The sequence below is a fragment of the Cimex lectularius genome, unplaced genomic scaffold, assembly GCF_000648675.2.
Source record: "Cimex lectularius strain Harlan isolate CLEC.00 unplaced genomic scaffold, Clec_2.1 scaffold75, whole genome shotgun sequence".
Classification (NCBI taxonomy): domain Eukaryota; kingdom Metazoa; phylum Arthropoda; class Insecta; order Hemiptera; family Cimicidae; genus Cimex; species Cimex lectularius.
The window spans coordinates 563,229-702,393 of NW_019392758.1; the positions used below are offsets into that span (position 1 = coordinate 563,229).

Here is a 139,165-nt window from a genome sequence, read left to right on the forward strand (position 1 = left end):
TTTTGAGTATTTGTATAAATTGCTGTTCGATCTCACGGTATAAAAAGTACTTTATTAATGGCGTAAAAAATATTGGAACACCACTGATTTCGCTTTAAGGATTACCAGATGGACTATTACGCTCCTTCATTACACGTTCTGATAATTTCATTGTTCGCAAAATTATACAGTTCCTACCTTTTCATCCTTCGCCAAAATTTCTGACGTTAATTGCCGGATTGGCCGTCAAGTCAATCAAACCCGCATCCTCTGTATAAAAGGCAGATTCGACTGCGACGCTTTTTTGAACGTCGGCAGACCTCAAGGAGACATGAAATTGTTTCTGATACTTACAACTGCCTCGCTGGTGATAGTCATCACCGAGGTAAACGTCAAGAAGAGAACTGTTTTGTACAAGCGAAATTAACCCTTTGAAAAGTGTTTAAAATGTAGGTCGGAAAACGACGGCAAGACGATAGAAGAGTACGAGGACATCGTAAGGAGCTGCCTCAGGATGGAAGAGGATCAGAACGGTCACAGAAATAGGTGGAAGGGTAACAGGTACAACAACCACAGAGACCATAACTCTCAGAAAGGTATAACACTCAATATATGTTCATTTCAATCCGTTAAACACTGAAAATAAATCAATCTCAGAAGTTACTTTATAAACACAAAGTATGACGTAATTTTTTATTTGACTGCATGTAATTGTACCTAAACGTCTCCTTGTTATAACTTCTGACACTGAACAAAAAGAATTTTGGGGACTTAAATTAGTAAAAATATTGTATCAAATTGGCCAGTAACTTTCAGATAAAGAACTCCTTCAAACCAACACCAATGAGCATCTCACCTAATATAATCAGACAGAATCCAGAAAAAATCATTTTTTAGGGTTAACTCAATTAGGAACAACAAATTCTAAATAATGAATCGACAATCTCCGGGAAACAAATTTCCATACTTTATTGATCCAGAGGAGAAAACTAGATTACTGATTGATACATGATGAACCCGATGCTTTATAAAAAAAAGTTCATTGGTCTTGATTGTTTTGAAAACTGTGTAAAAAGGAATCTTTTCGATGTCACCACTGCACATGGAACTTCGAGGGAGTGATGTACTGAACTATCCATTTACATAACGAAAACAATTGAAATTATGAAGATGGGGTGAGCATGCGCTGTTTTTTAATGATGGATCTACTCATAGATGTGTTGTAAACAAATCTGTGAGTAGAACCATCATTTACAAAAAGGAATAAAAACAAAGTAAAATTATTTTTGTTTAATTTTCATGATAAATTCCATTTACTTTTGGGATTAGATGATATTAGAAGGTTGAATAGTCAGTTAGACTTTATTCATAATAAACTTTCTACATAGGCAAATCTATTCCTATTTTATACTTTGATACATATTCCATCAATAAAGCATGGTAATTCATTTCCCGTAGAGTTGTGACGTCGGTCCTTCGACGGCACGACAAACAAACATCCAACACTTCTTAACCGGGGATAATGATGGGTACTGGGGAATTAAAATGAAACAAATAAAACACACTCGCTAAAATAAACCAACTAAAACATAATGTATTTACAAGACATAAATATATATATACAATCTAAACCAAAGTTATTACAAATGAAACCAAGACGTTCCCTAATTCCAGTCTACAACCACGTTACAGTGTAATCGCCCAACTCACCCTGTGGTAACTCAATTAAGGTATTTTACGCTTAAGCAAACGTTGACGAGTCTGGAACACACCTGACCTCTCTTCTCCAGCTCCAGTCCAACATCTCCCCTCCTTCGACCATCCCCCACCCAGCATTCCAATGCGCCCCATTACACAAACAGTGACATCCTCAAAAAGTGAGGGTGACAGAGTGTAAATTCACTATTTGAAATTTTTTGTTCCTAATTGAGTTATGCATAACAAATGATTTTTCGTAGATTCTGTCTGACTTCGAGGTACATCGGGGATTTCGAAATCAAAAGGTTCTCACGTTTCCATCGGCTAAACTTGTGGTTTTTGCTGATTTTTGGGATAATTCGTGTTTCTAGTGATGATCATTGGTTTTATAGGGTTCTGGGGTCTGGTTATGTTTATGAACCTTGTAATTGGGTGCTTTGACAAAATTGTTTTGGAGACAAATAGAATTAATTTGATTTAAGTTTCGATGTGCATTACTAGGGGGGTTTTTTAGCAAATGAAGGTCGGAAATTGAGTATCTTATAGCACTTATTTTCCCGTAAATATTGAAATCATTTAATAATAACTTTTCTATAAAGGTCAGGTTTTGGGGGGTTTCTCGTCGCCAAAGAGTTTCTGAAGGGGAAGAAAGTACTAAATTGATATTGCAGATATTTACAAATAATTGTTTACCCATAAATACAAGGCTTGGCGATGTCATTAAAACAACAACAGCGTTCAAACTTTAGACAAACTGGAGTTTCCATCAAAGCCAAAGTTTTGGGCAAGACGTATTCACATTTCCCAAAACAATTGCTGTTGTTTTATTATAATCTGATACTCTAAGAAAATTCTTCTTGTCCAATAATGATAAAGAAAAAGGTCATTTTACTCAATTTTTTTTCTGTTTTTTGAGTTGACAGTTAATGTTTGTTATTATATTGTTGTTATTAGTCGAATAAAATTAAGATTTATAATTAAATCTGTGGGGATCTGTGAGCTGGATTGTATAAGTTGAAAAGACATCCTGAAAGTGCAGAAAGTAGACAAATTGAATGCATAACGTATCCAGGAAAAACCGACAGAGCACAACGGAGTAATTAATACATTAGCATGTCGTAAAAATGTTTCCAAAAAACATTTTTCAGGCTAAAGTTTGACAGAGGTTTAGAAGAAAATATTTATCATAGTCTTTCTATGTAAGGTTTTTATTGAAATGAAAAAGTTAGTGCCACGAGCGGGATTCGAACCCCAAGACCTTCGGCTAAATACGCCGCTGCTCTACCACCATGGGTTCGAATCCCGCTCGTCGCCTTAGCTTTTTCATTTCAACACAAACCTTACATAAAAAGATTAATTTATTAAAAGAAGTAATTTGGTCAATAAACCACGAAATATAATGGATTTACCATAGTTATTTATCATGACTTCAGCCATCCCAAACATAACACAATAACCTATTTTTTATTACTAATGACTATATTAAAACGAACACTCTTTTGAACCTTGGCTACCTCAAACGAAAATCGGGCGACTAAGTACAAGTCAGAAATAAAGAAAAATATAAAATGTACTGTCAAAAAACTCAATAAACCATGTCGCCAAGTAGCAATTTAGACTTTGAACGCATGGAAATTTCTAAAGCTTTCTTCTGTCCTTAATTAGAGCCCGAATAAGGAAAAGGCCTTAAGGAAAAAGACTTCTTTATTACTGATAATTACTAATTTACACTGAAAATTAACGAATTCACGCTTTTTTTCGCCCAAGGTGAGAATTTCAGTTTGCATATATTGGTAACTCTATGATCCAGCTTAGTATAAAATCAATGTAAAACTTTCTTTCGTTTTAATTCTATATACAAGTTTTAAACAATAAAAAATTGAATACATAATGAAAAAATGAACTGAGAAGCTTGGTTGAGCGGGGGGGTTAAATACAATAGCGAGTACACGATGTTCCACATTAATAATGTCATTACTGATCATGAATTTATTCTAAAATTATATTAAAATTCAGTACTCAAAAAACGAACGGGTACTGTTCCTTTTAAATTTTCTGATGAATTGACAAAAAATCTGTACATCTTCTACACAATACATTGTACATTATAAATTGTTAAATTACTTTTAATAATTGGAATTTTAATGTACATTAAAGGTCATTATGGGAGTGATGAAGATGACGACGACGATGATGATGATGACGACGACGATCATGGTGACAGTGGTGGCCATGATTCTGGTAATAATAAAAGAAAGGAGCAAAACAGAGGTGGTCATGGACACAATCATGGAGGTAGAAATGATGGAAGAAGAAAGAATCAGCGAGGTATATATTTTTAAATCTGGTTCATAATAAATAAAACCAAATTGATCTTGGAGGGGAAAAATTATCATACTAGATAAATACAATGGAGATGATGAAGACTACGATGACAGCTGGTCTGATCAAAACTCAAAAAATAAGCATTCAGGCTCGGGCAATTCAAGGGACAGACCTTATTTCTCACAAAGGGACAAAGACGATAAAAATCATGGACAAAGGGGTGGGCAAAAGCACGATTTTGGCTACAATCCCATCTCAGCACATCATAGCCACTTTAGCTCAGGGAACAACGGGAACAGCTATAATAATTCAAACCGGCAACACGGGTCCTCACCATTAGAAGACGTTGAACCTGTATGCTCTATAAATTTCAATATTTCGATGATATTTTATATTAACTTTTGTTTTGTTACAGTGTATCATACATTGCATGTTCCGTCAGATGAAAATGGTAACTTTTTTATAATTTGAGACAAAATTTATTTCAAGATAGATTTTTATCATTATCACTACTTCAGGTTAACGACAACTCACATGTCGATAAGGCTAGTGTTATTAACACTCTTACAAGAAGAATAAGAGATCCTGAATTGAAGGAATTTATACAGGATTCTATTCATGAATGTTTTGAAAATTTAGATAGAGGTTGTGAAAAAAATTTAGCAATTATTGAACTGATGAAGTAATTAAATATTCAATTTCAGATAGTGGACAATGCGAAACAACAAAAACATTTGCCATGTGTTTAGAAGAAAAAGGAAGAAGGGTAATTCACACAATATATACATTATAAAATTGAAAAAACTCAACAATACAAATTTATAATTTTTGAAATTTTAGAATTGCGAAGATTGGAACTTGAACTCTAGACCGGGTCATGGAAATAGAAATAATGGAAGGGATAACATGAATTATTTCTTTCAATCATCTCCTTCAAGGGGTTAAAACAAGAAAAATGTAATGTCAAGATAGATAATTTATTCAATACAGAAATAAATTATTATTTTACTACATTTATTAATAATTATACAAAATCATGTAGAAATATAATTGTTTTTCAAAAATTTATATAAATATTATATTTATCATCATATATTTTTTTCCCAAAAAAATATTTATTTTTAGTACAAAATATGTTTTCAATAGCTACACAGACTTGTATTTATCTAATAGAGGCACTTCGTTAAAAGCAATCTTATGCAATCGTTCTTCGATGCTTTGTAGCAAACTGGAGGCTCCAATTCTAAAAAGTCTCGGGTCAAGCCAGTCATCTCCAAGTTCGGTTTTGACAAGCATAAGCCAGTTGATTGCATCAGTGTTTGTCTTCAAACCACCAGCTGGTTTCAGACCAACCTGAAATAAAAGAGAACTGTTAGAATTTATTGCAACACAGATATATAAATCAATGTACCTTTCTACCAGTTTTCTCAAAATAGTTTCTAATGGCACGACACATAACAATGCCCACGGGAAGAGTGGCATTCACAGATTCCTTGCCTTAAATTAAAATCTTATTATTTATCATTTTTATAACAAATATGTATATTGCGATAACTTGTGTCTTAAATAATTGCAAGAAAACTTAAGATAGCATTTTACCAGTAGAAGTTTTAATGAAGTCAGATCCTGCTAACATGGCAACCATTGACGCTTTATAAATATTCTCAAATGAGCCGCATTCACCGACGGCCAAAATTGTCTTGAGGTGACTTTGTTGGCATGCGTTTTTCATCTCCTTGACTTCACTGTAGAGATGATCCCATTTGTGCGCAAGTACGAGGCTCCGATCAAGAACAACGTCTATCTCTTTGGCACCTTGCGCCACACAGAACCTGATCTCATCTAGACGTGTGTTCAACGGATATTGACCACTAGGAAACCCTGTTGCAACTTAAAAGCAAAACAAAATTACAATTTGTATTTTGGATTACTATGATAGGTGATTTTTTACCAGAGGCAACAGGCATGTCGACATTGAGACGTTTCAACTGAGAGACAGCATCGTCCACTCTAGCGGGATACACGCAAACAGCAGCCGTTTTTATTCTGTTCAAAGATTCACAATCATCGCCAAACTTCTCCGCTAACCCTTGGATTATCTCTTCCGAAATAGGTCTTGTTGCCTGTGTGAATATAAAGATTTCAATCGTTCCTAATCATGATTTGAACAATGATTTCATACTTTAACACACAGCCTTGAAACATTTGTAAACGTGTCATCACCGGCGAGGGTTGTCAGATCGACACAGGACACAGCCTTAAGCAGCCAAGCTGCCTCACATTCATTCAAAAAAGGTGGAGTGTCTGTAATCTGTTTTACACTGTTTCTGACATAAGTTTCGTTTATAAAAACCTTTTGTGTCCACGACCATGAAGTATCTAAACAAAATAATAAACTATAAGCACCATTCTAAATATAATCTGGATTTGTATATTATTACTTTTATTTATATAAAATGGTATCACTTATTGTAATTGTAGGATTATAACTACATGCTTAAGTTTTAAAAAAATAAATATATAATCACCCAATATGGTTTCCTTGTTATTTTCATTCAAATCTTCAATCATTTTTTAGCTAGAAATCATAGATATTGGATCAAAATAACATCAAATTCTTATGAATTTTTCATTTCAGATATCAGTCTTATCAGCTAGTAAACAGAAAAGAACAAAACATTCCTGAACCAAATCCTAGAGGTCGTCCATAGTGACTGGCAATTGGAACACTCATTCAACATTTGTTGACAGTTCCAATTTTTGTACTTTATAGTTATTATTTCAAACTAAAGTTCACAATGCACAAACTTAATTATAATGAGAATACCAGAAATCAAGCATTAAATATAAAATGACAACAAACAGTTCAATACACAGAAGTTTATAAGTTTCACTGGCATCAGCAATACCACTTATTTAGTTAAATTATGTTATTTTCTGGTATTCTCATTATTATTAAGTTAGTGCATTGTGAACTTTAGCTTGAAATAATAACTATAAAGTATAATTGCAAAAATTGTAGTGGAACTGCCAACAAATGTTGAGTGAGTGAAGTTATTACTTTATATTTGTCTGTCATAAGTTACTTTTTTGCACACAAAGTTCAATTAATTTTAATTGTTAGATCACGTGCAATATAATTTTTTGTTAAATTTTTAAATGCAATAAAATACAAAATAATTCAAGAGTTGAAGCTAAAGTTAAGAAATTAAAATTGATTTAATAATAAACAGCTATTATATCAATATACAATTGCATTCTTGCAAAAATCTTCTTGTGCCTTAATTGTAAAATTATTTCTCTATTCAATTATAAAACATATGCTATTTTTTATTTAATATTAAATGAAAAATTGGAAAAATTATATTGAAACTGTAAAATGCTAGATAATCACATCAAGTTGCAAATCTGTTTATAAGTTTTACAGGCATCAGCAATAACAATTGTACCACTAATTTAGTAAATTATGTTATTACTTCCTATTTGACTGTCATGTGTTACTTTTTGCATACAAATTGTAATTACTTTTAATTATTAGATCACATCCAATATAGTTATTTTTTATTATATTTTTAAGGCATAAAAACACAAATTAATGCCGAAGACAAGCTAAAGCTAAGAACGTAACATTGATTAAACAATAAAAGGCTAATATATCAATATACAAATTGCAATCATAAAATTTATTAAAATGACATAACTACTGATTATTTTTTATCCATTATTCATTACTTTTTTGGCACAAAAATCTTCTTATGCCTTAATAGTAAAATTATTTCATTATTAGATTATAAAACATATGCTATTTTTATCTAATATTATTTAAAAAAATTAATATGACATTAAATTTTGAATGGGAAAAATTATATTGGTTAAACTGTAAAAGGCTCAATAATCACATGAAAATTGTTAAACTGTTCAATATACAAAGTTTTATAAGTTTCTCTGGCATCAGCAATAACACTTGCACCACTTATTTAGTAAATAGTTTCTTATTTAATGATTTCTGTAAATTGCTTGCTGCATTAGATACTGATCTTAAACCAAGGAATATTTCATCCTACATTAATGCCTTCAGCTACCTTAACATTCTAAACACTTATAAACTTAGAGTTTTAATATATATTAATTATTTGGAGATTGTGAAATGTGGTCTGGTGTGATGTAGGTTTTAGAAAAACATTTTCTTTATCATGCCGTTTCAATCTTTATTGAGATCATCTTCAGGCCTGAGATTTATAAACATTGTTTAAATTATACAAATATATGTAGGATGTGAAAACATGAATTTATACAATGCTAGAAAGTTTAGGCTCAATCAAAGTATTTGTACTCGTAATCTCCAAAGAATCATTAACTCATGGTCACTAAACACCACACACTTTATATATATAAAATTAAATCAAATAAATGTCCTCAATATTTATCAACTATTTTCCCTCATTCCTTATCCAAGAGCACCAATCATATCCCAAGCCTTCAACAATCTTCTAAACCTTTGGCCTTATCCTTCAGAATTGCAGGGTCAATTCACGTACTGCTTCTTCGCTAGCTTGATTGTCCATGGCATCTGAATTTTTAAAAACTACATGAATCATCTCCTTTTATTCCCTTTTCATTTTCTTCTTCCCGTTTCCTTTTTTTCTCATTCTGCTTTTCTTTCATAATGTGGTTTCATCATTCAATTATAAATAATGTATATTTAAAAATATACTATTGTCATTCCATTATATTTCGTGGTCCGATTGACCAAATAACTTCTTTCAATTAATGAATCTTTATGTTAGGTATCGGTTGAAATGAAATTGTCATTTTTGTTTTGTATATTTTATTATATGTTTTATTGATTATTCAGAGATCGTGAGATGCGGTCTGGTGTGATGTAGGTTTCAGAAAAACATTTTCTTTATCGTGCCAACGTTTTGATTTTTATTGAGATCAACTTCAGAGCCTGGGATTTACAAACATTGTTTCAATTTAACAAATAGATGTAGGATGTGGAAAAAAAGTGAATTTATACAATGCAAAATATATTTTTTATATTCAATCAAAGTATTTCTACTGAAGATGATCAGGCCCTGAAGATGATCTCAATAAAGATCGAAACGTTGGCACGATAAAGAAAATGTTTTTCTGAAAACTACATCACACCAGTCCGCATCTCATGATCTCTGAATAATCATCGATTAACGGTCACTAATCACCACATTTATATGTTTTATTATTTTTATTGCTGTTATTATTATTTTATTATGCTTATAAAACTTAATTTATTTCTAATATAAGTACATGTAAGAGGGCATAAACCCCTATTTGTACCTTTAAAATAAATAAATTTTAATTTTTCTTGTTCACCTTGGACCACCTAGTTAGAGGTCGGCAGACCAAAGTTTGAGAAGCCCACCCTAAATATATTGGGTTGTCCGGAAAATAATGCAGGATTTTGGTATTAAACAAAAAAAAAGAAACTAGTTACTTTAAAGCAATGTTCTTTAATCAAAATAATTTCCCATNAATCCTGTAAACGTAAACAGAATATTTTATATAGATTTTTTTTAATGAAAACTTAAAATCCTGCATTATTTTCCGGACAACCCAATAGTAGATGGGATAAAATATTTTCACAAGACAAGGAACAAGATTATCACATAAAATTGGAAAAATAGTGCGATACCAGGTCTAAAGTATTCATGTGTCGCATGTTTGGTATTCATTTCAATTTTTTCTAGCTGAGAACCTGTGATAATCACTTGGGAGCTTTTTTTTAAATAATGATATATTCAAGTTTGACAATATTGACTATTTAATTGTTTAATTTTTGGCTTATTCAAGCAACGAAGAGTGCTGCTTTTTTGTACAGAGAATTACATTTATACAAGGCGCAGTAGCAATGCAGAGGGAGACACTTGATGAATCATTTCCTCCTTCTGGTGGGTGTAGTCAGGAACTTTCAAGGCCGAACACTTTTGTAGTTTTGCTGGAAATTTCATGTAACCTACTTGTTTACTAACGTGTTTTCTTTGGTTTTAATTGTAATTTAAATTGGACAACAATTTTAAGTGTGTTTCTGACATTTGTGAGCATTTGACGTACACAGACTACTTGGTTATCAAGGAGTGCATAATCCAGGAAAGAACTACCGGTAACTGCTACTTTGGATTAAGCTTCTTTGTTTTTATTAAATTATGGCTTGGATTTAAAAAAAACACTTGCTACGATGGCCGATCACAGTGGTAAACTTGTTCTGTATGCCTGAAATTGACATTAAATAATTGATAAAGTGAGCCAGGGAGAAAAAAAAATTGGTGTGTATACAGGGCGGTATCTCTGTTTTGCTCTTTCTCTTAATTAAAGAAAATCACAGGAAAATGTCACGGTCTGTAATGTCTAGTCCGACAAAGCTTGCCGAGAAGCTCATATTGATCAACGACAGGGGTATCGGAATGCTGACTCGGATCTACAATATTAAGAAAGCGTGTGGAGATGCTAAATCCAAGCCAGGCTTCCTTTCCGACAAGAATTTAGAGTCTGCTATAAAAAACATTGTCAAAAAATTTCCAAACATCGATGTTAAAAGCCTACAGGCTATCAATGGGATTAGGAATGAGATAATAAAGTCGTTGTCCCTTTATTATTATACTTTCGTCGATCTTTTGGACTTTAAAGATAATGTGTGCTTGTTGTTGACGACAATGGATACATGCCAATTGCACCTTGATATAACGCTCAATTTTGAGTTGACGAAGGGATATCTCGACCTTTGTACGACGTATGTTTCGCTGATGGTCTTGCTTTCAAGAGTTGAAGACCGCAAGGCAGTTTTAGGCCTCTTCAATGCCGCTCATGAAATGCTTCACAGCAAGAGCGACCCGAGCTTCCCTAGGCTTGGTCTGATGATCATGGAGTACGATCCCCCTCTTAAAAAATTGTCTGAGGAATTTGTTCCTCACACAAAACTTTTATATTCTGCATTGATGTCTCTGTCGCCAATTTATACTAGCAGGAATTTAACAGCGGATCAGTGGAGGTCAGATCAAAAACTCAGCCTTGTTGGGAACCCAGGCCAGCTGCTGAAGCCGTTGCAGAGCGATACTATGTCATGTGAATATTTATCATTGGAGTCTATGGATAAATGGATCATTTTTGGCTTTTTGCTATGCCACCAGTGTCTAAATCAAGAACAGAGTCGTCAGATGTGGAACAGCGCACTACAATCAAGCTGGGTCATTGCTTTATTTAGAGACGAAGTCATTTATATTCATTCTTACATTCAAACAATGTTTGATTCTATAAAAGGCTACAGTAAGAAAATTTCTGAAGTTAAAGAATACTATAATGTAGCTGTGCAGCATGCATCTTACATACACAGTGAAAGAAGGAAGTTTTTAAGAACAGCTTTAAAAGAATTAGGCTTGATTCTGTCTGACCAACCAGGTCTTCTGGGTCCAAAAGCACTACTTATTTTTATGGGTTTGAGTTTTGCAAAAGATGAAATTTACTGGCTTTTACGACACAATGAAAATCCACCTCTTCAAAAAGTCAAGGGTAAAAATACAGATGACCTTCTCGATCGGCAGCTTGCTGAGTTGTTATTTCACATGGAAGAGCTCAGAAGCTTGGTTAGAAAATACAGTCAGGTCATTCAAAGATATTATGTGCAATACTTGAGCGGTTTCGATGCGATTGCTTTGAACCAGATGATGCAAAATCTGGCTGTCTGCCCAGAAGACGAAAGTACAATTTTGTCCTATTTGTGGAGTACAATTGCAAGCCTTTCTATTAAACAGGTTGAGGATAATGAAGATTTTGATTTTCTTGCCCTAAGAATTGACTGGTTTAGACTACAGGCAACCACTTCTGTTGCAAAAGCTCCTTTATCATTAGTAGAGAAAAGAGATTTAGCCTCGTTACTCGATAATATCATTTTCCATACAAAAATGGTGGACTATTTAGATGAAATTTTAGTTGAAACATCAGACCTTTCAATCTTTTGCTTTTACAATAAAATCTTTGAAGATCAGTTCCACTTTTGTTTAGAATTTCCAAGACAGATCCGATATATTATCGCATTTCCTTTGATATGCAATCACTTCCAGAGCTGTACTCATGATTTATGCCCTGAAGAGAGACATCATATAAGAGAAAGGAGTCTTTCTATTGTTAGTATATTCTTAGAAGAAATGGCGAAAGAAGCGAAGAATATAATAACAGAAATATGTGATAACCAATGCTCTATGAGTGATAAGTTATTACCGAAATGTTGTGTACTAATTATATCTCAAGTTGTAACTCGAAAGAACAAAGACAAAAATAAAAAAAACATTCCAGAAATTGAAAAACCTGGCGTTGAAAGTTACAGAAAAACTCGAGAAGTAATGACACATATGGATAAACTTCACATGACATTGACTGAACTGTGTTACTCGCTTAATTACTGTGCGGAAATTAAAGTTTGGGAGTACTCCTTCGCTCCCAGAGAATATTTGCGCATCCATTTGGAAAATCGATTTTCTCGATCATTTGTCGCGATGGCTATGTTTGATCCTGACACCAATGAAATTGCTAAACCGACTGAACTTTTGGCAAGTGTCCGAGCCTATATGAATGTTCTCCAAACAGTAGAAAATTACGTGCACATCGATATAACTAGAGTGTTCAATAATACTCTATTGCAGCAGACTCAGCAGATGGATAGCCATGGTGAAAAAACAGTAGCAGCTCTGTACACACATTGGTACTCTGATATTCTGTTGCGAAGAATAAGCGCTGGGAGCATATGTTTCTCAATGAACCAAAAAGCATTTGTGAGTTTGACAGCAGAAGGTACAATGCCTTTTAGCGCTGTAGAATTTTCTGATATGAATGAGCTCAGAGCTTTAGCTGAGCTAATTGGACCATACGGAATGAAGTTGCTCAATGAGACCCTGATGTGGCATATTGCATGCCAAGTACAAGAGCTTAAAAAATTGGTTGCAAGCAATAAAGAAGTCCTTATAGCTCTAAGAACACATTTTGATAAACCAGAAATAATGAAAGAACAATTCAAAAAACTGCTTAATGTTGATAATGTACTACAAAGGATGACAATTATAGGAGTTATACTCTGTTTTAGACAACTAGCGCAAGAAGCTTTAGTCGATGTCTTAGGAGAGAGAATTCCATTTTTGCTCACTTCCATTTTAGATTTTTGCCAACATTTACCAGCATGCGATACAAGCGTCATAAGTGAAATGGCATCAGCAGCAGGATTAGCATGCAAAGTTGATCCAACTTTGGCTTCACAGCTCAAAAGTCAAAAAAGTGAGGTCGAAGAAGATGAACACCTTTTAGCCTGCCTTTTAATGGTATTTATCGCTGTGTCCATACCAAAACTTGCCAAACATGAAAATTCTTTATACAAAGCATCCTTAGAAGGCCATGCAAACAACATCCACTGCATGGCTGCTGCTATCAACAACATATTCGGTGCACTATTTACAATATGTGGTCAGGGAGATATTGAAGACAGAATGAAAGAGTTCCTCGCCTTGGCATCTTCAAGTCTACTACGTTTAGGACAAGAAGCAGATAAAGATCTGACCAAAAACCGAGAATCTGTTTACCTTTTGCTCGATTTGATTGTACAAGAATCGCCATTTTTAACAATGGATCTTTTAGAATCTTGTTTTCCATATGCACTCATCAGGAATGCTTATCACGCTGTCTACAAACAAGAACAGTCCCAGGCATAACTTAGTGCAAAATATCAATCTATTATTGATTTATGGCCCACATGAGTCCTAAGATCTTGTACATACTCTGTTGTATATTTATTAATCAAGTAGTTCTATTATTTATTTATAGTTATATTCGTGGTAATCAATTTAATAGGAATTTTTATTGTTTATGATATAAAATGATTTAGTTAGTTGCTCCAAGTAATGCTACAATCCATAATTGAATATTATTTTAGTATTTATGGTTGTTTCTTAAATTAGGATGCTATATGTTTATGTTTTAAAAGGCTTTAATTTTATTCTATCATAATTAGCATACAAAGCAATAAACATTTATTTGTAAAATAATATTGTGATAATCTAATAATGTATAAACTTTAGACAGCCTTACACTATTTAGAAAACTTTGTATTACATTTATATGAGCTGGATGTAAAAAAAGGATTCCTAAATAAAAAGACAATTTTACTCTTCAGTTGTATTTGTACCTTCATACAATAATACTCAGGTCTATGTATTGTATTTTACTATAATTAAATGTAAAATAAATATTTTCAATATCTTGAGAATATTATTTTTTCTACTCAACCTGGTTTTTTATTTTATTTAATTAATTTTTTTTTTTAAACAACAGCAGAGGTTATAAAACCCATTTGTAAGTATGTCGGATTCGCCACTGGATTTGAACCCGGGACCTTTTCTTTACAGTAATGAGTACCATGTCAACGCCTAAATTGTTGCAGCACCAACGCCCCATATAATTGCATTATTAATTATGGTCTAACTGCACCCAGAAAACATTTTAATTTTCTGAAAGATTGTCTTTAATTTTTGAAGTACAAATATGAGAACTTTAGAGTTTGAGACTATCTGAAAGATGTTATGAAGTTGATTCAATTCCATTGAAATACGTTAATAATTTTTTGAACAGTTATCACTCAGCTTCCTTTACCCCGAGGAAAACAGATATTTGCAGTTATCTTTTGGCTAATGCACATTTGAAAATTTTTAATGTTATAATCCAGATTCTCAACCATATCCAACAAAAGAAAAGCAAGAAATTTAACTTATAATATTATAAATTAAAAGTCAAAGTTTTTATTAATCTTCTAGCAGTTACACCTACGAAGTTACCCAGCCCAGTTTTAAAAAATTATTTAAATTTATGTACTTTTATTGTTAAGAAAATCTTTAGGAAACAAATTGGTAAAAAAAGGGTTTTTTATTTTTTATTTGCTATTAAAGGAAGGGTGTCATTATTTGGTTCCATATAGAGAGTGTGTAGGAATGCCACCCGATACGATAAATGTTCTTAAGCTCAGCAGGACATATTTAGGCCCCTTGTTTCGATTTTTGGTTTGATTAAATATAGTATTAATAGATTACTCGTTTTGTGTTCCCCTTTGTGTATATTGAGAGTAAATGTATTTATTAGCATGAATGTGTAGTGCAAGTGGGCCGATGGTGCCTCACTATATCGACCAACAATTTGATTAGTTATGTCAAAAGAGTGTTGGCAGAAAAGTACTTTATAAGAGTACAAGATGGCAAGCTGCGAGAAGACAAGCACATTTCTGTGTATATGTGTGCATAATTAGCTTATATGTAAATAAAAAAAGTAATAACAATAATTGTATACAATTTTATTTTTAGTTTAAAAAAAAATTATTTTTTATTTATTTATTTATTTGGTGACAAAGGATCTCAAATTGTTTTTGGAAGCTGGTTATAGAAGAAAAAAAGAAATATCACTGTTTCTTCTGCCTTTTTATCTTTCAACATAAAAAACTGTAAAATATATATTTCAAATCAACTATATTTATGCTCAAATGTACATTGTAAAAAATGTATACGTACAAAAGCTTTTTTAAGTTTCCTGTACTAATATTTGTTACATAAATTCTTAAATATATACAGAATTGAGGAGTATTGTTGTTAAAGTTATATTCATGGACATTTATTTTGTTTAAAATAATATTTACAATTTATAATTCGTACCTTACAAATTTTACAAAATATAATTTTCTTGCTAAGTGTCAGGTTGTTGGTTTATATCAGATGGTTTTGATTCAACGAATGAAGCAGGGTGCAGAGGCAGAAATTCTGGCTGGTACCAGTACTGCTGGGTGGCTTGTGGGCCCTGGTAACCGTAATATTGTGCCCATACTGGTGACTCCATTTCAGGGGTATAAGCTGGAAATTGTATTTTTAATAATTATATTGCTCATTGATACATTAAAATTGCATACTTATGGCAGGAGGAGAAGGAACACATGAATTTCTTGATTCATGAGTCGGGTACGGTGAATGCTTGGGATGAGTTCTCACGGTTCGTTCACATGTTGTGTACCCACCTCCTGACCAACAACTATCATCTAAAAACAATAGGTTAAAACTTGTGTTAAAGAAGAAAAAAAATCATACAGACATTGTGTATGTTGTGTCTGGTATTCTCTATTTTGCTGTTGGTTGTCAGGTCTTTCCTTAGCATCAAGGAAAGCCTTGGCAAAAGGGTTGTACTTTATTTTCAACGATGTCACCTGGAATTTATATATGCCTTTAGCTTCTAAAAATTAACTAAAAGTATTCTACCTTACTTCTTCATTCTGGTATGCTGTGACAGCGATAAATTGTGTCTCTGGGAATGCATAAGCCACGACTACTCTCTGTTCAGTCCCAACTCTGACTATATGTACTCTTGGCTCATATTTGTGTAGCGAATTCAACATTATCTAAAAAGAATAATAAGCTAACAACTCTTAACTTTGAACAAATGTACACATAATATTTAACTAGTTAACCTGTCCATTTCCATTGCATTTATTGGTGAGTTTGACCTTAGCAAATGACACCGGTTCTTTCATCCAGTGTGCTCCAAAGTTAGGGCTCTCTGGGTGTACATAGACAGGATTGGATGGTGCTGCCTCTGCTTTACCTCCTGCTACCCATTCACCATTCACGTACTTCCATCTTAATAAGAAGGAGAAAAAATAAAAATAATTGTTATTGCATTTATATTTTGATGTAATAACCTATGCTGTTCAATTTGCACAAATTCAAGTAGAATGGTGTACATTGATGTCGGATCTAATCCACTGACAGTAACTTTCACGACAGGAAACATTCGCCTAGAACAATATGTTATAAGAATAGTGATACAGTTATTAAGAACAATATAAATATGTATGTATTATGTTAATATAATAGATATATTAATTTACAGATATGAATTGCACAAGGCATGTCCAGATCTCAACCGACAAATAACACAACAGAAGTCTCTTCCCAAACTGTATTGTCTAAACGATGGGTCCGAGTTTTCTTTTTGTTTCTTCATGTTAATGTAAAATCGACCTTTATTGTTCTTCCTAATCTGATTATTCCATTCCTTGGACCATTTGAAACTAGCAATTAAGTCGTTTATAGATAGTCTAATACCTATAATTGTACCAGTTGTTGTTGCTTCCTTCAAGCGAGGTGGACCTTTTTATGCTGAGCATACAATTTCTCTAAATTAGCTAAGATATTAAGGCATATGCTATTATATGAATTTTTTTTGTTAGCAATCAACTGAAGCGCACTTCTGCTATCTGTCAATATTGCAATATGATTATTGGAAATAGAGAATGCATATTCCAAGGCCTGATTTATCGCAACTAATTCCACTGCATAAACAGAAGCGATGTGTTTGTGTTCAAAACGGTGGGTAGTGATTGCTTGGGTTTTTTGCGATCATAGATATGCTGCTTTACTCTCTTGATATTGGGATGTAATTAATTATTAATTAATTTTCACCTCAAAGAAGCCAACACCTTATACAAAACTGTCTTTTCTATACTGACTTCCTTCCCCACCCCTTCAAAATCCAACGTATATAAACATAAAACAGCAATATCTCACTGGCACTCTCAACACGACATGCAAGAGTGGCACAATTACACATAAAACAAACACTGAGAGAATAGAAATACTTTGATTGAATATAAAAAATATATTTTGCATTGTATAAATTCACTTTTTTTCACATCCTCCATGTATTCATTAAATTTAAACAATGTTTGTAAATATCACGCCCTGAAGATGATCTCAATAAAGATCGAAACGTTGGCACGATAAAGAAAATGTTTTTCTGAAACCTACATCACACCAGACCGCATCTCACGATTTCCAAATAATCATCGAGTAACGGTCACTAATCACCACACTCATAACATTATTATTTGCATGTACTACTTTTAACTCTTGAAAGGGTAAATTTTCTTTAACAAACAAAGCTACTCCTCTGTAGCCATCAGCTCAATCTAATCAAAGTATGTTATAATGTTTAAATGTACAAACATGCTTTGGTTTAAACCATATCTGTGACAACGCAACTATATTAACATTATTTTGAAAAAGAAATATTTCCAAACTTCCCTTATTCGCTACAGCTAAACAGTTCCATTGTAATATTCTGAGATTTTTTATCATAACTATATTAATGCTAAACTTTTAACTTGGTCTTTAATCATGTTTTTAATGTGCTATTCTTGTTGTACGGGAATTTTGTTACCTATTGCATTTAATATCGAAATTACTATATCATTTAAAGCAGTGTTATTTGAAGGTATTGCTCAGTATGGGTTAAATTTAATTATACCCCTTCCACCTTGCTCGGAGTTGAGGGTGTCATTAATTGTTGTTTAACCTTTGATTCCCAATTACTTTGTGACGGAGTTCGTTTTCTAGTTACCACTACTTTCACTGGTTTTATTACAGGATTTATAGGTGTTTTGGGTGATATCGTGTTGGGAAGATTAGGATAGACCATCTTATCAGATAGGGAAGGTGGGTTCACAATGTCAGATAACAATTTTTTCGTTGATTTATCCTTAGCCTCCTTATATGACAAATTTTCCATAGTCATGACTAGTTTAATTTATTTCTGCCTTTTATATTCCGGACAAGATTTTATATCCATTGAAGAATGGTTGCTACCACAGTGCACACATTTGAAAATTTCAATCGTGCAATCCGCCTTCTTATGTGGACCCGCACAATTACTACAGTACTCACTACCTTTACAATCCTTACTAATTAAATTCACTAGTTTTCTTGGTCCGCTTGACCAATTAATATCTTTCAATTAATTAAGGTTTTTAGTTGAGATAAAAAAGTCAATGGCACGAGCGGGATTTGAACCCACAATCTTTGGCTAGATACGCCGCTGCTCTACCACTTGAGCCATCGTGACCTCGATCTACTCGGACACCAACTTCCCATCTCAACCCCACCTTTTGAATTTTCCCTCCAGATGAAAAATGGCATTTTATCTCAAATAAAAACCTTAATTAATTGAAAGATATTGACTGGTCAAGAGGACCACGAAAACTAGTGAATTTAATATATTTTAATACTGATCATCCTGACAAAATTGTCGATTTTGCCGGGTCCAAAAAACTGGTCTTCCTAAGGATACCCGTAACGGCTGAAACAAATCGGACATATTTGAGATTTCTCTTCTTTTTCAAAAGGGACTCCGATCCCAGTTGATATTTTAATATTGATCATCCTGACAAAAGTGTCGATATCGCTGGGTCCAAAAGACTAGCCTACCTAATACCTAAGGATAGTGGATACCCTTAATGGCTGAAACATATCGGACATATTTGAATTTCCTCTTCTTTTTCAAAAGGGACTCCGAACCCAGTTGAATAAGAAAGCGGAAATTGTTTATTTATGCTGACCCACCGCGATTAGTCGTCGTTAATGGTCAGTTAGCTGTTACAGATCGAGAAATAGCACCTTGCCGCTAACGACGAGCAAGTTAGCACCAGCTCCCGCCTGTTTAGCACTTGACGTCCGTACGGTTAACTAGACCATTAGTCGTCCTAAACGCTCGAATTAAAACAAAAAACACTTATTTCCCATTCATCCTGCATGGATAATCATCAATTAATACCTTCCGCTTTTGGTGACGATCATCTCGTTAGTGAGCACCTGGAACCTTGTCCACAAATCTCTGTCGTCCAACGTTACCAGCACCTGCTCCTTCGAGTACATATTCTCTCCTCCAAGATCTTCCATTCTGTGAATTAGGAATTTTAGTATTAAAGATTTAAATAAGACACATGGAAAATAACCAATCAATAATATTTAATTAATCTGGATATTTTCTTCCTTCAAATATGTTCTCCTTAATTAAGGAAATATTTGCAGCTAATTTTTAGGTTTTATTTAATAAAACAGTGTAAACATCTTTCAAGGTTGAAATCTATCTTTAACTGGTTTCTCCTATGGTTAGAGGTTTTATATACAGGGTGTTACAGGGTTAAATGTCAATACTGCCATGGTGGGTTCACTAAATAAAACAGTAGTTCAGTGCCGCAAGAACGAGGTTTCTATGAATATGATGTAGGGGAAGGAGTCAAACTCCTAATTTTGACCTAGCGAAACCCACTATCAATTTTCAAAGCTGAGATCCATGTAACAGAACTCTGTGCACAAGAAATACTTAGGTGAATAGATACAGACATACCGTCAGAAAGCAGTACTGAACGCATCTGAGAATGCCAGACATATCACTAGCTCCTGGGAAAACAAAGAGAGGTGCATCGCTCAGAGGCTTGTGATCGAAGGCGCACAGCCCACGGTCATGAACTCATCAAGGACCAGGGGTACACTGTCTCCAAGGCCTCAGCAACCACAGTTCCCAACCCAAGACTTCTCTTGGCTGAGCCAGGATATAAGGCTGGCCTGAACTAATGACATAGCAGTTGAGTTGAGTCCAGAGTCTGGGGCCTGTAAGAGATAATCAAACAAAGGAGAACCTGCAAGATCAAAACCCTGCGGGTCAATGATCATCAGTATAACACTGATGTTAGTGACGGGGGTTGGATAAAGGCTGATAAACTAAATAAATCCTCGACTTTGAGGAATTACTTTTAAACGAGGTTGCCAAGCTTAAAACAGAGGTGGGCCAAAATTATTTTTATCATTTATGAAAATAAATAATTGTGGAGGTTTACTTTCCAGTTGGAGGATTGTATAAGAAACTACAACGTTAACCTAGGCAAGTGTTTAACAATGGAGCCAGAATTGGTCAAAGCCATACTGGAGAATGTCGTGAATAAACTGGAACATTTCCTTTCTGTACAAAACGTATTAATGCATCCTTAAACATAAATAGCGAAAGCTATTCGATTACAGAAGATAAAGAAAAGAAACTGAGGATAAAATTAATGAGATATATTAATTACATTTACTATTGTAATTATTTCCATCATGTACACACTGTTGAGCTATTTTTATTAATTTATGAGCAAAAAATGTTTTTAGTATAAGTGCTCATGGTTAAACGCACACCTTACTGAGAAAATTCTTAATTATAAGTAAAATATATTTTATTTTTCAAATTATATTTCAGACCTTATCTGTCGTCAGCAAATTAGAGAAATGTTGTCAGGAAAAAAGTCTACATTAAATTTGTTGACAAGTATAATGGAAGAGACAAAAATTGCACAAGAAAAGTTCGGTAGTTCTTGATTTGACTAAAATGCAGTGAGAATTGAGGTTAATTTAAAAAAAAATTGAATTTGAAGCTTGAATAATATGTCACGAAACAGAACTATCTGAAAAGAAAGGAGCTGACCAAACAGTCAGACGAAAATTTGGAAGATTTGTTAGCCGTCGTGAACGAGAAGAAGAAAAAGTACGAAAATGATTATTATTCTAATTCTAAATGTGATGTTTTACTTTATTCCCAGGGTTGAAAATATTAAAACACTATGAATTTCTTTGTGGAGAGGGCGAGGTATATCATTGGCCTTCTGAAAACTAAATTCTACAATAAATATACAATTTTAAATAAATTAATTAATATTTTTTTCTTAACATGTGATAACAACAATAAGCTATAATTCTCCCGAAATACACCAAGAATTTGTCTCTATGTATTTCTTTTAAGTACACTAAGAAATCATCTTGTTATCATAATCTTTATTCTTGAATTTTCCTGAATTCCAAATATTTTTTGTTTTGAGTTTGTCTATCTTCTATTTAGAATAGTATTTATATATAGTAGTATGTAGATGTAGTAGTATATGTAAGAAGAATAGTGTATATATACTTGTTGATTTAATACAATAATTTACAACAGGCCGTAAGATGTAGTTTCCTACATCTTTCCTAGCTCTATTTCAAATGTATTGTGTAAAACTGTATGTTTCAGTTTTATCAAAAGTAATCACAATATGCCAATAATAGAGATGAAATAAGACTTTTGTTAAATTAATATCCTATTTAATGCTATAGTTTAATACGGAGGCTTAAACAGTACAGGATGTATTTAGACAGCCATCACCAAAAAATGTAAACTTCATTCTACGCATTAAAGTCTCTTCGGTTGTTCTTAAATTATCGCAAAGGCCGAATTTATCATTCTTATCGTTAATTAAATAACAAAACAATTGATTTCAAATACAACTGCATATAGCAAAAGTTTATATGCTAATATAAGCATGAGAACAAATTCATATTTTGACCAGTTCGTTTTCTACGATAGTTACCGAAAGAAATGATTTTACTGCTTTGAAAGTAGAAAAAATGGACATAGTCTCATTAACTTGATTGTACTCGCTGGTTTTTATTATTTTAGTTAAATATGACTAATTATATTTCACCGTATTGTGATAAATCGAGTAGGTTTTTTTTTAACGTGGTTAAAAGGAGCTAACTTTAGAATTCTGCCTTTTGGGCCTACCATTTGCTTAAAAAGAGCTAACTTTACATTTCTGCCTTTTGGGAAAGTAATAATGATTTGTTTTTAAAGTGTTTTTCCATTATCCATGGCCTTTTTTGGGCTTATTTATTAGCCATTTTTCGTGTTATATAACGCTCGAGATATTCTGCGACTATTATGTAAGTGCGAAAAACCAATGAGTCTCGAAGAATCATAAAACTTTAAATTAAATAACAATAAAAGGTATTACGTTAGTAGGCGAAAAGATGTTCTTATTTATTATTAAATGAGAAAGAGATCACTGTCAAAACGAAAATCGTGTTTGTATTTTAGTAGATATTCGGAGGGGGGGGGGGGCTAAAAATGTGCAAATTGTATCAGTTGGGTAGTAATAAGGTAAAATCTATCAAAATGTAAGTACTTAGTTTATGGAGAAAACAGACGAAATTGTAAAATTTGTTATGATTATTATTTGAAGATAGGGAGATGCTGTGTGAAAACTTACACAGAAAACAAACCCTTTGAGTGAGTAGAACTACTTTGATTGAATATAAAAAATATTTTTTTGGATTGTATAAATTCATTTTCCACATCCTACATGTATTTGTATAATTTAAACAATGTTTATAGATCCCAGGCCCTGAAGATGATCTCAATAAAGATCGAAACGTTGGCACGATAAAGAAAATGTTTTTCTAAAACCTACGTCACACCAGGCCGCATCTCCAAATAATCATTTACTAACGGTCACTAAACACCACATATTTGTTATGATTCTTTCAAAATTAGCTTCTAACCATTAAATTCGAAGTTTTCCGAAGAATTTTACTTAAAAAATGGTCTTTTAAAACTTGACCATACAGAACCGATACATTAATAATTGTTATAAATTATACTCATTAATCAGCAGGTTGTGATGTTATTTTGAAGAAATAAAATAATTAAATTTAGTTTTAGCGTAAAAATTTCATAAAATGCTCCACTATGCTCGCAGTTTTCACTTCTAGCAATAAATCAAATTTGTCAATTAAATCTTCTCTTCGACAGATTCCAAATTAGAATATTTATTTTATTTATTTTTCTGACGGGAGGACAGGATATGACTTGAAGTGAATATGTTATCGAAAACGTAATAAGTTTGGTTTTCTCTTAGCTATTTTAGCTTTAGAAAGTTCCGAAGGAAGATTTCACAAAACTATGCAGATTCTTCATGTAATTTTTAATAGTTGAAATTGACATTTTCACGAATTAAGGGGAATCACTAAATTTTACTTCAACATCAATACGATACACAAACAATGATCAACGTACTAAATTAAATTGTATCAATAATAACAATTAATATTACAAAATAACACTGGGTACTGTATCCTCTCGTTTTCCACTTTAGACACGATTTTTAAATATTAGAGACGCTAATATTATAAAACTTAACATGCTAGACTTAATTTTTAAAAAAATTACCTACCTTTGTTGAGTATTTCAATGTTATGTAATATTAAACCTTTCGTTGCCAAAAAATTTATATCAGTTGATTTATTTTTTACGTCGTATAGGAAAATGCAGAATCGTATTAAATGTTAACATGAAAAGTTCTCAAAACATAAGCCCAGAAGCTTATACAATAAGCAAGGTAAAAAAATCGAATTATGCACCCTTTAAAGCCCTTAAATAGAAATGTTTACAGATTTTTTTTTTTTTGAGCTGGATCAGCCAGGGTTCTAAACTCTTCTGAATTTAACGTTCATTTAAAATTTTGAAATTGAACTGTGTCTGGGTATCCGTTTAATTTTCAAAAAAAGATCAAAATTTGAAACTAGACTAAAAAATATTAAACACGTATTTTTTTGCTTTTTTGGTGGCGTCATTGCTCAAGAGAAATTCAACCTACAAAGGATACCCGTCATATTTAAATCTATGCTGGTTTGTCGCTCGGTCACAAAATAATTATGTATTTATTTCAATAGATATTTTTGCCATAATATAGTTTAGTGTATATAATAATACCAAATTTTAGATTTGCTTGCTTGCTCGTAGATTGATTCATTCTGTGTTTTAAAGTAGCAAAAAAAATCGTTTTCTCCCGAATTCAAATTTTTGTCAAAAAAAATCCTTTTAAAAGCAAATTGTCCTACTTCCAATCACCTCAGAATTTTTTAGAAAATCACAAAAACTTCGATAGCTTTGAAACGCTTTTCCACTGATCTAGGGGAACATTACAGGGTTTTAGAACTGTAAAATTATTATTATTTGGAGATCGCGAGATGCGGTCTAGTGTGACACAATCCCCCCCCTCAATATTAAAATATTAGTTTAATTTGGGGATTTTGTTTAATTTCAAGTGGGCTGTAGAAAGAAAGTTTTGAAACCTTTTGATATGTGGAATTCTCGTGAAATTTTCTGTACAGTTATTAAACAACCGGTCACTGAAAAAAATGATAAAAAAATAAATAAAACTTTCCCCCAATTTCTGAAGTTCGAAGACAATCCCTCCCAAAAAAATATTAAAATATTAGTTTAATTTGGTACAGTTATTAAAAACGGGTCACAACTGTAGAGAACTATAAATATGAAAAATATGATTATTCAGAAATCGTGAGATGCGGTCTGGTGTGATGTAGGTTTAAGAAAAACATTTTCTTTATCGTGCCAAGGTTTCGATCTTTATTGAGATCATCTTCAGGACCTGGGATTTACAAACATTGTTTAAATTTGACAAATAAATGTAGGATATGGAAAAAATATATAAACATAAAATAGCAATATATCACTGGCACTCTCAACACGACTCGCAAGAATGGCACAATTGCACAGAAAACAAACACTTTGATCCCTGAAGATGATCTCAATAAAGATCGAAACGTTGGAACGATAAAGAAAATGTTTTTTTCTGAAACCTACATCACACCAGACTGCATCTCACGATTTCTGAATAATCATCGACTAACGGTCACTAATCACACATATGAACAATATTTTGATGTAATTGTAAACTAAATATGTGATTGTAAACTACTATTTCCAAACCTAGAGACCAACAAATTTCAGAAAACGTACTCCATCCTTTCTAGTGGTCTTCTATTGTTAACAAGATATCACAGATATTTCTGTCTAAAAGAGTTTTGAATCTTAAAATTCTTTAATACCGGGGAATCATAATACAATAACGGACGTGAAAACAAGAAACGTTAATAGGAACTGACTTTTTAGAAAGATTCGATTTAATGTTTTTTTCTTGGTTGACTAAATAATGACAGGTTTTTCGATTTAAACTCAGGGCAAATGTTTGATCTTTCGCCAGTTTAAAATTGGTCGGATTCGCAAGCAAATCGAGTTGAAAAGCCGTAAAGAGGAAGAACCAATATTATTGTTTCCAATAGGGGTAAAAGGGGCAAATTGCCAGCCGTAAACCTCTTATTAGTTAGCACTTATTCGAGAAAAGTCCCGTTCATCGCACCTAGGCACCTAGTGACGTAAGTGGACGCGGTTCGGCTTTGGCAGGCGAGTGTTAAAAAGCTCAAAAACCCCGGCAGCTTACCTGAGGTTGTCGCGGTCCAGTTGACGGAGGCACTTGCTCGGATCAATTGACAAGTTGGTGCTACTCGTCCGGAAAGCTCGGCCGAGTGGGAGTATTTGGCCAGAGGCCATTGGACAAGAGATAGCTATCCTTCTTCCCATTGGATTTGCCACGACCGGGGACGCCCTCTCATGGCTCTTATCCCCTTTTTCTGCGAACTAAGCTAAAACTCTCACCCCTCCGCAGAGGATTACGCCCCTTCTACTTAATTGGACGGTATGACTCGTCCAACATTAATATTCCAGACGAATACTCGCCATTTTAGTTCCTAGAAGGCGAGAAAGATGTCCTCTCTGCAGGACTGATAGCCTGCATCATAAATCTTTACCCTTACAAGCGTTTTATTTCTACTATTCCAAGTAGTATGCTGGACTCGCAGAAGCAATTCAACAAACTTTTAAAACATGCAATCAAAGAAATGACACCTATTGTGGAAATAAACAGAAACTACACTGACAGGCAAAAAATTCCACCCAATTGATTTTTTTTTCATTTTCTCGATAAAAGACAATTCTGCCCATGTCTCATTGTTTTTATCAATAAATATTTGTATGCTATGTTTTAAAATATCAATTAGAAGTAATCACACTTAATCCATCCAAAAGGATAAAGAATTTTTCAATGTTTACATTTTACGAAAATTAAAATGATTATTCGGAAATCGTGAGATGCGGTCTGGTGTGACGTAGGTTTTAGAATAACATTTTCTTTATTGAGCCAACGTTTCGATCTTTATTGAGATCATCTTCAGGGCCTGGGATTTACAAACATTGTTTACATTTAAAAAATACATGTAGGACGTGGAAAAAAAGTGAATTTATACAATGCAAAAAAATATGTTTTATATTCAATCAAAGTATTTCTACTCACTCAAAGTGTTTGTTTTCTGCGTAATTGTGCCATTCTTGTGTGTCGTGTGAGAGTGCCAGTGAGATATTGCTGTTTATATATTTTTATATAGCTTTTTTTCCACATCCTACATGTATTTATTAAATGTAAACAATGTTTGTAAATCTCAGGCCCTGAAGATGATCTCAATAAAGATCGAAACGTTGGAACGATAAAGAAAATGTTATTCTAAAACCTACGTCACACCAGACCGCATCTCACGATTTTCGAATAATCATTGACTTTTGGTCACTAAATTGGTCACTAATCACCACACAGAAATTTAAAATGTTTGTTCAGTCCCATTTAAATTGAGAAGCAATAAACTGTTTAATTTTCATCATTGTTTTCTTAGTTTCAAGTTTTAAACTCAAAAATGCTACTTAGTGCTGAGGATATTGTGTGTGGTGTGGCATTTATTGATGATGGACGTTCCATCATGTTGGCTATTGCCATCGTAGTCTACTACGAAACTCTGCGAGACGCCGTTAGACGTTTTCGAGAAACTGGGTCCTACCATACCCGGTTCTGGACACCCTAGGTAACAGAATCACAGGATAACCGTTTTTTGAATTTGAGAATTTTACGATACCGGCACCTTACCTTTGTTTAAGTGATTCATCAGCTCCAGGAAGGTTCGAGGTGTCCAAATTTCTGAACGCACTGCTCGAAGAAGATTAAATTAGTATGAACTGATTCGCCCCGTAAGAGGACCAGAATTGACCGGTACACAGCGGCACGGCTCGCATTTGCTCGAGAAGACTTGGACAATTGGTCTGCTGTACTTTTTACAGATGAGTTTAGATTTGCTCTACGATCTCCAGATGGGCGTGAAAGAGTGTGGAGAAGGCGAAATGAGCCAACCTTTTCAACTTAGTTCAGTGGTGGTATGGGCGGGAATTTCAACTGATAGTCGCGCAGAGTCAATTTTTTTAGTAGAGGGTCTTTGGCGGCCACTAGCAATGTGGATGAAATTTTGGAACATCATGCGTTGCCTATCCTATTCTAATGCATGATAATGCCCGTCCACATGTCGCTCGCATAGAACAAACGTACCTTCAACAGCATAACATTATTAGCCAGGCCATACCGTTCTCTAGACTCGAACCCCATCAAATATTTATAGATAACCTCAAAAGACGAATAAGAGGACGTCCATCACTTCCTGATACCCTCCACGATCTTGAAAGGACTCTTCATGAAGAATGGCCTGACCTCCAGCAAAAAGACATTTCCAGGTTGGTATTATGTATGCCGAGGCATCTTCAAGATGTAATTAAGGCAAGAGGAGGAAATACGCGATATTGAAATGTTAATTAAAATTCTAAAAAAAGTATCTTTCCTTCTTTGTTTTCTTCGTTTTCCTTAGCCATTTACTTTTTTAAGCAAAGACTCAATTATTAAATATTAAAAAACGTGAAATTTTTATTAATATATAAAAGTATAGACAAATCAAGTTATATTACAAGTGGGTGGAATTTTTTGCATGTCCGTCTATGCGCCAGTAAGTAGCGTTAACGAGCTGTCATGGCCAGTGGGTTTATCTATGTTTACTCATGTGCAGTATTTAGTGACCGTTAATTAATGATTATTTAGAGATCGTGAGATGCGGTCATGAGTGATGTTTTGTTTAGAAAAACATTTCCTTATCGTGCCAACGTTTCGATCTTCATTGATATAGTTATTAGTTTTGAGATAGTTTCGGGGAAGTTGGAGAATTGTTTTGAAGTGATTTGTAGTTCACTTCTAATGGCATACTAAAGTGTAGGAATTTTTGAACGTGGGCAGAGGAAAATCCAAGAATTTTGTACTCTTCTCATCATCAGGTGATCACAGTATCAGCGTTTGGTGTGGACTTTAGGGAAATAAATTAATTGAGCCTCATTTCTACGAAAATAATTGATGAAGCTCAGTTCCTCAATTGTTTGAGGGAGGTTTTACCAACACTATTAGATGATGCAACAACGACAAAGGATGATGCTCCAACTTGATGGATGACCCGCATACAAATCTTTGCAGGCGAGAAGTTATTAATCGTCACTTTCGGGATAGATGGCTAGGACCTTATTTCCCAATCTGTTGGCCTCCTCGGTCACCCGATTTAACTCCACTTGACTTTTCTGTGTCGCCATTTAAAAAAGTGTCTACGCCATAACCCAGCAACCTCAGCTGAAGAACTGCGGCAAAGGATAGAAAATGCTTATCAATCAATCTCCCCAGAATCTATCGCTCTGAGCACCGGTGAAGAGCAAATCTTTGCATCTTTACGCAAAGCAGGCAGTTCGAACATGAAATGTGATTAATAAATAGCAAACGGGGGCGTCGGTGGCTGCAACCGTTTTGGTGTTGGTTGACATGGCGGTCATCACTGTAAGGTAAAGGTCCCGGGTTCGAATGCAGGGCCGACATACATACAAATGGGCTTTTTTTCAAAAATACCGGCACTCCGAGGGTTGATATATAACCTCTCCTGTTGCGAACCCTCGTTAAAAAAAAATTACTTTTTTATTTCAAACTTTCTGCTCTAACTTTGTCATTTTTTGACCAACTTAAAATCCGATTGCACCGTTATTTTCAGTATAATAAATCCATTAAAATGATGTGTCAGGATGTATAGGGTCATATTTGAAATTTTGAATTTGAACTAGGCCTGAGGTACCGGGTATAATTTTTCTCCAAAAAAGGTGCAAATTTGAAATTAAACTAAAAAATATTAAACACGTTTTTTTTATAGCATCATTGGTCAAGAGAAATTCAGCAGGGCCATAATAATAATAAAAATGACACAAAGTATATTGAAATTAGACGATAGGCAACGCCTGCATTCTGTAAAAAAAAAAAAAAATAAATAAATATATATATATATATATACACACACTCGGTGCAAGCAGCAAAATAGTAAGAATCTTTTTCAATTTTTTTTTCGATATCAAAACAGTTTGATGGGTTCAGATAATTTTGTTTTCGGTTTTTGCCATCTTCAGTGTTGGGACTGTGAGTTATTCTGGCTTTCCTGTCTTTTTTATAATTTTACGAGTTATAAACCAAACACGTTAAAATGGCGAAATGTCGAAACGCATTCAACAGACCGACAAATCGAGTACGGACTAACAGAAAGATTTTTATGATAATTATCATGTAAATTTTGAAACAAAAAGCAACAAATTTTGTATTGAATTTATTAAAAAATGTTGTATCATTATTAAATTTAAGTTTTTAACATAAATAAGTCGTTTATATTATTAACAAGTTAATTAAGCTAAGAAAGCTCCGTTCCTATGTAAACTTTTTAGTGGGTTATTTAAACTATTCTTCGTTGTTTTTGATCTTTGGATCTTTAAATATTCTGTGTGAACTATTTTAACGAAATGATTGTCCAGGATTGGTGAGAAGAGAAAAAAAGTTACAGCCTTGTCGTAATTTTTGTACCTATTTGCTATTTTAAAATCATAATGTTTGCAATGTCATAAGAAATATTCTTCACTCACTATTTTTCTGTTAAAATGATTGTGCCCAGCAAATAACATTACAAAAATACACATAAATTTATGAACTACATAATATTTATATTTGCGTTTAAATTTTTTAAACAATTTAATGTTTCTAATAGCTTTCAATGTTTTAATTTGTCAATGGCAGAATCTTTCAAGAAATTTATTTTGCCACTCAATTTGCACATTTGCCGGAGGGCGTTGCACCGATACAACGGTGAGTTCTGACAATAGAAATAGCCCATCCATCAAACCACACTTGAGACTCATAGCTTTGAAATTTAAATCTTAATCAATTTTTAAGAAATTGTTCGTTTTATCCAATGGCGTGCTTCATACTACTATCACATTTCTGCTCTGTTCACAATTCCAGGAGTTCATTCAGTTTACAATAATTAGAATACGCCAATTTTAATAAGGAAGATAGCAAAATTCTGATAAACGCTGAAGGAAGGAATATTTTTTTCTACAGACGATGATGAAACACGAGAATGTATTTGTTCAAAATTGTTTTGTTCAAATTATCTATGTCACTATCAAATAAAAAACTTGCTAAAGTCAAATCATAATAGCGCGACAATAGCATTCAACGGATTCCTAAAAAAAAAGATAATTATACTGTGATTAGTTTTATTATTTTTTTAAACTTTGTAACTCCTAAAATGAAGTGTCTATCTGCAAAAATTTACTTCAAAGAAAATATATTGTACGTTAGTCCTACGTATTATTACGATATGAAAACTTAAACTTGCAATCCTTTGAAATATAATTAAATATAAATAATTTTTAGAAAAATTCGTTTAATGGTATAAAGGGGTGGGTGAAGCTCATAAATCCTGTTTACCCCAAGATCGTCTTATTCTCGCGGATTAAAAATTTTCCATGGCTTTTGGATGGTGTATGAACAAATTGGAACATTTGTAGAATCTCGTTAAATGCCAAATCAATCAATAAATCAAGGCAGTTTTAAGACAAGAAATTATGTTAGATGAGCAACAAGCAGATGAATGATTTATAATTGGAAGTATAAAACATGTTAATCTTCGAATTTGCCATAAGCCAAGTAAAAATGAACTAACTTATGTACTTACTTCTTCTTCTGTAGGCAGTTCCTTTTTAATCCTTATTTGTCAAGTACAAAAACAAGTGGGAAAGTAGAGAAAAGTCAGACGGTTCGACGGTGAATAAACTACCAACACTTTTTCCTAGGTCTTTACGACGGTCACTCTCCAACGGTGTACCTGAGCAGTGCCTACAATAAACATGTTAATCCTTCCTCCTCCGATCCCGTGTCCTTCCTTTGATCCGAGCCGGCCCTGTTTGTCTTCGGCTGGACATTTGGAAAAATTTGTACTCACAAATATACTCAACATTCCTTGTTTTCATAGGGGTTACGCGTTTAGCTTTTTTTTACGACGAGACGAGAACCGCATTAGCTAACGAAGCAAGGATGCTGAGCGACAGCATGAAAACGAGAAGGGGGTGATATATACATACTTATAGTTTGACAGATGGGTATATAGATATATATAATATAATGATGATATATAATATGTAATGGTAGGTAGATGATGAGATGTTTGTTTACTTAAGTTATAACTTTTAAGAGTCCAAAACCTTAATATTTCACTTTGAAATTTCCTCTCGTGTGTCTGCGAGGTGATAAACCTATTTTTTGATAGGTTTAACTTTTGCCTTAACTTTTATTTGAAACAACAAAAATCAGCAAGGATATGCAGAACAAGGTATTAAATTAATATTTCAAGATGATGCTTGTGTCTGTGTGTGACGGAGTGGGAGAGAGTGAGAGAGGGAACAAGGTTGAAAGATAATGATTAATGATTGTGAGATGGGGGTCTAGTGTGACGTAGGTTTAGAAAAACTTTTTTTTATCATGCCAACGTTTCGATCTTTACTGAGAACACTTAAACAGAAAACAAACACTTTGAGCCCAGAAGATGATATCAATAAAGATCGAAACGTTGGAACGATAATGAAAATGTTTTTCTAAACCTACGTCACACCAGACCGCATCTCACGATCTCTAAATAATTTCAAAAAAATATGCAGATTATTAAAATCGCGTCCGAAATTAGAGGTAATATTCAAATTTTGCAAATTCCGCATCATTTTGAAACACGCTTTCAATTATATTAATATTTGGTAACACTAGTGGAGTATTCTACAGCACCGTTGGTTTTTTTAAAATATTTTTTTATTTGCTTAAGATTATTTGCATACACGTAGTATACAACTAACTGTTGTAGTGATTAAAAAAAGAAACGTGGCTTTCTTTATTAAAACGCTAATTATTGTAGAATATACTTTTACATTACCATTTCAACCCTTGTTAGAAACATACAGACAAGCGAATTTTACAATTTTAACAATGTGTTTTATACCGGTTAACGCCGGTCGTGGGAGGTGGACCGGCTCAAAGGAGAGGAATGAATTTTAAGTGTGTCAGAGACGCTGGCTCTCAAAAAACCCGTCCGTGTTTGTATTTGTAATTAGTACTTCGGAGGATACATAGGAGACGTCGCTCTTAGCACACAAGCCCAACTTACAAATCCTCTTTTTTTTATGAATCTACAAAGATCCTCTTGGTTCGGTAATCGGGAAGACACGAAACTATGTGCCAACTCGGGCTTTTACCACGGGACGTCATCTCTCATTCTATTGGAATTTTCGCAGATGGCGTACAAATTTCCATAACGTGGGGTTCAAAGATCGCTTTACAACATTTAACTAAACCGTAATAATCAGAACACCTGAGAAATAAGAAAATTTCCGATGAAATATTTCAACAATCTTGAGCTCCTGTTTAATTTCAAAGTACAAAGACGATAATCAATTACGTAGAAGTGTAGTGGTCGATTACATATATATTTAAGTTTTGGAAGCGATAGAGAGAGAGAGGGAGACAGAGACAGGGTAAGAGAGAGGGATAAAGACAGAGACAAAGAAAAAGAAACAGAAAAGGGAAGAAAGTGAGACAGAAATGGTAAATATGACATAAAAGTGAAAGATAAAACTAATCAAAGGAAGAGAGAGAGAGAGAGAGAGAGAGAGAGAGAGAGAGAGAGATGAATGGATAGATAAACAAGAGAGATAGCCATAGAAAGATAAATAGATAGAAATGAGAGAGAGTTACAATTCCTGTCATCGAACAATTCAACAGTTCGCATGACAAATACCATGTGGCAGACTAGTTATTATTATTACCATTTTATTTATAATTATTTTGTCAGCTATTTACTCTCAGATAACACGTAAAGAACCTATTGTTTAAATTTTTCTTTTCTACTATCAACTTTATAACAATCTTTATTTATTTAAAAATCGTGAGATGCGGTCTGGTGTGATGTAAATTTCAGAAAAAACATTTTCTTTGTCGTGCCAACGTTTCGATCTTTATTGAGATCATCTTCAGGGCTCAAAGTGTTTGTCTTCTGTGTAATTGTGCCATTCTTGCGTGTCGTGTCGAGAGTGTTTTTCTGAAACCTACATCACACCAGACCGCATCTCACGATTTCTAAATAAATATCGATTAACGGTCACTAATCACCACACATTTATTCCAATCTTTACACATATCCCATCAACTGCTACTAGAATGTTTTAATTATTTGTACTATCTAAACACACTTGAATAACGATAAACAGCAAGAGCCAATCCATTCTTATAAATCTATATAAATAATGAAGAATATTAACTATTATAAACACGTTTAATTTTTGCGGTACAAGTTTTCTTCCTGATAACCAACCTTTTGTCTTTTTTTCACATTTTCTCTCGCCTTTCATTTTATATAGTCTTGTGCTTCTTATATATAGTGTTCCTTTCCATCATATTTCAACGTTTATAATTTTATTTATTCTTGCAAATCTATGTTGTATTTTATTGTTTTTCTGCTATCAGTACACAAGAAAACACAACGAAATTCATGATATCCTAGAAACTTTTCTTAATCATCCCCCTAAGGATGTCTTACCTATGCATCTATTAATTTAACTTTCGTTCTTTCTTTAGTGAGCTTCCACTGTTTTGATCATAATTATCTTTCCACGTGTGGTGTTTAATGACTGTTAATGAATGATTATTCGGATTTCGTGAGATGCGGTCTGGTGTGACTTAGTTTAGAAAAACATTTTCATTATTATTCCAACGTTTCGATCTTTATTGAGATCATCTTCAGGACCTGGGATTTACAAACATTGTTTAAATTATACAAATACATCTAGAATGTGAAAAAATTAATTTATACAATGATAGAAATTCATTTTTTCACATCCTACTTGTATTTGTATAATTTAAATAATGTTATAAATCCCAGGCCCTGAAAATCTCCTAGGATTCTAGGATATCTAACAATCTCCGAATAATCATGTACTACTATTACGAATAATCATCTACGGCTAATGGTGACTAATCACCACACAATAATAAAAATCTTTATTCCGAAATTACAACATTACAACATGTTTACATAAATATTTTTAGCTCTTTTTCCTTCAGAACCCTATGTCTATGATCAGTTTAACATTTTTTGAGGGTGACTGTTTTGCTTATCAAATTATTCAGTTAGAGGAAAAGTAAAGAAAAACCTTAATCTACCAACACATAATGCAATAAATTCTTATAAAGATCACAGCTGGGTTACATTAAGTAATAATATTTTCAATTAATTAATCTGTATTTAAGGTATTGGTTGAGATAAAAAAAGTCAGTGTCACAAGCGGGATTCGATAATAAATACAGATTAATTAATTGAAAGATATTATTTGGTCTGAATTTAATAAGTTAAATGAAGTATATATTCACTAAAGCTCTCCGTGTTCATTTCATTTGTCGCCGAGAATCAAATAGATTACACGACATTTGAAAAATGGGAAAAAGGAGGGAAAATTCAAAAGATGGGGTTGAGATGGGAAGTTAATGCCCGAGTGAATCGAAGTCACGATAGCAGCGGCGTATTAGCCGAAGGTCGTGGGTTCGAATCCTGCTCGTGACTGACTTTTTTATCTCAACCAATACCTTAAATACAGATTAATTAATTGAAAGATATTATTTTGTCAAGCGTATTACGAAAACTAGTGAATTTTTTAAGTAATAATAATTTAAGTTTTCCCATTAATTGTTAGTAATATTACAAATTAATACTATCACAATATTGTATGACAGTAGTAAGTGTTTCAATCGCATTTCGTATTTGCGATACGGAAGTCGTTTCTTTAGAAATTAAATATGTACATAATAAACACAGTGGGACTAGTTGAGCAGCGATGCACAAACCTCTTCGTTTAAATTGTGCATGTGTTTAAATGTACAATAATTTCAATCCATTATTTCGTGATTCGATTGACGAAATAACTTCTTTCAATTAATTAATCTTTTCATGTAAGGTATTGGTTGAAATGAAAAAGTCAGTGTCACGGGCGGGACTCGAACCCACGACCCTCGACTCAACACGCCTCTGCTCCAACCACTTCAGCTATCGTGACTTCGATCCACTCAGACACCAATTCCCCATCTCAACCTACCTTTCGAATTTTCCCCCTTTTTGCCATTTTTCAAATGTAGTTTAATCAGGATGGGAAACAATTCGAAAGGTAGGTTGAGTTGGGAGTTAGAATAAAGAGAGAATGATTAATTAATTGCAATAATTGGAATTTTAAGTATTGTGTGAAAACTATGGTATGCGTACGTGGTTTGTCGTGATTATAATTATATTGTGGAGGAAGATTAGAGGAAGGTTTTGTAAAGTTTAAGGTGGAAATTAGATAGTGGGATTTATTTTCATTGAGCTTGATTTTCCAATTGTCCAAGTGTAAAACCACGGTTCCATGCTGTGGTGATGTCGACCAAGAGCTATGACAAGGTTAGAGAAATATTGAAGGTCAGCAGTGTGAAGGTAGGAAGGAGTGGTGTTAGTATACTTCCTTGAGGAAGTCTAGCGTTTATAGAATAAATAGTAGATATATAGAAACTTTGGGTCTATATAAAAGTACGATCGGATAAGTAAGATTTGAAGATGGGGTACTGTAATAAGTGAAGAAGTATCTGCTTAAGTTTACACAGCAGGCCACGATGCTGCCCTGTCAAATGCTTGAGAGAAACTTTATTAAAGTACTAGTTAAGTACTGAAGTTAAGCACTGTGGAAATGAAAAAAAGTGCTTTTATATTATTTGAGGTTTCATAGGTAACCTTTTTATGCCAAAGGTGTCAACAATAGATTTTCTTAAATATAAATCTCAGGTTGGATTTAACATACGTACTTAACAACATGACACGTAAGAATGGCACACTTACGCAGAAAACAAACACTTTGAGCCCTGAAGATGATCTCAATAAAGATCGGAACGTGGCACGATAAAGAAAATGTTTTTCTGAAACCTACATCACACCAGACCGCATCTCACGATTTCCGAATAATAAGTACTTATCAAAAACGTGTAATTTAAACAAAATGTGTTTTCAATATATGCGCAGAGGTTTTCGGGTTTTACGACTGAAGGCCTTTTCCCTATAATAAATACGCGGATATGTGACGACCGACGGATAAACAACAAAATAAAATTTAAAAATCTCAACAACAAATTCATGCATACGATTTGAATGAAAGTGAGCATAAATTACGTTCTAAGCCAACCGCACAGATATTCATGGGAATGTTTATTGTGAAAGCCCCGGCTAAACAGCAGGGTAAAGACGGACGGCAATAAAGCAATTTCGAGAGGACCGAAGTAGAAGGACGTTTTATGGCTTGATTGGAGTCGACGGAAGCCGCAACAGGGATTAAAAACATCGGGTTACAATATGGACATTCAGATTCCAGCAACTTTTTCAGGTGAAGAGATATAAATAGATAAATACACCTGTTAAAGATAATACTTTAGCCTCAAAGACAGATTATATAAATATTTGATATTTTGTTTTTGGGTGTGAATTATACAGAATCGAGATCAACGTTAATGGGATTAAGGAAGTTATTGATAGATAAAAGGCAGCTAACAAATGAATCGAATCAAATCAAATCAAATGGGAAAGTTGGAAAAATTAATAATAATCACTGTAAATGTACCTAAATTACTGTTGAACCGGCACTTGGTTACTTATTGCGTCTGTCTCAACTCGTGGGTGTTTAGTTATTCAAACGCGTTTCGACATGCACTTTCTTAAATTTTTTAAATAGTTACTTTTAATTCATTATTATGAGCAAAACCAGGTAATAAATTGTTAGTAAAATTCATTCTATCACTAAATGGTATTCAGGTGTTTGGATAATTTTTTATCAAACCATCACAGTTAATAATTTTTATTAAAACTCATTAATTTTTGAGCTAGTTTAATTTGGTTTACGTTAAAATAAGCATGTTGTAATTAATATAATGGCAAAAGTATATATAGTTTGAAATAACAAACAATAGAGGGGCGTCGGTGGCCGCGACGGTTTAGGCGTTGACATGGCGGTCTTCATTGTAAGGTAAAGGTCCCGGGTTCGAATCCAGCGGGCCTGCATTCGAATCCAACATACTTACCTACTTATATGTTATACAATTATAATATTGTATTATTATATNTTATTATATATATATATTAAATTTGTACAATTAAATTTGTGAGTAGAACCATCATGTAAAAAAAGTGAATCTACATACTCACCCCACCTTCATCATTTCTAAAAATATGAGTGACGGATTCTTTCGTCTTTGAGTATACTTGACGCTACTCGAAAGAAAATCTGGCCAGTGGGGAACTTTGGTTGCGTTACGTCAGGCAAATATGCAATGGGGGTAATGCAATATTATGGAAAATTGTTCATAGAACTGGCGTAGGGGTCACGTCCCGTTGCGTTGTGTCGGGCGTGTTCCCCGCTTACGGCATTGACACTGCTCACACTGTAAGGTAATCCAGCGGCACTGATGTGGGTAGTACGTACAAATAGGCAAAATGATATATACAGTAAAGATAAAAATATCATTAGACAATTTATTAAATTAACAGTAATATAAATAAGTAGATTAAACAGATATAAACATTAATAACTTGACTTTAAATGAGGTATTGGATTTAGGTGTGCGTGGTGTTTAACGACCGTTAGTAATGATTATTCGAAGATCGTGAGATGCGTCTGGTGTGATGCGGTTTTAGAAAAACATTCTCCACATCGTGCCAACATTTCTATCTTTATTTAGATCATCTTCAGGGCCTGGTACTTATAAAAATTGTATAATTTATAAATACCAGGCTCCGAAGATGATCTCAATAAAGACCGAAACGTTGGCACGATAAAGAAAATGTTTTTCTAAACCCATATCACACCAACGGCATCTCACGATCTCTAAATAATTATTTGATGATGGAAAATCTTTGCACTTTCAGCTCTCTGGTGGTTGTAAATCCTTACCGTTTGTTTGAAAATGAACAACATGATTTCTGGTTGATTGTTGACTTTATCTGTTTTTGTGGAGTCTAAGATATTTTTAATCATTAGGATCTTAATATAAATGACAATTATTGAAATGGAATGGGGTCATTTGCAGTTCCTCACTGAACTCAAAAGCTGAAATGCGTTTGAGTACATCAAAACCCGCAGGTCCCAGTGTCGGTTCAGCATCTGCCATTAACTTTAATACTACGGCATTAAAGAAAAGTTTACAACAACCAAGCTGTCTTCCGAAAAGTTTTTTGAACAGTGGACCATTTGAATGTAATAAACCAGATAATTTAAAAAGAGAGTTCAATTACTCCACAGACATTGATTTCACAAAGTTTTTCGAAAAGGTTTCACATAGTTTCTTATTCTGCGTCGTGGAAGAACAATACATCTACCCAAAATAGATTATAAGGAAAATATATTAAGATGCTAAGTGTAAGATGAAAATATATGTATGTACAGGTTAGGTTGACTTTTTATAACTATCGTTCTTCAATTGCATTCTAAAACAGGTTTTCAGAACAATTAACTGGTAAAAGGCTATAAATGTTGAGAGAAGATTTTTCTTGTATAGCTTGTTTAATTATAAATAAATTTTGTAAAGAATGATGTACAGTATTTATTTAAAGGGGTAGATGCCCAAAATACAATATAAAATACATTTTGCAATAAAAAATATAAATTGGTCCATATAAAAACAAAATTATTCAATTTGTAATAACTATACATTAAAGCAGGAAAATTAGTGGAGAAATCAAGAACAGTAAAGGTCAAAATAATACAATGTTAAAACATACCTTTTTGAACTCATTTTTGTAGATCTGCACAAAGTATACATTGAACAATATTGAAACTTAGATTTTAAAATTACTTATAAAATTTTTCAAATATAAAAAATATTTTGTTTGGAGTTTAGTTGTGTGTCAGTTTGTACATTGTTCAGCAGTTTCTTTGTTACAGGAGTATTTTTTTAATCTAGAATATTTTTGTACCTGTGAGTTAGTTGTACATTGCATTGATAAAAAATATTAATGAAAAAGTTCAATTTTACCTTTTTTAATTGTTTCTTACACTTTTAAAACTACAGAAATTTTGAACAGAAATGAAACAGTCGTAAAAATAACTGTACTTGAATGAATCGAAGCAAGGTGTCAACAGCTTGTAAAATTCTAAATGCTTGTGAACAGCTTCTTGTGAGGTCCTAATGTTTATTGCCTTATACCTGAAAATATTGTCAGGTACCTGTGCAACTTTATTGACTTCCTTCCTGTGTAATTTGTTTTTCTAATCAATTCGGAAATGTAAAGAGATGAATGTTAGTTGTATTTCATATAACCACAACATTGGCCATCACTTATTATTTTAAGTTCAGTTTTAAAGTGATAAGTTTATTTCATGGTGTAAATGCTTACTGGAATATTTATTATATTATATGTGCAATACATGTGTTCAGCGTTGGGAAATATATTTACCATATGCTTTGAAAATTAAGACATTTTCAAATATAAAATTTAGGTTGTTGTTATTTTTTGTTATTGTACTTGCAAGTGTTGGTTGGACGTAAGTTTAGAAGATTTTAGGAGAAAATGGCTGCTACACCTAACAAGGTTTGTAGCATTTGAGATTAGTAAAAAAAATTGTAATCCCAGCTGTTTTATATGTTTAGATTTACTTTATTTTAAAAATGTTACGACTGATTTTTATAGTGTGTCCATTGTTTCAATATTTAGAAAGACAATTTGCTAAAACTTATATAAAATTGAATTAATTACACTTTTTATCTAAGGTCTTGGTTGAGATGAAAAAGCTAGTGTCACGAGCGGGACTCGAACCCATGGCGTTCAATTCAATACGACGCCCCTCCATCCACCTGAGCCATCGGACCCTGATCCACTCGGACATCAACTCCTCATCTCAGCCAACAACCTTTCAGAATTTCCCTTCTCTTATCATATTTTCAAATATTGTGCAATCAAGATTTGATTCTCGGTGACCTATTAAATGGCCATGGGGAGCTGTCAGCGAAGTAAGCACTTCTGCAATTATTTCATTAATCCATACTTACATACTACTAAATACGTATTTAGTAGTCATAATTGACCGTATTAATTATTTTAATTATACTTTGTATCTAAGGTTTTTGTTGAAATGAAAATATCACTTCAGTGGCCATCGAGATATTGAGCTGAAGGTCATGGGTTCGAGTCTTGCTCATGACACTAGCTTTTTCAGCTCAATCAAGACCTTAGATAAAAAGTATAAATAATTAAAATAATTAATACAGTCAATTATGACAACTAAATAGTTATATGGATTAATCTTATACAAAATGCATAGCTATATAAAACGTTGTAACTGGTATTTGAACATAAGGTAATATTCATTTAGGTAACTAGTGGAGTGTCACCTCTTGCGTCTTCTAATTTGAAATGGGCGATGTGAGGAGGTTTAAAAAAAAAACTTTATTATAAACAGAAATGGTAAAAAATTATTGTTATTATTATTATTATTAATTTTTAAGGGCGTTTTAACGGCTAAGGTCATTTCACGCCCTAACATCCAAACCTTCTATCTTAGGTTAGCTATATCTCTTCTGAGTGCTATAAAGCTCTGACTCCAAACATTCACTCGTAATCTTATTTATCCTATTGCCATCCAAGCTTTAATTTTTCTTTTTAAAATTCTTAATTCGGAAGGCCAAATGCATACAAAATTCCCATTTTAAATTGCATAAAATTTAATAAAATTATTGTTATAGGGCAATATCTCAATTTTATCATTATGTATTCAATTTATAATTACATAACGATTTTATATTATAACTTACAATTAATTAAGGTTTTCAGTTGAGATAAAGTCAATGGCACGAGCAGGATTCGAACCCACGATCTTCGGCTTGATACGCCGCTGCTCTACCACTTGAGCTATCGTGACCTCAATCCACTCGGACACCAACCTCCCATCTCAACCACACCTTTTGAATTTTCCCTCCTTTTGCCATTTTTCAAATGTCGTGTAATCAATTTGATTCTCGGTGACAAAGGAAATGGCCACGGAGAGCTTTAGTGAAGTATACTTCATTTTAAACTTATTAAATTCACTAGTTTCGTGGTCCATTTGACCAATTAATATCTTACAATTAATTAAGGTTTTCAGTTGAGATAAAAAAGTCAATGGCACGAGCAGGATTCGAACCCACAATCTTCGGCTTGATACGCCGCTGCTCTACCACTTGAGCTATCGTGACCTTGATCCACTCGGACACCAACCTTCCATCTCAACCACACTTTTTTATCTCAACTGAAAACCTTAATTAATTGTAAGATATTAATTGGTCAAGCGGACCACGAAACTAGTGAATTTATACTGTAAATTAAATATTTTGTTGGTGAGCATTACATTATAGATACATACAATTTGAATGTTATCGATCATTTTATTCTGCCAATTCTCAAACCGCAATCTAATTACTGGTTCACTCCACAGATTGTACAAATTGTGATTTTAATGACTTATAGCCAATGCTCTTTACTTTTTTACTTCTACTTTGTACTCATATAAAAGCCACATTATCTTAATTTTTAATTTTTTTATTTTTAGAATGATGAAGATGCGATTGATAACACCACAGCCAAAATGGCCCAGGTGGACAAGCTTTGCTCAGCTCTTGAACATAAGGAGGAATTGATATCCTATATCAAGAAGCAATTAAACATAAAAAAACCAAGGCCAAAGTTGAAGGTGCCAACAATACATGATATTATACAGCACACAAGAAACAGCAATTTTTCAACAGTCAAATATTTTACCACGGGTAGACCGATTTCAAATTTCCGTGATCTTTCAAAAGAGCCATGCCCATTTGGTATTGACAACTCCCAGAATTTTTTGAGCAACATTTCCTTCAAGCCGCCAAGGATTGCACAAAACCGGCCGAAACATGCGTACAGAAATGATTACAAGAAAAATGACATTCTCAACAGAGTACATATCCCGGATAAAAATATAGTCATTCCCCCATCCAAACTTGACAATAATTCAGAATATTTTTCTTTGGTCAAAGGGCGCCCAATTAAAGAAAAGTTCGACAAGCGACATTTCGCTGTTAATCACAGGAGGTGTTTCTTCAAGAAACTTTGTGCTGGGTTTTTAGAAGATGAAATTAAAAAGCAAGAGGAGCATCATATTCGGGATTTATGGCGTCTCTACACCATCCGAGAAGAGCTTGACAAAATCATACAATCGTTTGAAAATTATCTGACAGATGATCACCAGGAATCTGTTAAAATTATCGAAGAGTCTCAGCAAATTGCGCATTTAAAAGATGAGAAAACGCAAGAGGTGAAACGCTCAAGTGGCTATCTGAATGCTATTAAATGCACACTTTACAAGATGGAAGAACAGCTCACTTACCGGAAATACTGCAAGGAAGCTATTTATAACATAAGCCCAACACATTGGCAAGAAGAATTCGAAAGATCTAAAGAAGCGTATAAACCTAAAGCACAAGAAATGGCAGAAGATGTGTTTGAGCATTATCAAGAGTTTTTAAATTATACTCCAGAAGAGGATAAGTTTTTGGATAAGCTTGTTAATGACCTCATTACAGACATAGTAAATCTGGGTCCACCAGCTATTTATTTCCAACACCCATGGGAAGTAGATATGGTTTTTAAAGAATTTGAATTGCAGAATTTACATGCAGCCAAGCACTTAGCTGATGTTGGACACATACAAAAAGATTTGAAAGGCCTTTTAAAACATGTGAAAGAATACTACAAAATTGAATTTATGTGTTTACAAGAAAAGATCAAGGATTTAGAAGCAGGGATATTATACCAAAAAGAACGCTCTTTGGAACTTGAAGCCATAGCTAGACAGCTGACTCAGACTGTGTACAAAGATGTTGTTAGTGCTGACCACATTCTAGAGACACAAGGTTTGGTACATAATATGTATGACGAAATCATTGGTGAAGAAGAAACAAAATTATCATATGTAGAAATGATGGAAAGAGTGGAAACAGAAATAGTTAATGTTTGGAAAGAAGCACATGAAATGCCAAGATATTTGTATGAAGAATATGAAGAGAAAATTAAAAACAGGACAAAAGCAGAAACATACGCAGCTCTTGAGGCAAAGAGGCGAGAAAGAAGAATTGTCCTCACTGTTAGTCGCCTTCACAGGTCTTACATGCCCCCACACAAAACATTATTTAAAAAATTATTGCCTCGTTCTGATCCACCTCCAATGATCAAGAGATTTGAAAGGATGAAATTATTAAGAAGGATGAAAGAATTAGAGATAAGAGAGAGAAAGAAAAAGGCGTTGACTAGAGGAGAACTGTGGGATGAGGAGCATATAGAAGAGAAGGAAGAAGAAGAAGGCAAGAAAATATCTGAAGTTAGTAAAACTTTACATGAAGAGGAGAAGATAGAAGAAAGCTTTGAAGATAGAGATAAAATAGAACGGGATCTATTTTCCTTGACATCAGACGAATCAATTACCAAAAAGGAAAATGTCCTAATTGGACCAAAAATTGTTTCTTGTTATAAAAAACAGCCGAGGATTCATAAACCTCATGAAGAATTGATTAAAGTACAACCGAAGATTGCTATAGCAAAACATTCAATTCCAGATATTATAGAGAAATTTAGAGCACATGAAGAAGATATATTTATGCAAAAATTTGACTCTAGACTATCAGAACCTGATGAGGCGCTACCGATGTTCAAAGGCTACAATTATAATTTTGATAGAGTTATAGATTTACATAAATCATTGGTACATCGAATTGCGATGTACAAAAGATATAGTGCTGAATGCGAAGAAGAAGAAATGAGAACATATGAAGATGTATTTCATGGAACATCCAGTAGAAATGTAGAACAGGATTTAACAACTCGTCCCAATGAACCTAGTGCTCCAATTGCTGGCAGTGCACTTTCTTCTCAATTATCTAATACTTCTATTAAGTCCGTGCAGTCGTCTCATGGATTAGACGATAAACCATCAATGTCGACTAAGTATGATGGTTTGTCACCAAATCGTAATTTACAACCATTAAAGCCTCAAAATGATAGCCAACATTTTTCAAGGAAAAGTTAAAAAAACGTCTCCACTTATCTGACGTTTCACCAGGAGACAAAGGTCTGATGCAGTTAAGGTTGTTGCTAATGTTCCATAATTACCTTTCATAGGTGAATTTTAACTACTGGGGGGGGGAATAAAATACACATTTGATTTTAAACATACTGTATGAAAACTGCTTTTAAATTTTATAATTTTTTTAACAATATGTAGTTGAAGGACCCCCCTTTTACCACTTAAATTTTTATCTGTTGTGCTATTTGTTAATGGATTTTCTATGAGATTTTTGTTTCTTTAATGAAGTACTGAATTCTTCTCAGCTGTACAGAATCTTGGCCTATATTGCACAGAAGTATCATGGCCTTTTACTATGGTTGGCAATTGGGTCTGTTGATAGTCCCATTTTTTAATAGGTTATTTTACCTGGAGAATCTGTAAATATACCTGTTAGTTTTAATTGTTTTCTTTCTGTTGAGTAGAATTTCCTCTTTTTCCATTTTATTTTTTTTTTAACTACAAGGTTATATCAGGTATGTATGAAGAGCAACTGGATTCGAACTCGGGACCTGTACGTACCTTACAGGGATGAGCGCCGTGCCAATACCTAAACCGTTGTGGCCACAACACCTCATGGGTATTTTTGCACTTTTTGTTGGCCTGGTATACACTCTAAATGTTCATTTGTTACCAAAAATTCCAATTATTTTTTAACAAGTTAACTGAAGCACCTTTTTTGTTTGATTTATCGGGGAATTTTTTAAGAGATTTTATAAAATTAAGACCTGCCTAATTAAGACTGCCACCATAGTGTCATCTACATGGTGAAACAACTCACTGATGATGCCTCTGTAGCATCTTCCATAGTGAAAATGTTAATGTTGCTATAGTACATTCTGGGAACTCTCAACACGACACAGTAATGACACATCTGCACAGAAAAAAACCACTTTGAGCCCTGAAGATGATCTCAATAAAGATCAAAACATTGGCACGATAAAGAAAATGTTTTTCTAAACCTAATTCATACAGGACCGCAGCTCATGATATCTAAATAATCAGTAATTAATAATCACTAAATACCACACATTGTAGATACAAGTAAATCTTTACATCTATTTTTTGCCTTTATGCCTAAAGTACTCTCATGAACACCACCATAGTGTTAGCTAATTGTAGGTTCCAGTTTTTTGGGTATTTGAGCAGTTCCAGACAAGTTTTTAGTTAATTTCGTGGTCCGCTTGACCAATTAATATATTACAATTAATTAAGGTTTTTAGTTAAGATAAAAAAGTCAATGGCACGAGCGGGATTCGAACCCACGATCTTCAGCTAGATACGCCGCTGCTCTACCACTGAGTTATCGTGACCTCGATCCACTCGGACATCAACTTCCCATCTCAACCCCACCTTTTAAATTTTCCCTCCAGATGAAAAATGGCAAAAAGGAGGGAAAATTCAAAAGGTGGGGTCGAGATATGGGAAGTTGGTGTCTGAGTGGATCGAGGTCACGATAGCTCAAGTGGTAGAGGAGCGGCGTATCTAGCCGAAGATCGAGGGTTCGAATCCCGCTCATGCCATTGACTTTTTTATCTCAACTAAAAACCTTAATTAATTGTAATTTTTAGTTAATCTCATCCATTTGGAAACCCTTCAGAGCTGTAGCTGATGGTATTGAAATCGTTGCACCCTTGTGACATTTGTTATTTATTTCATGTCAACATGTTTCTATGACTAGAAATTCTCCTTGGAAGATAGTTTTAGCGAGGAAAGGGCATATTGTGCTCAAGTTAGGCCCCTTTGTACCCTACCTGTCCGATAGCGATACACAAATTATATGTACACTAGATACTTGTTGCCATGATTGTTGGTGGTGTCTTTTGAAATTCTTAGATTAACTGCCAAAGATGTTTTATATTTCTAAAATAAGACAAATTAAATTATTGAAAAACCTTTAAAAATTTAAACTAGTAACTGCAGTTGAAATAAGAAAATTTATCTGACAGTTTACAGACCCCGATCACCGTTTTCCCCACTCAACTTAAAAAATCAGTTTACAAACATTGACCAACATATTTTTAATGCAAGAAGTCAGACATACATAATTCAAGAATCATAATGTTAAATTTTGGTAGGTGTCTGTTTATTTTATGAAATTCAATGAATCAGAAAACAATTGTAACATAATATTAAAGTTTAACATGAGTAAGGCCAGATTCCCATGCAATTGTATCTTTTTATTGCTAAATTCGATTGCAATGAAACCAAGACAAAAATTTAAATCATGGAAAGGATGTTTTTTTTTTTTTTTTTTTTTTTTTTTTAAACACTACGCCTATTTTGCAAAACATGGCAAGTTTCAGCATTGCATGAAATTTCACATTTTTATTGTTTACAATACAAACTTGTTTTTTCTATTTTTATGCATAAAAACAACGTGAAAATAAATAATTTTTATGGTAATGAATTGAGGGATTGAAGGTAAAATGCATTTAGCCAACGTTTTCAACTTCCGATACCTCATTTTCCAGTTAATCTTTTAATGTCTAACATTTTTCTACGTTAAATACAGCTAATCTGGTTTTGGAGGATTGAAGTACAGATGAAAATTTGATTTTGTATGTTTGATAGTCAGGATCATCATCCAGGAAATGAGGCAGTCAATTTTCAGACAAATCTGACACAAAAGCTTTTGTCATGCAACATGAGTCAATATTGGTAAATGAAAAAAAGATTCCTCTTGCAAACGAGTGTTCAACAAGTTTAGATGAGCAGTCATATCACAGAGTAAAACAAAATTCCAATGCCATTAATCGTTTTCAAGGGGGCATGCCATCGGTTGGCTAATCCTGGTTGACAGGAATAATTTTAACTCAATTTCTATGAGAAACCAGAAACCTTTGGTAGTCAGGGATCAATGAGAATAATAATGACGATAGTACTAAAAATGTTAAAAAGTATGTTATTTGTGATTAATTACAGATTTGTTAAATGTTAGCCAGGAATACCAGGAAAAATGAAACTTGTGAAGATATGGGAAGATACTAGTGGTATTAATAAAACAAAAAACAATTTTTTTTAAACTGTTTATACTTTTATCAAATCAAAAATTGCATTTTCTTGCTTGTTGAGAAATTGAAAGAAAATTATTGCAATGTTATGAGCCATGCTCACTACAAAAGTACACCTCAACATGTATACATTATATTAGTGCCTGAATGAATTATTAACAATTCACAATTTGTGTCTTTAAAAAAACTTTTAATAGAACACAAATGGCATATTTACAAATTAACAACATTATGTAGCTAGTAAAGCTAGAAAATAAAAAGTACATGTATAATGGAATGAATGTTGAGCGAAAACAAAATTAATTATACAATAAGAACAAAAAAAAACCTAGATGATTAAAAACCCTTAAAGCCTATAATTGTAAACTTTTAAAAATACAATTGTACTAGCGCAGTCTTGTATGTTACATTTGTAGGAGGTCAGTTCTTCAGCTCACCAAGAAAATATTTTCTTGAGACCTAAAATTATTCTAGAACTTGAGGTAGTTAAGGTTGTATGAGGTAGATAATGGTAATACTTTCCTTACTTTAAGAACAAATTAAACAAGTTTTGTAGAGAAAATAACACAGTAGATATTACTGCACAAACAGATGAACGATAATTGTTGTAATTGATATGATTTTAAATTATACGTGTCATTCAATCGAAAATGTGCAATAATATGTAGTGTGTTAATTTTATAAAAATTATTTTTAAAGAATTAAGTACATAAAATAACGCAGTTTAAACTAGGTATAATGCGTTAAAGAATAATAAAAAAAGGAAAAAATTAAAAAAGGCAACTTAGAAAAATATTAAAAGAGAAAACAATAGGTTTAAGGAACCTTGGTTTATACTTTAAACATTATAAAAATAAAAAAATAAAACAAACACAATAAAATTATGAATAGATTTGTTTGTCAATATACCTAGTTAAAATAAAAATTCTTTGGATATTCTATCAAACTAGTAGCATTATTTTAAAATATTAAAATTTATACACTAAAATTTTTACTGAGAATAAATTTTCTTTCCCAAAAAATTGAAAAAAAAAAAAACATAAAATAATAAATTCAACTATTTGGACTATAATAATTAGGAGAATTCATGGTTATTCTGTTCAGGAGATTCAATAATGTGAGTCAAATTACTCAAAATTTTATCTATTTTAACATTGTACTCTTTATATCAGTTAACTGAAACATCCAATCATTTTGAAATTAACAACCAACATGGAGTTTCATTGCAGAATTTTATCTAATAACATAATTTTTGCCTAATAATAATAAATACATTTTTTTTTGTACAATTGTTCCACCTGTTAATTATAGTCACAGATTAGGAGTAACACTGTGACATTTAAGATCCATAATAAATACTTTATAAACATTTTTGATTCATTTTGTAACTGTACATTCACAGCTCTTTGTTGTTAATATAATTCGGTTAAACATTTGTGTAGTATAGACGCCGAAATATGTATTTTGAAACTCCTTTATGTAATTGCACCTATTTAAATGATGTAATACCTCACGTTAAGATGTATTCTCCTGTGTAAAATAAAATTTCTCCAAGTAATTTCTCCTTCAATTACTAGTAAAGTTCATTGTTAGACTTTAATTTGTGCTAATTGAGCAACTTGTAATATTAACTAAGGCACTCATAAAGTCTTTCATGGAGTAGCTACTTAATAAATTTAGAAGCTTGTAAACATAGAACATAAACTAAAACCTTGAATAATTGAACAAACTGTTGAGTGTAATGGTAATTTGTTCAATGTTCAGATGCTTCTAAACGGTATCTGTGACAAGTCAGCAGATACCACTTTGTTAGGTAGCTATAAAAAAAATCATTTATTTAAATAATTAACAAATACTGTCAGAACACTGCTAAACAATTTACCTAGTTTTGTTGTTGAGATTCACTGCCCTGCTGGCCATTGTTCAGAGATAATGAAGCCATCGCAGCACTCACCTGCTCTGAAGCTCCATTTGACGTTTCATCACTCGTGCCAGCAGTCGTCGTACCACCGTTAGTCGAACCTGTTGATCTCTTTCTCGTCGGACAATCGGCTATAAGATGGTCCTCGGATTTGCAGTGATGACATCTCTTTGGCTGTGGACCAAGGCTACACTTGGCAGCGATATGGTTGGCAAACTCCCCACAATTATAGCACCTTATTTACAAATTGAATCGTTAAAATCATTTTTTAATCGGATTATCTGTTCACTAAACATATATCAGGTAAAAATATGTCTGATGGAATGTGTGCTGAGTACAATTTGAAAATTTGGTAAGCTAACTAAAACAGTAAAATTAATTTTCATATTAATTTTCAATCGGTGTTTACCTAATTTTCCTGAATCTCTTTTTAGCTTGGGGCCTCCTGTGTGACCCCGCACAATCTGCTCCTTCAGGACCTGACACTAGTGTCGCCTCGAGACCCTTGTCTGAAGCTTTACACTCAAACTCGACTTCTTCATCATCTCCAAGAGAGCGGAAACCTGTCATTTGGATGACACTCTGAAAAATAAAATGTAACGTTATATTTGCTTGAAATTTATATTTGGCTTAAATACCTGATGGACAAATATGTCTTGGCCTCCATCGTCGGGTGTGATGAATCCCCATCCCTTGGCTACGTTGAACCACTTGCACTTGCCTCGCCTCTTTTCAGTCCCAACACCCTCATCCCCTACGCTACCACTAGTTCCGGCTGGAGACCCTGCAAATAAAAAATATTATTAATCTCATTTGTGGTGATTAGTGACCGTTAATCGATATTTATTTAGAAATCATGAGATGCGGTCTGGTGTGATGTAGGTTTCAGAAAAACATTTTCTTTATCGTGCCAACGTTTCGATCTTTATTGAGATCATCTTCAGGGCCTGGGATTTACAAAGATTGTTTACATATAAAAATTACATTTTGGATGTGGAAAAGTGAATTTATACAATGCAAAATATATTTTTTTATATATTCAATCAAAGTATTTCTACTCACTCAAAGTGTTTGTCTTCTGTGTAATTGTGCCATTTTTGCGTGTTGTAATGAGAGTGCCAGTGAGATTTTGCTATTTTGTGTTTATATACGTTGGATTTTGAAGGGGTGGGGGTGGCACTCTCGACATGACACGCAAGAATGGGGTTTATTTTCTGCATAATTGTGCCATTATTGCATGTCGGGTTGAGAGTGCCATTGACTGGACAGAAAACAAACATTTTGAATGAGTAGAAATACTTTGAATGAATATAAAAAAATATTTTTTTGTATTGTATAAATTAACTTTTTTTCCACATGCTACATGTATTTGTTAAATTTAAACAATGTTTGTAAATCCCAGGCACTGAAGATGATCTCAATAAAGATCGAAACATTGGCATGATAAAGAAAATATTCTTCTGACACCTACATAACCAGACAGCATCTCACAATTTCTGAATAATTTTTGATTATGATGAATGAATTTCATTGGTTCAAACATATCCCATGCTTCGGAACAACAGTGACCACGATTATGCGGATAAAGTTAGAAAAGAAAATGCGAGGCAAAATGTGGGTGGGTGAACCCATACTACTCTACTTTTAGTTGTTTTTCGTCTACTTAAATCCCAAAGAGCTACATCTTCTAACTTGCCCATTATAAAAATATGACAATCAAACATCTAGGTTTTTATACTGCTTGGGAGAGGATCGAGAAGAGATGGAGGAGAGGCGATGAATCTAGTTGTGAGGAGAGGCACCTGGGTACTTTTTGTATCTCATACTGGTATTGCATATGTGCCTGTATCTCATACCGATCACCTCCATGTTAATCAGGCAGCTCCAGAGTTAAATCATTTTAGCCCCATGCAGTTTTTAAACCTAGGCACACTCATACTCTCATTAATTCTTAAATACATTCTTTCCTATTTACACACCATTCACTTAAGTAGGGTGGTGGAGTACTTTCCTTCTCACACTAACCACTCACTTTAATAAATACACTCACTCTCAATGTATACAAATGGACCTTCTTGTTTTATTGAATTAAGTAAAACAATTAAATTTTCATTTCAAGAAAACAAAAAGACTTATGCATTTAAATAGGAAAGTCTTTAAGAGTGAGCTGGTTTAGATTTTAAAACTATGCATTGGGGGATGAAATTACCCTGTTGACAGTTCTTGGAATTTAACTTCCCGGGCATAAAACCAGATTGGGTGAATCTGTAGACGTTTGTATGTACGTACACGCATCTGCAGAATGAGTTTATGTAAATCAGTAATTAGTAATTAATTTATTTGTTAATTCAATTCTCTAACAATGCTTAAGAACAAGGCGTTGAATATGTATGACAGACCAAAACAGCGATGTAGCATACCAAAAATCAGAAAAACCGACCACAAAAACTATAATTGTTCACTTTGGTCCGCTTATTCTCGCTGTCTTTAGTAAGTCGTTTTCTGGCTCAATGCCATACGGGCGTTGTAGTAACAACCGGATGCTAAAAAGATACCGACTACAACAAACTTCCGCCTGACGTCGGTATCGAGAAAAGGAATAAAATATTTCGATAAGCATCGGATGCAAATGTTTAAAGAACGATAATAGTTATTCTTCTCTGGTTGTTTTAAAGAAACAAATCAAAACTCATACTTTTAGTGTCCCAAAGCATTTGTTCTGTTTGTGTTTGATTAAAGCAGCCATGCTGAAAATCTAACATGTTTAAAAAAAAAATAGATATGTATGTTACTACTTTTTCCTTAATGGCTTCTAAAGAAATCGTGCAAGATCAGGTTATAATGGATTTTTAAAAATACACATTTCTGTATCTTTTCCGTTGGGTTGGGAGTTTGGTCCACAGAACGGGTGGTTTATTATGTACCTGCACCTGGTACTGTAATGATATTCAAAACTATTTGGTCGCCACGAGGCGAGGGGAGGAACCATCTTTCTAGGATCCGAACGTAAAAAAAAGACTGACCTAGGATTTTTGTAGTTCTGTCCGTTCGAATTCTACTTTGTATTATTGGATTAACTATGAACACAGAAATTGAAGTATTTGACGGAAAATACAATTATTTTAAAATATCGTGGTTATACTTATTTATGTCTATTAAAATATTTTCGTTAGCTTAATGTCTATACATCAATGGGAGATCTACTAACTGCGTAATAATCGTTGATGAATTACGCCTCTTCTGTCGGAAATGATGGAATGTTTCACCACCTGAATCAACCAAAAGGGTTGGAATGATTCTGTCATGAATAAACGCTATCGTCTTGAACAGCTACTGATAACGAACTTGCGATACCATCAACGTTCTATTTGAACCTCGGATTTATAAAATTATACCGTTTGCATGAAAATATTCCAAAGATATTTAAAGAAGTTAGAAATTGGTCTTTCAAGTCTAATGTAACTGCAAAGATTTATGTGGAAGAAATGCATGTCAACTTTAATGTTAAATTTGTTAATGATCTTGCGCAATGATTTCGTAAAAAATTGTATAGATTATTAAATGTATCAGTTTTTATTGGTATAGCTATACGATTTTTCTCGTTCAACTAACACGGTTTCATCAGATCACGAGTTCCCATAGGAAATAGTTTTTGTAATTAATAGTTTGTAATGAGGGGTTTCAACTTAGCCCGAAGGAAATATAAAAAAAGGGATAATTCCTCCCAATTTATAAATAATCACTCGGGTCACGTGCCCAAAAGGTTGGGCAATTTTTTATAATGGGCTCAAGATGTTCTGCAAAACCGATGTGCCACCTGCCTGCGACGACCCAGTCAGGGGCGGCTACGTGTCAAGGAGGGAGTCGAATTTCGCCGCCCCTCTGGGGAAAATTCGAAAGCCACTTCGGCTTTTGACCGTCAGGATGAATTTCGAAAGCATAACATTCCTATTCAAGGTTCGACTTCCGGTGGACATGTGTTTTTTTTCTTGGGCGCTATCTAGTGGGGTATTTCTCACGCTTGCGATCCAGATCTGTGGCATCCCGGCCCATTCACAGGCCTCCGGCAGTCCAAATTTTTCCGAACAGGAACAACAACAAACAGATTGTTGACATTATCCGAAGGTGGATAAAATAGAAAACAAGGCGAGTTTTGTTGTTTTCTTTCTGCTGTGAGGCCATGGGTGAAAAATTACATAAACAGGGTTAATTTTAACTGTATCGCCCCCTCTAATTTACAAAATTCTGGAGTGCAAAAAAAATCCAATGGGAATTTGGGAGTAATCAACCCGGCTATAACTTGCTCTCAGCTTCAAAATTCCAAAATAGTGATTTTCTCTCTGGGTCTGCGAGAAGACCCTGTAGTTTTATCGTTTTCGACCATTTTGGTCTGCATATACTCGCTATTTTTGTTTGTTGAACGAGTTTTAGCTTCTTTAATCCACCAATGAAACGTTCCTGACAAACCAAAATGGCAGGAAACGACAAAACTGCATTTTCCAATCAGTTCAACCGTGATTTTAACATAATAAACCCAAGGATTATTTCTTCTTATTCAACTGAGTCAAGTTAAATTAGACAAAAGTACATTTTCAATGAAACCACATTCAAATAAAAGAGTTAATGACGTAACTTCGGCCAGGATCAATAAAAAGACTGACGTTATAACGTACAGATGTTTTCATCTGCCCTAACATAATTTTATATACACAAAGTTTATATGTCTTTTATTGTGTGAATATAACATAAAAAGTAGCGAATTTCATAAACACGGCAAATAACATTGTTATTGTTAAGGCAATACTTTGACCAGGATCATTCTCCAAAACATTCATCACAATGTCCTAAGGTATGTTTCCATCTGCCCAAACATAATTTTTAATGCGAACAACTAAATATTATTTCTACGTCTTCTATAATATAAATATAATTTTAAAAAGTGACGAATTTCAAACATTTTCTACGCCAAAATAACGAAGTTAACAGCATTTCTTCGGGCAGGTCAAATGCTTTGTATCATCAACTCGATCAACCAAATAATAATAATAAAGAACTACAGAGAAAATATGGTTTATTATGTAGTACACACACACACACACACACACACACACACACACACACACACACACACACACACACACACACACACACACACACANCTCTCTCTCTCTCTCTCTCTCTCTCTCGCTCTACTCTCTCTACAACTACTATATGTATTCAACGTTCTACAATTCAAGATATAACATAAAGTATAGAAAACCAAAAAGAATAAAGCATCGCTTCCGAATGTGGTTTCGATACATTTTTTGGTAGGTCGAATTGAGATGGTAGATGTATTTCTCATATATTACTCAATAAATATATTCAAATTATAACATTTACATTGTTTCATGCCGATTTTTCTAAAAGTAAACAAAAATGGAGTAGAAAGACGTCGATGTTCGTCTAAAAATAATCAATTTGCTCTTGAAGACAATTCAGAGAAGTAGAATTTTAATTTCCGGTAGTATGTTGGACCTGATGATCTAATTGATGAGATTTCTTTGTGTAATGAACTATAATTTTGTCGTTACAAAGTTTGTTTCTTATTTTCGCTGGGTGAATGTCTCTCTTTTTTTAAAATAATTTATTTGTAAGTCTAACATTTTAATGATGGTTCAGGCCATTATGATTTAAGACAATTATGATGTAAAAATTCTTAATTAATTTGAGAAAAAACAAATTGAACACTGAGGAATGCGAGGAGCCAAAACACGTCTGACAGACTCAGGCAACGAGGAAAGGCGGACCAAAATTATGGGTAACTACTAAATTAAAGGAGGATCTAATCGAAGATGTCACGGAAACAAACATCTACAGTATTTTAGTATTCATTCAGATATCGTGAGATGCGGTCAGGTGTGATGTACGTTCAGAAAAACATTTTCTTTATCGTGCCAACGTTTCGATCTTTTATTGAGATCATCTTCAGGGCTCAAAGTGTTTGTCTTCTGTGTAATTGTGCCATTCTTGCGTGTCGTGTTGAGTGTGAGTATTTCAATATTGTGAAATTAGCAGGGATGGTTGGTTTTTACAGATGTTTTCAGTTAGCTAAACTTGGTAGTTTTGTGCCAAAAAAGCAACAATTGTGTTTTCCTCATTTTTATTTCATTATAACCGGGGAGTTACTAATTGAGTTTATGTAGACCTTTTCCTAAAGATTCTTATGATCGAATTAGATTGAAATTTAGATTTTCAGCAGTTGAAAAAATTATGCAGATAATTTTTGCGAGATTTATTTTTTGGGTGATGAACATATAGTTTGACTGTCTATGATCGTTTCTGCCAAACTCGTTGTTTCGGTCTTCTCGCCTTCTTCAGTCGCCCATCTGAGCGTTTCTCGGTCAACAGTTTCAACAAATTTAAAGAGTAGGCCAAAAACGAGTAGAGGCAGACAAGAAACGAACAAACTACTTACGATTTTCGTTAAATTTGTATTTCCTTCATTACGTCACGTTATCACTTTTTACGGAATATACCTTGACACAATAGAACGATTTGAAAGCTGGCGGAAGCGTTTAGATGCTTAGCTAATCTGACATTAAAAGTAGGATCCATTCAACTTTCATCGCTTTTCTTTTAAACCGATTTTTGTTGTGAAATTATACCCAATTCCGATAAAAAAAAAAAAAAAAAAAAAAACGTGAAGTACAAAGACAGTCTAGTAGGCTTAGAGAGCTTTGAAGCTTGTTCCTCAGTATGCATTTAAGCCGATCTATGTAAGTGTTGAAAGACTAGACCTGTTGTTTTCGTTCAGGTCTCGTTGAAACTTTGTAACAAGACCAAAAAAAGTTAGACTATCCTAACATTTTATGCATTGATATCATTACAATGTAAACCAAAATGTGCCTCAAAGGGTACAAAGTAATTTAAGTGAAAATAAAATGTATTACATATTTAAAAATATTTTTCTCAAAATAAACAGACAATTTATCTGCTTTATAGCAAATATAATTTCCTTCAGTATAAAATATGTACTTCATAAATCATTTAGTCCTCATGTATTAAGGTTCGCGTTCGGGCTTAAGTAGCGATTTTGGAAAGCAGGAAACGGTAATAAAAAGTTTGCATCTGTGCCTTGTTGACAAACAACCCCACTCTTCACCTCCTCGCTCCTTCGCCTGAAGAACCGACGATCCGTTTTATTATTTCATCGTTTCCAAAATTTATTTCACTTTTCTTTCGAGTTGAAAAAGAAAAGGGAGGGTTGTTTACAACTGATCGGGACGTCTACCGGTTGAAAGATCGTAATTAAAACGTTTAGAAATGTGTGGTGATTAGTGACCGTTAGTCGATGATTATTCGAAAATCGTGAGATGGGGTCTGGTGTGATGTAGGTTTCAGAAAAACATTTTCTTTATCGTGCCAACGTTTCGATCTTTATTGAGATCATCTTCAGGGCCTGGGATTTACAAACAAGGTTTAAATTTAACAAATACATGTACTGTTTGTAAATCCCAGGCCCTGAAGATGATCTCAATAAAGATCGAAACGTTGGCACGATAAAGAAAATGTTTTTCTGAAACTTTCATCACACCAGACCCCATCTCACGATTTCCGAATAATTAACCCGTTTGTTCTTAACAGATGCTCTTACGACGATGCTTTGTGAATGCCTTTCCATCAAAATAATCATAAAGCAGTTAGGTTGGGCCATTCGTCCGAATCATCAAACTTTATCGGATCGCTTCAATTCTAAACTGACCCAATCAGCATATTAAGTACTGCTAAAACTTGTAAGTTGAAATGTGTTCTTTTTAAATGGATTCAGTCTTTTTCAAAAAGCAAAACAAGTTGCTACACATTTTAATTAAGAAAGTTAATGTTAACTTGATTTGAAAACAAAGAAAGTTGGAATCTGAAATCAAAGCTAAACTAAGACAAAAGGACTTAAGAAAAACGGGTGATGGTCTTTTGAATGCCGAAATTTCGTTGGTTATATCACCCTCATAAAAGCTAATTTATAATGCGGGAGAAAAGTTGATATTTAATTAAATTATTTATTTTTTGCCTTATGCTAGCATATTAAGCCATATCCTAATTTAAGTTGGAGAGGAAAATACGAATCTTCTGAATGACTCAGATCGTAATGGACTCCCATATTCTTGCTAGTTTTGTCTATCAGATTCGATATTTTGCATTTTTTCTGAAAAGGTCAAATGCCGAAACCATAAATATCGTTTAATAATAAAAAATAATAAATCTTTATTTCACCTTAATGGAAAATACAAAAGATAATACCATTTTTTGGATTCGAAGTCGAATAATAAAACAAAATACAAAAAAACCCATAGTAATTTATTATTGTTCCATTACAGCCTGCTTTCCATAAGGATAAATACTTACTGTATATAGAAGGAGTTGCAAAATTAATCATGGCTTTTATTATGATAAAACAAACAAAAAATAATATTAATTTAGAAAAAAAATACTGAGAAACTTCACCTTTTGAGTTAAGAATGTATGAATGTATACTTTTTGTAACTGATTAAACTTCTGAAATTACTGATATTAATTCTATTTTCATAAATATATTTATAAGAAAATTATTTATATTTGTAAAACCCTGTTATAAGAAAATTATAGTATTTAGTTGTATTTATTTTTGGTAAATCATGGCAATGGTTTAATCTTGTGTGACATAAGTTTAAGGATTTATGAAATAATTAATATTTAAACATACGAAGATATGAACATTTTTAAAATAATTGTTTTAAATTTAAAACCTTAAATTCTTTGTATGGTACGTTTGTGTTGCATACTCACGGTTTATTTGAAAATTATTTTTATTAGAAAATTTTGAGTAACTTTTAGGGCGCGTAATACTAATTATTACTAAGTATTACTTACTATTACTTAATTATTCAGAAATCGTCGATGACCAGACCGCATCTCACGATTTCTGAATAATTATCGATTAATGGTTACTAATCACCACACATTACTATTATCCTACACAATAATCCTATAACATAATATGGATTGTGCTAAAGCAAAATAAACTGCTTTTAGCGTAGTTAAATGTAAAATGCTTCTAAGTATTCGAAATTTATAAAAACGTTTTATATTTCTCTTTACATATATTGTTTTGATCTGAAAAATAAAGTTTGATTGTTAGAAAAATTTTAAAATATTTCTGCAAGTATGTAAAATAATTTTATGTTTGTTTAACACGGTATGTTTTTTATTTTTTTAAATGAAAAGGATATGACATTAGTTTTTCTAAAGTTAAAACCAAAGAATTTTGATGAAGCCAATCTTTTATATACAAAAATTCTTTATCAATGGAATTAGTAATTTCATTTAATTTTTTTACTTAATAAATAATAGTAGCGCCATCAACGTAACTAAAGATTTTCCCAACAATGTTCAGTTTTAATAAATCGTTAATGTAAATAGGGAAAAGGTAGGACATAAAACTGTACCCTGAGGTACCTTACATTTAGTTGATACTGGTGTATTACATCAAGATCCAATTCTAGTTTTCTGATTCCTTTCAGAACGATATTAAATCATGGACCTGGCAGCGTTTGAAAAACTTGATTTCATCGATATCTTTCGGTTTTATCGATATATATATATATATANTATATACACTCATAAACGATTTGTTGGTAGCATGCATCGACTAGTATCTACAAGAGATAATAGAAACTCGTCCCGTTTTACATTACGACATGGATATCGATAAAAAGCTAAACCAAAGAACTTTTTTTCTAGGATATTTGAACTACGAGATTATAATGGGGGCGTTTTTGATAGAGCCCATTTGTCAGTCTGTTGGGTTTGAATGAAGGCCTGCTGGATTCGAACCCGGGACCTTTACCTTACAATGATGAACGCCTTAACCGTTACGGCCACCGACTTAATACATTGTGTTCCTAAGCTAAAGGGTTTAGCTGTTCGATTTTACCTTGTGTCTTACTGTTAGTTCCTAAAAGAATATGACTGCAAAATATTATCTTAATTATTGAACAATCCGAATACATTGCGTCCTAATATAAATGTTAAACCTAATTAATTTTTAGTTTCTTCTGTTAAAGTATTTGTTTACTACTGCCAAATTTAAATGAAACGTATCAAATTCTGTTTTTTTTTTGTTAATTACCTAAATGACCGTTTCAAATTTTAAAATTGTTTTGTTGTTTTTCTAATAAATAAACTGTAATTTAATGAAAAATAGGCCACTGACTTTTATCAATATGTTGACTTACAAACGGATATTGAAGTGTGAAAACTAACGTTTCCCAAAGTTTGATCAATATCGATCATACCTGATTGGTCTACTTCGATGAGTTTAACACTTGGACACAGTGCTGCATTAACGTTTAAATAACGAACAATAATAGTTTGGTAATAAATGCTGTTAATTAATCCAACAGTGGATGTTTTGTTATTACTTAAACATACAAAATAAAATCTCCTAATATGTTGATGTTTATTATCTGATCCGACTTTTTTGAACTAATGTCGGACGCGTTTCGGCCTGACGCCTCCAGTGACGATTGTTGGCGTCTGTCCTTTTATCCAGTTTCCTGTGGAATTAAAACGCGATGCGGTTGGCTGATTATATTTGTCAGCCTCTGGGGCCTTTTATCGCATTGATAAACCATTCTGTGCTCTTTGTGGCTTTTGAGTTCAATCATAAATTTTGTAGTGTTGTGCACGCATGTGTAAAGTTCACAAAGGGGTGAAAGGCGTGAGAAAACGAATCAGTGTGACACAGTCCGAATAGAGTTTTATTTTAAATAATAAATTTAAAGGATTGGCAATTTTCCGGAATTTTGATTCGATATTTTCATATCCTGGATGTACGATAGGAAGAATTAATATCGTATTTGGTTTGAAGTTTGAATTATTTAAAGATGTTTTTTTGTGTTAATGTTGAAAATGCACATGTTGCAACATTCTGCCAACATAAAATAACGATTTCATGTCTAAGGTTTTTTTATATTTTGTAATTTTCTCACAGAGAAATGAGACATTTTTATAATCCGGCGAAAATTGTTCATTTTTTCTTAAATTCTAGTTAAAGTAGAATATTAGGAGTTGAGGTCTTTTTTGGAAAAACAATTTCATTTTCTTCCTCGAGTTTTTGGCTAATTTTCAGCCTATATCTGAACCTGTTATTGTGATGCACCCGCCATTTTAATCGTTCTGAGGCTGTATATATAACGTTTGATGAGAATACTTAGAGATCAGAGCAGAAAAAGGATTGAAGCCTCGTTTGGAAAGAAATCAACAAAATTTCATTTTCTTACTGGAACTTTCGGCCAATTTTCAGTCCCATCAGAACTGGTTTTTGCTATACGCCCGTCATTTCAATCGTTAAGAGGTTAGGTAGGTATGTATCAGCCGTTGATGACAATTTTTTTGGAAGTTAGATTATAAAAAAACAAACAAATCCTGAATCCTCTTTTGGAAGGAAATCAGCATAATTTCATTTTCCTCTTCGAGTGTTTGGCCAATTTTTCCTCTCAGAAGAAAACATTTTTGTGATGCACCGGCTTAATATCCTTGCCTTCCGTAAGAAAGCGTGTGCTATCGTTTTATGGCGCTGTGGAGGTTAAAATAAAAAGGGTTGAGGCTTTTTTGGAAAGAAATCAACAAAATTTATATTTTTCGTCGACCTTTCGGTCGATTTTAGTTCGGATCAGGAACTGTATATGAAACCAACTGAAGCAGTAGATGTTTATGATAAAAACGTAAAATATTTCCATATTCTATCAACAAAAAACAATGATTTCCGGTCTAAAGTTTTTTTATGATTATTTTATTAATATAAAAAGATTTTTTCCAAGAAAGTTGATTGTTTTTCAATTTTATGACGCTTGTATGTGTTATTATTTTTATAGCTGTTTCCTATCAGCTATATGAGTGAACTGAACCTATTTAGTTCTTCATATAGAAACTATAAAATTAGTTCATGCTTGGACGAACACAAGACCTATTTCCCGGCTGGAGAAGATTTTTTTCTCCTCGGCCTTGGCCCACCCTCCTCTTCTATTACCTGGTACAGGTAACAGAGGGTGTCAACCCTCTTCTACGCCGGCCAAAGGCCTACAACATCTGCACCCCGCCACCTGGAAACTGCCCTCAGGCTGGTTTTTGCATTGTGGGGGCTAACTTTCCGCTGTTCCGTCTCTCCCGGTATAATCTTAGCGACAAATTTTCAATTTAAACTGGTTGAGTTGGCTTGTAATGTTTTAAATATATTTCGATCAGCCTAGGACATAAAATTTATTTTTCTATTAAAAGACTTACAGAGATGAAACTAATAAGTTACGATAACAGTCAGTTCTTTTGTCAAGCTATCCAACTAACGACGAATATATCCTCGTTCATCAGTACTATCAATATATACTTATTAAAAATATGTATATATTTATATACAGGGTGTCCTTTTTTAGATGACCCGTCATAATTTCTCTTCAACCAATTACACTATCAAAAAGAAAAAAAAATGTGTTTACTATTTTTTAATCTAGTTTCAAATGTTTGCCCTTTTGAGGATACATGTACCTCAGGCCCAGATCCACTTTAAAATTTCAAATATGACCCTTTACATCCTGACAAATCATTTTAACGGTTTTTTTATGCTGAAAACAATTCTGATATCGGATTTTAAATTCGTCAAAAAATGTCGAAGTTATGACAAAAGGTTTGGAAAAAATGGACTCGTTGGAAAATCTGGAAGTATACAAACATACACCAAACACTGAAAATGAATAACATAACTAACAACCCTATTAGTAAAAAAGGAATAAATAGAAAGCTCCGAAAATCACAAAAAAAAACTTTAAAAAAAACTATAATTAATTCATCAAAGACTGCGATAAGCTAAACTAACAGCTTAATAACAACTTCGATATACTCACCACTCATGACTTTTAGAAACCTGACTCAAAAATAGCACAGAACGTTTGTTAAACTAATAACGTTTGTTAAATAACACAAAACGCAAAATTACAAAACGTGTCTACAGTCAAACCAACATAGCGAAGATAAGTAGACCCAAATTATCGGTAACGCGACCAAATTACAATTATCTATATATTTAGAAATCGTGAGATGCGGTCGGGTGTGATATAGGTTTCAGAAAAACATTTTCTTTATCTTGCCAACGTTTCGATCTTTATTGAGGTCATCTTCAGGGCTCAAAGTGTTTGTCTTCTGTGTAATAACACCCAGTGGCACTCTCGACACGACACGCAAGAATGGCACAATTACACAGAATACAAACACTTTGAGCCCTGAAGATGACCTCAATAAAGATCGAAACGTTGGCACGATAAAGAAAATGTTTTTCTGAAACCTACATCACACCAGACCTCATCTCACGATTTCTAAATAAATATCGACTAACGGTCACTAATCACCACACATTATCTATACACTCAATTGTTTAAGATGGGTAGGAACTAAATTGAAAATTTATTTTGCAACTTACTTCCTACCCATCACCTTATTATGGAACGTAAAATGCGGGTGTGGATGTGAAACATCCGGCGATGTAAATAATTTTATCCAGTGAGGAAACGCTTCAAAACCACTGAGTGGACATTCCTACAATAATAGAAATAATACTTATTAGACACAAAAATATCCAATGCTTGAATAGAATGATAAGAATTCTTTACTAAGATACAACAAATGGTACAAAGTGTAAGCACGGTTAGGAGCGTCTGCTGAGATAATTACATAATAAAGCTTGCAATTATGGATATATTATAACAAAAAATAAATAAATGAATAATTTATAAGAAGCAGGAACGACAGATAATGGAAATATGGAAAAATTGTAAGATTCAAAATGTACAGTACATCAGACAAAGCATAAATTAAGATCCTAGAATTGACATTCATTGCATATCAAGAAGCCACTCGTATCTAATTCTCCAGGCGTGCCGAGCAAAAGGTATTAGTGATGAAGGAGATTTTTAATTGGGAATTTCAGCTCTAGAAATGAAATACTTCATATTATACCTGCAGGTCTGAAAGTTGTGAGCAAAATCTCAGAAATTGATTCGCATCTTCTCGCGCGTTACCGTCACATAGAGGAAAGAGCTAACTTTGCGTTTATAAATAAAACGGCATAATCATAGCTGAAGCAACAATTATTGGTATTAATAACGAAACAAATCGAAATGCGTTTTTCAATTTGTTCAAACTTTTTGCCATAAATGTGTGGTGTTTAGTGACCGTTAACTTGAACTGGGCCTGAGGTACACCGTATAATTTTTCTCCAAAAGAAAGGTTAAAATTTGAAACTGGACTAAAAAAATTAAACATGTTTTTTTTTTTATAGCGTCATAAAAGCGGTTCAAGAGAAATTCAGTCGGGCCATCTAAAAATGACACCATGTATATTATTGCTTTCCAATTGGTCAATCAAACGCACATACTGGAAGGAAGATTGGTTCGAAAGCGGTTGGGGAAAAAAGAAGTCCTTTCTGACAACATTTACCGAGCAGCTGCACAAATTGTGGCTATTTGGGTTTTCAGGTCGCCCGTATATATTTTGATTCGGTATTAATCATTCCAAAGCAGGTATTTCAAAATTTTATAAGTTTTGATAATTCAGGTCAGACAATAGGCATAACAATTGTATTGTTATTTTTACATATTAACAATAACAGTTGATTTAAATGCGACTGTAAAAATTCAAGTTAAAAAGCTATTTTCTATTGAAGAGAGGTACATAAATGGCTTTCGGCCATTACTCATTCACACTGGGTGCCATTTTGCTAGCACGCTCCGAGAACAACGAGAAAAAAAGGAAGGGTGGCTTCTCACCCCCTCTGAATTCGCCATTCTCGCCCAAGTTTTACTTTGTTGTACGTTGTTTTATTTTTCAGTTGTGTTGTAACTGTTATAACAATTATATTTACTTGTTCGTCGGATTTCACATAATATTTTCTGTTCTGATTATCCGTCAACAAATCCGGCCGCGAACTGTTCAATCACAAAACAACAGAGCTCAATCATTAATTGACAATTTATCTATTTTAAATTTAATCCGAAAATAACTAAGAAATTGGATTATTTAGAAATATTTTTAAATTTTATTCTGGCGAACCATTATTCGCTTTTATAAGCTTTGTTCAAAGCCTGGGAATAAATAATGATAAATATAACAAAAAAATAATTATAAATGTAGTAATAAAGTAATAAATATAAATGGGAATAAAATTAAAAGAGGTTTTGATGGTTTTAGCGTATTATTGTCTGACTATAAAAAAAATCCAATTTTCACTTATTTAACATATATAACACAAAAGAAAAAACTGACTAGTTTGATATTATTTGAAATTACTAGAGACAAAGAGATTAGAATAATCACTTCGACTCTTTTTTAAAGGATGGTAATTAATTATTTTTACTTTTGGATTCCGTTGAATAATTTTTATGGAAAGAAAACATAAAGGAACATTTTTTTTGTTAGTCGACCGTCCATTCACAATGTAACATGTATAAAAAATGTAAAACATGTACTCATATATTTCCAAGCAGCCTTGCTATATGCTTTTATATAGTTTAGCATATATTGGGTTGTCCGGAAAATAATGCAGGATTTTAAGTTTTCATTAAAAAAAATCTATATAAAATATTCTGTTTACGTTTACAGGATTACTCATTTGTATGNTATTTTGATTAAAGAACATTGCTTTAAAGTAACTAGTTTCTTTTTTTTTGTTTAATACCAAAATCCTGCATTATTTTCCGGACAACCCAATAAAAGTCTTTATAATAATTTAGTTGCGCCGCTTATACTTACTTAAGTTAGATACATTTATTATATTTGTAAAAATTAATTACTTTTCCTGGCATGGCAACATTTCTTCGCACATACATATAGTACACAAAATTTACAAGATGTACAGCATTAAATTAAAAAAAAATGTAAGTATTTAGAAAATTAAAAAAATATTTTTTATCTTGTACTTTTAGAATAATAAACTCACATACATTTGGAATAAAATGAAAGAAATTAAATTTAACAAACGAAGACAATTCTAATATGTACTAAATTTGTAAAAATTAATATAAAGTAATTTTCTTCTTTTACGTTTTCAACTAATACATACACATTTTACACATAATTGAATTATGTATTAATTTAAGACAACTGAAAAGAGATATTTGATAAACAAGTAATAAGCATTTGTATAACTTGGTTCATTGTAAAACATTAAGTGTAATTACAAGGTACGCCTAGATTGCTTGTATAATAATTAGTGCTTAATTGAAAAAACCTACACCGTAAAGTAGAACAAAGGAAAATAAAATAAAATTACACGACACGGTAAAAAATATTTTTCTGGACAGTCCTAATATGTTCTGAAAATGGTGATTGTCAAAACTAGATAATAATAAGGAAAAAAGTAATTTTTATCATAATATGGACGATGTACTGATCTTACACTGATAACCCTCACACACATCCAATATTGATCCGTAATTCAAGTTTTGTACAGTATTGAAAATAAAATTGAAACAGTTTAAATATAAAATAATCTTTTTTATTTTATTTTTTTACGAGGGTTTGCAACAGCAGAGGTCATATCAACCCTCGGGGTGGCAGTGTTTTTGAAAAAAAAAACAACATTTGTAAGTATGTCGGGTTCGAATGAAGGGCTGCTGGATTCGAACCCGATACCTTTACCTTACAGTGATGAGCGCCATGTCAACGCCTAAACCTTTGCGGCCACCGACGCCTCTATACATTGTTTTTATGTCAATGGTAAAAAAATCATTTTACCGAACTTAATGGTTTTACGTACATATTTCTATCACAGGCACAATTGTTTGAGGTATAAAATAGTAAATTAAATCATGCAGAATTAAGGATGGCAAACTGAAAGCAATTTGTTTCAATTTGAATTTCGACATACAAAATTTTAACTAATCTTTGCGAGATCTACGTGATGAAACTGTAATTTGGTCTTACCGACCATTTTAGTCCGCCTAACGACGCTGTTTTTGCCCCAAAAAATATATATAAGAAGCATTTCTTACTCACTCGGTTTGAAAGATAAATTGCTTTCCATTTTGTGTAATAACAACAATTTTTAAAAGACTGTAATCATTAAAGGGGAATGATTCTACATGTGTGTGTTCAAATGTACTAATATAAATCGAATTGTTTGATAGAACTATTGTCATTTGGAAAAAAAGAAAAAAAAACGACTATCCTAATCTAGTCGGCTCAAATGTTAACTTGCATATGTACCAGCAGTCAGAGAAATGACGTCCATTTCAAAGAAATAATCAACATTAAACAGACATCACTTATTTCTCGACGGTCAGATTACAAACGTCTTGCAATGAATGAATCGGCCATTTGGGAATTAATGTTAAAGTGAAAAAAATATGCCAAAACGCGTCTGGCGAACAAAACAGAGAAAATAGGCAGACAAGGATGATCGTATCGGCCAAATTACAAGTTCATCACCCCGCAGTCTACAGAAAGTTCTTACAATTACTGGTATTATGTATTAGTCGAAGTTGAAGATATCCTCTCCAGTTTCAGGGTTAACGATGGATTTTGAAGAAAAATTGATAACTGTATTGAACAGTGATGATGTTTGAATTTTGATGGCGTGTTTCCTCTTCCTCACGTTCAATCATTCGTTATCACACACACACACACACCATACTCATAAAACACACACACCTAAACAAAGGTAGCAAGGTGCATTTACCATTTCATTTTTAGTTTTAATAGTAAATTCATCCTCGGGTTTATTTGTTTTAAGTCAAATAGTTACGAATTTTAGGGGATGCAGGGATAACACATGAAACGTAACTAACTATATTAGAGCTGGACGTATCTGTGCAGATAAGTTTTGCAAGTTATAGCTTTAAGGCCCCTCCCCCTTGCACAAAAGAAGGGCAATCTGGTTTAAACACCAATGCCAAACCGCTCAGTGAAGAAGTTAGTCGTAGATAGCCTATCTGGCCACTCGAGCTGCAATCAACGATGATAACAAAATATACACCATGTACGCTTTTGATGGCGAAAGAAAAAAAAAAAAAAAGAAAGAAAAAACTACGACTGCCATTTGTACGAAGAGAAGAGAATTCGATCTTCTGCCGACCTAGACAAGGCCGGCCGGTCTCTCCCCCGAAGTACGAACGTTAAGTTTTCTGCACCTTGCACCTACCGGACCGGTCCGGGACCCCTTGCACGTACACCCCTTTCGTAGACCAAGGTCGTCAAAGACAGGAAGAAAGGTCGGACAATGACTGGTGAGGTGATCACGATCGATGCTCTAATCCGAAACAGCAACGATAGAAGGAAAGTTTCACTATGTTGAAACAAGTCTGTTTTTAAATGGACATATTTCTCATAACAACCCTACAAACTTTTTTCCCTACTTGATTTTTGTTGGCGATGATATGTGCCACAATACAGTTTTTCCTTCTTCAACTAGCGAAAACATATGCGTTGACCACATGATCTATTAAAACGTAGGCCTTCAGGGAACTATTGCCCAATCTTCTGGGCGCACAATCAGGCATTTACACACGCATACATTGAAAACATACAACTGTCGAGCGGTGAATGTTTCCCAGTTGTTAGGCGTAAACCAATATTTTAAAATATGCCTGTATGTAAATCATTATTCTTACTTGCATCTTTCAGGATTATATTATATTTTAAGCCTGCACTAGTTGTAACGTAATATATTTTTTGATACTTAGAAAATTTATTATTTGATTATTAACAAGCTTGCGTAGACACATGGCCAAATGAAGCTTTACCACTCACAAAATTTTCTGTTTTCTATTTTGGCGGTATACATTTTCATTGCATAAATACGCTGATGATTATGTACGATGTGGGTATCAATATACAATGAAAAGTATCAAAAAACCAATAAATTATTCAAATATTTGGCAAAGTAATGCGCAATATTTCTAAAATCAAATAAGAAATTTCCATTGCCATCAATAATGAAACTGAAAAAGTTAAGTCGTTCTAGCGTAGAAGAGCCTTTTGTTTAGTATATATATATATTTCCTAATTTTCGTACTTTAAATTGTATAAACTTATTTCAATTCGTTCATCCATTTATTATTTTAAATGACTGAACCAGCCTATGTCTGTTTTGGTAGTAATTTTTGGATATGTGAAAATATGTAGGGCTAAGACCCTGGAGATGCTGAACAACGAAATTTGGTTACATACACGTGTAGTAGTCACAAATTAAATTCGAGGCTGATAAATGCACTTACGGTTCTGGGTGGAGCCAATATTATATTTTATGAAGAATCTGAGGATCAGTTCAATCTCCTCTAATTTGTTATTTCACCATATCTACGTGCTATGGCAACTAATGTGGTTTGATTAGCCTGAATTGTTGACATAAAAAGTTTTATTTTTAATTGAGGCTTGATGTTGTTATTGATAATCTCGGGTCAGATGACATTGATCTTTCTTTGATTGTGAGATGCTTTCTTAAAAATGGTATTTGTATATTGTACAGATATTTGTACCTTCATTTGTATGGTGTTATGCATTGGAACGAATGCATTTATTTGCTTGAATGGTGGGGCTATCCCTAATCACCTCGAGGAATATCGAGTACTCTGGGGTAGTAACAATGTAGGGGCTTATCATCAAGTAAGGCTCTTCTGTTTATCTTGCTTTTGTGTATGTGTTTGTTTATTCACAACTGCAGAGGACGCCGTGAGGTGAGTTATATTCCATAACTCTAGGGCTGTGATGTGTTATGCGTCACAAGTATGGGGCTACCATGAAGTGGTAGAAAAACTTCTTTGTTTTTTTATTAAGAAGTTGTATGGCGCTCCCTATTATACACCAAGTTATTTTCTTTATTTGGAATTAGGCTTTAGACCTTGTTTATGTATACGTTGAGGAGTCATTTAAATTATATACAGCGGGTTTTGGGTCTGAAACAAGATCGTTTGCCCAACCTTCTTGCTCAGGAGATAATAAAAAAAAAACATTTTTTGGTTTAAAGAATTGGAAGTGTTGTCTTCCGGACTGAATGTAGTTCTCGTATAAATTTTACAGATGCGAAAGATTTCAAAATTTGGGCAGTACAATTATTGCAGGCAGTAGAAACTCATCATAAAGAAGAATGTTTAAGAAAAGTGCAATGTTCTACATACCATTTAATATAGAAGAAATTGAACTTCGATCTTGGAGAAAACAATTACTTGTATAAGGAATACAACTGGAATTTGATCAAGGTTGTTTTTCGCGCGAGAGGTCAATTATTATATATAAATTTTAAGCCTTGGCTGGAGGAAAGAGACCAAGCATGCTATATATGTAAACTAAAAACGGTGGAAGATTTGTTTCATTTTTTGGCAGTTTGTCCAACATTGGAGAACATTAGGTTAATTTGGTTCCACAGATGTCGTTTGACATTCCGTGAGTATATAGAACTTTTAAATGGGAAAGATTGGTTTAGTCTGTATAGATATATTATAGATGCGCTGCAGAGATAATTTTATGTTAAGTTTATAATTTGTATGTTAATTTAAGTTTTATTTGAATGTAAATATGTAAGGGTCAACTGGCAGACGACTAGATCATGCCATTACAAGTGATATTTTATTATTTTGTAAAAAAAATGTAATATTTTGTTTTCTTTTCTAAATATACTTTATATATAATAATAATAATATATCCCATAACATACGACTTGGCTGGAGAATTATTACGCGAGAAAAGTAGGAAAATGTTTTTTGAAAAAGATGGTTACGACTAAATTTTTTGTATTAATTTGTGATAACTATTGATTTTTCACATTTTTTTGACAATTAGAATTTTAAGAATCAGGTTTAGCTTTAAATTTGATATATTTAGTAGGCTGATAGAGGGTTGAATCCTTACTTGATTAGCTTAACTGTCGTCTGTCTATGCTAAAAATTTAATTTTGTATTTTCCTAATTGCATATCCCCACCGTTTTTTTTCAAGTCATTGATGTACAGCGAAAATAGTATTGAACTCAGAAGAGCTTCTTGTTTGACTCCAGCATTGGAAGCTGATGTCCCAGTGAGAAATAAGTTGATAGTTTTCATTATCATAGAAGCCCTGATTTTTTATTTTATACAAAATTGCATGCCGATCATTAAAAAACAGAGAAGTCAACTTTCTTTGTTTACTGTGAAATTTTAGCTTCACGTATATATATATAAGTGTGAACAGGCCTAAAGGAAATTCATTTATGACGTTAATGTTTTAAATGGAAACTATAAAATCTGAACAATCACTTGTAGAACATCGTTTAAATAGATAATAAGGTCAAATCCTGAAAGTTTTTTAATTTGGGATGCATGATAGAAAATATTTAAATTTTTTATTTTATCACGTATTCTTTGAAAATTTAAAAACCAATGGTCAAAAAGGAATTTTTGCCTCGACACTGTTGAAAGTATTTGTTGTTTTATTTTTCCAAACTTTACGCTATAAAAATGCGAGTTAATCGTCCTTTTCAAAGACTTTTAGACTAACGTTTGATAAGGATAATTTTGGATATACCTATAAAGTATATATATTATTTTTTTTATCAAAATGAAAAAATCATGTTTGGCTCTTTGTCAAAAAAGAAAGCCGGAAATCTATAAGGCTTTTTTTTGTAATATACAATATGAATAGTTGAGCATCTGAATAGTAATTTTCCGTTGACGGCCCTTTGGGAAGTTCACCTCGGCCGACTCCGGCGGAAATAGTAAAGGCCTTTTTAATAGTTAACAAGACAGCTGGATTCTCGATTAGGTATTTTTTTCCAGCCGAACACAACGGGACGGAAAGAATTCCATGCAAATGAGAATTTCATTCTCGGAAAACGAGGAACCGGCAAGGGAGTGATTCAGTGGGCCTTGGACAGGATTCGATGTCATCAGGAACTGGCGATTAAATCAAACATGGTCTTGGACCAATAAGTAAATTCCATGATTCTCAAATAAAAATAAAACAGATAATCTGTTAACCCAACTTGTTCACGCAATTTTGATACAAGTATTGCACCAAGATAATTCAAGACAACTAATTGATATGATTCTAAAAGGCAGAGTATTCGCTAATTTAGTTTCTAATTACAAGCACCTTCATTGTTTATCATCTTGGGTCACAGAAATATACACAATTTTTGACCAAATCTGATTAACAAATAAAAAAGAAACTTTTTTCTTTAACAATTTGAACTTTTATCAGAATTCTTCCAGCAGCTCGTTCCAGCTGTTTCCAGCAGATCGTTCTCGACATACTAGCCTGCATTAATCGAAAAACTACAAGACCAAAACCAGCCAGGACCAGCAGACCATAATGAGTCAAAATGAATGAGACAAACGAACTGCAGGTACGTCACCTAGCCTGCATTAATCGAAAAACTACAAGACCAAAACCAGCCAGGACCAGCAGACCATAATGAGTCAAAATGAATGAGACAAACGAACTGCAGGTACGTCACCACACGCCCCAACCAAAATACCTCACAATTCCATTAATATTTGCTTGGCAAGAATATGCCTATTTTAACCTTTACACTTTTCTCTCTCCAAAATCCGTTTAATCTACTGGACTCCCTACGAGAAGAAAAGGTACTACACTTTGATCTTAATGACATATCTTTTTATCTCAACCAAAACCATAATTAAATATAATATGAATTAATTGAAAACAATTTGTTTGGTAAATCGGACTACGAAACGTAAGAGTAGTTAGCAAAAATAAAGTGTACTTAGCTAGCTCTAAGTTAGCTAGTAAGCTCTAAGTGGCCATTTCATTTGTCGCCGAGAATCAAATAGACTACACATTTGAAAAAATGGCAAAAAGGAGGGAAAATTCAAAAGGCGAGGTTGAGATGGGAAGTTAGTGTCCGAAAGGATCGAATCTCAAGTGGTTGGAGCAGCGGCGTGTTGAGCCGAAGGTCGTGGGTTCGAATCCCGCTTGTGACACTGACTTTTTTATCTCAACCAAAACCTTAATTAAATATTAATTAATTGAAAACAATTTATTAGGTCAATCAGACCACGAATCCTAATAGATGTTCTTAATGACATAATTACGAATACAAGACAAACCAATCCTATTTTTAATTTTTACAAGAAATTCTATGCAACGAAAATGTGAATACAAGTGAAAGATTGTATGATATTCAGGGTGTTCTTTTTAGATGGCCCGGTTTAATTTCACTTGAACCAATGACGTCCACCAAAAAGACAAAAAATAAGTGTTTAATATTTTTTAGTGTAGTTTCAAATTTTTACCTTTTTTGGAGAAAAATTATACAGGCTATCTCAGATCCAGTTCAACTTCAAAATTTCAAATACGACCTTACCGTTTTAAATAATTTTTACGCTGAAAACAATAATTGAAACGGATTTTAAATTGGTCAAAGAAATGACAAGTTATGGAAAAAAAGTTTGGATAAACGCATTAAGACTGTTTCGTTCTTAATTCCAATAATTGTTCCCTTAGTTAAGATTATGCCATTTATTTATAAACACAAAGTCTAGCTTCTGCCCTCTCTGTGACCATAATGCGCGGGAAGATGCCTATCACTTTCAGGGAGTTTGCTCACTTCTTTCAGACCTGCAGATATCTGTCTGTCATTTCTAGAGCTAAAATTCTAAGTCATTTGGTTTGATATTTATTAATCACATTTCATATTCGCCTGCCTTGCGTAAAGTTGCAAAAATGTACTCTTTTTAACCACTCTTCACCGGTGCTCAGAGCGATCGAGTCAGGGGAGATGGATTGACAAGCATTTTCTATCCTTTGCCGCAATTCTTCAACTGATTTTGCGGGGTTATGGTTGGCGTAGACACTGTTTTAAAGTGGATTTAAATAGTATGACCAGGAAGGCCAACAGATCGGGCCATGAGGTCCTATCTACCCATCCCGGAAGTGACTATTCAAATGTCTCACCTGCAAACAATTGTGTGAGGGGCATCCATCAAGCTGGAGAATCATTCTTTGTCGTTGTTGCAGAGGAACATCTTCTAATAGTGCTGGTAAAACCCCCTGAAAAATTGACGAACCGAGCACCATTTAAATTATTTTCATAGGAATAAGGCCCAATTGATTTATTCCAAAGAATCAACACCAAATGTTGATACTGTGATCTACCTGATGATGACAAGAATACGAAATTCTTGGAATTTCCTCTGTCCACGTTCAAAATTTCCAACTGTTTAGTTTGTGGTAATGCTTCAAACTGTAAATCCGAAGTACATTACTAATTTTATTTTTTGACAAACCTAAAACCCTTCCAACATATCTGAGAGAGGAATTCGGATTATTGCGAACATACAGTAAAATGTCCTCCTCGTAGAAATTACACTACCGGTTTTTTAGTGATGGAACAGCAGTGATTCGTATCTCCTCCATATTGTGAGCAACACGGATATACATTTTCTGGTTTACTCTGGGGCGACCAGGAAATATCTGGGAGTACAACTCGACTGCACGACGAGCAATGCCATCACTATCAATAAAGCAGTCGTACATATCAACTCGCTGTTGATCGGAAAATGTGCTCTTCGGGTCTTTCCGAATTGAATACTGAATGTAACGAAATGTACTATTGTACAATTTATTTACTTCCAAAAATTAAGATTTTCTCTCATAATGCGAGTGGACAAACAATGACAGAATGTAAACAATAAAGACAATAAATTAATGTTTACTTTAATGAAGAAGGAAATTATCGGAATTAACAAGGAAACAAACGAACTGCGTTTTTTTAAGTTTTTGTCATAACTCATTTTTGACCAATTTAAAATCCGATTGCTCCATTGTTCCCAGCGTACAAAGTCCGTAAAAATGATCTGTCATGATGTATAGGCCAGCATTTGAAATTTTGAAGCTGAACTGAGCCTGAGCTAAACTGTATAATTTTTCTCCCAAAAAAGGTAAAAATTTTAAACTAAACTAAAAAATATAAACATTAATATAGAATTGATATAGAATAATATATCTTTATTATAATTTTATATGGTATATGATTTTATATCAGAACAAAAAAAGTAATTCGAATAAACGTAATACAAAGAGACCTGCCATTGGGAAGAAAAAATTATGCATTCGATTGTTTATTCTTACTTGTAAAAAAGAAGATAACTTGGGGAATTAGGAATAAACTTTTAAAAGGCTAGATCTATGGTGGGTGGAACAGTACATGTTGAGAACTGGAGTGAACATTTTAAATCCCTCATTATTAGCTGCAAAAATTAAGTTTGTTGAACCCTTAATGGTAAATGATAAATTGCATATTTTACTCTGGATACATTAAGAATTGTTTTGAAAAATTGAAAAAACAAACATAAAGCATCTTGTACTAATCATATATCCTACGAGTATTATAAGAAAGCACCTGTTATATTTATTACTTGTTTGTTAGATGTTTATGTTCCTTTTTGTAAAAATTGTAAAGCCTCGGAGCCTTTGAAAATTCAAGAGCTTTGAATTTATAAAGAATTGAATTTCAACTTATAGGGTGTAAAACTACTCAGTTAATTCGAAACAATAAAACGATTTGACACGATGGCGACTTGATCCATACCTTCTTGAATAACCTCCAGGACTTTGGTACTATGAAAGGCTCTTCGGACAGTAGTTGTGGGAATGTCAAGCACCCTGGCCACATACTCTTCTCTTCTTCCATCTTCGGATAATGCTTTGATTCTAGAAGAATCTGTATCACTTAAAACCACCACTCAAACAAATTTGAAACGTAAAAATAGTACAACGTCAAATCAAACTACTAGAACAGAAAAACCAACAAAGAAGAGATTGACTATTGTAAACATAAGTGGGATATTTTATCTCTGTTTTATTTACTTCCAATCTTTTCATATGGACCGAATATTGCTGAAAGATAATCAACGGAGGATTGTCTAAAAAGATATTTAAAAATATTGAAGGTGGCCACTCTTTTTGGTTCTCAGTGTAATATTTATTTGCATGTTTCCTTTTCAACTTCCCTTGTAATATTTATGATATGGATTTGTGTATTTTTTCTAAATCGAGTAAAAAGAGTAATAATTATACAATTTATTCAATTATAGAAGAATAAGATGACTGCTGGATTGATCTCTCACTAAATTACTCTTTTGAAAAATTCAATTGTTTACATTTTAAGTAAATTATGAGTTTACGTAAGCAACAACTCCGCTAACGGTCATGGACAAAGCGTAATCTAAGTATAATTGTATATTATATGAAAAATCAATAAAGACATTAATCTATCTATCATTAATCTTAGTCATTTATATAAAAGTAAAGTTTAAAAGTAATTGTACATTATAAGATGTCAAGCCAACAACAATTCAATGCCTAGTACAGAAACACCACACGATTTTCAGCAATTTCATTAACGCAATAGATATTGAACAATATTAAATATAAAATAATTATAAAATAGTAAGTTTATGGGTCGGCAAACAATTGAGGTCATCCTTCTTTTTCTCTTCTTTCGCGCGTATTTGGTTTTAAACTGCAGCCATTTGTGCGTCTTGATCCGGTTACTGACTCTCTGATTTCAAATATATACTACGTTGATTTCCTAGATTGCTAATTTCTCGTTTGTACCTCAGGTTGTCGTGTACAGAATAGAAACAAAACATACAATACATCACCACAAACATAGATATCTGGTCACATTCACTCCCCAGAGTACTCGATAGTCCTCGGGGCGGAGTTATACTCAACCCTTTCTTTTACGCTAATAAATTACTTTTACTCTCCAGGCTTCATACACTCACCCCAGAGTATTCGATATTCCTCGGGACGGGGTTATAAGCAACCCTTTCTTTCACGCTAATAAATTATATTCATTACAATAAATTAACACAAACCAAACACTCGATAGAAACATATAAGTCTGGTCACATTTACTCCCCCAGAGTACTCGATATTCCTCGGGGCGGGGTCGAGTTGAACCCTTTCCACTCTCGCTAAGAACTTACTTTTACTCTCCAGACGACACACATAACAAAACTATATATATTTAAAAATCCCTATAGCCCTGAGGTACCGTAACGGCGACCTGTGCCCGCTGCCGTGCCTACGCAAAGATATACCAAAATATTGTCTATATACATCAAGCCTTCTACAGTTGAAGAGGTGCTCGACCGTCATTCTATCCTTGCATAACGGGCACCTATGCGGTACCTTTCCGGCCAGAAGGTGCCCTTGCGTTATTCTTGTATGACCTATACGTAGTCTTGTAAGTATGGCCTTTTCCCTTTTCGAACCGTTGTCCGTGGACCAGGGACCGACTTCTTTCTTAACCTGCCACAGTTTGGCAGATTAAATATTAAAATGTAATAACTTTATGGACTTTACTTACTAATTCACTGAATTATTTTAAATCACTTTCCACAGTAAATATTGAGTGTAAAATAAATTATGTTAAAACTTAAATTATTACTATTGTATACAGCCAAAGATACGGAATCATTGTGAATTAAAACTCATTCAGTGCAGGGTTGGAGGGTCTACTGTGCTGTGGAAAAACGTATGTACGTCCTTTTTTTAAATTTTATGTGAAATGTTTATTATATTAACAGGACCAATAAGTTCAAATTCACAAAGTAAATGTTAATGATTTAATGAAAATATTTTACTTATACTATCGTAGATCAATAATCCTTATCGTAGTAAATTTCTGTAAAGCGTGAGATCGTTGAACCCGCTGTGTTGGCTACCATTAAACGTTTTAATATCTCGACACTTATCGGAACAACATATATTCATAGGACATATGTATTCTGAAATTAAATATGTACGATTATCATAACAACGGAGGCTGTTTATCTGTCCTAGACAGTGCTGTGTCGGCGGTAGGACTCATGCTCGGAGGTGACTGCCCTCAGATAAAACTTGCAATCAAACATTGTCGAGTTATCAAAGGATTCCCCGATGCCTGGCTGTCCCACTTTATACGTGTTCTACACCAAAACAGTATTAGCCTGTGGTGTTTTGAGTTTTGTGATCTTGAACACAAGGATTGGTGACAAGGGAAAAAATTTCCAGCTTTAATAAGTTTTTATTCGCTGTTGGTGTTTTAATGTCACACGTTTAAAGGTCTACTGTACTATAAATTATGACAAAGATGTATCTATTTTTTAAATTTCTAATGTCTATTTTCTTGAGTTAATTTAAATTTTTTAACAGGAATAGATCGCAGACCACGAAAACGTTTTGTTTTAAAGTCCATAATAATTCATTTCAATCATACTAATAAATGAATTTACTATCTATATTGATAATACAGATCCAGAAATGAACAAACTGCTTCATTACCCTGCAGATCTCATGAAGAAATCTCTCAATATAACATTTTCGTTTTAATTATTTCAGGGCAAAGAAAAGTTATTTGTTGTTTTCTGCCATTCACTAACAGCCAAATTGCCAATTGTGAAACACGGAACTTTTGTAAATGTCTTGAAATTGTGACGATCAAATTAATATTTGTTACATACGGAAAAACAATAATACTTCGAAATTTTTTTATTTATTTATTTCGAAAAAAAAAGATGTTGGTTTTTATTGCTTCATGAAACTAACACTATATGAATTATAAGATTTTATTTTGCCATTTATTATCAGATTATTTACAATTTAACGTAGATTTTAAAAAGGACCTAAATTTAAATAAAAATTATTTGGAGATCGTGAGGTGCGGCCTGGTGTGACGTAGGTTTAGAAAAACATTTTCTTTATCGTACCAACATTTCGATCTTTATCGAGATCATCTTCAGGACCTTGGATTTATAAACATGGTTTAAATTTTACAAATAAAATGTAGGATGTGAAAAAAAATGAATTTATACAATGCTAAAAATTTTAGACTCAATCAAAGTATGAACATCCAAATGTGTCTGTCATGGAAGGAATGATTTAATAAAATCTTCGATTCATGTATTTTATCGTGATGAACGTATTTATTTTTGCCAAGATAGGTAGATATTCGCTTAAAGATTAAGTACCAAAAACTCCTCAAAAGTTTTATTTATACCGCTAATACTATTTATTTACTTAAGCCAAGTTTATGCCAATACGTGTACATAATTTACAGAAATGTGTGGTGTTTAGTGACCATTAGTTATTGTTTATACAGAGATCGTGAGATGCGGTCTGGTGTGATGTGTTTTTAGAAAACATTTTCTTTATCGTACTCAAAGTGTTTGTTTTCTGAATTTTGAGTGAGAACAAATCCTTTGATTGAGTCTGATATTTCTCTCATTGTATAAATTCATATTTTCAGATCGTACATGTATTTGTATAATTTAAACACTGTTTACAAATCCCAGCCTCTGAAGATGATCTCAATAAAGATCGAAACGTTGGCACGATAAAGAAAATGTTTTTCTAACCCCATATCACCCTAGACCGCATCTCAATTTCTCCAAATAAACATTAATTAATGGTCACTAAACACCACACATTTTAATAAAAACATTCATTGGTAAAGGAGAAAATCTATTTTTTTATGTGAAAAGTTCTTTTTTTCCGAAAATAATTATCAAAAAATCAAAATTTGTCGTTTAATACAAATAGGAAAAAAAAAATACTGAAACTAACGTCTAAAGAACTACAGACTTGGTCTGTCGGACGCGTCTCGGCTTTTCATCTTTCGTGCTTGCTCTGTCATGAGCAAATTTCTCAAATGTAAATTTTTTGTACTGTTTAATATTAAACAAAACATTTGATTTTTTTGCTATATCGTTGAAAGTAAAATTTCATTTACTTCATAGAAATAGCTGTAAACTGTTGGGTTGTTGGAATGATTGATTCCGGCTAGAGAAAAATTATTATTTGTCGCGCCTGGTAAAAATGGATTATCAGATTAAGATTTGTTTTCTAACAGCGTTCCGCCATTTTGCACCACCCTGCTTGATACGTCACAACTCGCGTCTGCCGGTACAGCTTTGAAATTCAAATAGGCAACCGTCTCCCAGGCCTCCCCTCGACAGCAGGGGTGGAGCCTAGGGCAACCCCATTGTCAGCAACCTAGGCTCAGACCGGGATCTAGTCTGGGGTACTATTAATTAGCTCATTATAACGGTCTTGCCGGGGTGATTCGGCTGGGAAAACACCGAAGAACAGAGCTTCCAGTTTTCTGACAGACGGGACTTTGGGGCTAGGTTGATTGACTGACGTTTGGCCCTGCTAATTGCAATATTGTTTTACGTTACGAAAGTAAGGCCGATTTAGTACGTTCTTTCTTGTTAAAATACGTAAGAACGGTGATTTCTGAAATTTGAAAAGATAAATGACGGTATTTCTTTAGACTGTAAAATAAGAAAAAAAATATTGTTCTAAAAGAAAGGGGTTTTGTTCAACCGATAGAACAGTAAAATCTATGGATTGACTAAACCTGAAGATATGAAAGTATCTTAATCTACTTGGAAAAAAAACAATATTTCCGTTTTAACAATACAAATTCACAATTGATCGACAAACATCTCACGTGGAATCTTCATGCTGGACTTAAACGAAAAGAACTTCGAAAAGAATATAAACTTCTTTCTCAGACTATCTAAACTGTACCTCAATAGAAAAAGACTAATCTACAACATATGTACTACTCAAACCGACTTGGACCTATTGTATGAAAATTTTGAGCCTAGCCAATACACCTAATGTAAGCATCCTATAGAATCCGATCCTTCGAATCCAAAAACGTACGTTGAATTGCAAACGCTCCTTTCTCTGTGTCCAATCTTACCCTTCAACATGACCACAAAATCCCGATATAACAAATTCCACACTTCACTCACCGGTCATTGCAATCCGTGAGGTCCGGCTCTCCTCAGTCTCACTTTTCACACTACGCCAATTGAAACTGGCGACTCCGTGATCTCATCCTACAAGTCAACTATTATACCATAATCATGATGTGTGGTGTTTAGTGACCGTTAGTTAATGATTATATGGAGATCGGGAGGTGCGGTCTGGCGTGACTTAGGTTTTCGAAAAACATTTTCTGTATCGTGTCAACGTTTCGATCTTTATTGAGATCATCTTCAGGGCTCAAAGTGTTGATTTTCTGTGAAGACGTGTCATTCTTGCATCACTCTTAACACGACACGCAAGAATGGCACAATTTCACAGAAGAGAAACACTATGAGCCCTGAAGATGATCTCAATAAAGATCGAAACGTTGGCACGATAAACAAAATCTGTTTCCAAACCCACATCGCACCAGCCCGCATCTGACGATCTCCATATAATCATAATCATGATATTAACTTGTTGAAGATAATTCCACAATTATAAATATAGAATAAAAGAAAAATCCAATATCCCAAAAAACTGATATTGGGGAATGAAACAAAAAAAGCTATATCGATTATTCTCAAAAGGCAGAATACTTTTTGCTATTATGAAACCATCAAAGTAAATGAAATAGTCGTCTTTAAGTTTTAAAATGAAGGATTTTTTTTATTGGTTTAAATGGTAAAAGTACAAACAAATAAATAAAAAATAAAATAAAAATTATAGAAAAATCTTAAAAGAAGTTGAACGAATGTGATAAAAATTTATGGAATGATTAACACAATAAAAACTGGAGAAAACATAAAATCTAAATTATTGTAAAATGAATAATGGTTGGGTTAACTGTGAAAGAAAAGCCCCCAATATGGGTCGTTTAACTTTTGGTCGGCTGCAGCATGATCGTTTTCGACCGTTTAGGCCAGTCCGATGTCCATTGGCCCCTCATCATCTTCAGAAGTGAGTTTTAATTGCAACACTGAAGATTCCGTCAAACTGAAGTCCGACTTAAATAGAAGATGCCCAAAGTATAGGTACATCACCGCATGAAGACCCAAATAGAAAAAAGCCAAAGCCTAAATTGGTTATTGTCCAATAAAAAGTGAATAAAACTGTTTGTGTTAATTGTTTGAAAACATATCACAATTGTACTAAAATAAAACCTTTACTTTCTACGGTTTGTATTAATGGTTGGAAAACATATCACAATTGTACTAAAAGAAAATCTTTACTTTCTTCGGTTTGTAGAGAAAACTTGAAAGTTTGAACAATAAATTACAACTGCTTAAAAAATATATATTTGTACAGTGCAGTAATTTAATTAATATCTCTAGTGTTGTACTAAAGTATCTAACAAGTATTGTTACATAAATACCACTACGTATACCATTACAGAAACCATGGCAGAAAAGCATCTGTCGCCAAATTGCAGCTAATTCTGTATATTTTGAACATAATATTACTATGTTTGATTTTTCAAAACAATTTTTTTCGACTTTTCGAACGAAATAACTGTATTTATTGTTTATTATTTGAACATAAATAATGACTAAATAGATTTTAAACAATTTACCTGGCAAGAGGGAACGTAAGTCTACGATAAACTTTGCTTAATTCCACACACAAATATGATAGAATTAAAAAATCAGGCCTACTAAAGCGTGGAGGAATCACAAAGAATGATTGAACGCAATTGTAAAATAAATGAAATTGAAATAAAAAAATAATGTCAGAGCATGATTAAACGGTTCAACATGGGGTAAGATTGTAATACATATATAACAATACTAAACAAATTTCAGTCAGTTAAAGTCAAAGACGATGTTAAAATCAGTCAAGTGGGTGGTTCATATTGCACGGAAAAAAGGTTTTAGCTTACCAATAAACCTGCATAAATAAAATGTTGGGAAAGCATATATCATAAAATTATTTAAGTTGAGATAAATTGTGTTGTGAGGATTATCTTTAACCTATCGAAGACTGGTGCAAAAAATGGAGGTCAAGACTGAATGAAGAAAAATGTACTTAATGTACGTTCGCATTGAGAAAACAGTCGCCCTCCATTGTACGTGAGAGAAGCAGAATTCCATTCAAGTCAAATATTTATGACTGTAGCTAGATTGACACGGACATACAAGAAGTAAAGGCAACAAAACTCGACAGAAGACTTGGACAACTATGAAGCGCCAAAATTAGCCTTGACCGGTAAAACTACTAACATTATACTTTACTGCGACGACCATTCGGAGTGGAACTGTGGGGTTCTACCTAGCCATCAACAACCAGCCCATTCCACAGAAAAATTGTCAAAGCTATTATGTCACTAACCTCGCTATCCACAACGAACTCAACATTCCTTTTGTTAACGAACTGATACGTTCCAGACAAACCTCTCGATCCATCTTAACCCTACTGCCCGAGCTCTCTATATACAATCCCATCCCGAGAACGGCCATGTCCCCTTAATCGACCATGGCCTCGGGACCTCCTTGCCGATTAACCCCACACACGGAGTGCCAGCATTGGCTGGTTTCTCATAGCATATGTCTTCCTGGTACGGCGCTGGCATTAGTGTTAGTGTTGTGACCATGTGAAAAAAAGTTTTGTAATCAAATTTGTAATCTGTACGAATAATAATGTAATAATAGGGTGCAAATAAAATAATTTAAAAAATCTTTAACCTGATTATACTCGACTTTAATCACACTTTTTGTCTGACTGGAATTGTTGCCCTTGGACATTTTTAATGCTATATTCCATCAGAATATCTAGCAATATGTAATGAATTCTCCAACTATATTGATTAAAAGAAACACAGTCCAACAAATAAATATATGCAGAAACATGACTGAAATTGCACAGACCAGGATGATCAGTAGCTTATAACTAAAATAACTTTAAATAATAAAAACGTTTTTTAAAGAAATAGTTAAAATAATATTTTATTGTTTTGAAATTTTTGGACATTTGATTTTTTTTAATTTCCTTCTTTCGAAGTAGATTAGAAATTTTCGAATTAGGATTGTACACGCCATTATGGAGGAGAGTCACCACCACCTGTCCGCCCCCTCGGGCTCCCACGCAGAACCCACCCCCCCTTACGAAAATCCTGGGGGAGGAGAATCGCCCGAAGAAACTGGTGAAATGTAGACCGTACGATCTTGCTCATTACGGAATAATTAAAACCATGGTAAAACCATACAACATACGCTAAGTCTTCGCCATGAAAACAGTAGTTTTTAAAATTATTATTAACAACCTTTTATAATAAAAGTTTAATATTTAAAAACATACGATAAATTATTGCATAACATAAATTATTTGTTGGGATTTTTATTGAATAACAGACAACCTTTTTTGTAATTTCATGAATGTGTTTACGTCTTTAGAAGTGAGGGTTATTGATCCATTCTGTTTCAATTTATTTTTACGAAAAAAGTTCTGTCATTCTCTGTAATCCTTTCGACTTAAGATATCAATTACACGTTACAATTACTTATTCTTTATTATGTATTTTTTTAAATATTTTCAAGTTGCAAGTTAACAGTTTGACTAATGTATTACGCTTTATGACCATTTCTGCTTTTAGTTTCACTTTCATGATCACCTGCATAGTTCTGTTTTATCAATAGCAATAAAATGATATGATATATAAACAAGGGCGAATTTTTTGTTATTTTAAAATTAATAATAAGTCGAACTTTAATGACCCCGCGGTTTTCCATTCTTTTCTACAATATATTTCTTATGCTTTCTTCAAATGAATCACCGCCTCCTCAATTGGCATCACTGTAATTTGCGTATTAACGTATTTATTTGTAGATTCCCTCCAATGACCCTTCAAGGTCGAGAATGTTTTGAAGGGAAAGAGAGAGTGAGTATTGATTTCTCTTCTCTGTACCGTTGTGTTCGGGACCACCCTCTTCTTTAGTATACCACCCGATTATATTTCAAGGCAGAATCATATACAATATCATAGTATTAATTTATAGTATGCTTAATGATTAGTTTCATTTGTGTTTCTGTTTATCGTTTAATATTTTCTTAAAGAAAAGTGTATATTGTCAATTTTTACCTGTTAGTAACTTATTAAGTGCTTTAACAATAAACAATTTACAACTTTTTTTACGAAGTGAATCAAGTGTATTTCGAGGCATTTTATTTTTATTTATTTTAGTTTAGTTTAAAAAATACGATGTTATGTAACATCAATTTATCAATAATATGATGTTGTCGACAAAATACGTCCAAAAATAAAGGTAATAAAAATTATTTACATATACAGACGTAAGATTTTTCGTGACAATTTTCAAAATGTATAACTATTGAAGATAATAAACACTAACAGGTTTACCTCAAGTGGTAAAAATATTGCGGAAAAACATATCTAAATTATAGGATATATGGGTAGACAGTAGATTGCAAATGGCGAAAGATGCCGCAGAATGAGGTTTTCTAACGCATTCCGTCGAAAAGACGATTATAATTTTTTTTTCTTCAGATAAAACGAAACAAAACAGACTTGTCACACATAAGTCGAGTAATAAAGAAATTTTTCAATTATCGATAAATTTGTGATCAAAGTTGAGGTTGTTTTTAAGATCTGCTTTCAATTGTCTATAGAATAAGTTGTCCATTGAACCATTTCAGTCCGACTGATATCCGTTTCGTTGGCACAAACCTATATAACAAAATTGTACTGATGAAGCATACAGAGTGATCCGCTGTGAGGTAAAACACAGGTTTGATGTTAGTGGACTATAAATTGAGTAGAATGCAGCATAAACGAATGTTCTAACTCACACATGAACAAAGTGCGATTTTTTTCCTGGTAACAAGAATTTTTCCATAAAAGATAGAATTTCTCCGTTATCTATGAATTTTTCATTTCAGTTAAGATCGTTCATAAAATCTACTTTAAATTGTTTAAAGAGTAAGTAGTCTACTGAACCCGTTTCAGTACAACGATATCCCTTTCATTGGCTCAAACCTATAAAACAAAATTGTACTGTTGAAGCATACAGAGTGGTCCGTTGTGAGGTACAACAAAGGTTTGATGTCAGTGGACTATAAATTGAGTAGAATGCAGCATAAACGAATGTTCTAACTCACACTTGAAAAAAATGCGATTTTTTCCTGGTAAAAAGAATTTTTCGATATTTATGAATTTTTCATTCAAATTGAGATCGTTTTTAAAATCTACTTTAAATTGTTTAAAGAATAAGTAGTCTACTGAACCCATTTCAGTACAACGATATCCATTTCATTGGCTCAAACCTTTAAACTTTAAAAATTGAACGATCTGTCAAGAATTTCAAAAACCACATTATGACAAAACACTTCAAACAAAAGTGGATGACGCATTTTACAAAACTGCTTCATTTAATAAGCTTTCCAATGTTTTGCTTGGTACGTACTTCTTTCGAGGAGTACGGTAAACCAAATCCAAAAACAAAAACGATATAGTTCCATCAAGGTTTTAAGCGTAGGTGAAAATTTAATTCATCCTGATAGAAATTTTTATTAAGTGAAAAACTGAATACTACCTATTAAAATAAAATAAAGACTGACAAAAATGATGCAAAGCTCAGGGGTTTTGAAGATAGTGGAATGTTGTTTGATTGAAGTTGATAATAGGAAAAAGGGTTGACCTTTAGGCTGTCAGTCCTATCACAACGAAAGTTTATAATGTATAATACGGTTTCCATAACATTTGAGATAAAATTGTTTTACTTAGTTTAATTTTTTATTTTATTATTTTATTTAGCTATATCTTATATTTTTCTTTACAAATATCCAGTACATAACAAAACAGATAACGATTGCAAATATTTAATGAAAAAAAACTAGGTTGGCCACTTTTTGCCTCTTAGTGCAAAATGTTATAGTGCATCGGAAGCAGATAGAAAACATGGAAGATAGCAGTTTTCAGACAATAAAAGACTACTGGACCGTAGTGCCTGGGTGTGCGAGGCGATAAATGTTTTCAATGCAGATGCAAATAACGTTTTGAGGTGATGTTTTAATTGCATTTTTACTTCTAACTTCTAGATTTTATACTTTAATCGTAACAAATAATGATATTTGCCATCCTATGTTGATTCATGACGCAAACAAATGACAATCAAATCATGTTATTGACGTCAGAACACAATCAGTAAAAATCACAGAATCTTGGTTCGTCCTTTTATCAATAAAATTAAATTAATTTTACCGGAAAAGCACATTTCTCATTGTTTCACAACAGGTAAATTAAGATTAACCGGGGCAGGATTATGCATAATATATAATTTCATTTCCAGGGAACCAAATAAAAGGAGTGTCCAGAACTTGACAAAACAATACAAACCAAAACAATAAGTACGATTAGTAAACGATATTAAAAATGCGAAAAGAATTGTTTCATAAAATTCTAAATGAAAACGTAGTTTTTGAAGAATGTAAGGTACTAATCTTGATTTAGGAAATATGTGAAAAGAGTAAAATCATATTTTTTCTTTTTCTTTCTTTCTTTCCTTCATCCACATTTACTAAAAAAGTAATCTCTCTCTTTCTTTCTCTCACTCACTCACTCTCTCTCTCTCTCTGTGTGTGTGTGTGTGTGTGTTTGTTTTTTGTCAAAGTAGATAAAAAGGAGCAACGGATAGACTGTACTGAGAAGAAAAACCAAAATAATAATTAGTACTAATCCATTAGATTTTGAGGTCCGATTGATCAAATAACATCCTTCAATTAATTAATGTTTATGTAAGGTCTTGGTCGAGATTAGTAATAATAATTCCATTTAAAAGTCTGCCGGAATTTCATCAAACATGAAGCTGTTAATTATCTTCTGTGAGGATACAATAGTAACTAAATAATTGTAATATAATGAGTAATTTACACCAATAAAGAAACTATATATGTACATACATGTAAATTGTTAATATAACTCAGAAAAAACAAATAAAATTATGATAAAGACATTGACTGTTAAACAAACACGGTCGTTTCGAGGTAAAGAACGATTTCCACACGATGATCATTTAATGAATTTAATTACATGTCATCACCGATAATTTCATTTTTGAATACATAATATATATTATAAAATAATAGTTTATTTTCCTTTAATCATATTACATGCCTAATATGCATGTAAATTGGAACACACTAAGGATGGTTGTTGTAATAAAAGAGAATGAAAAAATTACTTTAATTTATGACAATATTTTGTAATGTAATGTTAATATAATGTTTCTTAAAATATGTCGCTTGTATGCTATGGTTGAAGGACTCACATATTTTGAATTGTAACCAAGGTGTACAAAGCATTACGAGAAATCAATTAATAAACAATAACAGTAACATTTGCATCGTTCAAGTGGCTATAAGATATGGCACAATAAGTCCTACTTAATTTAACTTAAAGAAATAAACCTATATGCAAACGGATCAATTTTTTTTAATCTACAATGGCTATTGTGTTAGTAATTAGCTTATTTTTCATTTAGATTTTTCTTTAGTTGCTGAAAATCAGGCGCGATTAGGTTTTCAAATATTTTCACTGAATTACATTAAAAAAAAAAAGAATTAGCTAAGTAGGCCAAGGGAGTCAACTTAATTGGTCCTAGTTATTGGAAGAGCTAGTTTGGGCAGATGGTTCACTGAAAAGACGTTTTCAGTTTTGCCTTTTGGACCCTTCTATACCTGACCACCCTACGCCTGTGAAACAACAAAACACGGGCCAGAAGAAACATCCCCTGAAAAGAATTTCCTAATTTATAAGATTTTTGAAGTATGCCTTTGAAAGAAGCTACCCTCTTAGCACTTGGGTACCTGAGATGGTCAAGACAGACACGTACATACGTATTTCGAACTGGAGCAAAAGTGCATCCGTTAAAATATTGATGTAGCATTTAATAATATAGTGGTTAAAAATAAGAATATACAGCAAAATTGTACTTAAATATGCCTATATGAGGGGCGTAATTAAAAATTATTATCAACAATTCAATGTTTGTTTCTTTATATTCTCTCTATTCAAGGACTGTCTTTAATAAATCAATAAATATTATGTTGCAGTAATATGCTAATTATATGAAATAAACTGTTTACAAATTTTTCAAAAACTTGTGAGTGTCAAACCAAATCTATTTGCTAATAATACGACATCCATGACGATTTTTGAAAGAAATGTATATATAATTCAATTTTCCACATGTAAACACGTCAAGAATGTCTTGGATGAACTTTCATCAGCCCTGGGGTTATCTGATCCAGGGAAGGCGTAACAAGCTACTGACAACAAACACGCCTGATTTCAGAAAGAAAACAGACAATGTATGAGTGATCGGCTCTATGAAAAGACAACGCGATACCAAACGGACCGCTGAAATTTTGTAAAATTAAATCGTCATTTTTTAAAATCTAATATTGAAATTAAATCGTATTAGGTGTTATTTTGGATTATAAACATAAAATAAATTGTGTGAATTGACGTTAAAACAAACTGAAACAACGATGTAAAAATAATTTAATTTGCTATAGAATTTGATATTTACAGTATAATAAAATGAGACAAGCAGGTGCCATGTGATGTAAACACATATCCGAAGTCTTCAACATGTTTTTTCAGATTCCTTTCAATCGTTCAAAGCCTACTCAAATAGGAACTGGATGAAATTCCTTAATGAATCACCTGCTGTAAACTGTAATGGTCATTTGTACGATAAGGGCCAAAGTACATGTGTAATGTCCTGTTTTGTATTTAACGTAACGACTAAATGGGACATTTACAAAGCATATATATGAATGTACAACCAGGTTTTATGGTTTTATAAGGCTGGGTTGTCATGAACTGACCTTTCTGTTACTGATCACCTCTAGTGTGAATGTTTTAATATTGTTTTCTACGTATATTTTTTTCTCACTTTCTTATTTCTGACATATAGAAAATTGCAGTGAAATGATGTGTTCGACCTTGATTTAAATGATTTTATTATAGATTTCCTATTTCTAGTCTATCTGTAATGAAACGAAGTTTTCTACATATTCTTGTTTTACTAGGTCTACCTTCAGTTTGTTGGTGAATAATACCAGCTGTCTGCAAATTCGACAGTTTGACAATTTTGTTTTCTCGGTAGGGATAATAGTTTTGAATTTTATACACTTTTATGTACGATGTATAACAAATATAATTTCTTGCATTTGTATGGTGTCCTTTTAGTTAGATGTTAACTTATATACATTTGTTTTTAGGTAGTGGTGTTTCAGTTTATATTTTTGGTTTTATGGAAAATTTTGACTAGCGACCCTGGCTAGCGAGGGTAGAGGGAACTTGATAGGATATTGTAATTTAACAGAAATTCTATTTTAAGCATTATGCTACAACAATGGATTAACGAAAATTCTAAAAATTCTAAAGAAAGGAAAAATCTCGTTATATGTCTTTAGATATTTATAGTGTATGCTGTTACATATCCTGTTTTAGTTTTTACAGTTTACTACGGTTTTATTATACTAAAAAGCAATTTTATGAGCAGAAATTGTACTTCAAATTCAATTAAAATTCAATAGTTGTCTGATGTGTGCATAATTTTATAGTGTAAATGTTTTTAGGGAAAATAATAACTGTTTCTTCAAGGATTTAAATTATTTCAAAAACAAATCATTATCAGAATCAACATTCTTTTTGTGTACTACTAATACAATTTCATTATTAAATTTTTTTTCTTGATTTGAATTTAATTTGTTTTCTGTTTATATAAATACCAAGCTATACTTGTGCAGATGTATATAAATCTATGATTTTAATGTCTGATGGAACTTTTATACGTTGAATATCTATTATTCTTATTTTAATTTATTATCTACCAGCATATATTTCAAAAACTGTTCGTATAATCACTTGGCATATTTTTCCGGCATTATGAAAATAAAAGTGTTACATGTTACAACTTTCCAGGATTTTCTTGTGATTAAGGATCAAATTTGTTTTGAGATCTTTGGACTTTTTTAAAACCCTTCAGACCAAGCTATTCGACCCATTTTCGTCCATTATCCTACCAAAGGAAAGCGCCCTTCGAAGGATTCAGATGGCGCCATCTGCGCCTATTCGTCCCTAGATATTCCTGTCCGTAGCGTCCTGTGCGCGTCCTGCTGTGCGACACGATCCTTCAGGGAGGTTTTTTCAATAGCTTGTTCCACGTTTTCTTTGTTAGTATTACAATTATGGAAATGGATTTTATTATATTTTTCTAAAACTGTTATAATCTTTATGCTTTCCTGTTGTACATTCTGACCTTAAGGTAAAATTAAGGACCAATATATTTTTTTTTCTTATGGGTGCACTGTTATTTCGTTACTTTACTGCATTTTATTAAATTATTATGTTTTAAATGACAAAGGAAGAACCTGTTTATTTTACGCCTACTTCGAATAGGTTAAGAATTTTATGTTTATAGAACGAGAAGATACTTAAAAATATTTCTTTAAGTTATAATAATTGTTTGTTTTTTCGTAATATTAAATTATATCTAATGTGTCAAAAACAACCCATGGAAAAACACGCGTCAGTACGTAAAAAGCTGACCGTCAGGGTCATGCACATAACTGCGCAATACTTCCGAAATAAACAAACAAAAAAAGGATTAAAATGTCAAATCCTCCGGAATAGTTGTTCAAATTTATTACTGAAATATAAAACTCCTCCACTCTGTAAGGCGCCAGGCTTATATTACGAAACGAGAAAAGTCTAAATGATCGTAACCCCATTTTGACATATTTACACAAGAAAACAGCGGCACCCTGTATATATAATTTAATTAATAAATCAAATTACGACTTACCGCTACGAAGCTTGGTATCGCCAATCTCCATTGTGGGACCTCCTGTGTATCCCACGTGTGACTGAAGGGAGTCGGAATGCACCCTCCCCTCTCCGGCCCCCTCCAGTGATGATGAGCAAGAACTGAAGAGGGGATGCAACTGCAACAGTGATGTCATTTTTCTGACGTCACTGCACATGTACTTTTGGCATGACGAGTATACCAAAAACTATGCTTGCCAATAATAGAAAGAAAAACAGAAAATTTGTAACGGGGTAAAGCTTCAATCTCTTTCGATCAAATGATATACCAATCTTGTGCCCCATTACCTTCAGTACGTCTTGTATTTTGTCATAAATACCCATTATTTTGTTTTCATTATAAGCCTTGAGATCTACATCGACGATTATTTTTTTGCCATTGTAGTATCAGATCAGGTCTTCGTAATGGCATGTAAGTAAACATTGAAGACATTAGACTACAAGAGATGTACTAAAGGCTGTCAGTAACCATTTGGTTATAATAAGTTTACAAAAAGATATACTATTGTTCACTATAGTTTCCACCTGATTGTCAGATCTTGTATTGTTAGCACAATCCCATTATGTCCTATCACATTATCCTAAAACCATCCATTAATAACACCATCCCAATATGTCCTTAGGATAATATTAAACCACAATTGTTTGCACTGCTAAGGAATGAATTACAGGATGCTGTTAGCTCCCGATTGATTATAATCTGTTTATAAGAGGATTTACTAATGCCTCTGACTTGCTTTGATTACTTCAAAGCTTGATATCTGAATCAATTATTATTATGAATGCCACTGTATTATCCGCTTTGCTTATGTCTTCGGAATGGCATATAAATACACCTGAAAGATGTTGACACTGAAAGTGATTTAATTACAGGCTTCTGTCGGTATTCCATTTGCCCTAACGTTGTTAGTTTATTAACTCTAGGTTTCAGTTTGAGAATACTTGACAGGCAACATGATGAATTGGCATAATATTTACATATTTTTATCAAATATATAGCGTACAAGTCAAGGCAAGACTTAAAAGAAATATATTTCATTCGAGCAAAGCATACTTTTAATTAAAATAGCATCGAGACTATTTTGAATAGACCATTATCTAATCGAGTTAATCAACTTGACTTTTAAAACTAAAAGCTTGCTGTCAGAATCGACAATATGATTCTTGCCATTGTACCATTTCCTTATATATTCGCAATAGCTTGTAAATGCCACCATGTACCCGATTATAATTTATTTATTATAATATGTATAATAATATTTATTATATCTTATACATTATTTATTGTAATATAATAATTTATTATAATAAATACAATTATAATTTATTATAATCTGTCTAAAAGAGGATTTATTATGTGTACTACAGGTTCCAGACATAATAATTTGTATACCTGCTTAGTTTCAAAAATGCATGTTTATTTTGATGCTTAATATCTGCAGCTCCTGGAAACGGTTTTGGTCCTGGAGAAGTTCGCTTAAAGCTGGGGGCCGACTGTTGCTGAAGAGGTAGGTCTTCTCTTTTCATTTCAATAACTCTGCAAAAGAGAATTTTTGGCGAACGTTATCGTCCGTATCGCATTCGGGGTGTAAAGGGCGGTTGGACGTTTTGAATTTAAAGAGGTATGCCAAGAAGTTGCCATGGCGGTTGAATTTTTCTCTAAGCTCTATCCTTTGTGGTAGTTGGTAAGGTCCTTTAAGGTAAGCTACTTTTGAGCGTGAGCGTTTCCGGGCATATTTATCGGAGGATATTTTCAATGTTTTCTCATTGTATTTTGCCTATTACGGTTTCGGACTTTTGTTCGAGGTCTTTTTAGTGTCGGCCAATGGTTACGAGGCCATCGACGAAAGCCACAAAGTCTATCCCTATTTCCTCCATGATTTCAAGGAGACTATCGAAGACCACGGTGCAAAACGGGCCTTATACAAATCCCTATGTGTATCCTTTAGTAACTACTATAGTATGTACATTTGAGGTGTAATAATATCTTAAATGTTTTAGTTTTTCTAGGTGCGACACTTTCATGGCTGAGTATTTTGCTCGCCTCTGTCCTATGATACTGTAACTTGATCTTATGGCATTAACATAATCCATTCCGCATTGCTCCATTTTTGTGGTTGCTTTAAAATTTACCGAAAGGTTCCAGGATCAACGGATTTAGTTGTCTACCCATATTTTCACACTCAATCGCATCTCACCGTTTTGAAATCTGGGTAGCAATCATCGCGTTGCGGACATTGTGCAATGGTATGTAATTGAAGATGTTTGCACAGCAAAGGATTTGCAGCGAATAGAAGGTCCTCAGATGACATGGTAATTAGTGTTACAGGTTACAATAATTTTTCTCCGTGAATCAGATGTTCTGAGAATCGCGGAATGTTCATGCACCTGCAGATGCCCGTCCGATTGCGATATTTCGCAGAATTGTTCTGAGCAGTCGTCAACGGAAAGAAGAAAGCTCCTTTTATACATCTATAATATGCGTGAAAGGAAGCAATTATTCCCACTGTAATTAGCGCGGCAGAAGGTCTGAGGTACTCCGTTATTTGGATGATAACGTCCACTTTCAAGAATTCTATTCGACATATATACACTAGGAAATGTTAGTTGAAATGTTCATTGTTTTCAATTCTTGCTGATGGACTTACTGACCTTTTAATATTTACTTTTCATTCCTCTGGGAAGCACGCAATGAAAAGTATGACTACCAAACTTAGGGTTGTTGTTTTGAATGAAAAATTATAATTTATAGTTTGGCCGTTTCCAATTATTTTGGACAGATTACTCGCCACTATTTTGGTGTCGACATTTTCAGTCACCCATATTAAAACCCTTATGACAGAACCAAAAAGATAACCAAGACAGACCAAAATGATAGGTTGACGAATGACCAAACTCCTGGTTCATAATCCAATAGACTCTGGTAGGAAATTCAAAATTTAACAGAATAATAATTTCTTCTTGTAGAATATAATTTTTTTAATTATTTAGAAATCGTGAGATGCGATCAGGTGTGATGTAGGTTTCAGAAAAACATTTTCTTTATCATGACAACGTTTCGATCTTTATTGAGATCATCTTCACGGCCTGGGATTTACAAACATAGTTTACATTTAAAAAATAGATTTTGGATGTGGAAAAGTGAATTTATACAATGCAAAATATATTTTTTATATATTCAATCAAGTACTTCTACTCACTCAAAGTGTTTTTGATTTTGTTGTTTGTGATGAATGACACAATTACACACAAGACAAACACTTTGAGTGAGTAGAAATACTTTGATCGAATATATAAAAAATATATTTTGCATTGTATAAATTCACTTTTCCACATCCAAAATGTCTTTGTTAAATGTAAACAATGTTTATAAATCCCAGGCCCTGAAGATGATCTCAATAAAGATCGAAACATTGGCACGATAAAGAAAATGTTTTTCTGAAACCTACATCACACCAGACCGCATCTCACGATTTATAAATAATTATCGATTAACGGTCACTAATCACCACACAATTTTTTTAATACTTTTAATATTTTTTGATCAAATGAAAAACAATTTGACTATTGATCAATCATATAACAATTTTGAAGCTTACCTATAACAATACGCTCATGCTTTATTAAAAATCCTGAAGCTAGATAGTAGTTTGATAAATATAATCCATAACCCGACATACTTACAAATGGGCTTTCTTTTCAAAAACACCGGCTCCATGAGGCTTTTCAAAAACCTCTGCTGTTGCGAACCCTCGTCGTTAAAAAAAATTTTAAAAAAATTTATATATTCATATATATATATATACAATCCATACACAAGGAAACTAATGTAGAACTTAATGAACGTGATGCAAAAGGCACAGAAACATATTTAATTTCTAACCACTATTGAAGAAGTATAAATCTTGTTCTGAAGGAATTAAAGGCATGAATAAATTTTTATTCCTACCCTTTAAAACAGTTTTATTGTTGTGATCAATAGTAAAATTATTTTTTAATTGGAACTAAAATAAAAGGGTGACTAATTATTCAAATAAAAATAAAGTGTACCTGAAAATATTAGCCAAAGAATCCAAAAGAAAAATGATGGTTTATTTTTATTTTGACTCGACGAAACATATATAAGGCGAGTTCAAAATTTCCTTTTTAGTTGTCCACAGAAGAGACATTATTAAAAAAAATGAAAAAACATTATTTTATTCTATTTGAAATACTTGAGTTTTATTTGAAAACTATGTCATTTTAACAGATAATAGTGAGTCATTTAGCTTAAAACAAATTAGAACAAAAACAATTAAATACCTGGCTTTGTCTCCCTTTAACACAACAAAATATTTATTCTTATTTTTTAAGGATTTTATGGTGTTGAAAGTTGAGATAATGTGTAAAGTTGTCAAGTTGGAATTGCATCAATTTATTTATTTTTTTCCGATTTATGGTGGTGTGTAGTTGAGGAATAATTATTTTTTATAACACCCACACACACACACACACACACACACACACACACACACACACACACACACACACACACACACACACACACACACACACACACACACACAAACAGTATCAATTTATCTATCTATCTAAGTATTCGTTCTATTGTCTTTCCTCCTTTATTTTAATAAAAGCTAAAGGAGTAAGAATCGTATCTGTGTTTTATGGGCATTTAATTTGGTCGCTTTTCATACTCGACACTAATTTATAACTTGTCGAACCCATTTTATTTAGATTGTAACGATATCAACTGAATACGAATAGTGATGTTCTTATAGGTTTAGACGACATTTCCAAGAAAGGCGACTTGTAAAATAGAAATTAACGATAAATTGGTTGTAAAGTTTAAAATCAAACTTCGCATACTAACAACAGAATGAATATATAGCTGAAATCAGAAAAGATGTTTTTTGAAATCATGTAGTATTTTTAAGATCGACATCGACACGAGATCTTTCTTTGTAATAATGATGTAGTATTTGTATGTAATATTTAGTTTCTCTTCTATTTCATTTTTAATATTAATAAATATTGAATGAAATATCTTAAAAGTGTTTGGTAAAAACTAGATTATTTCTAAATTTATACGATTAATTTCCCAGCGAAAGGGTGTACCAGTGCAGTGGACCTAAAACAATTGAATGCCTAATGAGGCTAAACTACAAAATACTAATTTTCTTAATCTATGTATTAATCAACAGAACTTGGAACAAATGAACGCTTTAATGTAAAACTTTCATGGCTTAATACATTTTGAAGGTACATATAGGAAAAATCACCTGTTACAAATTACCGAATAAAAGGGAACTTTGTTTCGGAACAGGTTACGCATCAATGGTTAAGAAAAGAAAAACTTAGCTTACTAGTAAAAAATTATGTTTAATCTAGAAAGCTATGTACAGATAAGAAGACTGATACATCAACTATAGTTTGCTAGCTCATGATCCAAGGAAATTGTATATTTTAAATTTGCTTTGTTTTTAAAGCGTCTCGGATAAATACTTTTTTAAACATTAATTGTTATTTAATGGGATGTTAATGTAATAAGGCAGGTTATTTAAGATCTTTGTGAAAACAAAACGATAAACTATTTTTTTATTATTTATATAAAAATATTACACCAACTGCTACAATAAGGCGTTGTTTTTGCATTAGTGGAATGAATAAAATATGTACGGAAATTTTTCAGCCAATGATATTTAGGCAAAAATGCAGTAATTATTAACGTATTATGGTTTTTTGGTACAATATTCAAATTTGTGGTTAAGCGATGGAAGTTATCGGTTCAGTTATCAAAGGAAAAACGATTTTAATTATTGAAAATACTTTTTTTCCTCCTTGATAAACGAGTCTCGTATTTCTTGGCTGTAAAGCGAAATTTGTTGCCTCACGCATCATAATATCCAGCGGTTCATGTTACAATTGTTCTAGCCAATAGTTTAGATAAATAGATGAAGAACAAATACTTCTGGCTCATAGAAAGTATAAATATTAATAAAGTAATAAAATAGTTAATTAATTTCCTATGGGCCAAGGGTTTTCTGTTATTATTACTATAACAGAATATTTAAAGAAAAAACATTTCCATTGAACTCGAATAAATATTCATGTGATCTCTTCTGTATTTTTTTTAATGTGTGTTTCTATACAATGCTAACGTGCTATCATTTATATGTGGTGATTAGTGACCGTTAATCGATAATTATTCAGAAATCGTGAGATGCGGTCTGGTGTGATGTAGGTTTCAGAAAAACATTTTCTTTATCGTGCCAACGTTTCGATCTTTATTGAGATCATCTTCAGGGCTCAAAGTGTTAGTCTTCAGTGTAATTATGCCATTCTTGCGTGTCGAGAGGGCACTCTCAACACGACACGCAAGAATGGCACAATTTCACAGAAGACAAACACTTTAAGCCCTGAAGATGATCTCAATAAAGATCGAAACGTTGGCACGATAAAGAAAATGTTTTTCTGAACCTACATCACACCAGACCGTATCTCACGACTTCTGAATAACTATCATTTATGTTGTATCCTTATGTATGAAATGTGGTAGTTATTTTATATGTTTAATTCTTCAAATCATTAAAAACAACAATCAATATTTATAACTGGGTGTTGGTCTGCGAGTCGGTAAACTCATGCTGAAACGTCATTGGGTCCGTCTTCACAAGCGGGTTTATTCGATCAACATAGCCAGTCAGCCTATATATTACGCAGAGCGGGGGTTAAAAGCCTGGGTAGGCCCGTTCCCGACCCATTCAGCCTAAGCTATTTGAAAGGTGCGTACATGAAACAACAAACCCGCAAGTAAAGACGGACCCAATGCCGGTTCAGCATGTACAAACAATGTGGTTTAAAAACCATTAAAACATGTGTTAGTAAATTCTTCCTTAAAACGTGTCCTATCTGTTGTAATTAACACCAAATCACCTGGCTATAACAAAAATATTCTTCTTAATGGTTTTGAATTGCCTTCCTTCTAGTCAAAACAATGGATTTTTCCAATTCCGAATAAACCGTAGGGACAGAACTCTGCATGTTTTATGAATATTATGGTTAAAATAAGATTAAAAAACAAAAAAGAATGTATTATTTCTTAAACCTATGAGTACGAATTGGTAGATCATTAATAAATCTTAATCTATCGAAAATTAGTGTGCATCAAAATCATAACGGGCTTAATTTAATATCATCATAATCTCAATGATGTATTTTCATTACAAATACTCTTACTTAAATGGAAGAATTAACGTACAGAGACATGGCGAACTGCCTTTTGCGCATTGGCTAGTCTGAGGTATAAAAAGGAAAAAAATAAGATGAATATACCACGGACAGCCATGATGGTCGTGCGTCCTTGTGGCGCTAATCAGATTGGACAGTTCCACATTTTTCAATAACAAATGGTTCGTAACATACTGTTTTCACTATAAACTATATCAATGAAAAGCATTATTACTCTAATGAATGATTTGTTTATAAAATTTAGTGGCAATTCGCTTCATCAAAACGAGGCGTCTAAGAAGAAACTAAGAAGGTAAATCCTCTATTAAAAAAAGCCTAATATTTGCGTGATTTTCGAAATGGATTTTTTAAATGTTGACGATTAAGGTAAACATTAAAAACCATACAATTTTGCGGGATTACTGTAATTGAATTGTTTTCGAACAGTTTGGCCTGCGTATGCTACTGAAGATGGCGGAAGGCTGAAACGCGTCTGTCTGACCAAACCGGCGAGGATAGAAAGGCCAAAATGATCGATGATGATGATAGCAACGACTAAATTTGGTCAAACGTAATGGTACAGTGTTGAATGATGTGCCCGATTCGTCTATAGACTTTTATTTTAGAATAACGTATTGGCAAATAATTATTTAAAAAAAGCATTTAATGATTTTAAACACAATGTTGTAATATTGAAGGATGATGTTATAGTTTTTTATCTTCAAATTGTCCTTTATTTATCATTAAATTAGCCTTTTGTAATTTCAAGTTAACGCTTTCGTTCAAGCAATAAAAAAAACTTAAAAACTATATCAAATATTTTTTACAAATAAAATGAAAAGTTATATACAATTAAAAATTATAGAAAATATATGAACATTAATTGCAATCAAAATTAAATATTATATAAAATTAAATATTAAAAGACAGGATTAATTTTTTATTCTCTCAAATATAAAATCTAGGTAGGTAAGTTTTACACTGATGGGCAAATTTAAGCACCCACTCAATTTATATAGTTTAAAATGAAATTCATTATCTTTCCACATTACTTATAGGTTATTAGCAACTAGTCAAAATAAACAGAAAATAATGGTTTGTTTACTTCCTTTATTTACTTTTGTACTAATTAATCCCATTTACACAAAAAGTATTGGGTTGTCCGGAAAATAATGCAGGATTTTGGTATTAAACAAAAAAAAAGAAACTAGTTACTTTAAAGCAATGTTCTTTAATCAAAATAATTTCCCATACNATCCTGTAAACGTAAACAGAATATTTTATATAGATTTTTTTTAATGAAAACTTAAAATCCTGCATTATTTTCCGGACAACCCAATAGCATTATCCATTTCTATTCTGCTAGGCCTAAAAATCGCTTTCAGTTAATCTTTTTCCTTCCTTGATTTCATTATTCTTATTCTTAAACTTTTTCAATGGTTCAAGTCAGGCATTTGATTGAGTATGACAGTGTCAGGGTCATTACATTATTAGAGGAAGGTTGTTATCGCCAGCGCGAAGCTGCCAGAGACTGAGTGTAAATAGATTGGTTCATCGGTACTTCAGAGAAACAGGGCTTCACGCTAGAAAGCCCGGCCCAGGGTCGCCCTATGTTTACAGACGAGAGAGACGATAGATTCTAGACGATACCGCAGATTAAAAAAAATGAGATAAGAAATCTGATAACACAAGTCTGAAATGTTTTGATTTCCTCCAGGACTGTAAGAAGATTCTATGAAAACCATCTAAGGGCCAGGCACTCGGCTCATGAACCTCTTCTTACCACAGCTCAGAAAATGCTTCAATTCGTACAGGAACATGTAAATTGAAAATTAAAATGGAAAATTAGGGATAAGTTCTCTGTACAAATTGGGTGAGAGTTGGCCTCAAATCTTTCATGGGGGTAATTTCATATGGTGAAGCTCAGGAGAAAGGTGCCGGCCATGCTGGATGGTTCCTCAGGTGTCATACCACAGTGGGTCATTGATGTTCCGGGCCTTGGACGCTCGCACCGAATTGGTTGTGCGAGGAATACTTTTTATTTCACAGAGTTATTTAAAAGACATCAACCATTTGCTCCCTACATCGCCGAAAAATTCTTTCTAATGCAGGACAATACCAGGCCCAAAGAGCACGTATTGTGGATCACCACCTGAATGTGTTTGAAATTGAGCGCACAGTGTGGCTAGCTGGAAGTCCAGATTTGAACCCAATGGAACACATAAGCGAAAAGTTAGATCATAAACCCCTAGAAGAGTTGTAAACGGCTGTGGAAAGATGGAAAAAAATAGAAAGAATTCCTTCAGATTTTATCAGGAACTTTTTCAAAGGAATGCAAAGGCGGTTAACGGACGCGATACGTGCCAGAGGTTAAAATGCTCGATATTTAAGGGAACAAATAAATTTTTACATTTTTATTTGTTTTTGAATTTCCTGTTTTTTGTTCTTTAATCAATATTTTTTTAAAGAATTAGACAATAAACATTTTCTGTTAAATGTCTTATTTTTACAACCAATCTATTTTTGGTATGTAAAATTTGAATAAACCTGAATATATTAAACTTTAATTTTATTAAATGCATTTATTTTTTCAATCAGTATATTTGTTTATGTTCTTTAATAACTAGGTATAAAGATTAATAGTTGACACACAACATAAACACAAAAATTAATCTCTTGTTGTTTACCTTTAGATTGTTAATAATTCTTTTACACGTTTTAGATGTAAAATTAAGAAAATCATTTCAATTTCATCCTTTCCAGAGTCAACTCTTCGAGTGAGTTCATTCGGTGTTTAAATTGTATTCTTTGATGAAACAATAAATTTGAATTCTTTTTTTTCTTAAAAGCTTGGTTTTAAGTCGAAAAGATTTCGCCTGGACAGATGCTTTGGCCAACGACGCACGTAGAGTCCGTTACATAGGTAAGGTTAGGACCACCGGAAGTCTCGCTATTTACGACGGCTAGGGACAATCATTTTATTGCTTTCATCGCAATACGGAACCGCCATTTAAAGGCGTCCTTGATTAGTAGTCAACTCCAAACTGTCCGTAATGTAATATTTAATGTCATCAGAAGGCTACATGAGAACAGCTTTGTCTCTACACGTTCCGTTTTAGATTCTCTAATACTAGAAAGTTATCTAAACGAAACGCGACTCTCCGCAAATCAGCATCTCGCTTTGACGCTTGAACAATTTGGGGCTGTTTGCTCCACATATGAGTGCCAGTTTGGTTTGTGGTAATCAGATGACCGGGATCTTGTGTGGAGAAGACCTGGAGAACTCTTTGTTTCATGTGCCTTGAGTCTCAGCTTTTCAAAGACCATCAGTTATGTTAATGGGAAGAATCAACGTCTATGCCCATGCAGAACTGATTATCATACAAAATGGATTTTGGACTGCACTAAGGTACATTGTGGAACTGAGTGAGTTTAACTTCTGTCTTGGGGCATCGATGGCCGCAACGGTTTAGGCGTTGACACGGCGCTCATCACTGTAAGGTAAAGGTCCCGGGTTCGAATCCAGCGGCCCTGCATTCGAATCCGACATTCTGTCAAATGGGCTTTTGAAAAAAAAAAAAAAAAAAAAAAAAAAAAAAAAAAAAAACTGTTGTATAATCATAGCATTGTCTAGGTAAAAAAATAATATACGTTATCATCCCAAAAAAAACAACCATAAATATAAAGTTTTGGGAAATTCAAAAACTAATATTTTTCTCAACATTTTCGTGAAAAATCAAACATTTTACTTTTCCCCATATTTGGTCGAAAAATCGCAGAATGTATGGTACCTTTGAAACCACTCAACTGATGTAGCAGAAACCTGGCCTTCATAAATTAATTGTAAATTGAAAGTATATTATTTGTTAAGCCTAAAAAATTGACAATAATATTATTAAATTTTTCGTTTTATTAAAATAATTGTATTAACACTGTTATAATGAAAATAGTTTGGATTAATAGGAATTTCATTCTTATTGAGAAAAAATCTATTCTTTTCTTAATTCAGTCAGTTATTTATATGCTAGTTTACGCATTCAAAAGTCACTAACATTTCAAAATTTATCTAAAAAGCTTGTATCATTTAGCAGAAATATTGAAATAGAAAAATACAAAAACATGCTATTATACATTTAATTAACTGTTAATGGTAGTCTGAAGGGGCAATTAGTGCTATCAGGATCACTATAAAAGCTAGAGGATTCAACGTTAGATTTGTGATTTCTTTCAGATCAATATGAAGGCCCTAGTGAGTTCTTCATCGATCCCTGAAAATGAACAATGATTCATTTCGTTATTTGCTTTTCAGATCTTGCTGTGCATCATCGGTGCTGCCGTTGCAGTCGATGTTGAAAGTGTAGTACGTGAGCAGTAAGTGTTTATTATTATTATTATTTTTTTAATGTAACTCAAACACCTGCTATAAGGTTTTATAATTTTTTATTAGGTTTGTTGACAAGAACCAAAAAGAGTCGGCGACAACTGCATCATTACACGTAGAAGGATCAGTAAATCAAGGAGGATCAGATTACACCCAGCCCGCAAAACCTACAGTTGGGTCGGCCAAACCAGTTCCATCGAAGCCTGTGGATTTGCCCGAATTGCACGAGCCTGTCCATTACCCATTTTATCCAGGGCCCTACTACCCTTTTTCATTCTATAATTTCCCTTATTGTAACCCCGAGTTTCAGGCACCCTTCTACAACTATCCTCCTTACCACGGCGATTTTTCCAAATTCCCGCAATATAACAACCGCTACCAGTACCCGTTTCCAGCCAACTTCAATGACGGCTTCTTCGCACCACGAACTTTCTCCCCAGAACACCCGTATTATCCTTACTTCTACTCGAAATGCGCTCCTACTCACTTCCCACATTACACTAACGATTACAAACGTCCATTTCCGACCGAATTCCTAAGGAGAGTGCCATTTCCCCACTTCCCTAGGTATAATTTGCTAATAACTGCTTGGACGCATTAAATATATAGCTAATTATGTTACAGGACGAACGTTGACCACTAGATCAATTGGTCTAAAGATGTCCCATCGCTGAGCAATCACTCCCTCATCAACCACAAAATTATTCATTCTTATTTGAGTTTCACAAAATAAAACATAGTTGTCAATAATTGTTGTTGAATTTTGTAATCGTCCATCTTCCTTATTAATGATCATAATTTTTTATGTACTGGCGTTCGACAATATACAACATAAATTATAATATCTTTGTTTTTAATTGTTATTCTAGTTCGGTGGCCGCAACGGTTTAGGCGTTGACACGGCGCTCATCTCTGTAAGGTAAAGGTCCCGGGTTCGAATCCAGTGGCCCTGAATTAGAACCCAACATACTTACATATGGGCTTTTTAAAAAACAAACAAAAAAACATCGGCACCCTGAGGGTTCATATAACCTCATAAAAATTAAATTAATTTAGGTATAATATTAAATATTTTAGAAGACTTTATTCAGTCGGCCCATGATTTTTTATGATTAGACATGTCCTTCTGGTGCTTTTCTGATTTCTGCCTCTAATCTACTTATTCGATCTCTAGATGTGATAACCTCTAAGTTGGTGATTAATTTTTCATATTCGTTAATGTTGGTGACTATGTATGCGTTACATTGCAGACTATGACGAAACAATATTTTGGAAATATATGAAAAATGTGTTTCTTTTTGAAATTAAAGTATTGAAACTATTCATTTTTCATGAATTCTAATCAAGTTATTTTTTTCATTTTTCCCTTTGAAGAAGGAGAAAGTATTGCGTTGGGCCGAAAAACAATGTGAAAAGTTTTCTCTCGATTGGCACGTTTTTAGGTCTTCTGTGCCTTAAAAAATATGAAACTACTAAAAAGAAGTTAATTCAATTATTATACAAGGAAGGATGATATGTAGGGTGCCAACTATATTTAAGTCAACGAATTTTTGCTTTGTTTCTAATTGGTCTAAAACAATGTTACGAAATTTTATTTTAAATTGGTTTTAATTAGCTTTATTTTTTGTATACAACTACAAAGATTGCGTTAATTAATTATTTCCTAATAATTATTGAGCGATTTGTAGAAGTGGCCCAGTGATAACACCTCTTTATACTAAAACCCCTTCATTTTTTTCTTTGGGAAGGTACCATTTTCGTGTAATTATCTTAGAAGATTATTTGTTAAGGTTGGAATTGACAGTTGCACCAACAAATGTTTGGTCATAATTTGTAAATGATGAAATATTTTTTAGCTGGTTTTGGTTAGGTCATGTACAAACGGGAAGTGAAGGTCGTTATGAATAGCATAATTCGAAATTTAAAAAAAATATTTAGAATTTGACGAGAAATTTAGTCTTAATAGGTTAGACACAACAAGAATAAATTTTTAGAAGAATAAAAACCCTGAAAATCATAGAGGACCCCTTATTATATAGTATAGATAGGTCCATAATGAAACATAGAATCGGGGAAGGAATCAAATGCCAATTGTTTTACCTATCGAACCCTCTAGAGCTGAGATCCATTCACAAGAAATACGAAATAAGCATTAAAAGGTACATATTTCTGTTTTCATTGTTATTAGTATTGACCACTTTTTCACTCACGACTCACGAACTCTCTGGATCAAGATGTAGATGTAGAAGTAATAGTCGGGGTGTAATATACTGTGCCCTTTAAGAGCTATTGTATCCCCCGTTCTCTGCCTAAATACACCGGTGAGTCCTATTTCATCCAGGAACTTAATTAGTAGGCCCGGTTTCAATGGCTGAATCTCTTCTATGGTCACATTGTACATCCCAAAGCACTTCATCCTGCGGGCAAGTGTAGCACCGCAGTTAGATAGTAGGTGTGTTGATGTCTCCTCAGCCTCTTTGCAAAATCTACATGTGCCATCTTGGATTATTCCCATCTTCTTTAAGTGTCCATTTAGCTTGCAGTGTCCTGTTAAGAATCCTATTAGGATTCGCAGGTTATTCCTGCTTCCTTTGACACATTCTGTAATTTCTTTTCTTCCGAAATTTGTAAGGAAATTCTTGGATTGCCTGTGTTCAATGAGTGAATACCATTGTGCTTTCATTTTCTTTTTGTCCTGTCTGAGATGCTCATTGATAGTGTGGGTTCCTATGCCACAGAAAGGTTACTCTGCATCAAGCTACGGTCTTGAAGACACAAACAAATATAGTTGTTACCGTCAAGCATTAGAGAAGGTAACATTTACCTTAGGTCATCTTTAGAGAAAAGCAATCTTAACTATGTCTAAAGAATAACATAAAAGTTTTTTACAGGAGATCTCTAACATTGCCAAGGACTGTAACAGTATTGATATTTAAGATAGTTCTTCTGTTATGATGATCTTAAAATAGGTGGGAAGCTTGGCAGTAACAAATGAATTTTCTTTTTTCTTCAAGACCATACCTTGATCCATTGTGTTCGTGATGTGCACAACATACATATTATCAGTCAGTCAAGTAACACTGAAGGCTGTCGACTCTTCCTTCAATTCTAGTCGGTATCATAACATGGAGTGATTTACAGCAACGAACAGGATGACAAGTAAAAAGAACCATTCCTGGTACAATTTGAACCCCAAATGGATGAAGAAAGAAATGACTACACACTGGATGAATTCATCAAGTGCAAAATAATCAAAGAGGTTCTGCAATGTTTCAAACGGAAAACAACAATTTGCCCTTCTCTCAGCACGCAAGAATTATGGAATATAATAGGTATTTGTACAGGCCTTGTCCCTTTGAATAATAATAAAAAATAATAATAATAACAACGCTGCTATGAAACAACAGAGACTTTGGAGCATGTCCTATGTAACTGTAAAGCATTAATCCGGTATCTTCTTTGGAAAAGCGATACTAACCTCAAGGTAAAATGGCTAAGACTCTAAAGGAAACCGCTAAGTGCTCATCTACTTTAAACGTAGTGCCCTGGAAGAATACTATTACATTAAAAGAATATTAAAAAAAGTGTTGTTCTGTGAAAAAAATTATCTTGTCAGAATTTTGAAATCGTTTTATAATAACCTGTTGATTAGAAATACGTAAACAATTGTATGTCTAAATTGAAATATTTTTTTAATATTAGTAGTTAATAATTGGATTCTAAGATGAAACTTTATTTGGTGTTTTTACCTGACCTAGAAAGGAATATCAAGATTTGTTGAATGATTGTTTTTTCGAAAACGTACGAAAGAGAATATGTTATATATAAGAATATGTTACTTGCAGCATTAAAAATATAGTGGCTCGATGAAGAAGTAATAAGATGCATCCATCAATATTATATACATATTATCTTCTTGTTATCATTTCAAATACCTATGATGACAATTTTGCACTACCGTCTTCATGTTTGTAAATTTTAAGGTAAATCCAAAGAAATTGTAATAAAATATCAGAAATGTGATTTAAAAAGCTTTAATATTTTTCAGAACAGTATCGATGTATGATTAGTATACGTAATGGACAGTAGACTGTGGGACGACTCCATGGTATACTGGGTAATGAACGCCTGTGGTCTTGACGACTCCCTGGTACACTGGGTACTGAACTCCGGTGGTTCCGACGTGGTAGACTGGGTATTGGACGCCCGTGGTCCTCAGCACTCCTTGGTAATATGGGTACTGTACGACACTGCCCGTGACAGGGGTAGTGCCGACGACTGTGGGCACAACATTTCCAGATGCATCATGGACGCCGACAACTCCTTCGGTTTTAACGGCTACACTGAAATTCGAGCAATATTCTGTTAAAAATCACTTATGAAGTAGGTTTTATGAAGCGTGTCAATAAAAAAGGTTTCGGCAAGGTTTGTAGCATTTTTATGTATTTATTTATTTTTTACGAGGGTTCGCAACAGCAGAGGTTATATCAACCCTCGGGGTGCAAAAAAAGCCCATTAACTAAGATTAACTAAGTCTTATTGTCATAAATATTTAATTTTAAAAACTGCAACCAACCAAAAATTTCCTTTAGAAAAATTTATAACTAGCTGAAACATGCATGTATAATTAACTTCCAGCTAATTTTCAAGCCAGAATAAAACTTATATAGATTCTCATAAAAAAATTTATCGGAGTATTATTAATCCCGTGTGCAAAATGCAGGGCCGCTGGATTCGAACCTGGGACCTTCACCTTACAACGATGAGCGCCGTGTCAACGCCTAAACCGTTGCGGCCACCTACGCCCGCCATGCATTTTTTTACAGCTCAGGTATTTTATAAACAATAAAATGATTATTAACAAATATTATTACTGATTAATAAAAGAAAAATTGCATAAACATTGATAAAAAATTTGCATAAAAAAGCTGTTCCCACTGAATTGGCTTAGTCAAAAAATATGAGCTAAATTTTATAAAAATATACCTGTGTTCCAGGGGCACAGCAGCCGCCAGTCCAATAAGGCAGAAAAGAATCTATAGCAAACAACTGATTATTAATAGTCTCCTACTATACAATTTTTAAAATTATCCAATATTGACAGTGTTACTCACTATGGGATTCATCTTGATGTAACCTGCTTAGTCGGGAACTGACATTCTGGAGGCAGGATTTCGCTTTTATAGGAACCCTTCTGCCGATAAACTCCCATTAGTGGCAGACAAATAATTTAATAATAATGATTTTGTCCGAAAACAAATATCAGGTTGCAATAATCTCGTTATGATTAAGGAGAAAATAAATGCTCTCTATTAACCGGGGATGGGGAAATTACTTTAAAATTACAAACAGCAGTTCTGGAGTAGAATTTATTTTCAAGTAAATTACACCGGAAAGTACTTGTTTTCTTATTAAAAAAAAACCTGATATATTTATGATAAAAGTGAAGATTAATAGTGTTAATTTTACCAAAGAATGCGTTCCGGGTCGCTATAACATCCTTTGGCAAAGTGGTAGATATAAACAGCGTGATTTTTAAAAACAAACATGTCAGATTTGGGGAGGGGAATTAATTTAAACAAAAACCCACATGCTCAGGAATGTAAATTAGTCGTAAACTGTAAATGCTTAAAAAAATATATAAAGGGTGTCATTTTAAGTTGGCCCAGCTGAATGTCTCTTGAGTCAATGACGTTATCTAAACAATAACGAATACCTTTTTTCATATTTTTTGTCTAGTTTCAAAGTTTTACCTTTTTTGCAGAAAAACTGTGCAGGGTACCTCCGGCCCAGTTCAACTTCAAAATTTCAAATACGACCCAATACATCCTGACAAACCGTTTTAAAGGATATTTTGCGCTGAAAGCAGTGGTGCAATCCGATTTTACATTAATCAAAAAATGACAAAGTTGTGGCAAAAATTTGAAAAAAAAACGCATTCGTTTGTTTCGTTGTTAATTCCTGTAATTTGCTTTTTGACTAAATAAAACATTAATTGCGTTATTGTTTACATTTTGTCATTTTTTTGTCAAACTCGCATTATGAGTGAAAATCTTAATTCCTGGAAGTAAATCAATTTTACAACCTATTCGGTACATTCAGTATTACATTCAAAATGAACCAAAAAGCACACTTTTCCTATCTACAGCGAGGTGATATGTGCAACTGCTTTAAATAAACGGAAATATAAAAAGAAAGTTTAATAGATATGATGTTGGCGTAGCTACGTCTGCGTTTGTCTGTATCTGTTCTGTAATTAATTATGTGTGTCTGTTTTTAGACCACATTTTTAGAAAATTGCGTTTGTATTTGTTTTGTTCAATGTTTAGTATTTACATTTTCTAGAAATCAAAGTTGTGTTGTTTTTCAAAATGGTGGATAGACAATGCTGTGGGATTATTACACTATCATAGATATTTTTTTCGTTTTTATAGATATTGCGATGTAATTCAAATGTAGTCGAATGTAGCTGGATAGTTCATAAGATTAACTTTATAAATTACATCGGATTTATTGGCTGTTGGTGTTGTGTCTTTGACTTTGGAACAAAAGGTAAAACAATTGCATTATCCCTGATTTGTATATACAATTCATTTATCAACATCACTCCTCCCAATATGAATATACAATTGGCTGCATTGTCAAAACATTAACTACTGTCTATTTACTATGTACAATAATCATCTAATTATCTACAATCAGTGGGATGATCAATTTCAAACATAAATAACATGTTATGTCTATGCCTATTTACATTGTGTGTGCATAAATTTTATATAAAAAGTCTTGTATCTATCAATTGACAAATTGAATTTCTATTAGATTTTATCGTATCAAGTCATCAATAATATAACAGAGCAAAGTATAAACCCGTGTTTTTTTTTTGTTTGCATAAAGCCACTATTTCTTGCTTATTGAGAAAATAATTTTTTTTTATATAATAGACGTTTTGGTGTTACTCAGAAAACGACTTGTCTTCTATTCCCAAACATAAATTTAAAATTATTTAAACATGCTTTTGTACAAAAACATAAAACATTCACTGGATCTCCTCAAAATCCAATACATACCATAAATACAAATGACAAACTCTAGTAGAAAAATTAAATTTTAATTGAGTTATACAAATCTTAGCAATAATGTAATTTTTAATGTGCTCATAAACTACAATAGATTACATTTGTTAGTAAGAATATGCTGAATGTCAGCATTGTCGTGGCTCGGTTGGTTGTCAAGAGATGGCAGCACCATCAAAATATTCTATGTGGTTTGACTGCCCCTTCATTGTTCTGAATGCTATTAGTACAGTAGGATTTTTACAGATATATAATTATACTTTTCTTAGGTACACTCACACACATGACCGTAAATAGAAGGTGATTTGTGCATAAAAACATTTTTTTTTTTCAAAGAGAAAATACGAATTACACAAATATAGATTGATTGTTTCGAGGTAAAAACTTAATAACATCAATTATGACCTGATTGAAAGCCACCATAAAATTCTAAAAATTGGAAAAATAAATGAAATGGCAATAACGGTTATTTGATAAAATGAAAATAAATGAAAACCTTGAAAGATCTTTCTAAAAAAATAAAACCCTTCCAAGAAAATAAATAAATAAAAATAATGGATACTTGGAAAAAATAAAACCCCCAAACTTAGTAATGGCGTTAATACGTCTTGATTAATTAATCTGGAAGACTTTGCTTTGTATAAAATATTTATTACCAACTGTAGAAAATAAGACCTTTTGTAATTTTATGGATTTTATACATATTTGCAACACCATGCTTTGAGGTGAGTTACCAACCCCCAATTTTACACAAGGCCAATTCTTGGCGATTTTTGTTTTAGTCGTCTGACTGGATTATAGGGATTGGTTATGTTGGCCATGGATAAGGGTAATGACTTGGTGTAGTGGATAGTTTATCGTGGAACTTAGAACATTTAGTGAGGTTATTTTGAAGTTGTTTGGAGGGGATATTAAAGACACAGTAGAGAGACGGACTATGATTCTGAGGACTTTGGATTGGAAGGACTGAATTCGTTGGATATTGGTAGGTTTGTCGATACCTCTTAGTTCTAGTACATATGTCCAAATCGGTTTGAGTAGTTTTCTGTATTTTTTTGAGGAGGAGAGGAATGTTGCTGCGGAACATTTTGTGATGTGTTTTTCTTATGAGGGTAAATGAAACAGAGTGCATTATTTTTCGTTAATTTTTATCCTCCAAAGTTTGCTCCATTCAATTATTCGTTGGACCTTGCTGCTCCTCCGAGGCAATTGCAGGATCGGCATTAGAGGAAAGCACATCTGTCTCGTCTGCAAGGGGTGCAAGGAAGGTAGAAGGTGTAGTTGGTATTTCTGAGATGTAGATCAGGTACAGGAGTGGTCCGAGCACATTACCTTGTGACTCTCCCGCTCCCACAGGACATTCCATTCCCGAGAACTCACCGTCAACAAGACAAGAGGATCTTCTCAAGATGAGAGCTGACGCCCCTCCACATACGACGGAATGGTGTTACCGTCGCAGCATTGGTGTAGAGGCGCCCCAGCCTCTAATGGCCTAGTCAACCTCGCTCTCCGCTTGTCCACTCCGAAAGGTCGGGCCCGCATTGAGCATCGGGTCGTATGCCGCACGCAAAGGGCTAACAGGCCGAAATACATCAGCCTGTTCTCCCGCGTACTCCCTAGATAGAGAAGGCCACTCTATCTCCCTGAGTATAGGGGCTCCCCTAGCGTAGAAACTTCCGGGAATTGCTAACCACACCCTAGATGAGCACCGCCTACGGTAAAGTCTTTTATCGAGCTCAGCCTACACCTGCCATGTGCATTCGAGGGACGCCATAGACTCAGCCTAGGTGGTCCGATTCTTCGCTTCCCCAAGGGTACCACGCCGGTCATACGCACAACAATGCAAAGCATACTCGAGTCCGAGACACCGATTCACTCACTACCCGTTTCCGTTCGCTTACTCACGCATTCGAGGGACTATTCAGCATGATCATCGCGTCCTCAACGCTTACACGCTGTCGTCCGGTCGCAACGTCTCCCGTGAGGCCGGGGGTAATTACGCTGGCCATACGCAAGCTTCACGAAGGTCACAGATAGAAGACAGCCTCTAAGTTCCCGCCAGGGGCTTCACCACGCGCCACCACGAATCCATTCCCAGTGTAACTAGGGCTGAATTTGGACTGTTTAGTTACCCCGTGGTACAGACGGCCATACATTCCCATAGGACACTGGTCGGAGTAACTCGACAATTGGCAAACTCGCAAGAATCGTCCAGAAATGTAGGAACGAAGGATAAGGTGTTTGAAAGGACGCGCTTTAGTTTGTATGGTAGGAAACCCTCATGCCAGACGTGGTCGAACGCCACACGACATGAAGGTAGGTCGCAGATATGATGAGGATTTGTCGACACAACGCGAAGACCTGCTGGCTTGTGGAGTGTTGAGAGCGAAAAGTAATTTTAAAAAGAACGTTTTTATTTTAAATTAAAAAGACCCCATAAGCTCCTTTAGAACCGTAACGCTTACATTCTTTGGAAACATTAATTATTCAAAGAGAAGTTAAACTAATTTTAACTAAGAGAACTTAATTAAACTCCAAAAAGAAGCAAATTGGTCGAACACTAATAAAAGCACACCTTAAAACTAGACTAATATGATCCCGGAAACATATACTTTTTCTTTTTTGGACTCCGGACTTAATTTGAGCGAATGCATTTAATAGCGTGAATTTGGGAGTATGTTTGATTGTGCCTGTAATCGAGTACCAACAGACACACCAAAGTATTATATGTTATTTAGTTTTATCAAAACTAAAATAAAAACATAACTATGCAAACTAAAAACTAAAACAAAGCTACTCAAAGACAAAGACCGGTCACTTGTATTTTATTTTTTATTTTAAACTATATGTATTTTTACCATTAATTACAACAGATTTAGTTGAATGTAAACCAAATTAAAAGAGATCAGATTTCGTGGGTTTTAATAAAAATTATTTAATTATGATGACTTGAAAGAAATTTCACCAAAACATCACAACATTATTTAGTGATAGATTCAATTGATAGTTCAATTTATCAATTTTTTTAACATCATAAATTTATCACTAAATAAATTTTCTGTACTTTGGTAAATTTAATAATGAAATTTAATGTATAATCATGTTAAATTAAATAAATAAATGTTGAATTAAATAAATTTTACCAAAACCCGTGAATTTCTGATCTTTTAATTTGGTTTATATTAAAATAAGTACGTTGTAATTAATATAACGATAAAATACATATAGTTTGAAGTAAACAACAAAATACGAGTTTCCAGTTTTTCTCATAAATACATTTGTAGTGTGTTAAGGAGGAGAGCCACTGGCGGAATATCAAAAAATCTGTGACTACCCGACTGTGTGAATGTATTTATTTCCAAGAGTGGTTGAGTGAATATGAACACGGTCTGAGTACCCAGTGACCTGCCAAACCAATTATGTTAAATTAGGATAGTGAATGTGTGATTTTTACTTTGTATGAATGTATTTATTAGCGTGAATTTACGCGTAGTTCTAAGGTTAGGGTACCAGCGAGAACTCTATAGTCCCGCAAAACTGATTAGGCGATCGTTTTAATAGTATGAATATGTACTTTAATTGACTTAGGACATTTTAATCACGTTGATGGTGTTATAATAGATAATGGTAATAAAACAGCGCGATAGACAAATGGTAAGAAGGCGGCTAGCAGGCCAAAAAGTAATAATAATTTATTTAGAAATCGTGAGATGCGGTCTGGTGTGATGTAGGTTTCAGAAAAAAATTTTCTTTATCGTGCCAACGTTTCGATCTTTATTGAGATCATCTTCAGGGCTCAAAGTGTTTGTCTTCTGTGTAATTGTGCCATTCGTGCGTGTCGTGTCGAGAGTGCCTTGGGCACTAATCACCACGCGGTAATAATAATAAAGAATAAAATAATAAACCACGCTGTAATGATTTCTGAATTTGTTTGAAAAATGTCTTGCTTTTAGTTTTTTAATTATTGTAAAATTCTTAAAACTTTCCAGGTACGTTTTTTTGTATGACAAGAAAATTGAAATTTTAAAGCTAATTTTATGGACGTATTTTTAATAGAATATTTGAAACTCCTGCATACTAAAATAAAACTCGCTGCAATGACATCTATATTCTGCATTCGTTTAAAAAAATCCCCTCTATGTTTACCAGGAACGATTGCTTTTTTGGATGTGACCACAATTCCAGTGTTGGGACTACCGAGTGGATTAGAAAGTCAAAATACGGAATGACATAACAGCTCATTTTTCAAACCGTTACCCAAAGTACGTGACTGATATGACGCATCGGTAGCACATGTGGGGACGATGTTTCGAAATTCATACATGAGATCTATTTGTATTTTCCTTTTTCATTTTAATGAACTTTTACTATTGTTTCATTCCGATGTTGGGAAATGTTGAGGAAATCGACATTGCCAGAAACTTTTTTTCCTGTTGATCGGTTTTTAAAAACCTATACGATAAAAATAGGCAACATTATATCAGACAAATAAATATTAAATGAAAACAAAAGTTTTTACATTATATATACATTAAAGTTACAGTAAAGCGTTGTTGTTAATAGCGAAACTACTTCTTACATGTAGATACCAAAGGATTATTCCTAGATTATTATTAGGGTTGAAAAAGTAGACGTACTTACAAACTTTTATTGTATCATTTTTCTTTTTTCTTCATTTCAGAGAGCGAAAAAGAGAGAGAGAAAGAGAAAAAGAGAGAGAGAGAGAGAGAGAGAGAGAGAGAGAGAGAGAGAGAGAGAGAGAGGTGGAGAGAGAGTGAGAAAGAGAGAGAGAGCGAGAGGGAGAGTGAGAATTTAAACTAAATTTAAGAGGAAATTTTTCTATTCGTATTGATGCTTTAGTAAAAAGTTTACAAAATTATTTTATACATTTTAAGTTTTAAAACATGTTCTTCAGCTAGAATGAATCAGGGCTGTTTATCTTGTACTAGCTCGATATTAGATAGCATATGGGATCCTAGTTTGGGCAGGTACTACAAAATCTAAATTTTCTCCATTAATTAATAAAAATATTACTAAATAAATATAGAAGGTTCAACACAAGGCAATATTAATATTAAAGTGTTAAAAATGAAACAATTATTTTTAATGTATTCATGTCTTGTATTTATATTTCCCTATTATGGACTTCATGTATACTACAAGAAAAAATGTAATATTCAAATTTATTGTTCCTAAAGTAAACACTTCCGTGCATTATAACAATGTATGTAATGTAGCATTAGGTTTCATTCATCCCAACACAATTGCTATACATTATTTAAAACATTAACAATTAAAGAAGATAAATTTTAAATTTTAAAATTGTCAAAGAGCAAACTCTCATGAAGAATGCGGAACAGACAAATTTTAAATAAAATGAAAATACGCTTTGTATCAAATATCATACATTGTCGATTAATCAGGGATAACTATCGTAATATTATAGCTTCATTTAAATCAAACCTAATAAGCAAAGGTATAAATGCGGTTATTGACATTTGGTTCAGCCAATATTACATACTAGTAAGTAACCTTGACAATGAAGCAAACTATATACATCAACTTGTATTGCCCAATTGATGAAATTACGGTTATAGCTCAGATAAAAGTCGACTCACCGATGATTACAGGATTTTCTATGAAAAATATCGTTTAAAATACAAGGAGTGTTGTAAAATTTAGCAATATGCCCACAATTACGATATCTTGCACTTTCTACTTTACAGCCGGACTTTGGAATAAAACAGATCAACATTCATTTAGAAATCTTTCTTCAACTAATGGAAAATTTATCATGCGATTTATGCCTTAATATAAAAAAAACTCTATTCATTATTCGATTAATTAAGGTTTTAGGTTGAGATAAAAAGTCAGTTTCACGAGCGGGATTCGAACCCACGACCTTCGGCTTGATACGCCGCTACTCTACCACTTGAGCTATCGTGACCTCTAGACACTAAGCGTGTCAAACGGACCACGAAAAATGGTGAATCTATTCATTATTTTGGCCTATACAGCGTTAACATGGTTTTGAAACGTAATTACTTATATTAATTTTAATTTAATATAATAAATGTGCTGAATTAGAACAATTCTCACTTATAGAAATAGACAGATTATTCCTTTTTTGTAATTTTTGAATTTAGGAAGAAGGGGAAAAGGTCTGAAACTAATGACACCTTTTTCTTTTTCGTAATTTCACATTTATCATTTTATTTCTAAATCGTATTTCTTTATTTCAGGGACAGTTCATTTCAGCATCATAAAAAGTAGGTGAACCTGTTAACTAGCCTGGACAATTTCGTATTAGCATCGACTAATTTTACAAATCTAGCTGGTAAGGTATAATTTAAGTTGTCAAAATTATAAAGATTTTAACATCTTCGAAATCTTTCATAATGTGTAATATTTAGTGACCGTCAATTAATAATTATTGAGTGCGTTAGTGAGTTGCACAACACACCAGACCGCATCTGACCTCTAAACAATCTGTTCTTTATAATACAATTTTTGCATTGCATTGGCCCAGGAAATTGTTTAGTCTAATGCGGTATAAAGTAATTTATCATTAATATTTTTTGATTATGACTTTTTATTCCAGAAGTTTATTTTCATTTTTAATTAAGTTTTGAAAATGTAAAAAGACTTAATTTCAAATTTTGTGCATATATAATTAAAATATGTATAAAAAATATGTTACTAAAGTAAAAATTACTTATTAAAAAGTCGGAAATGTTTCAATCTTATGTAAATATTCTACAGAATGCAACACAAGAGAGTATTTAGAAGCCCTTGAAGAGTAGTTTCCTATTTACAGAAACTTGGGTTGTTAGTCGTCTCAATATTTGGGTGCCACAGTAGTTAGACGACGGAACTTTAAAAGACCGCATTTGTGTTTGTGATTTGTATTCAAAGCGCCCAGGATGATGGATTCCTCAGGAGATTAGTGAATGAGGAGAATGGAAAGTGAATTATGTGTAAAAGTGGAGTTTGCCAGCTTTTACGGGGAATGCCAAAATACCTAAATTATTAACCAGTACTAATGGTGGATTACACCAAGGTGAAAAACGTTACCTTAATTTGATTGGGTAATAAATTAACTTTGATAAAAACTATTTTTTTTGTCCAGTACTGATGAATACTATCAAATAACATATTCAACCAGTTAAAAACAAAATTTGATATTACAGTTATTATAATTAAAATTAATTTGTTAATTTGTGATATAGCACATCAGACCTCTCCCACTATAATAAATACACAAACACACACACACACACACACACAAATAAATTGTTAATTTTATTTTATTTATTTATTTTTTTTTTTTTGACTGGGACTTCCGACATCTAGGTCATTTCAGCCCCAACGAAGTCTGTATTGTATTTACCCTTCCAAACACTACATTCATACAAATAAATACATTCATACACATAATACACAACAATACATCCATACAGTACACTCATTACGTTTGGTCGGTGGAGTACTTGATATGCCTCCACCGACCTATACTCAAACTAATCTGGGTTGGGGTCGATGGAGTACTTTTATAAATATTCCGTCATCGACCCCGAACAGACACTCATACGCTCTCAAAGTTCGAGGGACGATGATGACGTTATATTTCACCCTCACCCCTCGCCATTCACGCTAATAAATACATGCACTCAGACGAAACATATAGACACACAACACATAAGACATATTATATACAATAAAAAAACCCAATTTCCCCTAAAAAGCGGAACAGGAGACCCAGAAACCCGCTGCCGTGCTCGAGTACCATTTTCAGATTGGATGGCATGCCTACACGCTCCCTGTAGGGAGCCAACGTATGACATGTTTCCAGTATGTGGGACACATCGTGCAACCTTTTTCTGCATAGGGGGCTTTGGCCCAAAAGCAGGTGCCCGTGTGTCAACCGCTGTTCATTTTATTAAATTGCTGATTCAGGGCAAAAATCATTGTACGACACCTAATAAATATTTAATAAATAACATTTATAATTACATTTTTCACAATATTGAAATAAAATAATATTACAAACAATAAAATCTTGGCATTATAAGCTTTTGTTTCAATAAATTGCACTATTTTCAAAATGAAAATTACCTTAATAAGAACTAAAATCTGAAATATCAATTTTAATGTCCATTGTAAAAGTAGGAGCACTAAAAATATTAAAAAGTAACAAGCTAAAAAACAATTAACTATCTTAAAAACTATTCATTTAAATTATGACTACATATAATATTTCGTTTATTTTTGATATTATTTGCGACATTCAGGCTGCTGTAGGTACCAAATATACTAGGTAATTTACAACATATGCATACAGTTAAGATAAGATACATAAGACGTATGTGACGTGCAGCCACATAAGATACATTTAAAAATATAAATTTAAAATAGACACATTAAAAAATATAAATTATATAGATTTCGAAATTTTTAAACAATAAAATCTTGCCAGCAGTTGTTTTTATGTTTTAGGATTGCAATTATATTGACTGGATTTTCTTAGGCAGCAAAAACCTTCCTGTTGATGGAGCTTCTCCCCATATTAAAACATATGGGCGTTTTGGCATGAAAACAGCTATTTTTCACTAGTTGTCTTGATATCGATACTAGGCAGCTGAATAAAAATAAATTTGATTTTAAGATTTGTAAAGATACGTTACTGTTGTATCTTTAATAGAGGCAACAGTAGTCATGGAGGGACCGGCCAATGGGATGACCTTCCCAAGAGTCAACACCTTAAACCAGGGCATCGCAAACTTTTTAGCAGCGGATCCCTTTCACAGAACAAAATCCAGGGCAGACCGTTGCTTTCAAGTATTTAAAATTATAAAATTATTTATTATAGTGTATGCAGTAACGTATATTTATATTTAGTAAACTTTTATAAGTTAGCCAGTCCATTCCTAATTAGGTGATGGATAGGGATATCAATATGAAAACAATCATTAGATTGGCGTACTTCACTTTATTTACGAAATCCGGAACATAAAAATCAAAAAACGGAATCAATAGGTATGTAAAGCCCGAGCCAATTTCAAAATTAATAAATTGAACATTAACGATTAATGAATTAATGGGAAGAGTGCGGTTGTTTTAGCCTGTACAATCTGGATATGTTGGGTTTAATTTTTGATAGCTGGAGACGGTTGTCCGGCTCAGCATCTAGACAGCTTCGGTATTCAGTTTTGGTGGCTGTATAGACAGAAAATCCTGATTCGGTTAAGACAGTTGTGACAAATGGAAGAAGAAAACGTTTTGCTTTTTCAACGAGATTTTTTGTTCTCTACTATTATTATTATAATAGATTTCAAAATGGAGTAAAGTAATATCTACCATACACTTGCATGCACTTGAAGACTGGCTGTCTTTGTCGAAACTGAAAACGGTTTGAACACCCATTCTCGGTCTTGCAGCGTTGTATCTCGAGCTGTTGGGAAGTAGTGCTACAAAAGACTCCACCTCTTTCTTCTCAACGGATTCAACCCAAAATTGGATTGTTCTTTTGAAGGCGTGAACTTTTTCACGTGCTTCGAAAGGTGTTACACTCATCCCTTCCAAAGAAATCACATTCATTTGAATCAAAATAACTCATTCTCATTACGTTTGGGGTCTATTTTAACGTCTTATAGGCTGACCAGATCAGGATTTGTTGAGAGGTCTGAGATGTCCCTTAGACTTAGCGTAAGGATGTTTATTTTATCGGAGTTTAGGCAAAATACATTTTCCTGAAACTATTTTTTGATTCTGTTCAAAATATTTCAAATGTATTTCAATGGAATTCCAATCAAATGAATTTTTGAACTTGCGAAACTCCCATAAATTCCATCCTTAACACATAAAGAAAATCTTTTGTTTTCTTTAACACACTCTGTTAGCCAAAAACATTCAATCAATTTTATCTCGGAACCAGAAATGTTATATAAAATAAAACCTTAATAGGTACTAAACTATGAAACTGTAAATATAAGTTTCTTTCTAAAAACACAAAGCACAATAAATAGTAACAAGTAATGACTTAAAAGACAATAAATTTTTTAAAAATAATTTAAAAAAATAGAACTAATTCAATTTTAACAAACATATTTAGAAAGTGAACATTTACGTTAAATTACTATATAAAGTAAGTAAAAAATGTTCACTGTTCAAATGTTTGAATTATCTCAATTAATTAGTTAAGCTAACGATCATGTGATAAATGAAGAGTTGAAATTCCAATTGTTCTAAATGCCTTCTGTCATTTTTTTCAGGAAAGCAATAAAACTGCGTAAGACAAGTCGTAAATCAAAAACTTTATTGAAATGCATTTTATTGGTAATGTAGAAGTATATTCTTTTGCAGCTAGTGCAATGAAAAACAAAACCAAACTCCTTAATATGCAAAAAAATAAGAAATTGAAGAAACTTTTAATGAAAACTATATATGTACATAGAACTTGGTAAACCTAAATAATTTAATAGATGAAATTAACGGATAAAGATAAATTAAAATTTTAATTGTTTCGAATGTTTTGATAGTAGGTTTTAGTAGTTTCTGGCAAAACATCCAACATGGCAGAAAAATCTTTTATCTTGTCATCCGACAGGAATGGCTTCTGAATCAATGATACAAACTGTTTTAATATCATCAGGTTTAGGCCCCTTATTTTTTTATTTTTTTGGCGTTTGCACAAGTCTGTGGCATTGGATGTTGATGGATAAAACCTGGATCATCATTGGAAAATTTTATCATAGTAGCCTTTGTAATTGGAAAATTTACTTTTTATATAGTCACAGGCGTGTTTTAAGTCTAGAAAATACCAATGTTCCCTCTTAACTTCGGAGAACGGTTCCCCTTTAACTTTAGCTGATGCCACAACATTTTGTAAATCTGTCGGAGTGAAACAATTGGAAACCTTTTTCCTCTTTTAAATAATGCCGAAGTCTCGATCACATGATAAAAAGCTATGACTGCTTATAATAAATTTCTGAATTTCTGCAAAATGTCCGAGTTGTACCAAAAACGGCATTAAAAAAATAAGGGTGCGGTTTTTATTTTAGCCTGCACAATTATCTGCCCATGCCAGTTTCTTTCTGCCGAAAATGTCATACGAATTCACTAGACGTCAAATGCAAGATCCAACTTCTAATTCTCCAACTGGCTGATACGTCCTGGCACATAGAACCTTTGGAAAAATCGTAAGTCTCATACTTAGACCAGTGCCATCTATGACGAACGCAACAAACCACTTTTAAAGAGGTTTGGCACTTAGAACATTATTAGGGTTATTGGCGATGGCACATAGAACATATTAAAAAAATCTCAGTTTTGAGGAACGTTTGAAATTTCCTCTCTTCTAATAGTGTATTGCTATAATTGCCATAGTGCTACGAAGATGGGGAAAAAAGAATACTCCATTTTGTGGTCACTTGGGTTGGTGTTGGTCGCTGGGAATTGCACTTTCTTTGTTAGTGGTCCTAATAAATTTTTTATAGATCTTATGTAAGGGATAACACTAATGAATAAACATTACACCTTTCTCTGTTTGCTTCTACTATTAAGTAAATAAATATTATTCACATGTCATCATGAGTGCCATTGAATTTGAACACACAGTTTAACATCTGCTTTTAGTACTGTGGAGTAAAATTTATTCCAAGCAAATGATACCGTCCAATAGAAACTATCAAACGTAGATTTAAAATTTATTTAATTTGGAGAACACTAAGCTGGCACTACTGGAGGTTAAGATAGAAAAAATGAAGAAGTCGCATTTTTTATACTTCAAAAGGTACATCCAACAAAAAGCGCCGAGGGGTAAAACTTACTCCAGGTTAGCATTCGAGGGTTAACTGTGAAGTCTGTCCTATGTAAATCAGAAGTAAAAATCAGCTCTCAAGAGAGATAAGGTAGGAAAATCATAATGTAGACAGATTGGATCACCCAGATCTAAAACCTCGAATTTAAATGATAAGAAATTTATATGAAAAAAGAGTGCCTTATAGCACTGAGACTTGCAAGACAAGTGACTTATAAGCCTTTTTATTCCTTCCTTATTCTTGCCCATTATTTAGAGTGTCCCCTACGTTGTTTAAATACATAGAAAATGAATCTTCCTAGCTGATGATTGTAAATGGTCTATAAACAGAGGTGTCACGTAAACAGAGGTGTCCTTCATTGCAGGTATCCATGTGTATAGTAAGTATTGATTTGAATCGTTTTACTTAACGAAAAACTACCGTGTGACACAATTTGCTATGAAAAATTGACGCACTTGAGCGGTAACAAGTATGCTTTTATCATGCGAAAAGAGATATTTCTCGCATGTACATATTTGAAAACGCTCAGCACCAAACTGCTATGTTGTTTAAGATATTTTTTATATGTATATTTTTTATTTTATCCGTTGTATTGAAAACGTGTTTCTTTTTAATCAATAATCTACATGCAACATGCTACAATTTTTTTGTCTCTTTGTTTTCACCTACTTGTTTTATCTAAGAGGCCGTAACAATTGGATTGCTCCCACGGCCCAGATTCCGCCTTCTTTCAGTTAAAAAGCGGCCTAAAATTGTCCGTCGACTCGGGGCGGCGAAGATGAAAAACGACAAGACACTACGCAATTCATGTTTTCTTGTGCTGAAAACAATCGTTTCTCTAAAATAAAACAGCGAATTGATATATTTTTTACAGTATAAAAGTCAGGCCTTGTTATCAAGAAATGCCTTCACGCCCGGTTGAAGGACTATGAGCAAACTTTCTGAAATCGAATTTTCCGGTGGATGATGCTGATTCGTTAGTCACACACGGATGGACAAAAATCCGAAAATATCGTATCCGCCCTTGCGACAGGGAATTTAGATTCGTTTCAATTCCGACACTGTAGTGTTCTTCGTCAAAGCCTGGCAAACTTTTTTTTATTCTAAAGTCTTATCCAAAGGTTGAAGAATCCCAAGTTCTCCGTGGTTGAAATATGTTATTTAATTTTGTCTATTATAGGGCGTTCGGGCTTACGGCCCATCGTCAGAACCTAAACATGGTACAATTGGCATCCGAAAACACACATAAATAATTTACAATTTTCTATACAAATAAATATACCTGGACTATGCCAAAGATACATATATATTTTCCTCAAATTTTGAGGGGGATGTCGTTATAGAACTGTAATAATAACAATAATTTTATTTTAGTTAAGTGAGGGAAAAAGAATCTCATTTTCATGTGTTGTACCCATGAGGTGACTAAAATAAAATTATTCTTATTATTACAGTTTTAAAACCATTTTGACGACATCCCCCCCAAAATGGGATGGAAATATATGTATATGTATCTATGGCATTGTCCAGGTATAATTATTTTTATAAAAAATTGTAAATTACTTATGTATGTATCTTCGGATGGCAATTGTACCATGAGGTTTTCCATGTTTAGGTCCTGATGATGGGCCGTAAGCCCGACGTCCATGTAATAGAAAACTAAATAAAATATTACCACGGAGTTGGGATTTTTCAACCTTTGAATAATAATTGCTACAAACCGTCGATTTTCAGAAAAATATGATATTCTAGGGAAGGCTTTTCCGTTTGTTTAACGACAGAATTCCTTAAAAACCTAAGTGTGGAACACACATGCATAAACTTGATGCCCCAAATATAATCGCTACATCATTCTCATATTATTGCTCATTGAGTTAGGCTGTAGATTAAAAACTTAAAAAAACCGCATACTTGCGTCTAAAAATCAATAAAAACGATGGCTGGTTAAAGCAGAACAACTGGTCTACCCATATCAGAAGATGTTCTTATATCTTCTTCGTATAGTTCAGCTCACAAGGTAGGAAAATCATAATTAAATCTGATTGCATTATTTCATGCAAATTATAATCAATGAATCAAATAACCCAAATTATATACCCTTCTTATGTCGGATTAGAAGTTTTTGAACAAACATTTGTCATAATAATTAGTTCACTCAGTTGATTTTCCGTTTCAAATCTACCTTGGAGGAACAAAATCAAAAGCGTGATGTGAAAAGAAAAAGAGAATAAGCGTTAGTCAACAATCTCTGCAAATATCTTCATTGCCTTGTCACCAGTGACATAATTGCATCGCGGACCGTTTTGTACGATTCGTTCTGCGCTGGGGCCGCCCTTTCTCGCTCTGAAAAATGTATGAAGGACCATTTACTCCATTGTTACGGCCGTGGCTTACGCCGCTTCTGAAAATGAAGGTTTTTGCTTTTACACTTGCCCGTACACTTGTTGAAAAGGCCACTTTTACTTCCTTTGTTCTGCCGGGATATTTTCTGAATTTCAAATCGGATCTTTATAGGGCAAACAATATAATAAAAAAAGGTCTAGGTTTAGATTGAAATCGTTCAAACCGTGTCCTTCTGAGGTCTAAGAGAAAGAAACCCTATTGTAAATTACAACATGCAGTACAATTTCGCGTTTCTTGAACCGATCAGTGGTTTGGTATTTTATAAAAAAAGCCGTCAGGCTTATCTCGCGGCTTGACTTTTGGTGGGCTCATTTCGTCTTGGAGGAATCATGTTTTTCGACTTAATACCGAAACTAATCCGATTGCAAATCCCTAGGGAAAACAAACGGACCGAGTTATCAAGCCTACCAACTAGAAGCTATGGACGTGGGATCACATATTTTAATGAAACTTTTTTTTGGTGATAATATTAGTCTCGTGTCTGAGCATTCTTACAAATTAGGAACCGAGAAAAAAAATGAAGTAATTTAATTTTCTTTTTATATGGAGTTTCTTGCGTTGTATTGCATGTCTTTTCAAATTATGATACATCAGTCGACCAGTTCTTTTACGTAGAACAAAATGTAAGATCGTATTTCATGAGGCAAGATATAAATAGGTCACATAGTAAACCAAAAACATTTTTGATGAAAAATTAATTTGGATTAGTTATAACTCCCCGTTAAAAACCTCGAATAAGAATTTTCATCGCAATAAAAAGATATACCCTAAAAGGGGCTAAGGACCACAATTCGGTAAGCCCAACAGTGTAAATTCATGGCTTTCAAAAATTATACCATCATTGTATTAAAAACAATATTTAAAGAAATAAAATTCCAACAATTTGAAAAATAATTTTCCCCAAAAATTTCTAATTACAAATTTTTGGGGTTCAAAACATGACTATCAAATTTGTTTCTTGCTAAAAATTACTTTACCTTTTTTGCATAAACTAAAAAAAATCCGTCTACAGAAATAAAATTCCAGTAATAGAAATAATGAAGGTGGGATAAGTATGTACGTTAACTTTTGTAAATAATATTTCTACTCGCAGATTTAATCAAAAGTGAAAACAAAAAAGAAAATTTGAGCTATCTTCAAAAATTCAATACATTCCTAATATTACCTGTTAGTAATTTCTGCATCCCAAATATCTCATGGGTTTATCATTATATATTATATCATTTATATATTAATTTTATTTCTATATTTAAAAATTATAAGAAATAACAAAAAGCAAACGTACATATAAACAAATAGTAGGACTTCCAATGGGTGGATGTTTATAACCAATATTAGCTTCAATTTTTATTAATGAATTAATTAACAATATATTAAAGAAATTTTAAATTTTAAAAATATGTTGACGATACAGTAAAGATGTTACAGGATAGGTTTTACAAGTATTTTGCGAAGCGCATAATTTAATAAAGTTTGCAAGGGTAAAAGAACAAGAAAATTATATTCCATTTCTAGATATAAAAATAATAAGAAATAACGAGAGAGATCACCTGACTATAAAACGTGTAACAAACAAGAATTTCCGCTCCGGGAAAAAACCGAAGTTTTGAGGTATATTGGTTTAATAAGTGTATGACAGTGGTGTGTTGTGGAAACTAGGACGTCCCTTTGTCAGCCGAGCGTTTTTTGAAGTGTTTTTTGGTGAGGTGAGTTCAACTGGATAAGTTTTTTTGGACGATTAGACAAGTCTGCTAGGTGCTAGTTTGTAGCTCGCATTCCCTATTGGGAAGTGTTGGGAAGTGTGGGGCCTGAATCTTTCTAGAAACCTGGTTTCAGGGTTGGGCAAGATTTATTTATTTAGTTTTTCTCTTTTTATTTAAACGCCATCTGTTTTTCAATTTTTCAAAATTTCCCAAAATCATTTCAAAGGCCCTCTCGGCCCAGTGGGGCCGAGAAGGTTTTCGAAATCGATTACCTCCTCTAAATAGGACTCCCTCTCCTGTTGTTTGTACGTCTGGGGCAAGACATTTTATCATTTGTCGATTGGATAGGAAAGATAATGGCGGCCTTCACTCACTATCGCCAATTAAGATATGTAGAGTAATAAATAGAGAAGTAGGGAAAGTAGTAAACGTCAAAAAAGGCCGTGACGGTTTAATTTATATTGAAGCGTTCAATGAGGAACAAGGGGATAAAATATTGAAAATTAAAAGTATAGAAAATATACCGGTAAAGGTCGAAAGAAATGTTAAATTGAACACCTCAAAAGGTGTAATTTCTTGCTGGGACTTGAAAGAGTGTCCCGATGAAGAACTTCTTGAAGAATTAAAAGGTTCTAATGTTACAAACCTTCATCGATTAAAAAGAAAAGATGGTAGGATATCTTTTTCATGGGTTGTAACTTTCAATACCCCGTGTCCTCCGAAAGAATTGCATGTTGCCTATATGAAGATAGCCGTAAGGCCATTTATTCCTGCTCCCCTTCGATGTTTTAAATGTCTAGATTTCGGACATACAATTTCTTCGTGTAAGAAGAAGGTTTTTATGTGTGGATGTGGGCTGGAAAGGCACGAAAAGGCTGTTCCTTGTCAGTCTCCAGTGTGCATGAATTGTCAAGGCCCACATAACACTTTGGCGCGTCATTGCCCAAAATATAAACGTGAAACTGAAATTTTGGAGCTGAAAATGAAAAATAAAATCACGTTCAATCAGGCAAAGTCCCTAATAGGCTCTGGCCTTATTCAAAAAGGGATTACCTTTGCCGAAAATGTAAAAATGGGCACGAAAGAAATAGGTTGTCAGACGGAGTCAGAGAACAACACACTGAACGAAATCAAAAATATGTCATCTTGCCTAAAAGAGTCGAAACCAAAAATGGTTGAAACCATGGTCCAATGTTCCCTTATGGATCCCCCTGTCAATGTTTTTGTCCCCATCCTACCTCCCCCTTCCCTTTCACCACTCAACTCTCCTCTCCCTCATTCTGCTTCTCCGATTAATGGAGACATCAAGCACCTTTGTCCCCAAAAAATCCCCCCAAAATTACGACGCCCCCCAAAAATAAGAGGGGCTGGAAAAAGGGGAGGCCAAGGAAAATAGTTGTAGAAAATCTTAAGTAGTCAGTTTAGCTGACTCCTGTTAGGTAGAAGGTTGAAATTTTAGATTAATATGGAATCAATCATCCAATGGAATGTGAGAGGACTGAAGAATAATTATTGCTTTTTGAAGAGGATCATGGTGGACCATACTCCTTTTAACATTGCTCTTCAAGAGACTCACCTTAAGAAAACGGAATCCTTTACGTTGAGAGGTTACAACGTTTGTTCACAATAGATTGGTATAAAAAAACCAAATACAACCAATAGAATATTAAATTTTTATTCTTCACGTCCAATAAGACAAAAAAATAACGCAGTATGTAATTTCGAAAATAAAATTTTAAAGATTAGAATTAGATTTCATAACAATAAAGTAAACAATAATGTAATAAACATTTACATCAAATAATTAACCCAAAAACTGCTATAAAAATGATTGCATAAAAAATTGAATTTTTTTATGTATTCCCATTTTATATTACAGGCTTTAAAAAAATATTTAATTAATTCAAAACATTAAATTAACGAACTAATTTAAAGAAAAATAATTACAAAGGTAAATATATTGTGAATAAAAAAAATTATGCTGGTATGATTTATGTTTATAACAGAAAAATATTAACAATAATTAAAAAAGAAAAATCAATAGATAATAATTTAATGATATATCAGTATATGAAAAATAAAATTGTCCATCACCTTTATATAAAATTAAAGATAAAATATAAAATTGTGATGTTGTATTGCTCACATGCAAAAGGAAAAAGACATATATAGGAAAAACGTTATAATATAGATTATATCAACATCATAATAGCATAAATGAATTAATAACTATACAGGTCTCTCATAATTTTCTAACAAATAAATATAGCAACAACCGGACATAAATTTTAAAAGTGTGAACATTATTTATAAAAGAAAAAAAAAAGATCCTAGAAAAAGATAAGGTCTCTCCCAAAAGATCGTAACAATACTTGCGTACATATTTATTTATTTATTTATCTATTTATTTATTTATATATTATAACAGGCTGTGATAACATAGAATTACCAATGTATTGGAAATTAAGATCTTGTTTTTAAAAATTGTGGGAAATGATTGTTATCATTAGGTGATAGTGTGGGGAACTTCCCACCTGATAACGTGATAAACATAATTTTCTAGTCAAACGCCTGTGATATTTATGTACCAAAAGAATATTATTTATTAAGTAATTGTTACTGGTTTTAAAAAATGCCTATATATGTAAGAGGCTGTTAAGAATAGGTTTTTATTTATTTATTATATATGTATATAGTTTGTTTGTATACATATCGTGGAATGTGCAATGTGTTTACGATTTGACTTTGTATCTGTAAGTAACAAAAAACTGATATTTTATAACTATTTATACAATTTATAACTGTCTAAATGATTATGTCCCTATGTCTTTGTAGATCCCCTGAAGAAGGCAATAAAACTTGTCGAAAGCTTGGGCGTTGATATAATAACATTGTAGGTTTGAAGACCACAACCCGAATCCCAATCAACATCAAAAGAAAAAAAGACCAGATCAAAATTGTTAGAAAAAATATATATATCTATAATATTAAAGTTAATTTGCAAAAAGATAAAGAAAAAAATAGTGCACAACTTAGTAATATTATAAAAATATAATATAAAACAACTGGAAAATATAATAAAAAATAATGAGGTCATAATTTATAAGATTGGTAGCTTAGAGAGATAAACAGGATACACATTTTTGGGAAGTGCACTGGTATGTACTGTTAATTTTACTAATATTATATGTTTTAATACAAGAAAACAATCTAAACATAAAGATTTTTATAGGATATACAAGTGTAATTAACAATGAAGAGGATTCCTATGATGTCGAAAACGTTCTGTTAGAAAAGAAAATTTTATGCAACATTATATTGTTCAACAACACACAGTACATCTGATAGAATAAAAAAAAGTATAAATTATTTCTCGGTCGACCAGTACACTATTAAGCAAGCAATGTCTTGGAGTATGAAGATGTCAGTTATAAAAACATTGAATATTATCTTTTGTGGTAAAATAAAAACAACGCTATTTTCGGTTCTTTCAGTCCACACAGAAGTTAGTTTTCATTGCTTCAATAAATAAAAACAGCCGCCAATAACAAAGCTGATTGCTTGCGGGTGGAAACGAGTGGCAATTTGATTTCATCAACAATTCGCTTTTATTTCCCTTTTGTTTAATTTCCGGTGTACCCCAAATTGCTGATTCCCGGTGTAACAAAAAGCTTTTAATGTAATAACAGACTGTTTTTTTTTACAATCTATAATTGCAATTTTCAAGCCTGGGTGGCCATTCGAGTATAAAGTATCGAGTATTCCACAGCGCTATAATTTATAATCAGTTCTCCAATTACGTTTTCTTCGAACGTATTTATTTTTCACGTATTTTTTTTCTCGTGTATCATAATTAGAAATTATCGTGTCTATTTATCCGTAAAGAACGGAAGTGTTCCTGCTCGCGGGATGAGGTTCATCGTGGAGGCAACAAGTTGCGAATTAGTGGCTGTTAGCGAGCATGAAAATATGATTGCCACCTTGCTCACCAGCCGAATTAAATGACGTTCCGAGCTGATGTGTAATTTGTGGTTTGCTTTTAAAAGTCTACCGGCTCATGATTTTCATCGGAACTTCTTTCCGGCCAATTTCGTAATATACATACATCCTGTGATTAGTAAAATACATACATAAACAATTAGAAGTCTTGGTTATAAATACTAGAAATGTTTTGTGTGTGTGTGTGTGTTCTGATGCGTATTCATTTTATATGTCAGGGTGAGAAAGAGAGACTGGGAGGGAAAGAAAGAGAGAGAGAGAGAGAGAGAGAGAGAGAGAGTGGGAGAGAGAGTGAGAAAGAGAGGAGAGAGAGATTTACAAAAATATTTTATACAAAACATGTTCTTCAGCTAGATTTAAGGAGGGCTGTTTATTTTGTACTAGCTCAATATTTGATAGCATGTGGTATCCTTGTTTGGGCAGGTACTACAAAATCTGAATTTTCTCCATTAATTATCGCCGATAATTCAATAATAAAAATATTACTACATAAATATAGAATCATTTGATATGTCAGGATGTGTGTAACTAAGAAAGAGAGACTGAGAGAGAGAGAGAGAGAGAGAGAGAGAGAGAGAGAGAGAGAGAGAGAGAGTGAGAGAGACAGTTTACTTACTAATTTACTCAATCACTCAGACTTCTTTCATTTATTATTAAACTTTACTCTATTCATTAACTAATTCATTCACTCATGTCCGCAATTGTTCACCGCTCTCTCTTATTCATTTTTAACTCTAGTAGTTCGTTAGCTTCTTTACTCAGTGTTCAGTTGCTGACTCAGAGTCTCAATCACTTGTACATATCATTTTATAAACAATCAATAACAGCTCAATAATTAGAATGTCAATCATTACCCATTCATTATTAAGGAATCGATTGTTTCTTTAATCGCACATAAATTCAATACATCTTTCATTCCAGTTCAATCATAATTAATTCCCTGTGTATTGGTTTGGTGCAAAAATAATGCAGGTTTTTGATGTTCATTAAAAGCAAACTACAATTTAAATTCAAACAATATATTTAATCGAAATAACTTCCATTACATCTATACATTTTTGCCAACGTGCAACCAATTCATCCCAGAAGAGTAGACCCAGTACCTCTGGAATTGACAAACACCCGAAATGCGTTTTCAGTGTCATTCTAGCTTCTGTACCTTTTCTTGCACAAAAAGTTGTTGAGATGTTTAAAAAAATGATAATCTGTTGTGGAAAGATCCAGTGAGTATGGTGGATGTGGTAAAGCCTCGAAACCCAACTCATGACGTCCATAGGCTGGCCCCTTCCGATTGATTAATGCTGGCCATAAATGTCGCAGTTTTCCATCCATCTCATTAATTTCATTACACTATTTTTAGCAGTGATTGTTTCAACGGATTGAGGAAGTTGCAATGAATCAGTCCTGCAGATGACGCCAGAGAATGACTATAATTTTTTTAATGTAAGCTTGGCTTTGGGAAGTACCCTGGTTTTCACCCTTATCCAGACACGGTCTAAACTCTTTCTATAGTCGTACGATATTCATTTTTTTACTATACGACTGTGAAATGGATTATTTTTGTTCCGTAAGCATTTAAAAGCATTGAACAGATTTCATACCTGCGATCCTTCTGGCGGTCGTTCAGCTCATGAGGAACCCACTTAGCGAGCCTCTATGTTTTCCCAATAGGTTCCAGATTTCCCGAGTAGTTTTTGTGGAGTAAGCATCAACTATAGGCTTTAACTGGTCGTTGTCAACATCAGAAGGACGGCCATCACCTTCTTTGCTCGTAAAGTCATAATCTCCGTTACGGAATTTTGAAACCAATGCTGCACTGTAAATTCATTTATGATTCCTTGCCCCAAATGCTTCGAGCGGTTTGCGCTGCAGTTTGCCCAAGTAAATTCATAGAAATAAATTTGCCGAAAATCGCTCTTAGGCATCATTTTGTTTGAAGGCACTGAACTTAAAATTAACTGTTTTTACTAAAAGGATTGTAAGAGAAAGAAAGCTAGATAAAAAGTCTTTAAAATGATGTTTTCCCTTAGCATAATGGGCTAGTTTTGTTTACACAATTGGTATTAAAAGTGGACCAAAAACGAAAACCGAAATATATTTTGCATCAACCCAATGCCAATTTTTTATTCACTCACAATGCAAACGCTTACTTCTCCTTCATTTCACCCTTTCACCGTGTCACACTCACATATTTATTCATTCAGAAATGACCAAATTCACTCATAAACCTATCATGAATTAATCACTAATTCCTTGTCAAATTGACGTCTCACAGTCATCTCTTCACTCACTTCTCTTGCCTCGCTTAATTATTAATTTGTTTGTGTACTTATTCTCTTATTACGCCCTGATTCAATCATTTTCTAAATCGTCAAGTTATATTCTTTCAATATAATAATCCTTCCTAATTCTCTGACATTCTTATCTTATTAGAAATGATGAATGGTGTGCGGTGTTCAATCCTTTTAAAAAGATAGTTCCTACTCACAGTTAGTTGTTTTTATGATCCGGATTTCGAGCTTATAGCACATCATCAGGTTGAAGGAGTTCTACTGTTACAATTCAGGGATTTTGTGTACAGTTGTGACATAGTAATTTCATAAACGTGTTATTATGGATTATTTTTAAGGCCAGTAAAAAAGGGGATCTCTCTCAATATCTCCCTGTCTCCAATTACCTTTATATCTCTATCTTTTTGTTTGTATTTCTCATTCAATCTCTCTCTCTCTCTTCCTCTCATCATCCATATCTCTGAACTAACACTTTAACTAACTAATACTTTAGTGAACCGACTTCATAATTACTACGCCTTTAATACGCGGTTTTGTTTTAAAATCCACAATGATATAAACTTTGTGTTTTCAGAGAAACGTCCTTACCCAAGGATGGAAGTGTCCAGGGGCGAGCGAATGTCGCAAAACAACGGTCCTGTGACCTGTGACGTTCGCATCGTGATATGGTACACCCATCTAATTGTGCCCAACGCAAATCAGTAAACCCCAACAGCCCGAACCCGTTACGAAGAAAGGAACACAAATCTAGTCAAACGGCGAAACCGCTAAACCCCATTTTCTTGACCAATGTACATGACAGTGTGTATACTGAACAAACCAATTATAAATATTTTTGTTTATATAAATTTAAAAATGATTGAACAAATTGGAGTAAATAATACAATCAATGTAAAATATAAAACAAATAATCAAAATCACGGTGATTGGCAATATATATGACTGGAAAATAATATTTTTTAAATATTTTTAGAATTTGTAATACCATTATGCTCGCACTAATAACTAATAATATATGAAAATATTAAAAGGATAGCTGAATAAACTATCAATGTCATAAATAATATTCTAAAAAACGCATACTGATTTAGAATAATGGCGGATGGTTGATCATAGCAAAAAAAAAATATAATAAAACAGATGTATATTATAACGATGTATAAGTTCATTATCATTCCGTACTTAATGTATTTAGTTTTTAGGGATAAGTAATAGACTGAAAATGTTATTGAATCCCCACAGAGGAATGCAGTGGCAAAATGTGAAAAATCGCAAATGTCTAAAGACCTGTCTCGGGAATAAAGAATGCCCCACCCCGATGATAAATCTCTCATCCACATAGTAATGGACTACATCGTCTACGGTTCATCTTCTATGGGGACGCAGCCAAAACGAATTTAAAGATCAACCCAAATGTTTCGCAGATTAGAGCAAATATTCCCCTTTAAACATGAGAAGAGGACTCTCAACAGGAAAGTACCTAATACAGGGTATGATAGATGACAGACATCAGGATTTGGTTGTGTTAACCGTCTCGAATTCTCGCTATTACAGTGTGAAGACAATCTTCAATACTACCAAATATGCCGGGACTATTGACACATAAATAAATATGAAATAGCCAGTTTTGGTTAAAAGGCTTCTGGAATACAGTTTTGGTACCAGAATATGGAAGTAATAAAATGCTACTTTAAAATAGGGAAGTATAAATTTCAGTTATATGGAAAGTCAAAATTGGAGAAAGGATTAGTTAGGGCTATGCGAGAACCAGGAAATGAGACAAAAAAACAAGTTCTGCAATATAGCTTTAATTTATGCAGCAGAAAGCCTGGCTATTCACGAAACACTGAAATATTTATACAGGCAACGACCAACTGAGAGCGGTTATATTTGCTAATGTTAGCGTCCTAACGGCTATCATAGTGCTTCCCCAACTACCACAATATACGATTCCCGGACATGAAGGCATATAAGGCATATAATGAACAGGCTGACCAACTAGACAAAAAAGGAGCACCCCTCTCTCCCATGGGCCCAACCACAACTAGGTGCATCGGAGTGTGTGGTTGGGACATGAGAAATGGCTTGACAAACAAATCTCAAACACTGGGCAAACGTGCCAGGAATGAACCAAGGTAAGAGGTTTACAAATCACTCAAAAAGAAGGGGAAACTCCTCTTCCTCAGCATGCGACACGATACCCATATGAAACAACAAGAGGTTGGAAAAGTGATAAGATAAATTTAAACTAACGAAAGGTCGCTACTGTACCAAATTTCAGTCTGTCATACCGGATAAACCCATTATAAATTTAATATACCCCAGGAAATTCTTTGAAATAATGTACAAAATGCGTTTTAAGCTACAACTAGCTACAACATATCATCCGGCAAAAATTGTACCACGGAAAAATGCGAGTGTTTGTATGTGACACACGTATGTTCAGCGATGCAAATAATTTTATCCAATGAGGAAACGTTTTAAAACGGCAGGGTAGACATTCCTACAATAATAGAAATCATATTTATACACCCAACAAATTCAGGTGCTATAATAAAATAATATACTAACGTTAAGCATGGCTGGGAACCGTCTGCTGTGTTAATTGCATAATAAAGCTTGCAATTATGGATATATTTTATTCATATATAACAAGATACATATCATTTGCAACAAAACATAAATAATTAACTAATATAAAGTAGAAGTATGAATGACAACAGAAATGAAATAGGGAAAAATAGTAAGACTTAAAAGGAACATGTTACGTCTTAAAAAATGAATAGTATAACAGACACAACATAAATTAAGATCCTAGTATTGACATTCATTACATATCCAAAACCAACTCATATCTCATTCTCCAGGCGTGCGGAACAAAAAGTATTAGTGTTGAAGGAGATTTTAGATCAGTGAGCTCTTACAGAATTTCACCTCTGGAATTGACTTACTTTACATGATACCTCCAGGTTTGAAAGAAGTGAGCAAAATCACAAAAAGTGATACTACAATACATCTTCTTGCGCATTATTGTCACAGAGAAGATAATGACAGATAAGATTGCATAATTATAGCTGAGTAACTATTAAGCGTGTAAGCTGCAGTTCACTGTGTACGGGACTACCATAACTATTTTGACATTTATGATTTACACTATCTACATTTACCTAAAACTGCTTCTGCATATAAATAAAAATAAATAAATAAATATAGAACAATAGTCAGCACTTTCATTTTTATTTTGAACTTGGCGTGCGGTAGGGATCACCTACTTCGCTCATGTTAGCAATCAAGATCAAGGACCTCGGCCCGTCCTTCCAAGCAAAGTTGCCTCTGGGAAAGAACTATCGACGACTAGACACTTTCACTTTCATTCTTAAAAATAAAGCTAATAACAAATAAATATTTCGTTTTACAAATTTGAATATATGAACGAAACCAAATTTTTAAAACTTAAATTATCTGCTTTAAAATAATACGTTATGAAATAAATTAATAATAAATTTACATAAAAAAAGGCCCTTCGCTCAGAAAACCAGATGTACGAACAAAGGAGACTCCTACCTCTTTCTTATATATAATACTTATACTTTTCACCAGTATGTTTCTTAAGAAATACCTTCCAGTATTTTTGTGAACCTCTTCTTCATGATAAGAAAAAAAGTGTGGTGTTTAGTGACCGTTAGTCAATGATTATTCGGAGATCGTGAGATGTGGTCTGGTGTGACGTAGGTTTTAGGAAAACATTTTTTTATCGCGCGAAAGTTTCGATTTTTATTGAGATCATCTTGTTGAGAGTGCCCTTGTATGAATGACATATCTATACGGAAAACAAACACTTCGAGCCCTGAAGATGATCTCAATATAGATCGAAACGTTGGCAGGATAAAGAAAATGTTTTTCTAAAACCTACGTCACACCAGACCGCATCTCACGATCTCCGAATAATAAGAAAAAAAAGTGGTATCACTTTTGTGGTTTTTTTTTGTTCTATATATCCTCAATTACTCTTTTTACATATCTCACCCAATTCTTTCATACATAATCCACACCTCCAGGTTAAGTAATTTTCTTTATGATTAATTTCTAATGTGATCCTTCTTCTTTTGCGCGTTATATTTGGCTGTATTGCGTGATGAGTAGTTTTAATTTTTTAGTCATTTATTTTTTATGACTAAGTTTGTGAACCATATTAAGTAGGGGTTTATTGATTTGTTAGTTTCCAAAGCACTGGTATTTAAAAAAAAATTCTATGGACTATAAACCCTAGTTCCACGCGATTGTTCGTTATTTATTCCCTTTTCTGGTAAGTCTTATGTTGTTTCCTCCACCCATTAAATTCCGTTTCAGTTGGAAGTAATGTTTCCCTTTGCTCCGTTTGTCGTTAGTTTTCTTTTCAGCGTTAATAGCTATGGTAGTTATCTTTGTTTATTTAATTCAGTGATTATTTGAGAAGGGTTTAAGTGTCATTGCGTTCATTAACTTTTTCATCTATGAACAAAGGAACCGTATGTTTTTTCTGTCCATTTTATCTATTGTAACAAAATTCCTTTCAAGAGATTTCAAAATATTTGCATTTCTCTTCCGGGATTACTCTTGTCGCACATTTTCCAAACAGTGCTTTTGTGTATTTCTAGTCATACCATTCACTTCTGCAGTGCAATAGACGGAATAATCAGAAATGCTTCTTTTGCTGAGGTATCGTTCCAATTTTAGTATATGTACTGTCGAAGCAAATTTTCAGGTGTGAATGGTGGCTTACTAACTCTAACTGTAGATATGGTTTGAAAGGTTATATTTTGTTGAATGAAAGAATTTATGGCGTGAATGATGGGAGGACGTCGAGATTAACTACACCCGGCTGGCATCCAAAGTGTAACCGCTAGGGGTAAGTCATTAGTATGTTTTGCATAGGCTGAGTAGCACCCAACTTTCATTAGGTCATTGTCTGTAATACGACGAATGTGTAAATGTAATTATAAAAGCAATATCGAATGAGAACAAAAGCAAATAATTCAGAAGGGATGGATCGGCTGGCAATGGCCCTAGTCAGCCGGGAGGGAAAACAGTAGGGATATTCACGATCTTTGTGTTGACCCTGTTAACTCTGTTGGGTCCTGTTAGATCGAGAAAAATAATGACGTATACTTATAAGAATCAGCTAGTTAACATTGCTCGATCTAACAGGCCAGGGTCAATGTTAGATGTTAGGTCGAAAATGTAGTCACATTGCTATCCGTTAGGGCATAGGTAACCAACATGGTAGCCATGAATTTAACAGCTGTTTTGTTGTTTACATGTATTTTTATTCTTAAATAAGCATTAATTAAATCAGACCAATACATTTCTTTTGTTAATTTCTGGCCTGCCCTGATACTCTCATTCATAAAAGATACATCCCCTATCCTATAAAGTTGTAGGCTGTAAGACGTCAAAGTTAGGTATTAGGTTATTAGACCTATGTCGGCACGAATTGAAACGAGTCATTTGTTAGTACTTTTCGAATGCATGGTAGCATTTTGAATGAAACAGTTGATCATTTTCCATTTTTATTAACTTCTGTTAACAATTTAACACAAAAGAAACCAAAACAAACAGCAACAAGCCTTCAAGGATTGTTATAGCTTTATTTTTGATTCAAGCAAGAGCCATTCGCAGCATTGCGGAAAAATTAACGTTTAACATGCTAAGAAAAGAAGGGGGCATTCATGATCTTACTGAACATTTCTCTATTCGCGTTAACACGAGTTAACATCTTACAAACATCGCGAATAACCCTAGTATCTAACATCAAACATTGCCCTTACATATTTTCTAATGGAATTGAACCAATGAGTGACAGCAGGCTGCTGTACTCAAAAAGAATTTTACATTAAAAATCCCTTTATACTACCGAAAATTGACGTTTTTCGTTTTATATCACTCATAGATGAAATTTTGTTTTGGCCCAAAAATTGGTGGATGTGTGTTAACCGTTTTTTTTATTAGATTCAAACGCTCTGTGTTCTTTGATTCAGGTTTTCGGAGGGTTGTCTACTAATTATTATAATTTCCAATTGCTGTTTTTCAGCGCGTGACATCAGTGATAAGAACTGGTACAGCTTGTATGCTGGTGCCCTTTAAGAGCATTTTCCTAATGGGACGTAAACGAGGACGATAGGATAGTTTCAGCAAAATACCTTTGAGACTCTCCATTCGTCATCATTGCCCTTTAAAAAAGCAATCTGCCGAACTGCGGGCATTAAATGTCACTCTATCACTCTTTGACAATTGAATAATCCCTTTCCTATATAGATTATTATAAGTCTATTGTTATGGTGACAATCACTCACAGCTTAGAGGCTAAAGGAATCAGCAGTTGTGAAATCAAAATAAAAGTGATGTCATGAAAAAAGAAAAAATAGGTTGATATTTTCAGTCATTTTATATATTATTGTCTCAGGTTACATCCGATATATTATTTAACAATTATTAAAAATTGTAAATGCTAAATTTCAATTAACAAGTTGGGTCAAAATATCTTTCGATGAACGAGGTTGATAACTGGAGCAGAACTATTAGTTACTTGTCATATTTATTCAACTTGAACAAGTCATTTTCACCATAGAAAGCAGATTTTTTTTCTAGTACCGATTCCCGGGACACACTGTTCTGGAGGATTACGGAATGGCCGCGTCGTGAAAAAGGAAATGGCAAAA

The 139,165-nt window shown here is 33.3% G+C and overlaps 8 protein-coding genes across 16 annotated transcripts; 4 read left to right on the forward strand and 4 right to left on the reverse strand.

Moving 5' to 3' along the window:
- The first annotated feature begins 279 nt into the window (after positions 1-279).
- LOC106661125 (homeobox protein 2) lies at positions 280-4,986 on the forward strand. The gene is made up of 8 exons (XM_014384337.1): positions 280-364; positions 419-575; positions 3,835-4,005; positions 4,079-4,356; positions 4,418-4,453; positions 4,521-4,647; positions 4,707-4,768; positions 4,843-4,986. Exons 1-8 carry the CDS (start codon positions 311-313, stop codon positions 4,945-4,947), a joined length of 990 nt encoding a protein of 329 aa, XP_014239823.1. The 5' UTR covers positions 280-310; the 3' UTR covers positions 4,948-4,986.
- On the reverse strand, positions 4,969-6,682 carry LOC106661123 (deoxyribose-phosphate aldolase). The gene is made up of 6 exons (XM_014384335.2): positions 6,531-6,682; positions 6,185-6,381; positions 5,954-6,125; positions 5,602-5,892; positions 5,414-5,499; positions 4,969-5,355 (listed from the first exon to the last, which is right to left on the reverse strand). The coding sequence occupies exons 1-6, from the start codon at positions 6,571-6,573 to the stop codon at positions 5,149-5,151; spliced, it is 996 nt and encodes a 331-aa protein (XP_014239821.1). The 5' UTR covers positions 6,574-6,682; the 3' UTR covers positions 4,969-5,148.
- A 3,245-nt stretch (positions 6,683-9,927) lies between these two features.
- LOC106661173 (membrane-associated protein Hem) lies at positions 9,928-14,193 on the forward strand. Its single transcript, XM_014384414.2, has one exon. It carries the CDS (start codon positions 10,371-10,373, stop codon positions 13,731-13,733), a length of 3,363 nt encoding a protein of 1,120 aa, XP_014239900.1. The 5' UTR covers positions 9,928-10,370; the 3' UTR covers positions 13,734-14,193.
- A 1,357-nt stretch (positions 14,194-15,550) lies between these two features.
- On the reverse strand, positions 15,551-38,289 carry LOC106661032 (T-related protein). 7 transcript variants are annotated; one of them, XM_014384133.2, is made up of 8 exons: positions 25,976-26,095; positions 19,660-19,785; positions 16,751-16,846; positions 16,520-16,688; positions 16,316-16,450; positions 16,147-16,258; positions 15,968-16,093; positions 15,551-15,911 (listed from the first exon to the last, which is right to left on the reverse strand). In XM_014384133.2, exons 1-8 carry the CDS (start codon positions 26,083-26,085, stop codon positions 15,748-15,750), a joined length of 1,038 nt encoding a protein of 345 aa, XP_014239619.2. In that variant the 5' UTR covers positions 26,086-26,095; the 3' UTR covers positions 15,551-15,747. The 7 variants fall into 7 exon arrangements, with proteins under 7 accessions (XP_014239619.2, XP_014239618.1, XP_024083120.1 ...); XM_014384132.2 differs by lacking the exon at positions 25,976-26,095 and adding an exon at positions 38,061-38,289 and having other exon boundaries at positions 15,552-15,911; XM_024227352.1 differs by lacking the exon at positions 25,976-26,095 and adding an exon at positions 38,066-38,289 and having other exon boundaries at positions 15,553-15,911.
- A 2,026-nt stretch (positions 38,290-40,315) lies between these two features.
- On the forward strand, positions 40,316-45,382 carry LOC106661203 (golgin subfamily A member 6-like protein 6). Of its 2 annotated transcripts, none has more exons than XM_014384457.2 (2): positions 40,316-40,442; positions 42,436-45,089. In XM_014384457.2, the coding sequence occupies exons 1-2, from the start codon at positions 40,422-40,424 to the stop codon at positions 44,941-44,943; spliced, it is 2,529 nt and encodes an 842-aa protein (XP_014239943.1). In that variant the 5' UTR covers positions 40,316-40,421; the 3' UTR covers positions 44,944-45,089. The 2 variants fall into 2 exon arrangements, with proteins under 2 accessions (XP_014239943.1, XP_014239944.1); XM_014384458.2 differs by lacking the exon at positions 40,316-40,442 and adding an exon at positions 40,509-40,861 and having other exon boundaries at positions 42,436-45,382.
- A 2,612-nt stretch (positions 45,383-47,994) lies between these two features.
- On the reverse strand, positions 47,995-91,648 carry LOC106661231 (protein lin-28 homolog). Of its 2 annotated transcripts, none has more exons than XM_014384498.2 (5): positions 91,549-91,648; positions 50,553-50,698; positions 50,324-50,496; positions 49,876-50,149; positions 47,995-49,523 (listed from the first exon to the last, which is right to left on the reverse strand). In XM_014384498.2, exons 1-4 carry the CDS (start codon positions 91,577-91,579, stop codon positions 49,876-49,878), a joined length of 624 nt encoding a protein of 207 aa, XP_014239984.1. In that variant the 5' UTR covers positions 91,580-91,648; the 3' UTR covers positions 47,995-49,523. The 2 variants fall into 2 exon arrangements, with proteins under 2 accessions (XP_014239984.1, XP_014239983.1); XM_014384497.2 differs by having other exon boundaries at positions 47,995-49,810.
- Positions 91,649-102,984: 11,336 nt separating this feature from the next.
- On the forward strand, positions 102,985-103,926 carry LOC106661035. The gene is made up of 4 exons (XM_014384137.2): positions 102,985-103,044; positions 103,105-103,166; positions 103,243-103,743; positions 103,801-103,926. The coding sequence occupies exons 1-4, from the start codon at positions 103,033-103,035 to the stop codon at positions 103,817-103,819; spliced, it is 594 nt and encodes a 197-aa protein (XP_014239623.1). The 5' UTR covers positions 102,985-103,032; the 3' UTR covers positions 103,820-103,926.
- Positions 103,927-107,194: 3,268 nt separating this feature from the next.
- Positions 107,195-108,341, reverse strand: LOC106661044. The gene is made up of 3 exons (XM_024227357.1): positions 108,291-108,341; positions 108,163-108,212; positions 107,195-107,519 (listed from the first exon to the last, which is right to left on the reverse strand). The coding sequence occupies exons 1-3, from the start codon at positions 108,300-108,302 to the stop codon at positions 107,243-107,245; spliced, it is 339 nt and encodes a 112-aa protein (XP_024083125.1). The 5' UTR covers positions 108,303-108,341; the 3' UTR covers positions 107,195-107,242.
- Positions 108,342-139,165: the final 30,824 nt, after the last annotated feature.

Excerpts from the sequence above, each read along its gene's own strand:
- LOC106661125 (XM_014384337.1), top strand. The coding sequence starts at position 311 with ATGAAATTGTTTCTGATACTTACAACTGCCTCGCTGGTGATAGTCATC. Across the intron at positions 576-3,834 it reads AGACCATAACTCTCAGAAAG|GTCATTATGGGAGTGATGAA; the intron begins GTATAACACTCA and ends TGTACATTAAAG. Across the intron at positions 4,357-4,417 it reads CATTAGAAGACGTTGAACCT|TGTATCATACATTGCATGTT; the intron begins GTATGCTCTATA and ends GTTTTGTTACAG.
- LOC106661123 (XM_014384335.2), bottom strand. The coding sequence starts at position 6,573 with ATGATTGAAGATTTGAATGAAAATAACAAGGAAACCATATTGG. Across the intron at positions 5,500-5,601 it reads CTTCATTAAAACTTCTACTG|GCAAGGAATCTGTGAATGCC; the intron begins GTAAAATGCTAT and ends TTTTAATTTAAG. Across the intron at positions 5,356-5,413 it reads TTGAGAAAACTGGTAGAAAG|GTTGGTCTGAAACCAGCTGG; the intron begins GTACATTGATTT and ends CTTTTATTTCAG.
- LOC106661173 (XM_014384414.2), top strand. The coding sequence starts at position 10,371 with ATGTCACGGTCTGTAATGTCTAGTCCGACAAAGCTTGCCGAGAAGCTC.
- LOC106661032 (XM_014384133.2), bottom strand. The coding sequence starts at position 26,085 with ATGGCCTCTGGCCAAATACTCCCACTCGGCCGAGCTTTCCGGACGAGT. Across the intron at positions 19,786-25,975 it reads CTGGACCGCGACAACCTCAG|AATGGAAGATCTTGGAGGAG; the intron begins GTAAGCTGCCGG and ends CCTAATTCACAG. Across the intron at positions 16,847-19,659 it reads ATCGTCACCAAAAGCGGAAG|GCGAATGTTTCCTGTCGTGA; the intron begins GTATTAATTGAT and ends ATATTGTTCTAG.
- LOC106661203 (XM_014384457.2), top strand. The coding sequence starts at position 40,422 with ATGGCTGCTACACCTAACAAG. Across the intron at positions 40,443-42,435 it reads TGGCTGCTACACCTAACAAG|AATGATGAAGATGCGATTGA; the intron begins GTTTGTAGCATT and ends TTTTATTTTTAG.
- LOC106661231 (XM_014384498.2), bottom strand. The coding sequence starts at position 91,579 with ATGGAGATTGGCGATACCAAGCTTCGTAGCG. Across the intron at positions 50,699-91,548 it reads CGATACCAAGCTTCGTAGCG|GGTCTCCAGCCGGAACTAGT; the intron begins GTAAGTCGTAAT and ends TTTTATTTGCAG. Across the intron at positions 50,150-50,323 it reads AAGAGATTCAGGAAAATTAG|GTGCTATAATTGTGGGGAGT; the intron begins GTAAACACCGAT and ends TTTGTAAATAAG.
- LOC106661035 (XM_014384137.2), top strand. Across the intron at positions 103,167-103,242 it reads GAAAGTGTAGTACGTGAGCA|GTTTGTTGACAAGAACCAAA; the intron begins GTAAGTGTTTAT and ends ATTTTTTATTAG.
- LOC106661044 (XM_024227357.1), bottom strand. Across the intron at positions 107,520-108,162 it reads GCTGTGCCCCTGGAACACAG|TGTAGCCGTTAAAACCGAAG; the intron begins GTATATTTTTAT and ends CTCGAATTTCAG.